The 142,500-nt window shown below is 44.3% G+C and overlaps 2 protein-coding genes, 4 long non-coding RNA genes and 2 pseudogenes across 11 annotated transcripts in view; 2 read left to right on the forward strand and 6 right to left on the reverse strand.

Annotated features, from left to right (window-relative positions):
- The window catches only part of LOC146756978 (uncharacterized), an 8,993-nt gene extending 7,840 nt beyond the window's left edge, over positions 1 to 1,153 (reverse strand). The window contains exon 1 of the mRNA XM_085523373.1: positions 1 to 1,153. This exon is cut by the window's left edge and continues 240 nt beyond it. The gene's annotated coding sequence lies outside the window, so the exon portion shown is untranslated.
- Positions 1,154 to 5,607: 4,454 nt separating this feature from the next.
- Positions 5,608 to 8,130, forward strand: LOC146756979 (uncharacterized). Of its 2 annotated transcripts, XR_014936989.1 has the most exons (3): positions 5,608 to 5,661; positions 6,057 to 6,193; positions 7,859 to 8,130. It is a non-coding gene; the product is annotated as an uncharacterized LOC146756979 (long non-coding RNA). The 2 variants fall into 2 exon arrangements; XR_014936988.1 differs by lacking the exon at positions 5,608 to 5,661 and having other exon boundaries at positions 5,905 to 6,193.
- Positions 8,131 to 16,946: 8,816 nt separating this feature from the next.
- LOC146756980 (uncharacterized) lies at positions 16,947 to 20,311 on the forward strand (annotated as a pseudogene).
- Positions 20,312 to 46,767: 26,456 nt separating this feature from the next.
- Positions 46,768 to 102,809, reverse strand: LOC146756981 (uncharacterized; annotated as a pseudogene). Its single transcript, XR_014936938.1, has 32 exons — positions 102,566 to 102,809; positions 101,503 to 101,617; positions 101,071 to 101,244; positions 100,853 to 100,959; positions 100,290 to 100,427; positions 99,397 to 99,545; positions 95,953 to 96,056; positions 95,593 to 95,633; positions 93,981 to 94,050; positions 92,687 to 92,747; positions 92,137 to 92,321; positions 91,211 to 91,358; positions 70,634 to 70,662; positions 70,469 to 70,532; positions 70,345 to 70,380; positions 67,440 to 67,525; positions 65,183 to 66,191; positions 64,989 to 64,995; positions 64,203 to 64,420; positions 62,434 to 62,617; positions 60,708 to 60,854; positions 59,167 to 60,123; positions 58,775 to 58,927; positions 57,331 to 57,506; positions 57,069 to 57,135; positions 54,424 to 54,536; positions 53,875 to 54,016; positions 52,796 to 53,089; positions 51,876 to 52,108; positions 51,242 to 51,488; positions 49,268 to 49,313; positions 46,768 to 47,759 (listed from the first exon to the last, which is right to left on the reverse strand). The product of XR_014936938.1 is annotated as an uncharacterized LOC146756981 (transcript).
- LOC146756982 (uncharacterized) lies at positions 81,606 to 84,870 on the reverse strand. Its single transcript, XR_014937006.1, has 2 exons — positions 83,694 to 84,870; positions 81,606 to 82,012 (listed from the first exon to the last, which is right to left on the reverse strand). It is a non-coding gene; the product is annotated as an uncharacterized LOC146756982 (long non-coding RNA).
- An 18,385-nt stretch (positions 102,810 to 121,194) lies between the features above and the next one.
- LOC146756983 (protein MANBAL-like) lies at positions 121,195 to 124,065 on the reverse strand. Of its 4 annotated transcripts, none has more exons than XM_085523409.1 (3): positions 123,886 to 124,065; positions 121,991 to 122,181; positions 121,195 to 121,552 (listed from the first exon to the last, which is right to left on the reverse strand). In XM_085523409.1, the coding sequence occupies exons 2-3, from the start codon at positions 122,138 to 122,140 to the stop codon at positions 121,445 to 121,447; spliced, it is 258 nt and encodes an 85-aa protein (XP_085379535.1). In that variant the 5' UTR covers positions 122,141 to 122,181; positions 123,886 to 124,065; the 3' UTR covers positions 121,195 to 121,444. The 4 variants fall into 4 exon arrangements, with proteins under 4 accessions (XP_085379535.1, XP_085379534.1, XP_085379533.1 ...); XM_085523408.1 differs by having other exon boundaries at positions 123,108 to 124,065; XM_085523407.1 differs by lacking the exon at positions 123,886 to 124,065 and adding an exon at positions 122,611 to 123,101 and having other exon boundaries at positions 121,991 to 122,517.
- Positions 124,066 to 134,858: 10,793 nt separating this feature from the next.
- Positions 134,859 to 137,098, reverse strand: LOC146756984 (uncharacterized). The gene is made up of 2 exons (XR_014936995.1): positions 136,794 to 137,098; positions 134,859 to 135,130 (listed from the first exon to the last, which is right to left on the reverse strand). It is a non-coding gene; the product is annotated as an uncharacterized LOC146756984 (long non-coding RNA).
- A 4,343-nt stretch (positions 137,099 to 141,441) lies between these two features.
- Positions 141,442 to 142,342, reverse strand: LOC146756985 (uncharacterized). Its single transcript, XR_014937001.1, has 2 exons — positions 141,817 to 142,342; positions 141,442 to 141,523 (listed from the first exon to the last, which is right to left on the reverse strand). It is a non-coding gene; the product is annotated as an uncharacterized LOC146756985 (long non-coding RNA).
- Positions 142,343 to 142,500: the final 158 nt, after the last annotated feature.

Consider the following 142,500-nt stretch of genomic DNA (forward strand, 5'->3'; position numbering starts at 1 on the left):
GGGCGGTTACAAAACCCGGCAGCCCGCTCGACCCCGGTCCCGCACAGCCCCCACCCCCAGCAACATCCCCCCAAACATTGACAAACTGTGACACCCCACACAATGAACAAACGTTTACAAACTGTGACACCCCACACAATGAACAAACGTTTACAAACTTCTTACAATGGGACCCCAAAGGGGCCCATCAGCCCCCGCCGGGCCCCCCCGTGCCCCCATGAGGTGCCCCCCACCCAACGCTCCCCCGGTGCCAGCCCCACCCCACAGCAGCACCACCGACCCCACACGGCAGCAGCCCCAGACGCCGCCGCCCCACAGGGCAGACGAGGAGGGTCCAATGGGGGGCGATAAAGGGGGGGTCGGGGGATAAAGGAGGTGGGGGACAGGGCTGGGGGGGGAATGGAGCACGGACGGCAACGGGAGCACGGCCCTATAGGGGAGCATGGACGGCTATGGAAGCATGGCTCTATAAGGGATCACAGCCCTATATGGGATCAGGGCCCCCTATGGGATCAGAGCCCTATAAGGGATCACGGCCCTATATGGGAGCCGTGGTGCGACTCCATGGGGCTGCCGGCCCTGCTGAGGGCTCTGCTGCGGGAACGGAACCATAGGACTGGACTAAACGGAACGGACCAAACTGGGACAGGACAGAACGAAACGGACCGAGCCGGGACGGGACAGAACCGAGCGGACCAAACCGGGACGGCAGGTATGGGAATGGGGGGGGGGGCAACGGCAGGGGGGGGCAATGTGACCGGGGGGTCACCTGGGGTCAGTGTCACTGGGGTCGCCATCATGGGGGTGTCACCGTATTGGGGGGGGTCACCTGGGGTCACTATTACTGGGGTCACTGTCATGGGGGGGGGGGGTCGCCATAATGGGGGGGTCAACATAATGGGGGTCAACTGGGGTCATTGCCACTGGGGTCACCATATTGGGGGGGGTGTCCCCATCCCTGGTCGCCATTTGCCATGTTCCACCATGTCTGTGTGTGTCCCCAGGTGTGTCGGTGTCACCACGGCTCAGCACAGCATCAGCAGGACCTCCCTTATCAGCAGGACCCCCCCCATCCCCCCTTATCACCATGTCCCCCCCTATCACCACCAAGGCCCTCCTTCTCACTATCACGACCCACTATCGCACCACCACAGCGCCCCCTGTCGGCCCGCCCCCCCTTATCAGCCCGCCCCCGTTTCCCGTCCCCGTTCTGCCCGTTCTGCCGCCGTAACGGGGAGTCCCGCGCGGTGTGGAGCAGCCACGCTCTGAAGGACGCGCGTGGCCGCGTGCTGTGCCCCATCCTGCGGCGCTACGTGTGTCCGCAGTGCGGCGCCACGCGGGACAACGCGCACACCAGGAGGTTCTGCCCGCTCACCCCGGCGTCATATCGCTCTGTGTATGCACCGAGAGCACGGGGACACGGGGACGGCGGTGACTGATAGCAGGTAATGGGGTATTAGGTTATAGGGGCTATTAGGTGATGGGGTTGTGGGTTATGGAGTTATGGGGTTATTTATGGGGTTATGGGGTTATTTATGGGGTTATAGGGGTATGGGGTTATTGGGGTTTGGGGTTGTGGGGTTCTGGGGGTTATAAGGGGTTATGGGCTATAGGGGTTATGGGGTTGGCCCCCACATATTGTACTGTGTGTGTCGGGGCAGTTGTGGTGGTGATGATGTTAATTAAGGCCGTAATTACTAATTACTATTACTAATAACGCACTCTGTGTCATCCCCAGGCTGTGCTGAGCGCAATGTGGGACAGAAGGCAGCAGCTGGGCACCAACTGTGCACCATCATTAGTGCACTATCACTTGTGCACCATCATTTGTACACCATCAGCTTTGCACCACCGCTCGTGCACCATCATCTTTACACCATCACTTTACACCTTCAGTTCTGCATCATCACTTGTGCACCATACCTTTGCACCATCACTTTGCACCACTACTTTGTACCATCATTTGTACAACATCACTTGTGCACCATCACTTTGCAGCATCCCTTTGCACCTTCAGTTGTGCACCACCACTTTGCACCATCACTTGTGCACCATCAGCTTTACACCCCCACTTTACACCCCCACTCTGCACCAGGAGCAGAGCTCAGCAGCTGTTCCCTGTTGTGTTGTTGTGTTATTGTGTAGTTGTGTTGTTCCAGCCCTGCTCACACTCGTGTGTTTATTGCACCATTATGGGCTTTTTTCCCCCAATAAAGCCCCACTCACAGCTGCAGCTTCATCCTGGCTCGTCCCCCTCCATCTTCCTCCTCCTCCTCCTCCTGCTGTTGTTCACCCCCCGGCTCCGCTCACGACGCAGCCGCAGCAGCGACTCCAGGGCACGATGGGCGCTCATCACACGGCGGCTGTAGGATAATGGGACCCCATAGGGGATAATGAGACCCCATAGAGACCAATGAGACCCCATAGGGAACAATGAGACCCCACAGAGACCAATGAGACCCCATAGGGGGCAATGAGAGTCCCCATAAGGGACAGTGAGACCCCATAGGGGATAGTGAGACCCCTATAGGGCACGATGGGCGCTCATCACACGGCGGCTGCAGGGACAATGAGACCCCATAGAGACCAATGAGACCCCATAGGGGATAATGAGAGCCCATAGGGGATAGTGAGACCCCACAGGGGACAGTGAGACCACACAGGGGACAGTGAGACCCCATAGGGGACAGCGAGACCCCATAAGTGCCAATGGTACCCTAACCCTAACCCCCCCCCAGCACTCACTTGAGGTTGGACAGCTCGAGGATCAGCCCCCCCAGCACCGCAGACGCATCCTCACGTGGTGCCACCTCATTCCTGGGGGTCAAAGGGGGTGAAAATGGCACCAATCCGGGGCTTTTTAAGCCCAAAATGAGCTCTGGGTTCTGGTGGGGGGAGGGGGGTCCGACCTGGGGGTGCAGCTGGGTGAGGCCGGGTCCCCATCGGCGTCCACAGGGCACAGAGGGGCTGCAGGCTGGGAGGGGGTGGGGGGCTGGGGGGGAAATGGGGTGAAATGGGGGCAACTGGGGCAACAGGGGATGAACTGGGGGGAACTGGGATGAACTGGGGTGAATGGGGGTGAATGGGGGGGGATTGGGGGATATGAGAGTGACTTGGGGGGGGACTGGGGTGAATGGGGGTGAATTGGGGGGCATTGGGGGGATCTAAGAGTGACTTGGGGGGGAATTGGTGTGACTTGGGATGATTTGGGGGTGAATGGGGGGGAACTGGGCTGAACTGGGGCACCAAGGGCTGAACTGGGGGGAACTGGGATGAAATGGGGTGAACTGGGGGGGACTGGGGGAATCTGAGAGTGACTTGGGGGGGGAACTGAGATGATTTGGGGTGAATGGGGGCAAATTGAGGGGGACTGGGGGATATGAGAGTGACCTGAAGGGGGACTGGGATGAATTGGGGTGAATGGGGGCAAATTGGGGAGGATTGGGGGATCTGAGGGTGACTTAGGGGGGGACTGGGATGAATTTGGGTGATTTGGGGGTGAATGGCGGAGAACTGGGGTGAACTGGGGTAAGTTGGAGTGATTTGGGGTGAACTGGGGTAAAATGGGGCAATCTAGAGTGGAATGGGGGGTAAACTGGGGTGAACTGGAGCTCTATGGGGTGAAGTGGGACAATGTGGGTTGCAGTGGAGTGCTATGGGGCTGTTCCCTATGGGTTCTCATAGTACTCTGGCATTACCTGCAGCAGCTTGGTGTCCCCCCCTGGCACCCCACTGTGCTCTGGTGCTGAGATGTGGGGCAGCCCCACAGTGCCAGCCCCATAGCGCTCCTCACGCTCTGCCCCACAAGTGGGCTCCGCTTTGGCTGCCCACTCCCCCTCCAATGGCTCTTTGGTGGCCTCAATGCATTCTGTGCCCCCATCAGTGTCACTATGGGGCTGTGGGGAGCTGTGGGGTGCTATGGGGCTGTGGGTCACTATGGGGCTGCAGGTCTCCCATATCAGGGCTGTTCTGGTCTTCCTGCTGCTCGCAGCCATCCATCCCATCCTGGAACAACCCCCCCCATAACCTGTGTGCTCCTTACCCCATAGCTGTGGGGAGCTGGGGGGTGGGGAGTCCAGAGCGTCGCCTCCAATCATGGCCCCCATACTGATGTCCTCCATATTGGTGTCCCCCCCATTTATGTCTCCCCCATTGCTGTCCCCCATATTGCTGTCTCCCCCCTTGGTGTCCCCCATATTAGTGTCCCCTCCACTTACATACCCCTCATTGCTGCCCCCTCTATTGGTGTCCCCCCCATTTCTGTCCCTCTCCTTGATGTCCCCTCCATTGATGTCCCCCTCATTGGTGTCCCCCATATTGCTGCCCCCTCCATTGGTTTCCTCTTCCTCGGTGCCCCCCATATTAGTATCCCCCCCCTTGGTGTCCCCTCTATTGATGTCCTCCCCCTTGGTATCCACTCCATTAGTGTCTGCCATATTGGTGTCCACCATACTGGTGTCCCCTTCCTTGCTGTCCCTCCCCTTGGTGTCCCTGTCCCCTCCATTTTTGTCCCCTCCATTGGTGTCCACCATATTGGTGTCTGCCATATTGGTGTTTGCCATATTGGTGTCCCCCCCCTTGGTGTCCCCTCTATTGTTGTCCTCCCCATTGGTGCCCCATCCAATCATGTCCCCCCCCTTGCTGTCCGCCATATTGGTGTCCCCTCCATTGTTTTCCCCCTCATTGGTGTCCCCTCTATTAGTATACCCTCCATTGATGTCCCCCCCCTTGCTGTCCCCCATATTAGTGTCCCCCCCATTAGTGTCCTCCATATTGCTGTCCACCATATTGCTGCCCACCATATTGCTGTCCCCCATATTGGTGTCCCCTCTATTAGTGTCCCCTCCATTTGTGCCCCCTCCATTGATGTCCTCCCCCTTGCTGTCCACCATATTGTTGTCCCCACTATAGTCGTTCCCCCCCCTTGTTGTCTCCCCTCAGTCCTGCCCTGACTTTGACATTGGGGCCATCATGGTGGTCAACACCTGCAAGAGGAACAGCAGCTGCATGGACGCCATTTTGTGGCCATTTTGAGGCCCTTTGGAAACCATTTTGTGACCATTTGGTGGCCATTTTGAGGCCATTTTGCGGCTGCTTGGAGGCCATTTGGTGGCCATTTTGAGACCGCTTGGAGGCCCATTGGAGGACATTTTGAGACCATTTTAAGCCCATTTTTTGGCCATTTTGAGGCCATTTTAAGTCATTACCTGTCACCTGGCTGCTCCTCCTTTTGCCCATGGCGCCGCTCACCTGAGGGGAACACACGCCCATTGAGCATCATTTCCTCACTATTTCCCCTCAAATCCCCCCTGGCCGCCCGGTCTCTCTCACTCCACGTCCCAGAATAACACCGTTATCCCGCTATAACGAAGCCCAATGGCGCCCATCCCGCCCCAAGGCCCTACCAGGCCCCGCCGCCATTTTGCTTCACCTCAGCTCCCGCCCAACGCCTTCCCGCCTTTTTCACACCGCGCGCTCTGCGCCTGCGCCGCGCGGGGGACGCTGGGAGTTGCAGTCCCCGGAGAGACGTAACGCGGCGCAGCGCGGGGGATGCTGGGAGTTGCAGTTCGCGGCGCGCCGTAAAGCGCAGCGGGGTGCGGCGCTTTTGCGACAGCGTCGCCGTAAAGTGCGGAGGTGTTGGCAGCCCCGTAGGAGGAAGCGGTGAGTGGGGACAGACCGGGACCGGGGGGGTCCGATGGGGGGGGATCGAACGGCGGGGTCCAATAGGGGGGGGATAGACCGGGGGGGTCCAATAGGGGGGATCTAATGGGGTGGGGGTCCGATGGGGGGGGTTCAGTGGGGGAGGGGGGGGGGGTACAACGGGGGGATCCAATGGAGGGCGGGGGGATTCAATGGGGGGGGGGGATACAATGGGGGGGGATCCGATGGGGGGTGTACAACCGGGGGGGTCTGTGCTCTGTCTCAGGCATACAAGCCTGTTGGAAGGAGTGCATTGAGGCTGCAGCGCCCAGATGATAAACCTGAGTTTGCTGTCACCAGCAACCAAGCTTACGGTTAATTTCTGAAACAAGATTAGTGATAGTATTTCCACGCAGCTGGCACAGAAGCTTCTTGGATTACAGTGCTGACAACACACATTCACCAGAGCCAGCAATGACAAAAAAATTTCCCACTCCCACCAGAACTTGAAGGACAGAGACCAATTTAGGTTTCTTCACTCTCACGAAGGGGAGTAAGTAAGAAGTTTCACTCAGTAATTCAACCTTACAGAGGGTACTTAGTAATTCTGTGAATTTAAGGAATTATAAAATGATGGATAAAAATCAGAAGTATTTTGTATTTAAATATATGTATACATTATACAGTTATTCTAATGCGACATCAAATGATTACTATTTTGCCCACAGATGTGAGAACTGTTAAGAGAAAATATACTTGCTTTTAACCACTGTAGATCACCCATGGCACATACCTAAGGACAACATAACAGCTGAAAGCAGTAACTGGGAGAAACACTATACAAAGTATACAGATTGGGCTGCACGTGCGTCAAGTGATTTATTAACACAACGAGGTTGGGGGGGAAGAAGAATTAAGTTTGATACCTGTTGTCTTCGTTTCTCCTCTTCAATAACAGCTTTGGCTTCTGCCTCTTTTATCTATCCAGACATACAAAGTGATAAGTAACTGTTGTAAAAGCAGGTAAAACTATTATCTTACAGAGCCATAATTTATAGAACAGTTCTCAGAAAAGCGAGCAAAACCTTCACCAAGTGAGCTGTGAGCTTACTCAGATTCTAAAACATTCTGTGAAAAACCTCTATCAATTCATGTTTGAAAAACATGGAACATAAGAGACGCTACCATGTTATAAAACTAAACTTCTGACTAACTGGAAAATTCAAATGACAAATATAAAACCTGGGGAAAATATAAATATATATATTCATTAATACCAGGGAAAATTCCTTAATAAAGTCACTCTCTAAGCTTTCAGTAACTCAATCCTCAATTCAGCACACTGTACACTGATGGGTAAATCCTTATATATGTATGTAATTTACACTCACACACTTCATTCCAAGTAATTAAATATGCCCTGACTGCTAGAGCAAAAGGAAATCTCCACTTTTGTACCAAATGACATATTGGATAATGCATACTCATATTGTTCGACTGCTCTTGTCGTAATGGAAACTGTCAATGCAATTACATTTGCTTCACCATCAGAAAGTTTTATGAAAAATAAAACCTGGAACTACAACTGATCACTCTACAGAACTGTTACATAGCATTCAAGACAGCAAATTAAATGCCAGAAACTTAACCAGTTCATGCACCACTTCCTCATGTTTCCATAAAAGGCCTAGAAAAACAATGTGGATATTCTGTCTCTTTAGGTGAGATTATGCAGCAGTTTCTTTACTTCAAACAAAATTATTGGAGAGCATCCGTGTTTACAATGGGCTGAAAAGCACATGCAGTTGCTGAAAGCTCTCTGTAATTGTGGCAGTCACCTAATACTGTGTGACAGGAACACACAAGATAACACTTTGCTAACCTTCAAAGTAAAAGTAAGGCCTAAATGAAGTGCTTCTATAGCTCTCACTAGCAGTAATGATTTTATTATCATTGATTAGCACTTCTTGGCTGAAGAGGAAATCTCCAGTTCCAATGTACATTAAAAATAAAGAGGTAATAGAGCATTACCTTAACACAGTGTTTCATCAAGTGAGTTGACACTATCTACAAGTAGTGCAATTCTCAGCAATAAGCCAGATTCAGTAGTCCAAAAATTAAATGTGCAATTAAACTGTACGCTGAGTTACACTGCATTTCTTGCTATTACTGTCTTGAAAAAATAACGATCTGCCTGTTTTTTCCAACTTTTCTCAAGGCAATGAAGACAACATAACTAAAATGGATACACCACCTCAGACGCCTTCCGTTTCATTTCCTTGCATAACACATCACACTCCAGTGAAACTTGGCCTTCTTGTATCTTGCTGCACTGTACTTCCTGTTAAGTATAAATTGAATTGTTTGTAATTCATTTCCCTATATAAAAATTTAATTATAACGTTCATTTGGTTGGGAAAATTGTAAAACAATTTTATTCGGTATATTTACAGAATGAAGCTAATAAATAAATATTATTTGAAACTGTAACTGTATTCAAGCATCCTTTTCTATTTTCCTTCTTTCTGATAAGCTAAACTGAAACAAGGATAAATCAAATGGTTCAGTTTAATTTTTCTTGTCTTTTTTTTCACTTATTTATTTAAGACAAAGCAATATAACTTTTTTTTGAATTTTTGTTGTTGCTTATGGCTTTTGAGGTGGTTGCCCTAAATAAAAAAAAGAACCACAAGCAGTTGTTTCCTTCAGTAAACACCAACTCTCGCAACGATCATCTCTTTTACATGAATTAGCTGTTTACTGTCTGGCACAGCCTCAAGAGCACAAGTGAAGTATGACATATGGGACTACATCTCTTCTCTTTGTCTGGAGGAAAAAAGGAATTGGTCGTTCTATCAAAGAAGGAATTCAGTTTTGTCTGGCACAACTGATCACCTGCAAATCTACTTGAACTCTGCCTCATTGTTAAAAGATGGGTTAGATGCTCATGATTAAGCCTTGCACATGCTGAAGTCAGGCATGCTTCCATTAATAATGTCAAAGCCTGAACAGCTACATACCACCAGAGCACAGCACAGGAATATACTTAATGCAATACCAAAAATCGTATTTGCTTATTGAGTTCATACACAGCTCACATTCAGTGGGATGCAGGACAAGAATGAAGCTGACAGTTTCAGCTGCTTCTCAACCCCTCCAGTGCAAACACAACATAAACTCATGGGAAGCAGTTCTATGAGTGGCAAAACAACAGCCCCAAGAGCTAAGAGAACAGAAGCAATCCAACCAGTTCTGCCAGATAAGTGCTGTAGTGGGAAGGGAGGTGGTTTTGTCCATTTATTTTTTGCAAATGTTGAGGTGCTAAAATATAATGTGTTTATCCCCTTAGATCTTTTTCACTGTAAATATTCTGTTGTTAATAGCTAGTAAACTAAAGGCTGAAAAGAACAGGCTTTATATTTGTCATAGCAAGCCCATTAAAAGAAAGCAGTATAACCCACAACTCTGAAAACAATCAAACAGAAATCTTCATGAGCGTTTTCCACTTTGGGAATGCATTTAAATCCTAACATTATGCCTGGTGATGACAAAAACCGTCAACATTTATGGATGCTTAATCATTGATTAATTAACCATTAATCAAAAAGACAAACATCTCAAAGCTTCAGGAGAATACTGTATTCCATTGAACCTAAACTGCACTATGCCGAACGTGGTGGAGTTACAGAATACACTGATTTTTAATAAACATTAGTTTTCCTGAGCTCTTCTGGTAAACCAAGCTCAGATTCTGACACTGAAAAGGAAATTCTCATAAAAATTAACCTGGTATTTACTTTTGGGCTGCTAAGATAACATAAAAACATTTCAGATTTGGTGTTGGGGGGAGAATTCTATTTAGGCATGAAGAAATTAAGAAGAACAGAGAGTACTTCTGAGGTTATCAGAACAGGACTAGGGAAAGCAGGAGGAACAGAAAAACAAGGACAGGAACTACATGAAGCAGGACTGTGCTAACACATTTCAAGAAAATTACTAAGACAGAACTAGAAACACAGGAAGGGAAGAGAATGTATTTTTATGTAACTGATTACACTACAAAGTTTTGCATGTAGATGAAACAAGATATATCCATATCTACAGGAATGAGAAGAGTTAACCAAAAGCCTTATCCAACGAAAACAGACCCTGCTGTCCTGAGTCTTCTGTTCACATCCCACTGAATTCAATTCTAAAAAGGCCCTGCTCTACAAACGATGCAATTCTGAATTGCAGACTTGAATTCAGTAGTACTACTGGATGGATTTTAAACCTCAGACTGAGTCTTGGGAATACATCCAGAAAAATCTCAACAGTTAACATTAATCAAAATCAAAGAAGAGATATGGAAAAAATCTTTGAAGAGAACCTGAAGTACAGGAACACACAGTTCATGTTAAGAGATTAGAAGTACTCCTGAAAATAAAGAGGAGGAAGCGTTGCAGCAAATAAAACCAAAGGAACAGAGAAGGAAATGGAAGGACAAAAGTTAAGAGGTAAACAGTGAAATAATTCCCCTGCCGGGAAGAGAACTTTCAGACATCCAGGTGAGAAGATTGTGACAGATGGATTCATTTACTCAAGTAAGACAAATAAAGAGGATGTGCAAAACAAAGACATCACAAAGACAAGGGCAGAAAGCAGAAGATGCAAGTAGACACACAGCAAAGAGTCCAGAATTTCTATTGGGGTTTCATGGATTTGTTAACATAACCTTGTCTGAAAAACAGAGACTCTTGGGAAGCAGGCAGGAATACTCTCAGTTTTGCAAGTTACTCAAAACCAGGAAAGTCTATCTAGTAAAAGACTGGACACTTCTGAAACCAGAAAATAATGCAACACAGGTTTTGAATCTATGTCTATTCAGTTGAGGCAGAATTCAGGCAAGGTGAGACAACAGATCTCAGACTAGAGGACTCCACAGGCAAAGCAGCACAACGGAACAGAAAGCAAACAGTGCAGAAGGACAAGCTGAATCAAATTACTTCTGAGTGCCAACTACGTACAAAGTACAAGACAAAAGTACAAAGACAAAAAAGTACAGAGACAAAGTACAAGGCCAAAACAGAGTAAAAAAACAATAAACAATTTCAGGATTAAGTATTTTCAACCCTTTGAAATTATGCACAAGCCTTTTCTTTACAGCTGGGAAGCAGAATTTCTGAGAAATTCTGAAGTGTTTAACAGTGGAAACACTTTCCAAAATATTCCTGACTATTCACGTTTTTCCTCTTTGTAAATTTCCTAATTCTACAGTAAGGAAACAGAGTGAAGAAAGGGCTGTCACCCTTGCCACAACTAATGACAACTAAAGAACAAAGGCACAATAGTAAGTAATACATAGATTTCTGAAAACACACAAGCAGCACAGAATAACAGCACTGGGAGGGACTAGGAACAAGTCATTTTGCCCGTTCCTCATGTCTTACAGCAATAAAATCCATAACTAGACTAACCCCAATATATGTCTAAGCTGTTACTGATGAAAATTCTGTAGCTTTTCCAACCTATTCTTCCCAAGCTCTACAAGCTTTACTACTCAAAGGCAGTAACTAACACGAATCTTCCTAACTGATACAACCACTAGTTCATAGCCTGTTTGCCATATAACAAGTTTACTATTCTTCTTTACAGCAACCCTTCATATAGTCACATACAACAAAGCAATTAGCTCCTTTGTCTTAAGCTTCAAGCTACTCAATATGTTTCACTAGCACAGTCAGTCATTAAGAATTCATTTTACTTAGGTCCCATGCAGTTTTTTTTGTTTCTCTTTTCTTGTTTCCTAAAACTGTTGTGCAGACACTGATCACTGACCCTGCGCAAGAAAAATCACAAATACACTCCTCTGTATTTGTCCCAACAAAGAGTATCCTGTTGAGAAAGTCTGTTCAAGATCAGTTTTCAATCAGTTTTTCAGATCAAAGGACATACTCTTCCTCATTCAACCTCAGCAGCTTCAAGCTTCAGCTTTCAAGCCATGAATGAAGTATTCACTGATACTGTCCTGGAGTCCTTAACCCTCATAGAATAAAAAAATCATTACGGTTGGAAATACCTCTAAGAACAAGTCCAACCATCAACCTATCACCACCACGTTTGCAGCGTTTGAGGCACGGACTCAGATGTGAACGATCCAAATCGTTTATTACAAGTTCTCACATCCCTTATAGACCTTCACAAGTTGTTATTTTCTAACTTTCCCGTCCGCCCTTACAACTTTCCCAACCACCTTTACATGTCAACAGAGCATTCTACAGAACCCTTTTCAACTGTCCATGCAGGCACGTATCCAATCAGAGCTCTGAGACCCTTCTTCTCCTTGCAGAGGTGTCCTTGGTTCTCATGCTGTTTATCTTGCTCCACAGCTGCTGCTCTGAACAGCTTTTCTTGTATTCCCACAAGTACCAGTGCAGCCACCGCCCTCAGGCACCCTGGCCATCCCTTACTCACTTCCTTGGCAATTTGCAGCTCAGGGGTTTGGCAGATGACTTTTTTCCTGGCAGTTCTTAAGGTTCAAAGTCCAGCTGTAATCTCATTTTCCAAATATGTCACTTGCTGTTGAGTTATTTGTGCTTTCTGTAAACCAAGAAACTCAGCAAACTCTCAGTCTATTGTACACAGTCCTTTTGTTGCTGTGGCAGCCACGTGCTGCAGTAAAGTTCCACCCTAGGATGGAGGATCCCAGATCTCAGGCTCATGAGTTGACCATCATTCAGCTGTTCTCACAACCCTGGGTAATACTGTCCAGGTTAACTGAGACTCTTCTCCCCATATCAGGGCTTTCCTTTTCAAAGGCAAATAACCTTGGGCTTCCTTTGGCCAAACCAGGCAGAAGAGACATCCCTCAAATCCAGAAGGTAAACTTAATCTTTTTGTTCCTTAACTTGGTTAATAAAGTGCATGGATTTGCCACCACTGAGTGTATCCATTCAACTATTCTAGTACTTGCCCTCAAGTCTTGTACCAAACTACAGCACTTGCTATCAAAATTGGAATCCAAACTCCAAAAAGTTACCTATTATTTCTTTTATCCTTCTACAGTCCCATACCCTCAAAGGGCACCGCTTTACCCTGACTAGGCAAGCTCTTGCTTTTAACTTCTATTTAGGGCTTCATTTTTGGCCCTGATGCCCACACCACTAAGTGTATCATATTTGAGATTGCTGTAACTCCTGGGGGTACAACATTGTTTTGCCCAGTTTGTGTTAAAGACAGAGTTACAGTTTTTAATCAGTCAATATCGTTGCACTCTTAGCTCCAGTTTTATTCAATTTCTTGCCAGAGTAACCTGGCAGGTACAAGAATTTCTGTATTCCTGCTTGTTTTCTTAGCTTATGTTTAATTAATCCAAAAAAGGAAACCTTTTCCCGTTGGGCAGTAGCATCTACTACTGTTACAAAACCATCTATGGGTAGTAAGAAGCACCCATATCCACCAGAAAACGAACCTCAATATCCTGCTTTCCTAAATGCAATTTCCCACTGCAGTTTGCACACTGCTTTCCTTCCAGTGAGGTCACTCCCAAGTACACTGCCCGGTGCAACTCAAGGGTAGGTATGGCCAGCCATACGGACCACAAACCCACACAGAACCGCAAGGTATCGCTGCACAGAAGACTTATTAGGACCCTTAGATAAGGATCTGGGGAAAGTCGTATTCTTACAGCAGCTTCTGGGTAAAGCTCCTAGCCACAGCTCGGTTCCATTGCAAGAGTTCTGTTCAACACAGAATGTCCTCTGGTGCTGTACCGGAGATTGCCTCTTGCTGGGACATACTCGTGGGGGAGAGGAGTGAAAGGAACGCCAGGACAGCAAGGGAGGGATGCCTGATGACAAGGGTGTGCGAATGTCCCCACCGAAGGAAGCAAAGAGAGCCGGCAGAAAGCGATGCTGCATTAGCGTAACAAAACACAGCCCCCATTCCTCCCTCCCTCCTCCCCCGCACCCCTTCCCATCGCCATCCCCCGGAGGCAGATGTGCCACGAAAACGAGCTCTGGGCGTGATCGTTGTGGGAATTCCTGCCTTCCTGAGCCTGTGCGGAAGAGGCGAGAGCCTGGCTGGAAGCCATCCGGGCAGCACCGCGGTGGCAGGAGGTGCACCAAGGCCGTCCTGCGGCCAGCTCCGGGCTCAGGGCACTCGGCGTCCTCTGCTCTACGCGACTCCGAGGAGCCCGGCTACCTGCACCAGAGCTGGGAGCAGCCTGCTCCGCACCCAAGGTAGGTGCCCTTCGTGGCTCGTGCAGAGGAGCGCACGCTTCCTGCCCCCTGCCAGCAGCACCGGGAGAGGAGCGGGGAGCGGCCCCGGACGGGGCGGAACCCGCACTGCCGTACCCCAGGCGGGACCCTGGTCCCGGCTCCAGCTCCCGCTCAGCGCAGCAGGTTTGCTGGCCCAGACGGGCTGCAACCAGGGCGGCAGTTCATGCAGCCCGGGCTGGGCTCCGAGGGGCACGGGAACGGGCTGGGAGCTGGGACAGTGAGGAAGGGAGCAGAGGAGGTCAGCGTGCTCTGCTGCCCGGTTGGATCTCTGTAACACAGCGCAGCTGGGGCTGCAGTTCTTCCTCTGGGCCACGGCTCTGCAGCTGTGCACGCGTGGATTGACGGAAGCTTTAAACCCCCCGATGCCTCCTTTGGAGTGTCTTAATGTGAAGCCTCCAAGTGGAAATTTGCACTCGCCCTGCTCCTCCTCCCCGGCAGCCCCCAGCTTCTCTTCGGGGACCCTGCGGGCAACACGTGCCTCTGGCGACCCTTGAAATGGCGTTACCTTTTGTTTGCTGAGCGCTTGCCTGATGGCTCAGCTGGGGTTGTGCAAAGCCCTGGCAAGGCTTTTGTTCAGGCTGTCCCGGCAGCTGCAGATGCCTTGAGCACACAGCTGCGGGCCCTGAGCACGTTCAGCATCTGCAGCAGCTCCGGCACTGGGCTCTGGAACAGACGATGAGAAGCTGGCAGCCTGTGGGCTGACTGGAGCACGCGTTGAGAACACGGCCGAGCAGCAGCAGGTCAGTAAAGCACAGCCCAGGTGCCTTCTGCAAAGGGCACGCGGTGCTGAGAGTGTCCCCTGGCAGTGAGCGCAGTCTGCGTGCTCGGCTGAAGAGGGAGGGAGGAATGAATTTATTGATATCATGCAGGTGTCCTGGAGTGCTCTAACAACTGCTTAACAAGGCTGTTGTAACCACGTGGTTGTTTATTGCCTTAATTGTTCTGTTTAGCACTGCTGCTATTCGATAAGTTGCCTTCACGGTTCAGTTAAAATTCCCAGCACAGCATCGGCTGGTGGTGGCTGTGACCGTCACAGGCTGGTTTGGCTGCAGTGCTGTCAGATACTCTCTCTTCTCAGGAGATGGAAAAATAATCTCCATGTGGTTGGATGTTTTGTTGATTTATTGTTGTGTTTAAGTAAGCCATCCTATTTATTTGAGAAGTGTGAACCATCCAGTTGACTCCTCGCCGTTTTGCACTTCCTTACCCGAGGAATGTGAGCCATCACCACTTTTAGGTAACATCAGCAGTAGGTGGTTTTGAGAACTACATCAGTCACCTTTACAGAGTACTTTTCCCAACCCTTTTCTGAGGGCTTGCTTGATTTCAGCAAGCCCAGGGCTACTTCCACTCCTGAGAGGATGTACGGACATCTGCCAGAGGATTTAATCCATTTGCCACCAGGTGTTCCCTCACGGATCTGTGGAGGTGGTGCTCCAGCAGGCTTGCTGTGTTTGAGTGTTGGGGGCTGCATTCACGGTGTTCTTCCATGAACCAGGTGCTTTTCTGCACCTCCTGCTGGATGGTTGGATGGCCATACCATTTTCTAACAGTATTTCTGTTAGGGCAGGCAATAAGCCGTCATTCTGCTGCCTCTGTTTGCCTTAACTGTGTAGAGGCAGTGCCTTTAATTAGTGCTATGGGTGCAGTTTTGCATCTGTTTGGAGCCAAACCCTACAGGTGGAGGATGTGTGGCCTAAAGGATTGTAGGCGACTCGGGGAGGTCTTCGTTTATTGTGTGAATAAGCATTACCTGCACAACTTGCACCACGTAGTGCAGCAGAAATATTGTGGAATATCAGTCGCTTTTGATTCTGGGAGGACCGGTGCAGTTCTCTTTTGCTTCATATGTCACTTCCAAACCCGACACGATGCTGATAACACCTTTCCCATTTTGCATCCTATTACTGCCCCCAGTGACCTCTGCTTTCTGCTCAACTACAGCAGTCGCCACGAGAACATTCACAGAAGAATTTGGGACGTGCTTCATGTCTCTTGTCATCGGTTTGTTTCCCTTCTTGCCATCCTGCAGACTTTGCCCATTGGTCACGAGTGGATCCAAACACAGCATACACTCCTAAGGGAGAAGCAGGACTATATTTGTTGATATAATAGGGATATGCTGTAGTGATTTAACAGTGACACAGCAGGATCGGAGGTGGCTGGATACACTTGGTTATTTACTGCATGGAGGGTAGGGTTACGCACACACCTACAGGAGGCCCTCCCATTGAGTCACGAGGCTCAGAGTAGTTCCCCTTTTTTTCTCATGTCTTCAGACCACAGAGGTAAGGAGCTAGGATGTGGCTGGATCCTCTCCTAGTCCCAAGCTTGGTCAAGGCTTTGTGTGGAAGGAATCATACGTGCACAGTCCCTCTAAGACAGAACCTTAGAGAATACATGAAAGCTCCAAAGTAACCATGGGTGTCTTACAGAAGATCTGTATTGAGAAGGAGTCTTGATGTCAAGCTGCAAGGGATCTCTGTGCAGGTGTGAGCTGCAGAAACAGCCCTGCTCGAGGGCAGGTCCTGTGGTGCAGCCCGCTGCTGTGCAGCAGAGCTGGAGGGGCACTTGGGCTGCTCCCTCTTTTGGGGTAAGATGACTGCCTCCTTGCCGTGCTTTGTCTTAAGTCCCCTCTCAGTCTCAGCTGTTGAACTAAGTGTCAGCTACCAGTTGTTTGAGCCTCCCAGTCTGAGACAGCTTTGTGACGGTTCATCTCTTTGAGCCAGACTGTTTCCTGTGCTGCAGCTCATTGTCTTCCTCTGCAAGGCTGGGCAGTGCCCTGCAGAAGGGCTGAGCTGGAACTGGGACTGCTGCATTCCCTCACAGCTCCCCTGCCATTTCTCTTCTCTCTGCAGGCTCCAGTTCAACTTCTGCCTTCCAGCCGTGATCATCCCAGCCTGCAGGAGAGCAGCAAATGGCCGCAGCACATCCAGTTGAGGTAGGGGTTGGGGAAGCAGGCAGGAGAGGCCAAGGGGCCAGGGATGTGAATGCAGGGGTAGAGGGAGGTGTCCTCAGCCAGTGTGTGTGTGCTGGGGACAGAAAAGCAGCTGGGGTGTGAGGTTCTGTCCTGTGCGAGCTGCTTGCCTGGGCCTTGGCTGTTCCCAGCAAGGAGCCTCTTTGCTTTCAGGAGCCCGTGAGCTTTGAGGAGGTGGCCGTGTATTTCAGCAGGGAGGAGTGGGCGCTGCTGGACCCTGTGCAACGAGAGCTCTACCGGGACGTGATGTTGGAGACATACCAGTGTGTGGCCTCGCTGGGTGAGAGCTTGTTTGCCTTTCCTCCTCGTTAGGGCACCTTTGGCTGTGCAGAATGAGCCTCTGCAAGCCGGGCCTTGAATAAACACCATGCAGCTACATATTGACTCACACCACAGTGCCAGCAAGAAAGGAGATACTGAAAAGCATGAGTTTCAGAAGGGATTAGTATGCACGGCACTCTGATCAAAGCCACAGAGTCAGTGCTGGCAAGCAGGCATCAGCCAGGAGGGAGAAAACCAGCCCTTGTGTTGTGTGTTGCATGGTGCCACCAGCTCCAGCTCACAGATGAATCCCTGGTTACTGCTATGGAATTGAGGATTTTCCATGCAATTGCCATCAACATTTTGATGCCTTGACCTCTGGTAGACTGTAAGAAAACAAATAAGCTGTTGTAAAGTTAATTTGAAAGAAAAAATATCCCTTCACAATGTTCAGAGATGTCAAAACATTCTTTGCTCCAAGGGAAGCTGTAGGCACGGTGTCATTTAGACCTAAATGGTGGTTTCTCCTTGGGGAGGGGCACAGAGTGAAGCTGTTGAACAGGCACTGTGCCAGCATGAGGGAAATGCTCTCTTGTTCCCTGTTTCTCTCCCTGAAGCTCCACTTCCAGCCCCCAAGCCCATGCTGATCTCCCTGCTTGAACGAGGGGAAGACCCCTGGATCCCAGATGTGCGTAGCCCTGAGGCCATGCCAGGAGACCTCAGCCCAGGTGAGGTGGTGGAGGGAAGGGGAATGTTGGGTCTGTAAGAGCCTTCTCTGCCTGTGTTTTATTTTGGGCACCGTGTGCTATTGCTGCATTTCCTCTGTCATCCAGCAGCTGATGGGATCAAAAATACAAAGGAGGTTCCGCAGAGAAATTGTGTAGCGGAAATGCAGCGGAATCACATCTCTGTGGAAGAAATCAGAAGGGATGTCCAGGAAGTCCTGCAGCAAGGTCAGGGTGAGCACATCAAGAAGCCCCTGGGAAAGCATCTGGGAATGACACTGAGGAACCCAGTGGACTCCAACATAGGTCCAAAGCAGCCTGAGGAAACCAGGAGCAAGGATGTGTGCCAGATGAAAAAGCAGAATCCATGCACTGAGTGTGAGAAAAGCTTTAAACTGGATTCCAGCATCACTAGCCACCAGTGCACGCACTCAGCAAAGAGGCATTACGAGTTCTGTGATTCTGCAGAGAGCATGAAATGGAGACTCCACCCCACTGGCCAGCAGTGCATGTACACAGGAGAGAGAGCCTTTGAGTTCTCTGACTGTGGAAAGACTTTTACGGACAGTGGGAGCCTCACTTCCCACCAGTGTATCCACAGAAGAGAGAGACTGTACAAGTGCCTTGAGTGTGGGAAGAGCTTGAAAGGTAGTTCTAAACTCAAAATACACCAACGTGTCCACACAGGAGAGCGACCGTATAAGTGCCTTGAGTGTGGGAAGAGCTTCAAAAACAGTTCCAGCCTCACCATCCACCATCACATTCACACAGGAGAGAGACCCTGCAAGTGCTCTGAGTGTGGGAAGAACTTCAAAAACAGCTCTGAACTGAAGGTGCACCAGCGTGTCCACACAGGAGAGAGACCATATAAGTGCTCTGAGTGTGAGAAGAGCTTCATAAGCAGTTCTAATTTGAAGCTCCACCAGCGCATCCACACAGGAGAGAGACCCTGCAAGTGCTCTGAGTGTGAGAAGAGCTTCATAAACAGTTCTAATTTGAAGCTCCACAAGCGCATCCACACAGGAGAGAGACCATATAAGTGCTCTGAGTGTGAGAAGAGCTTCATAAGCAGTTCTTATTTGAAGCGCCACCAGCGCATCCACACAGGAGAGAGACCCTGCAAGTGCTCTGAGTGTGGGAAGAGCTTCATAAGCAGTTCTGATTTGAAGCTCCACCAGCGCATCCACACAGGAGAGAGACCATATAAATGTCCTGAGTGTGGGAAGAGCTTCAAAAGGCGTGCTGAATTGAAGATGCACCAGCATGTCCACACAGGAGAGAGACCATATAAGTGCTCTGAGTGTGAGAAGAGCTTCATAAGCAGTTCTGATTTGAAGCGCCACCAGCGCATCCACACAGGAGAGAGACCATATAAGTGCTCTGATTGTGGGAATAGCTTCATAAGCAGTTCTGATTTGAAGCTCCACCAGCGCATCCATACAGGAGAGAGACCATATAAGTGCTCTGAGTGTGGGAAGAGCTTCAAAAGGCGTTCTGAATTGAAGATGCACCAGTGCATGCACACAGGAGAGAGACCCTATAAGTGTCCTGAGTGTGGGATGAGCTTTAAAAGGCGTTCTGAGCTGACACTGCATCAGAGCATCCATCAGGAAAAAGAGACCCTGTGAGTGTCCTGAGTGTGGTAAGAGCTTCAAAGGGAGTTCTGAATTGAAGCTGCACCAGCATATGCACACAGGAGAGAGACCATAGCTTCTGTCGGACATTTTAGAACATTTTGGCCAGGCCTGCATGCAGGGAGATGCCTGGGAACTTGTCTTTTCTCTCCCTCAGAGAATCCCATCTGCTGTGTTACCAGAATGTCTGCACCAGTGAGCTGAAATGGCAGGAAGCCTTGAGTGTGAGAAGGGCTTTGTGCCTAGCAGAGAGCTCCTCACACTCCCAGAAGAACTTCATGCAAAGCTCAGTCCTCATTAAACATTGCAGTCCACAGGACAGGTAGCTACTAGGAGTGCATCTCCTGCAGGAAGAGTTTCTCTCAGGGCTGGTGCCTCATTTCTCATGGGAAAACCCCCAGCAGGAGAGACCCTCAAAATGCTGGAGAGCCCGGGGATGAGGGAGACCAATGCTTCTCTCCATGCAGGAAGAGTTTGCAAAGGAGACGGCATCACCGACACCCTCTGCAGAAGGGACTTAACCCAGGAGCTTCAGATGGCCTTTCCTTGCTGCCCAAAGCACTTCTCTCACCATGCCCGCTTTCCACTTCTACTCTTCCCACCAGCTGCTTTTTGATGCTGTTTCCTAGTGGAGAAGTGGTTGTGTAGGGATCTGCTGTGTGTCTGTGTGCATGTGTTGCTCTCAGTCATTTCTGAGCGCACTGATGCATCCCAGAGAAGGGTCAGCAGAGCAGTAACGTGGCTCTTGGAGGTTTTCTGAGAATCTTCTGTAGTGGAAAGAGAAGGGGGTGAATAAAGTAGCTGAGTTGTTCTGGAGCTTTCTTCACTGTAGTCTTGTTTTTGCTCTTAAAATAAATGTCAGCATGTGGAATGAGGAGAGGGAAAGGTGCAAGCAGGGTTTGGTTTTGGTGCCCTCTCCAGCCCACTGCTTGCTTCTGGACAAGGCATTTCCTTTCTTAATAGGGGAGATGCTCCAGGCCCTTCACCATCTTCGTGGCCCTCCACTGGACTCTCTCCAAGAGATCCCTGTCTTTTTTGTACTGGGGAGCCCAGAACTGGACACAATATTCCAGATGAGGCATTAATAGGGCAGAGTAGAGGGGGAGGATCACCTCCTTCGACCTGCTGGACACGCTCTTTTTAATGCACCCCAGGATGTCATTGGCCTTCTTGGCTACAAGGGCACACTGCTGGCTCATGGCCAATCTGTTGTCCACCAGGACGCCCAGGTCCCTCTCAGCAGAGCTCCTCTCCAGCAGGTCTTCCCCCAGCCTGTACCGGTGCATGTAATTATTCCTCCCTAGGTGCAAGACTCTACACTTGCTTTTGCTAAACCTCATCCGGTTTCTTACTGCCCAGCTCTCCAGCCTGTCCAGGTCTCGCTGAATGGCAGCACAGCCTTCAGGCATGTCAGCCAATCCTCCCAACTTCGTGTCATCAGCAGACTTGCTGAGGGTGGTCACTATCCCCTCATCAAGGTTGCTGATGATGTTTCACAGAATCACAGAATCACAGAATTACCCGGGTTGGAAGGGACCTCAAGGATCATGTAGTTCCAACCCCCCTGCCTAGCAGGGCCACCAAACATACACCTTTACTAGATCAGGTTGCCCAGGGCCCCGTCCAACCTGGCCTTGAACACCTCCAAGGACGGGGCATCCACAACCTCACTGGGCAGCCTGTTCCAGGACCTAACCACTCTTCTAGTAAAGAACTTTCCCCTAACATCCAACCTAAATCTTCCCTCCTTCAACTTAAAACCATTTCCCCTAGTCCTGCTATTATCAGCCCTTTCGAAGAGTTTACTCCCTTCCTGGGAGTAAGTTCCCTTCAGGTACTGAAAGGCTGCAATGAGGTCACCCCACAACCTTCTCTTCTCCAGGCTGAACAAACCCAACTCCCTCAGCCTGTCCTCATAGGGGAGGTGCTCCAGCCCCCTGATCATCTTTGTGGCTCTCCTCTGGACCCTTTCCAAAATCTCCATATCTTTTTTGTACTGAGGGCTCCACACCTGGACACAGTACTCCAGATGGGGCCTCACAAGAGCAGAGTAGAGAGGGACGATCACCTCCCTATCCCTGCTGACCACCCCTCTCCTGATGGAGCCCAGGATCCCATTTGCTTTCTGGGCTGCCAGAGCGCACTGCTGGCTCATGTTAAGTTTCTCATCTATCAGGACCCCTAGGTCTTTTTCTGCCGAGCTGCTCTCAAGGACAACTCCTCCCAGCCTGTACAGGTGCCTGGGGTTCTTCCGGCCCAAGTGCAAAACCTTGCACTTTGCCGTGTTGAACCTCATTAGGTTCACCCGAGCCCAGCTTTCCAGCCTGTCAAGGTCCCTCTGAATGGCATCTGTTCCCTCCACCGTATCGACTGCACCACTCAGCTTGGTGTCATCAGCAAACTTGCTGAGGGTGCACTCCATTCCCTCATCGATGTCATTAATAAAGATGTTAAAGAGCACCGGTCCCAAGACAGACCCTTGAGGGACGCCGCTCGTTACCGGCCTCCACCTGGACATAGAGCCATTGACCACCACCCTCTGTCTGCGGCCTTTCAACCAATTGCTTATCCATCTAGTTGTCCACCCATCAAATCCACCTCCCTCCAATTTGGAGATGAGGATGTGATGGGGGACCATGTCAAAGGCCTTGCTCAGGTCCAGGTAAATGACATCGGTCGCCTTCCCTTCATCCACCAACGCCGTCACTCCATCATAGAAGGCCACAAGATTAGTTAAGCATGACCTTCCCCTGGTGAAGCCATGCTGGCTGTCTCGGATCACATGCTTGTTCTTTATGTGATCAAGCATGTTGTCCAGGAGGATCTGTTCCATAATCTTCCCAGGCACAGAGGTGAGACTCACCGGCCTGTAGTTACCCGGGTCGTCCCTGCTCCCCTTCTTGTAAATGGGAGTGACGTGACCCTTCCTCCAATCATCCGGGACCTCACCTGACAGCCACGACTTCTCAAATATGATGGAGAGCGGCTCAGCAACCACCTCACCCAGCTCCTTCAGGACCCTGGGATGCACGCACAGTATGTATGTACCAGGCTCACTGATCCCAGCACAGTCCCACTACCCCCCAGGCCTTTCCAGCAAAGCATTGCCCTTCACCTTCCTGCCACCCCGGGCCTTTGTCCCCATTCCCAGTGGAGCAGCTCTGCCCCTTTAGCTGCTCACTGCTCTGCATCCCACCACCACCCTGCACTCTGCTCCCTGCTCTGCAGTGCTGCACTGCCTGCTCCATCAGCCCATCCCACACAGCAGCAGGTGCCTTTTCTTGCTCAGAGCTGTTGTACAGAGCCCAACTCCTGTTGGTGAAGGCTTTTTTTCTCTGCTGGGTGGTGCAGCCCAGCACTGCGCTCTGGGTTTGTCAAGGTGTGTACAAATATTTGATCCCTCGATGTGTTCCTGTAAATAGTGTAACTTATTTCGCTCTCATGATGTACGTTGGTTTGAATTGTTTCCCGATGGATGTGTTTGTTCCTCGCCTCTTTGTCTTCACAAATAAAGCGTTACTGAAAGGAAGAGACAAAGCAGTGCTGACTGTTATGGGGAAGAACAGAGCTGGGAGCCGCCCGTCCTGATGTGCATCCTGTCCTTCTGTGCCGTGGGTGCTGTGAGGAAGTGAGCACATGGGAACAGGGTCCTCAGGGACTGCAGGGATGTCCCCGTGGCTCTGGGATGTACCTGAGCAGCTGCCTGGGCTCAGTGAGCCAGCTCAGGGAGCAAAGTGCATTTTGGGGCACTCCACCCTACAAAAAGGTCCTTGAAAGCATCGCAAGGAGGCGACAAAGCTGGTAAGGGCTACGAGGTTCATCCTGTAGGAGAGGCTGAGGACCCCCGGCTCGTCCGAGCTGCAGGAGATGGGGCTGAGAATCCGTCCCGTTGCTCGTTGTGGCTTCCTAAGCAGGGGAATGGCACAGAGCTGCCCGTAACTGATGAAGGAAGCGGGGGAGGGCTGAGAAACGCGTCTTTGCCGTGGGGGTGGTCCAACGCAGGCACGGGCCCTTCTGGGGGGTGGTGGATGCCCCGAGCCCGTCACTGACCGAGTGGCGTTTGGACAATGCCCCGAATGTGGTGCTTAACTTCAGGGCAGCCCTGAAGCGCTCAGGACCCGCTCGGTCCCTTCCGGCTCCTCCATCCAATTTAATTGCCCCCGCATTTGTCCCATCCTGGGGGCGGCCCGGCTGCTGGAACCCCCGGCAGCGCTGCGGGGACAGCCGCCAGGTGGCAGCGCGGGCTGCGGTGCGGGGACGGCGGGCGGTGGGCGGTGTTGGCACCGGGGCCGTTTGCGGGATGTTGTGAGGTTCCTCCCTCCCTCCCAACTCCTTTCTGCCCCCCCCCGCCCCCGAGCCGCGCTGACTGCGCTGCAGTGCCCGCAGAGATGATGATGCTGGCACCGCGTTCTGCCCCACTCCGGGGTGATGGCGTCAGTGGGTCATACCTCGCACACTGGTTTGAAGGGAGCAGCAGGGAGAACCCGCTGGGCTCCCCCCTCATCCCAGCACCACACGTGCCAGGGGCAGCACCAGGCAGGTGGGTGCCAGGCTGGAGGCTTGGGCACATCCCAGGGCACAGATCCCCACTGCTTTCTTCTCTTGCTGCTGAAAGGAGCCAACCAGGATCAGGGACAGGACCTCAACTCTGACCAGCAGGAAAACTCAGGACAATGGAATGCTGTCTGCCAATCTTTTACCAGTTCAGCTGTGCTTTATGACTCATTATTGCAAAGACTCTTTTAGTAAAGTACCACCCTGGGGTATCCAACCAAAAAGAAAAGGTTTTTATTAAATTAAAGGGGTTTTTTTTGTTTTTTTTTGTTTTTTGTTTTTTTAAACATACTATAATAACTACTATGCAGTTCAACTGCCAATCATCTCAGAAAGTTCACGAAGGAGATCATCCTCATCCTTCTCCAGGTCCAAGTCAATTTCTGCTACCATTTCCCCTCCTGAGATTTCCAAGATGAACTTTTCAGTGTCATCTTCTACAGCCTTGGTGAGCAGGCTGACCTCCGGCAGGGCTGGAGCAGCAGTCTGGGAAGAAGGAAGACAAAGTCAATGATTGCTCAGGAGATCCTTCCTCTGCAGTGCTTCTCCTTCAGCACTGCTGATCCTGAACCCAACACGGGGGCTAAGGGGCTCCTGAAGGATGTTAACAACCACGTGAAGGCTGCAGAGCACCTCAGGTCTTTTTAACAATGCAGCATTAATGGACAAATTCCTTCACACTACAGAGGAATCACAGGGCTGCAGAGCATTGTGCACACACTGTCATTCATCCAGCATCCTGCACACAGTGACTACTTTGAAAGGAAACCTGCAGAACATTTCAGTTCTCCACACTTTCTACAGGAGTTGTATCTCAGTATCAGCCTGACCAGGACAGCACTGACACTTCTTCCCCTCCTTACCAAAGCTGCTTTTTTAGCTGGAGGCTCCTCTTCTTCAGTGCTCGTTTAAATCAGCACAGTGCTAGAGCTGTTACATACCACATTCTATTTGAGCAACAGAAAGTCATTCCTGTTCCCCTACACAACATCCACCCACAGTCTGATTTCATTGAACACGAAGCCATCGTGACCTTTTTGTATCCAGTGCTCCCACGTTAACCTCACAAGTTGTACCTGGTGCCAGCAGGGTTACTGCCTCACTGCCAGATACAATCAGATCAATTCTGAGTTTGAGGAGTGCAAAGCTGTCTGGGAAAGCCATTGAAAGTACCAGGATTGTGAAACATGGCTGCAGCTCTTCACCAAAGGCAGGAAGGTAGGAATGCACTCATGATGGTAGCACATGGTGAGCAGTGAGACATGAGAACATGTGAAGAAATTGTGTCACTGTGTCCATCTACAGAAGGGACTCACCTCTGCGGGTGCAGAGACAGCTTTGGGAGCAGCCCTGCTCCATTCCACAGTCTTTTCCTCTTCTCTTCCAGGTGCTTTAAAACAAGGAAAAAGAAAATCACTTGGTCAACAGCAAGCATAGAAAGAAACCTGAGTGCCAGCGTTTCCTCCATGTGCTTATTTCCTCACATTCAATAACAAGGAACACGAGAGAGGCGACATCTCGCAGTCCATACAGTATCCAAGCTCTTCCCTCCTTCACATGCTGTCTCTTCACGAAGCCTCTCTCACCTGCCCAATGAATAACTCACCCCCCTGACCTTTCTGACAGAGGTTGGCCCCCATGTTAAGGACTCAATCCTGGCTTTACAAACACATTTACATATTAAAACAAGCAACACGCCAAAGATGAAGATAACCTTGGCGTCAACACACAGAACATGCCACACCAAAACCATGGCAGAAAGAAAGTACAGGAGAAACTGAATTACAAAACCTCACTGCGAATGAATTTTCCAGAATGAAGCAGGCAGACACCACGGATTCAATGGAAAAACACATGGATGGACATCCTGGCACTTCCTGCCTTTGCATTTGGTAAGAAACAGCCCAGGCAACTCCATTTGCTTGACAGGGGAAGCACTTCAGCAGAGCAGACAGTGAAACACCTCGTTACCTGCTGGCTTTGCGATCTGCTGCATCCGCAGGGCTTTCTCCTGCTTGATTTCTTCCAAGCTTTTAATATGCATTTCTTCCAATCGCTTGATTTTACGCGGTGGCTCTTCCAGTTTCTCGTTACCAGGCTCAGGTGGAGGGAAAATTCTCTTCTTCTTGCGCTTATCCTTAGATCTCTTCTCAGTAAGAACCTCTTCTCCTTTTTGCTTCTCTTCTTCCAGTCGTCTCTTCTTCCAGATCTCCCCTGCTGGCTTGGCACCCTTCTCTGTCATCATCAAGAAAGGAGAAGCATAAGGATTACAAGAAATTCCAACGAGAGCTCAAGTTTCCAGATTTGTCATAATATTACAGAATATACGTGTTCCCAACAACAACGCTCCTGAGAAAGAATAAGCAGAAAGCCTAGAGAATCTGTGCAGCAAACACCGATGACCATTTACCTCTCCTTGGTGCTCTGTCAACCTCGATCTTCTTCCCCAGCCTTTCTACGAGGCTGCGCTTCAGCGGAAGTCCACTGACATCAGCTACAGAGAGAAAACAACAACATTCCTAAGATAATTCCTTTGGAGAAAGATTTTTACAAGTCAACCACAAACTTTGGTTTCTCCAATTGTATGTTCTCAAATTCACCTTTCAGCTGCTACACTTGTGTGCCACTTGGAGTCATCACAGACCCACGACACACTTTCCTCCCTCCTGCTTCAGCAGTGCCCTCCCATTTACGTGGAGGCAGCCAAACAGCAGCTCACAAGCAGCCCTTACCTACAGAGGATTTCCGTTTTCCAGGTTTATCAGCAGTATTCGGTTGAATCACAGGCACCTCCCCTAAAACAAAGAAAAACAAAGTGCTTATTTGTCAGAAACCAACAGAATTACTGTCTTGTGAGCCCATTTCCCACCCAAAACAAATACAACCATAAGACACCACTTTGACAGCCCTGACAGAAAATAATATTGCAACTGTAATGCACTCAGGGTAAGTCCCAATTGTAATTTCTCCATTCCACTTAGGAGCCACCAAATGGAAGCAAAGGTACTCATCATTACCCTGCTTTGCAGGCAGCATCACAGTGCTGACCAGTGTCCGCACATTCTCCTTCTTAGGCACACGAACAATCTGAGATTTGAGCCGATGAGCAGGAGCTCCTGAAGGTCCTTCTGATCCAAGTGTTTTTATTCCAGCATTCAAACTGTCATCTGGGAACACAGAGCAGTAAATGAGACTGAGGGACAGAGGCACACGCTGAGGACCACAGCTCTGCAAACTGCCTCCTGCTCAGAAGCATGCAGAACAAACCCTGTCAGCTCTCCCCACAGCTAAGAGCACCATGGACCTGATGTCTGTCTGCTGCCCTCCTTTCATCCTTCTGGATATTAAAAGTAGGCTTTATCCCTTACTTTATCCCATCCATATGACATTAGATTCCTCTATCAGCAAATGTGGCTTTCACCACTGGTTGAAAAGATGCACATACAGGCACTTAAACTCCATGCTGTGGCCTCGTCTTGCTCTAATGATGTAAACAAAGGAGTTTACCTTCCTAATCTGAAAGGCACATGAAGTTACAAGGTAGGAACAAGATCATGGAAATAGCTGATTCCATTCAGCAACCCTATGTTCTGTTGTGTTTGTACAATGAATTGCTTTGGAGTTAATTGGCAAGTGCTTCTGATTAATCCTGGAATACCTTGTTTTGTATCAGCATCAGATTTTGTAGTGGAAATGATCCGCAATCCATGATGGTTTTCTTCAGCTGGTTGCTGGACAGGTGTTTTTGTTTCTTCTCCCTCCTTAGAAAGCTGGTCTGTACAAGCAAAGAAAAAATCAGTCTCTTCAGTTATGCGGTAGGAATTCAATCAGATTATCCACTGCACAAAGATGGCAGGCAAGGCTGAAAACCCACACAGATAAATGCTGAGTCTCCACTTGCCCATCCAAATGGCTTCTCTGTGAACAAAGAAATCCCCCCCTACACAACATTCATCTCCCTGACACCCAGAAAAAGCTTAAATGCAGTAGAACAACCTGCAAGGCAAAGGCCACAGGAGCAGAGAGAAGCTGAGCATGCAAGATAAAACTGAGGTATCAGAAGTGCACAAAGTTCAGCTCTGAACCTATCTATCAGCTCACAAGTGAACGTTACCTGGCGTTCTTTATGACACTATACCCACCTGTGAGTAATAGAGTTAATCTTTTGTACCTAAAAAAGACAAACTCACTTTGGCTTGGTGGAAAGAAAACCCCATTGAGGTAACGTCCCTTGGTGTGATGGAAGGCACAGTTGGATTTCTGGCAGCCTGCTGGCTGGTTCTCCCAGTAGCAGGAAATCATGCTGCGTTTTTTCTGAAGACAGAAAGGAAGAAGAGCTGATGGTAACGTGGACCTAAGATCTGCAAAGGGAGACTGAGCTCCAGATGGTGCCAGTGAGCAGACTGCCACAAAGCAGCACTCAAACACCACTCTGAAGCGTGCGCAGGCTGGGAGCACCAGGCTCACTGAGCTTTCCTAGCATTCTGTGGGTGAGGACACCAGTGTAGAAGGGGTTAAACTAACACACCTTGCAGAATGCTTGTCTGATTGATGTGGTCCTTTAGTATCTGTTGATAGAACACTGTTGGTATCAACTACAAGAATATTCTGCTATGATATACCAATGCCATTGAGCTCTCTTCCCTCTGCTTCCTCCCCTATTCTTAACCGTAGGAACCATCATCATTTCAAAGCAAATGAACCTAATCTGCAAAAGCACATTCAGCCCACCTAAAGAAATGAGAAGTGGGTTTGGTGATAAACTCTGAGGAGCCAACACTCACACTGATCTCCATGTGCCCGAACCTGCAGACATTCCTGAAGCAGCGGCCCTCCTTCCACAGCGTGCAGATGGTTTCATTGCCCAAAGCGGCTTCACAGTGCCTGAAGGGACAGTTGTCTCCCTGTAACCCAATGGAAACCAAGAGAGGAAAATGAAATAGTACAGCCTGAGAACTGGCCATGCTTTGAGCTCATTTTTAGCGAGTTGCTCTATTGTACAATGCAATTAGTTATGAAGTTTGCTGAAGACCAGTAATACTTCTACTTATTCTACCCATTCCTCTTAACTTCAGAACTGAAAGAAAGAAAAAATGAAGGAAAAAACCCAAGCAGACCTTTTTACAAGTGGAATAGAAGTAGAAATAGCAATCATTTCCTTTAATTGACATGCTGGACGAGCGCACAGAAGCAGTTCTGGTCTCGAGGATCTCTGTGCAGCTCTTCCTGTGCTTCTCAAAAAGCTGGCTTGTGCTTCCTTGGACTGAAAGTCTTCTACAGTCTTGATCAGTGAAATCTTCTTTTGAAAAGGAACCCTAAGCAAAACACCAAAAAGCAGAAAAGAATGAGGAATGCCCACCCGTCTTCCCAGCTTTGTTCTCTTCATTCAATCAGTCTCTCAGGAGCAGTTGTTTCAAAACATTGCCCTCCTCAACACTGGTCAAACTCTAGTAACATCACCCTGACTCAGCACGGAGTCCCTGGGCTGCACGGCTGCAAGCCCTCCAATGGAGCCCTTCCTTCAACACCACGAGTGACAGCAGTGAGTAACCCCAACACATTTGTCTGACCGCTGCAGGTCTTCAAGCTCAACCACCTGGACAACCTCAGCAAATACAGTGATCTTCAAAGCTTTGCAGTTCACTTCTCTGTAGGCCGAACCAACACTGAATCCGTGAATTAATTAATTATAACAGGTTAGGAAGAATTTTCCTCCTCACTTTGCCTATGTCAAATTCTGTAAGTTGGAATTTCTGGTCTTCAAGGATTCTTCACCTTTGAAGAATCCACAAAAACCATCCTCCGTCTTTATTACCTGTACAGCAAAAGCATGCCAGTGCGTATCAATACACAAATCCACACACATGTGCCTGTATACTGTAACTCAGCACTGCATGGAGCTGCAGCACGATCTGCTCAGCCACAACAAGGGTTTGGGTTGGTTCATTTTTTTTTTTCTTTTCTGATGTAAAAATCAAATATTTTGATATTTTAGATTTGTTTTGTTGTTGTATTTTTTAAGGTACCAAATGCAGTAAAACCTGCAACCAGGCCAGACAGAAGATCAAATTCAAGTGATTCAGAACTCTTTCATTAAAGTGCTGCACATTTCTGAGCTAAGCATTTCCGATAGTCAATAAAGGTTGGAACCTTTTACTCACACAGACACTAGTGAATTTTCGAGGAATTTTTTTTTTTATTTTTTTTTTTTTTTTCAGGGAATTTCCCCAAATCTAAACTAAAGAGAGGAGAAGTCGGGTTCTCAAGTTAGTTGCTGGATTGGCTGCATGACAAAGGGAACGAAAACAGCACTTAAGGACAAAGTTCCCTTCCCTCCTCCAATACTGATAGAAATGCTGCCTTTTTACCTTTAGTATCTTCACAACGGATTGGCAGATTCCTACGTTCCTAAACACCTCAATGCTGCTCAGCACAGACTCGGGGCACCAACTGTCACTGGACTCTGCACCGTGGAACACGCACACAGCTCAGCACTTCTGTTTCCTCACAATTGGAAGGGTTCTGGAATCGGGAGCATGAAGCGGACTAGAAATACCTCACATCCCTCTGCTCCTTACGAGCCCTTCCATTTTAAAACAAGATAACCCCAGACACATCTGTTAGCACAGCAGCCCAAATGCTAACCAGAACACACAGTGTGTAACGCTGAAAGTACCAGTTTAATGCCATGCCACAAACCCTATTTAATGGTGCAGGTGACCGCCCCTATCAGATACCCGTGACCTCCATGACTCCAGCCCTGGTGCACGCAAGCACCACCTGCCCAATACCCAACATCTACCCCCTCTTTATCATCTCCAGCCCCTGTAAAGGTTCCCCCACGTACTCCCTGTTACCCCAAAGGTGATTTGCACATTTAAGGCTATTCCGCAAATGAATCAATCATTAAACATATGCGAAAAACAATGAAACTGTCATAATAACATACCAAAGAGATGCAGCTGCAGTGACTACAAACCTGAAAGCACACAACAGCAATCTGCCTAAAAATTGTGAAATGCTGTATGGCAACACTTAGTCAACTTGTAGAGAACGGTGCATTCAAGTTCAAGATAACAGCACAGTACACCATGGAGTTACAACTTCTCCAAGTTCAATGTAACACTATTGTACAGAATCTTCGTGGCAATCCAGTTCTGTCCAGTGTGCATTATAATGTCACACTCCATAACCAAATAAGAAGACAAAAACATATTGGCTGTGCAGAATCGTTCTGAATGTCCACCACTGGGGGACTATCCAGGAACAAGGTCTCCCCCGCTCACGAACTATCAGTCCGGCATGAAGGCTGGATTCCCAGTTCGGACCTTCAGGCACATTGGGAGCAACGCAGTCTCATGTGCCGTTACCAGCAGCCGCTGCCCAGTGCTGACGTCAAATCACTGGCTGCACTGGAGACATTAACCAAGGAGTTGTTGACCAAAACCGGTGCTGAGATGTTCGGATCCTCACGGTGCACAGGATGGCTCATCATTTGGTGCCGGCTTAACCCAACGCTCCGGCAGCCAGCAGGGCCCACTTGGGGTCCCGACACAGACGTGTTTCCTGCCCTTGACAAGGAGTGGCATAGGGTCTGGGAGCCATGGCCCTCCGTCGGGTCTGATCAGGACCTGACCTATTGGTGTCCATTCGGTCAGCTGATGGTCTCCCATCCAATTCTCTCACGCAGGAGGAGAGCGTGTGGGCACAGCTCAGGCCCCTTCAGCCCTCCCCCCTCTTTAAGCGCACAAAGACGCCCCTTCAAGGTCTGATGTGCACACTCCATAATATCCTGACAGGTGCTGCTGCCGGGAATGCTGAAGATATGCTTAATGCCCCAAGCTGTGCACCAGCGTCCAAAACATGCACTTCTATGTCCTGGGCCATTGTCAGTCTTTAACTCATGAGGTGCACCCATGACAGCGATGGCCATGCACAATGCTTTTATGTAATGCATGGCGGTCTGTCCAGATTGTGCCACAGCCCAGAGAAAACCACTGCATGTGTCAGTTGTGACATGCAAGTGATGGAAACACCCAAACTCTGGGAAGTCTGTGACATCCATCTGCCAAACCTCATTTGGTCTCAAACCTCTGGGGTTCACCCCTGCAGGAAACAGGTTAGCCATAACTCCCGCTCCTCCTTGGCCAATTCAGTTAACTTTCTAAGAGCACCAAGGGCGGGTAGCAGCTTCTGCGCCTCTTTGTCCCCCGCACAAGCTCACAGAGCTCCTTGCTGGCTTTCTCTAATGCTGACCGACTCACACAGTGAGAAGCTTCATCCGCCAGACCTCTCCGCATCATCCGCTTAATAAGCAATTGAGGTCCTCATCACACACTCTGTGCCATCTCTTGTCAGCATGTCCTGTCCCATCCCTGGCTCTCCAGCAGGACTGTAATGCTGGGGTGAGCAACACTGGGCACTGTCAGTGTGTTTTTCTTGCAAGCATCTTCCAGGGCAACACGTGCAGGCGTTCCCCACTCCTGGCCGTATCTCTGCAGTGCTGGGTCCTGTGTGAGCAGAGCTCTCTGCCCCAGAAGCCAAGTCACTGCTGTGCAGAGCTCAGCCTCGGGCTGAATGTGCTCCTGAGATTGTCCCAGTGCAAGGACAACCTTCTCATTGCCCTTTAGGAGCACCTCTGGTGATGATGGGTGCTCTGCTCTCAGCAACCACTGGATACACGGCTCCAGGCGCGTGTGTGCTTTGTCACCTTGAGCTGTTTGCTCTGATCGCATCTCACCCTGGGGAGCCGGGATTTCCCTTTGGTCTCGGTGTCACTTCGAGACCAGTAGCAACACTAGGGGTCAGAGGAGAGCTGCTGAATGTGTGAGCACAGCTTCTAATTGAGGAGGTCGCACTCGTGTGACTTCGAAACCCGAATTAATGAGCTTACCTTCACCCTCCTGACTAATGCAGACCTCATGCAGCCCTGGGCCTGCCCTTCTCCAGCCTCCTGCCTTGTTTTGCCTACTCATAGGAAAAGATTTAGCACAGCTCAGAGCCCCAGGCGGCGCTTGGAATGCCAGCAGGAAAGAGCTGCTGGTGTCTACATAGCTCAGGACTGCAGCAGTGGGGCTGCTGGACCTCAGTGTTCTGAACACTCTGATGTGGAAGTGATTGGCAGATGCTGTGGCCAGAGGGATGAGGTGCCTGCAGGGCGTCCCTTGGAAGAAGGTTTGGTGAGGATGGATCCTCTGAGCCAGCATCGGGCACAGGGTGCTGGGTGCAAATGCCAGTGCTGCCCTCTGTCATCCTTTTGGTTTTAAAAGGAGTACAGCTCCGTTTCCAAACGTTGCCAACCACAGGCTGGCTGGCAGCTTGAAGGAACTGCCATGAAATAGGTCTAATGAAACGTTCCTGGCAGAGCTTCAGGATGGAGAAATTGCAGTTTGTCCTCAACTGAGCTGGGGTCCAATGAGCTGAGTTTCCTGGCTCAGAGCAGAGGCCGTGAGCATCACGTCTCACAGTCTGTGTCACCTGGGCAGAGCCATTAGGCAGGGGCTGCTAGTGGGGAGATGCCAAGGTTTTCCATGAAGATGATTGCTCAGATATGCCTGAGTTCAGATGGAGGGGCCCATTGCCCTTCCAAACAGTGGAAGATGCTTGGGGGTGAGGCAGCTCGTGCTTTCCCATGCCTGTAGGACCTTACAGTGCTGTGCCTTTCCACATACCTACCCCACCTTCTTTCTTTCCCATGCAGGGGGCATCATTAATCCAGTGGGTGGCACCAAGAATGCCCGGACAGCCCCACTGCAGTGCGTCGCTGTGGCAGAAGGACACACCAAGCCTGTGCTCTGCCTGGATGCCACTGATGAACTGCTTTTCACTGCCTAAAAAGGCATATGTTGGACAGAACAGGTGTGGGGGCTGCTGGCTTTTTATGCGCTATTCTCATAGATCTCCCCAGGCTGGCGTGGGGAATTGGGGTGCATGGCAGGGATGGCTCCTTCTGGGCTGCTCCCCTGTCCCTGCCTTCTGATGTCCAGGTGCTGGAGCAGGCTGGCTCCATTGCCCTGGAGTGGAGCTGTGGGTGGTGGGAGGCAGTGCTTGGGAAGGAGTCGGTGCCTCCACGCCACGGATGAACTCCCCAGCCCAACTCTCTCAGGCACGTTCTTCTTCCTACAGACCGGAGCTGTAAGATGTGGAACTTGGTGACGGGTCAGGAAATTGCTTCCCTCAAGGGTCACCCAAATAATGTCGTTTCCATCAAGTACTGCAGCCACACGGGGTTGGTGTTCACCGTGTATCATGGTTTTGTAATTTTGTAATTTTGCTATCAGTATTCCACATCATAACATCATGTAAAGTATATATATGTTCCTATGCATTCATTCTATGCGGAAGTCTCCTCCAGAACCAGAGAATGATGACTGGCAGGGAATATGGAAAGGTTTAGGAAAAGTCTTAGAAGCATGGGGACCCTCAGTGTCATGGGATTTCACTCTTGAACACCTAAGGGACCCTAAGAAATTAAGTGAGTATTTGGGTCAGAGATCTAAGGAGGTAAACCTTATGTGGGGTTTGGCTTATGCATACCGTGCTTTGTATCATACTATTCTGGAGAGAGAGAGTTTCCGATCTGAGATTCAAGCCCAAATTAATTCTGATCAGTCACAGGAGGCATCAGTAGCAATATCAGTTGCCCCTGTGGAAGGCAAGAATTGGAAACGGGTGTCCATGTGTCTAGGAGAAGCACAGGAAGGGGCAGCAGAAGAACCAGGTGCTGGGCATGGAGCAGTACCGAAAAAAGCAAAGGCAAAAACCAAGAGGCATGAAGAAGAGACTGATGATGAGGAGGAAATCACCTATTGTCAGCCTCTGAAGCTGACTGAAATCCAAGGCTCAAGAAAGGAGTTCACATGGCGTCAAGATGAAGGTATCCTTGCTTGGTTGCTTCGCTGCTGGGACAACGGGGCCAACAGCTTGTCTCTAGATGGTAATGAAGCTCGCCAACTAGGAAGCATTGCCCAAGATGCAGGTATCGACAGAGGGATTAGCAGATGTTCGGATGGAGCTGCCACTCTCTGGTTGCGGCTGTTAGAAGCCGTGAGAGAAAGGTACTCCTATAAGGATGCTTGGAAGCCTAAATTTGATAGTTGGAATACAGTCCAAAAAGGTATTCAGCGCCTGAGGGAATTGGCCATGGCGAAAATGTTGTACAGCCCTGATCCAAGCGAACTTGACCCTGAGAGAGTGAGGGCCGATCCTGACATGTGGCAGAAAATCACAAGTACAGCACCAGAGAGAATTGCACAGTCATTGGTAACAGGTTCTAAAGGGTTCGAGGACAGATGGCCCCGAGTTGTTGAGCTGATTATAATGCTTCAAACCACCGATCAGCAGCTCCCTCAACTGCATGCCGCAGTTTCTGCCATCTCACGGCTAGAAGACCGAGTGGATGAAATGTGCAAGAAATTGTTTCCATCAACTAATCGTAATGATCCCGTAATAGTATCAGAAACAACTGATGAAGGTCAATCCTCGTACGGGCCACTAGGTCTAATGAAGGATCTGATCAAAGTATTCCAGTCCTACTCCTCACCTGCATCACCAAAAGTCTCAGCTGTTAAACGCACACGCTTCCCAGCTCGAGCAAAGAACAACAGTACGATTGCACCGCGTGTTTCCATGTGGCGCTACCTACGTGACCGTGGAGAAGACATGAGGAAGTGGCATGATCAGCCTACTTCTGCACTACGAGCACGGGTGAAAGAACTACTAGACATACCAACCACCAGTGGAGTTGCTCCAGTCATCACAGGTAACCAATAGAGGGGCCCTGCCCTCAGTCAGGGGAGGGAAAGGGATAATAGAGTTTATTGGACTGTGTGGATTCGATGGCCTGGCACATCAGAACCACAGGAATATAAGGCGCTGGTGGATACCGGTGCACAGTGCACCCTAATGCCCTCCAGTCATGAAGGGACAGAATCAATCCATATTTCTGGAGTGACTGGGGGCTCTCAAGAATTGACTGTGCTGGAGGCTGAAATAAGCCTCGCTGGCAAAGACTGGCAAAAACATCCTATTGTGACTGGCCCAGGGGCTCCATGTATACTGGGTATTGATTACCTCAGAAGGGGGCATTTCAAGGATCCTAAGGGGTATCGATGGGCCTTTGGGATAGCTGCTGTAGATATGGACAACATTAAGCAGCTGTCTGTTTTGCCTGGCCTGTCAGAGGACCCGTCTATTGTGGGGCTGCTATGAGTAAAAGAGCAGCAGGTACCGATTGCTACAAAGACAGTGCACAGACGGCAGTATCGCAGCAACAGGGATTCCTTGCTCCCCATTCATGATTTGATTCGCCAGTTGGAGAATCAGGGAGTGATCAGTAAAACTCACTCACCTTTTAACAGTCCCATATGGCCAGTGCGTAAAGCCAGTGGAGAATGGAGGCTGACAGTAGACTACCGTGGCCTGAATGAGGTCACACCCCCATTGAGCGCTGCTGTGCCGGACATGTTGGAACTCCAGTACGAGCTGGAGTCAAAAGCAGCCAAATGGTATGCCACCATTGACATTGCCAATGCCTTCTTCTCTATTCCTTTGGCTGCAGAATGTAAGCCACAGTTTGCCTTCACCTGGAGGGGCATTCAATATACTTGGAACCGTTTGCCCCAGGGGTGGAAACACAGCCCAACCATTTGCCATGGGTTGGTCCAAACTGTACTGGAACAGGGTGGTGCTCCTGAACACCTGCAGTACATTGATGACATTGTTGTGTGGGGTGATACAGCAGAAGAGGTTTTCACAAAAGGAGAGCAGATCATCCAAATTCTTCTACAAGCCGGCTTTGCTATTAAGTGAAGCAAAGTAAAAGGACCTGCCCAGGAAATTCAGTTCTTAGGTATAAAGTGGCAGGATGGACGTCGTCACATCCCAACAGATGTGATCGACAAAATCACTGCCATGTCTCCACCAACTAGCAAGAAAGAGACACAATCTTTCCTGGGTGCAGTAGGCTTTTGGAGGATGCACATTCCAAACTACAGCCTCATTGTAAGCCCCCTTTATCAGGTGATGCGGAAGAAGAACGATTTTGCATGGGGCCCTGAGCAGCAGCAGGCTTTTGAACAGATTAAACAAGAGATAGCCCGTGCTGTAGCCCTGGGGCCAGTACGGACTGGACAGGATGTAAAGAACATCCTCTATACTGCTGCTGGAGAGAAAGGCCCCACTTGGAGTTTGTGGCAAAGAGCCTCAGGAGAGACCCGAGGCTGACCCCTGGGATTCTGGAATCGATCATATAAGGGGTCTGAAGAGTGCTACACTCCAACTGAGAAGGAGATCTTAGCCGCGTATGAGGGGGTTCGGGCTGCTTCCGAAGTAGTCGGGACTGAAACACAGCTCCTTTTGGCACCTCGACTGCCAGTGCTGAACTGGATGTTCAAAGGACAGGTTCCCTCCACTCATGCTACTGATGTCACCTGGAGCAAGTGGATTACGCTGATTACACAGCGAGCACGAATGGGAAATCTCAATCGTCCAGGAATCCTAGAGGTAATCATGGAGTGGCCTGAAGATAAAAAGTTTGGAACATCACCAGCAGAAGAGGTATCACGTGCTAAAGAGGCCCCACCATACAACGAATTACCAGAAAATGAAAAGAAATATGCCCTATTCACAGACGGATCATGTCGCATTGTAGGGAAGCATCGCAAATGGAAAGCTGCTGTGTGGAGCCCCACACGACAGGTTGCAGAGGCCACTGAAGGTAAGGGAGAATCAAGTCAGTTTGCAGAGGTAAAAGCTGTCCAGCTGGCCTTAGATGTTGCGGAACGGGAGAGGTGGCCAATGCTGTATCTTTACACTGACTCATGGATGGTGGTAAATGCCTTATGGGGGTGGTTACAGCGGTGGGAACAAAATAACTGGCAACGGAGGGGAAAATCTGTTTGGGCCGCTGAACTATGGAAGGACATTGCTTCCCGAACAAAGAATATGGTTGTAAAGGTGCGTCATGTGGATGCACATGTGCCCAAAAGTCGGGCTACTGAAGAACAACAAAACAACCATCAGGTAGATAAAGCTGCTAGAATTGAGGTGGCTCAAATCGACTTGGATTGGCAGAATAAGGGTGAATTATTTCTAGCTCGATGGGCTCATGAGACCTCAGGCCATCAAGGAAGAGACGCGACATATAAGTGGGCCAGAGATCGAGGGGTGGACTTAACCATGGACGCTATTGCGCAGATTATTCATGATTGTGAAACATGTGCCATAATTAAACAAGCCAGAAGGATGAAACCTCTCTGGGAGGAAGGGCGATGGCAAAAGTATAAATATGGGGAGGCGTGGCAGGTTGATTATATCACCTTGCCACGATCTCGCAGTGGTGTTATGTACTCACCATGGTAGAGGCAACCACTGGGTGGCTTGAAACATACGCAGTACCCCATGCTACTGCTCGAAACACCATATTAGGTCTTGAGAAACAAGTCCTGTGGCAACATGGTACCCCAGAAAGAATTGAATCTGATAATGGGACACATTTCAAAAATTCCCTTATAAATACTTGGGCCAAAGATCATGGCATTGAGTGGATTTATCATATTCCCTACCATGCACCAGCTTCTGGTAAAATTGAACGATATAATGGGTTGTTGAAAACTATGTTGAAAGCAATGGGTGGTGGAACATTTAAGCACTGGGAGAAGAATCTGGCAGAAGCCACTTGGTTGGTGAATACTAGAGGATCTGTCAATCGTGATGGTCCTAGTCAATCTAGCCCCCTACACACTGTAGAAGGAGATAAGGTCCCTGTTATACATGTAAAGAACATGTTGGGAAAAGCTGTTTGGGTCCTTCCAGCTTCTGGAAGGGGCAAACCTATCCGTGGAACTGTCTTTGCCCAGGGACCTGGGTGCACTTGGTGGGTAATGCAGAAGGATGGGGATGTTCAATGTGTGCCACAAGGGAATTTGATGCTGGGGGAGTGCAGTCAATAATTTTATGTATTTATATATATATGTTTGCATGTGTAGTGTATTTTAGTTATTATAGTTGTACATTTAGTTATGTTACATGCAATTCTACTGTTTAGCTATCATAATTTTACATACGTGTATATATATGTATATATATATTTACCATGATGTAATAATGTAGAATAAGGGGTGGAATGTCATGGTTTTGTAATTTTGTAATTTTGCTATCAGTATTCCACATCATAACATCATGTAAAGTATGGATACTTCTATTGAATGTGCAGTCCACAGAAGAAGACTACATATCCCAGAGAACAACAGGGGTAATAATAAGTCACGGGACCAGGACTCTATATAATCTCGTTCCCAGGCTGGAGTGCCCTTCTTCTTCTCTTGAACTTCTTGGGGAGTGGGAAGCGTTCCAGCCGTGTCGCCTAGAGTTCACAGTAGGCCTCTCGGTTTTCGGGGACTCTCTCTCTCTGTTTCGTTCGATTTGTTAGCCTCAATTATATTATATTGTGTTATCTTGTATTTCGATATTTAGTAAAATAAGTTTTTCCTCCTTAGATTGTCGCTGTTTTATCCCACTCCCTTTTTCCCCCTCCTTTCCGGGCCCCAGGGTGGGGGCCCACGGGTTGGCTTCCCCTGTCATGGGCATAGGTAAATCTAAGTAACCCGTGATAGGGACATGGGGGGTTATTTGGGGGGGATGGGGGGTTATAGGGGGTTATTGGGGGGGATGTGGGGGTTATGGGGGGTTATAGGGGGTTATAGGGGGCTTATGGGGGGGATGGGGGGTTATTAGGGGGCTATTGGGGGGAAAGGGGTGGGATGGGGCGTTATAGGGGGTTATGGGGGGGTTATGGGTGGGATGGGGGCTTATAGGGGGTTTATGGGGGGGATGGGGGGGTTATAGGGGGTTTATGGTGGGAGATGGGGGGTTATGGGGGTTATTGTGGGGTATGGAGGTTTATGGGGGGTTATAGGGGGTTTATGGGGGGAATGGGGGGTTATAGGGGGTTTATGGTGGGAGATGGGGGGTTATGGGGGTTATTGTGGGGTATGGAGGGTTATGGGGGGGTTATAGGGGGTTTATGGGGGGGCTATAGGAGGTTATTGGGGGGTGTGGGGGGGAATGGGGGGGTTATAGAGGGTTATTGGGGGGGATAGGGGGGATGGGGGGTTATAGGGGGTTATTGGGTGTGTGGGGGGAAGGGGGGTTATAGGGGGTTATGGGGGTGTTATGGGGGGATGGGGGGTCATGGAGGGGGATGGGGGGGTTATAGGGGTTATAGGGGGTTATTGGGGGGATGTGGGGGTTATGGGGGGGATGGGGGGTCATAGGGGGTTATAGAGGGTTTATGGGGGGGGTGGGGGGTTACTAGGGGGGTTATTGGGGGGAATGGGGGGGATGGGGGGTTATAGGGAGTCATTGGGGGTTTATGGGGGGGATGAGGGGGTTATTGGGGATTATAGGGGGTTTATGGGGGACGATGGGGGGTCATTAGTGGGATATGGGGGGGAGATGGGGGTTATGGGTGGGATGGGGGGACATGGGTGGCTTATGGGGGGGGATGGGGCTGTTATAGGGTCCATGGGGGTCATGGGTGGGTTATGGGGGGGGATGGGGGGGTTATGGGGGTGATGGCGGGACATGGGTGGGTTATGGGGGGGTTATCGGGGGGTTATAGGGTCGATGGGGGACACGGCTGGGACATGGGGGGAGATGCGTGGGTTATGGGGGGTGACATGGGGGTATGAGGGTTAATGGGTGGGTTATGGGGGGATGGGAGTCATGGGGAGGGGATGGGGGGGATAGGGGGACGGGAGGGGTAATGCGGGGGAGTTGGGGGTGGTCATGGGTTGGTATGGGGGGGTATGGGGTCTATGGGGGGACATGGGTGGGGTAATCCACTGTTAACTGAGAAAGCCGCTTGGCATTCTGATCTGCTCATCATCATGGGAATCTTGCTACCCTTGTGGAGATGTCTTACTTTTGAACTCAGTCCTGTCCTGTTTCTGTCTAGTTCTTCGTAAATACTGATGCATCAGGAAGGAGAAATACTAGGGATTACTAGGAAGAACAATAGAACAGCAGGCATCATTGTGTCATTGCGTAAATACCTGGTATGCCTTGAATTTCAGAGGGTTGCAGTAGGAAAATTCACAATGAGCAGAAGTTAGAATAACAAGAGGTATGAAATGTTATATGTCAAGGAAAACCTGAATAGACAAAGGCTTCTCAGTGTGGAAAAGGCACAGCTGTAGAGTCAGCTGATTCATGAAATGGTACAATGAGGTGGGAGAATACCACGAGAATTTGGCATTTAAGTGATAGAGCTCTACAGTTAAATTTAAGCAATAAAAACAAAACTAAGTCTTCACTTTCTAGGTTTGCATCAGAGGATTTTAACAATTGGTAACTTGTTTTTTATTACAGTGCTGTCATTGGTGAGATCGATGAAGAGACAGATTCAGCTCTTGACTTAGGGAATATTCGAGCAGAACCCTTAAGTTCAGTTGTGCATTGAAAAGAAGAGAATGCACAAGGACTTTGTAAATCTTTGGTTGTACAGACCTATTTAACAATGTTCAACAGTTTTTAGAAATTGTACGTAACTTGTCTAGTCACCAGTTGTTTTTTTTTTTTATTATGAATATGTTGTAGTTTCGCTTGTAAATTAAAGTTTCTACATTTTACTAAGTATGTTTTTGTTGGATTTACTTTAGACATTTCATGCTGTGTAATTTCACTATGAATAATGGGAAACTCAAGCAATATCAGGACAGGGGGCTCTGGTATAGAGTTCAAAGAAGGTAATGCATCTCTATTCACAGGCTGACAAAGATGTAGGTGCTAGAGCATTCTTGGAGAAGCTGAGAAAGGTGATTTCAGACTCTTTCAGAAAAGACTGCTGACAAAAACTGGCAGCACAAAGCCCTATTAGGTTGATAGGCTGTGCATTGTTGAACTGACTCTTCTTCAACAAGGTAGGCAAAGGATGGTCTGCTCACGGGTCTGGTTAGAATTTCAGACTGCAATTCAGTGCTGCCAGGAGGGAGACTACTCAGAAGCAAAGTTCTGTGTGACAGCTTAAACTGTCAGCTGTGAAGTTTGGTTACCTACACATGTAGACAGCAGCAATGTTAAGATTATTTTTTACTTTTGGATTGCATTCAAATTTTCTGTTTCAACAGCAGATTTTATTTCAGTTTTGATGCCATTGGTTTTGGTCTGGATTTGACCAAAGACTGTGCTGGTTACACTGGTGAAGAAATCGGAGAGAGAAGAACTGGTAACAAAGGGGTTCTTTAAATCAAACAGAAGGCCCACTACCCTTCTAAAAACTACAAAGGTGAAATCATAGCCTAATAAAGTTACACTCTACAGTGGATTGTTAGGTCTTAATTAGAGCTTAATTTTGAGAGAAGTTTCATTCTCAGATGTTGGAAGAAGTCTGGGAGAGGAAAAAGGGAACCACAAGCCGTTATTGTTTTGGACAGGGCTGTGCCAGTTGCTGTGTGCCATTTGGCTGGCTGCTAAGATTCCTGTGGTTTCCCACTCTGTACGGAGGTAGAAAAGAAAGTGTTTCCTAGGAGATAAGTGGTAATTTCTGCAAAAGAAGTCCTTTCTCTCACTGAAGGAAAGAAAAAAGTACTCAACAAAGAAGAACAATTCTCAGGCTTGAAGGTACTCTCAGTACGGACTGCTGGTCTTAAGACTGACAGATGGTTCCTCAGTACATGGAGAGTCCTACTGAAATACATATAAGGTGTCAGTTCACAGTGTTCTTGAAAAGCGGCTTTTCCTGCCAAGAGCCAAAATCGAGTATGATAAATAACAAGAAACTGAGTAAAATTCAATGTGTCCTTGCAAATTAGCAAACTGATTTTACAAAAATGAGCAGGGAAGAGAAAGATGATGTTGAGGACAAAAGGAAGTAACACTGAATTGGAGGTAATCGTCATAATCCACTACGTTTCCTGTGTTGCCTGATGTTGGTCGCTTCCTCCTTTTGTTTATTTAAAAGACATCTTGGAGTTAAGGGACAAATCTTGGCTAACACTGGAAAAGGATGTCTCCAGTGAAAGGACTGAGCTGGCTTATAAAAAGATGTGTTGAATTCATTTGGTGTGCTTGAAGCAAAACAAAAGCCATCTTTGTAGTCAAAGAGCAAGTTCCTTAATTGCAATCCGTGTGCAGAGCCTCCGTGTCCACACGTCTGCAAAATTCTTCAAACATTAGTTGGTCAACCCATAGGTTGAAGGAATGTGATTCTGTTTTGAGGACTTAGTCTGATAAGGGAGGCTTTCTGTCCAGCTCATCCCTTGCTATCAGCTACAGCCTGTTATCCTTAGGCCTTGGACTTGGTGAGTATCAAACATGCTGAGCTAGATCTGGAGACTCATCAGGTAGTGTGATGTATCTAGTACGATTCCATCAGTATACTACCTTCCCAACAAACATACCAGTTCTGTATGTGTGAATAGATGCTTTTCCACCTATTAGCTTCCGATGGGTGAAGCTGTGCTCCACTGAGAATTTTACTCTGCAGGTAAAATGATCCTAAATACCTGGCTGGTGTTCTCAATGCCTTGCTGAGAGGTGATTTAGTTGATTCCATGGCTGACAGTTCATGGCTTGGTATTTGGTCATGTTCCTTTAGGAACTGAATGACCTTGAAGGCACTTCTCAGCACAATGAAAGCCTCTCAGAAGAGACTCAAACTCCAAATGGGAGTAATGCCACTGTAACTACATGGTTTATGCTTGCAAGGTTTATTTGGTCTATAGTATTTGTGAACACATCTGCCTCTTTCGCATCCTTCAGGCTGTGGGTTTAAGGAGTGACAGTGACAACCAAAGGAAGTGTGAGCCATGGAGCCAGACATAGCAGCTCTGCCTTCATGTCTGGCAGCACTGTATGCAACTTGGCTAATTTTTAGTAATTGTATTTTCATTCCTACCTTCCAGCTGTGTGTTCTGCTTAGTGATTAGAACCATGAAAGTCCATGAGTTTTCTTTGAGTGGAAGAGGGTTCTTCAGTCTCAGTTGCTGTCCAGTCAATGAGGGGAAACTTGTACCAGGTTTAGTTTAACTACATGTGGCAGAAGGTAATGAGTCAGGTGTTTGCCTTGAAAATCCCACACTTGCCTCTAATACTCTTTTAAGGATTTATTTATTTATTTATTTATTTATTTATTTACAGTAATTTTTACAGCAATTACAGAAACTGTGACATTTCTTCCAGTAGTAGAATCTTCCCTGAAGAAAATAAAAGCTCTGCTGACGAAGGTAGAAATCAAAGGTGAAAACAATAGCAGTCAGACTCCTGCCAAGAGCCACTTGCCTGCACTGTGATCCTGACCTTATCCAGGCAGTAATATCTTCCTTCCTGGACCTTGCAGCACGTTCCAGGAACTCAGGGACTTGTGCTGAACAATGTGTTGCTGCTGTTAGTCTGACATCAATAACGCTGGCCCTGAGTGGGTGCCAAGAAATGTCACTCCACAATGAACTCCTCCACTTGCACTGTTATATAAACGGTGTTGGTTTCTCCTGGGGACACGAGGGCAGGAGGAGGGCAGTCCCTGTACGATTTTTGTTCTCTGAAACATCAGTAGTGGTTGTTCCCCACACCTCCTTGTCATCATTGTGTCATGGTTTTGTAATTTTGTAATTTTGCTCTCAGTATTCCACATCATAACATCATGTAAAGTATGGATACTTCTACTGAATGTGCAGTCCACAGAAGAAGACTACATATCCCAGAGAAAAACAGGGATAACGAGAAGTCACGGGACCAGGACGCTGTATAATCTTGTTCCCAGGCTGGAGTGCCCTCCTCCTTCTCTCGGACTTCTCGGAGAGTGGGAAGCGTTCCAGCCGTGTCGCCTAGAGTTCACAGTAGGCCTCTCTGTTTTCGGGGACTCTCTCTCTCTCTGTTTGTTCGATTTGTTAGCCTCAATTATATTATATTGTGTTATCTTGTATTTCGATATCATATCCGCAGGCACCGAACCCCAAGGGGCCGCACACGCTCTGCCTCACTGCTCCGGCAGCCCAACTCTAACTCGGTCTGGTCCCGGGCTCGGCGCAGCTGCTAGTCCGATGGCAATGGAAATTATAATAATTGATCACAGTCCGTTACAGATTTCTTTGTTCTTTCTCCACACCCACTCCTGCATTTGACTAGTCTTTAAAAAATCTGTCATGGGTTACTTAGATTTACCTATGCCCGTGACAGGGGAAGGCACCCCGTGGGCCCCCCCTGGGGCCCAGAAAGGAGGGGGAAAAAGGGGAATGGGATAAAAACAGCGGCAATCTAAGGAGGAAAAACTTATTTTACTAAATATGATATCGAAATACAAGACTCCTCACAAATTGAGGATTTCCCCTGCAGTTTCCTTAAATGACAGCATTCCCTGTCCCTTCTCTATCACAAGGAACTATCCACTCCCTGCACTGAATCTAGTTTAAAGTGCTGGTAATCAATCCAACCAGCTTGCTCCCCAGCATGCTTTTGCCCCACCTGCTCTGTCACATTCTGCCTGATGTCCACATACCTGGTCTCTCAAAGGCCTGCCCAAGATCACAGTAACCAAAACCTTGATCTGACACCATTACCTGAGCCAGTAATTTACCTGGCCCATTCTCCCCCTTCATTTCTCAGCCCCCAGTCAGCAGTACAGAGAAGACTACTTGTGTTCCTGCTCCCTTTAACATCTTCCCAAGGGATTCAAAGTCCCTTTTAATGTTCTGTAATTTCCTTTTTGCAGCCTCCTGGGACCCTACTTGAATGAGACCTTGAGTGGGTAGTAGCCTTCTATTTTATCAGAGGCAGTAGAGTCTTCTTAACATCTGTGACATGTGCCCCCAGATAACAGCAAACTGCTCTGGAGAGGTTATTTTTGGTGACAAATTCGAGGCCTCAGTGCCTCCCAGCAAGGAGTCCCAATTACCAAGGCTCGTCAGCTGTTTTTGGTGGCACTAGTTTTAATAGGACTCCTTGGTTGGCCCTGCCCTGCATGCTTGTTGTATGCAGTGGAAGCAGGGACAGGTAGCTGGGAAGGGGCCAGGGATGCCGTCTGGACATGCATGGGATCAGGAAGGCTGAGGCACAGATGGAACTGAACTTGGCGAGGGATGTAAAAATAACCAGAAGGGAGCCTACAGGTGCACTGGGCAGAAGTGACAGACCTGGGAGAGTGCACTCCCTCTGATAAATGAGGAGGGAGAACTGGCTTTAACCAACATGGAGAAGCGCAAGGTACTCTATGAGTGCTTTGCTGTCTGGATTCTGCTGGAGATATTCTTCCACCTGGCTCCTGGCTTGTACCAGCTGGAGAGAGCACAAAGGGCCACCAGAAGTTATCTCATAAAGGAATGTCCAACCTGCAGAAAAGGCTCCAAAGATCCCCCTCCCAAGCATGGCCAGGTTTACAACAGAGACTTTACCCTTGGCTTCCTGTTAATGAATCACCACCGAAGACCTGAAAGTGGTTCAGCACACCCATTAAAATCACAACCCTCCACACTTGTTTCAAGCATATACCCCTTAATTTCTATGATGACAAACCTTATGACATATAGTAGCTGTTTGCCCCACTGTTTCAAGTACCCAGGAGGAAAAGAACACAACATGCTGGCCACTTGTCTGATCTCAGGGCAGACTGAAGGCACCAGAAGGAGAAATGGAAGTGAGCAGAGGAGGACTGTAGCAAGTCATAGAGGCAAGGAATGAGGTGGAAAGCAAGTCAAGAAGGCCAACAGAATAAAACAAAGATGTACCAGATATGAAAGTTTATTAAATACCAAGTTGGAACATAAATATCTGGAATTAAATATAGCATATTAGTGTCATAAAATACATTCATATAAAAAGGTGCAGTACCAATTGGACAGAAGGCTGAAACATTAATTTTCCTTCTTCCCACTATGAACCGCTTCAGGTTCATCATGTGTTCATCTACCAACTGTGAATGTCTTAAGATGAGTCAAATTCTAATGCAAAATCCAACAAGGATATCAAGTCAGAAATATCAAAAAGGTCACATTAAAGCTTTCTTGGCACTGCTACACACGCACAGTATTTTTAAACCCTAGGTGCGTGAAAGTGACAGCAATGTAAAGTGCATTCTTCTCCAGCTTAATCACTGCTAAAACTTCCACTTAACCAGCAGAAATATTCACAGCATCAGGACGGAAACAGCTGGCAGGAATCCAATCAAAATCTCCTATGCGTTAAAATAACACTGGAGACTCTACCACAAACAGTGGAAGGGTTAAGTAGAACCAAAGGAATGCTTCTGGTAAAACCTTTAACAAAAAACATGGAGCAAAATAATGTGTCAAAAACATTTTGACAGTTCCGTCAAGTTCAAGAACCAACCTTACTCAGTCTGACAGTAATTAAAAATAGATATGGTTCTTATCCTGAGTGCAAAATAAACTGATTACCCCTCGGTGACCAACAGGTAAGTGCAGAGTGTCAACCTATTTAATATATTTAAAATTTATATTCAAACCGCAGTAAAGATGTTTCCACACTAAGCTGCAGGATGGGAAGTCACAGACCTCCTATGTAAACAAATGATCTCCAGTACTTTTCCCTTTACATTTTAAATAAAAATATATTTAGATCAGGTAATTTTGGTTTAAAACATCCCGGTACTCCTGTACCGCTCTGCAAAGGGGATCCTGGTCAACATTGAGATTTTTTGAAGATCCATAAGTAGATTTCATTGGAGAAGCTCTAGCAGTTTCAAGCTCAGCAGTGGCTGGAAAGAAAAGAAACAAGATTGACGATGTTACTTTTACAGTAGATTGAGTCAAATCAGTCACTGTAAAAACATTACTGATAACTGATCAGGCTACGCTCTACAGAGATATTTAAAAACTTCCAAGGAAAACACAAATCAAAAAGGACAGGCATAAAGGAAGAAACATTTTTTCACATTCAATGATCAGCCAATACAATTTTTAAAGCTAGTTAAAGAAATTCCAGGTTTTAGAAACACAGAATGGTTTGGGCTGGAAGGGACCTTTTAAGATCACCCAGTTCCAATCTCCCTTCTATAGGCAGGGACAGCTCCCTCTAGACCAGGTTCCTCAGAGCCCCATCCGGACTGGCTCTGAATGCCTGCAAGATGGGGGCTATGCACAACATCTCTAAGCAACCTGTTCCAGAGTCTCACCACCCTTACATTAGGAAGTAAAGAGTTTCTTCCTAATATCTAGTCTAAATCTACCTACTTTCAAGTTTACAGCCATTTCTCCGCATCCTGTTATTACATGCCCATATATATATATGAAAGTTTTAGCCTTAACTTTAACTGCCAGGGATGTCTTAACTTTCCCTGGCTAAACCCTCTTTCGTTCATGGAAACACATCTTCGATGGAAGCAGAAAAGGATTTTCAGTACTTCCATCCATCAGCCTTTTCCAGACAAGATCCCCAGACCAAGCAAATACTACGGCTCCTACTACACATGTAATTATGTTTGAATATGCAAATGGGCACATGGCAATGGGTTTCTGTCTATTCAGGGAAATTGGAAGAGCTGTGAAGCAACAGCTGGATTCTCAAGGGCTCCCTGCTTCAAAATAACTCTAGGAACAGCAGCAGTGACTCTGGCAGAATGCTAATTGTGAAACAGTATGAATTCTTCTCTGAAGACCTGGCCTTTTATTATAGAACAGGCTTTACACTGCATATTAAAAGCAATCAGTTCATGCTGTGTTTGCCTATATATTGCTGAATGATTTTTACCTAAAGAAAGGCTATCTTTTCCACTGATTCTTCTTTATCCAAAGACAAGTATGACAACATGTCAGGTACAAAAAAAAGCAATGAAAAAGAGCGAGCAAAAATTAAGAACACCAGAAAATGTATATGGTATATTTGAAGTGCTGAATGCAATGAATGTATGCAGAAAGAGAAGTAGTGACAGAAGTCCATACAAATCTTATTTCTGGGCTTTTTTTTTTTTTACATTTGATGTTTGTGCCTGAGGATGAAAGGTGACTTCAGCTTAAGCCAAGTGTATCTGTGCGGGGGAGATGGTTTGCTCTCCATGCTTTTTCTCAAAAGTAGCTGCAGAACATTCTGAAGAGTATATTGGTTAGCAGGAAGTTTTCCATTAAAACTCTCTAAGTTGGAGTTAAAAACAGCCCCACACTGTGCTTCAAACAGCACAAATCTTGACAACTTTTGAAAATAATTACATAGAAGTTACGAACAGTCATCACCTTCCTTAAAAACACTGATATCAGAGTAGCATATTACCTTGCTGAAGTTCCTTATTGATTTTTTCCTCCAATTCCTTCTGTACCTAGAATTATAAATAACACATGCATTATAAATAACACTGCACATTTTATTAAGTAACAGAAACCAGCTTGGATCGCTAGAAAGGAGCATTTGCCCCTCGCTCTCCCAGGAGATGTTTATTTACTGTCATTTATTCTGAATGCAAAGTTTTCATAAGGAGAAATTAGACCTTTTAAGGGGCCACAGTCCAAACACCGTATGTGATCATTTACATTTGAAGATATTTGCGACTCCTGTGTTATTTTCCATCAGGTCTTTAACGCATAGAAGTAATTGTCAAAACAGACAGCATATAGCTTCCAGACTCATGTAATTAGCAAATACAGTTAAGTGCTTGGAGCATGTGGCTTACGTGGAGAGGCTGAGAGCATCAGGACTGTTAAGCCTGGAGAACAGAAGGCTTGTGGTCTCACCTACAGATGTAATTATCTGACTGTGGGATGCAGCATAAAGAAGACAGAGCAAGAAATTTCTCGGTGGTGCCAAGTAAAAGAACAAGAGGAACAGGCAGAAGTCAAAAGAGTGGAAATTTATAAGACTGCTAAAAATCAGGAGTGCAGACAGGAAATAAAATCAGAAAGGAAACAGAAACTGAGAGACGGAATGGGAAGTAGGTGTTCCCTTTCTTATGCTACCAGTAGGAAAACTGGTTTCATGAATCCATGCACTCACGCTGGTTGCAGCTAGCAGAAGTCACTATTATTTCCTGCACCCACTTTTCAGAGCTGCATTTCTTTCTCTTGTTTGTAATCAGTGCAATTTGTTTTTTCAAACAGTTGCATGGACAAAGTAATTGATACCAGCATTTTGAATAACGGCGGCGTAAAGTATTTTCAGCTTCTTATCCTTGAAGCTTTATCAAAGCTTTTGCAAAATCAAAGCCAAAATCTACACGAGCTTCCTCATCCCAGGAGATGCTCACACTCTACTTCAGATAGCCTCCCTTACTTTGAAAAACACCAAATGTGCACTGAGAGCTTTACATAAAAACAAAAGTGCAAGATGACTACACGAGGCAAACTCCAATTTAAGTTCCTTAGTTTCCAGTTATTATGAACTTTACTGTCAGAAGAACTTGTAATCTCCTCCATCCAAGAAGGCAGCACTTAGTTTGAATTTAATGGCAATACAGAGGTGGTTTTTTTTGTTGCTTTTTTTTTTTTCCCAATAGAAGGAAACAGATTACTGGAAAAATCTGAGGTATAACTGAAGCAAAGACAAGGCTCAGAGTCAGGTAAACTCTTGTCTTTTTAAGTAGCCTGGTGAACAGGCCAAGTACTAAGCAGCACAACTGGCAAAGTACTTCAAAGCTATTGCAGAAGTTGCAATCATGTATAAATTGCTGCAAAATATTATAAAGCTGTGAAGACTTGAAGAGTAGGTTGTTGTTTTCTCAGGTAATAATACATAGCAGGAAGCACAAAAAGAAATGTTTACTAGGCACAGCATGCATCCCACAGCAGACTGTATAGGAAGAAGCAAAGCAATCATACTCATATCATCCTAGTTTTAAAGGATGTCTTTGTTAGTATTAATGTACTAAAAGAAACTAAAAATGAAGATCAGTAAGGAAAAAAACAACGTGGCTTGACCAGAGATGTCTGATGGGCTGAGCAAAGATGTCAAAGTTATCCATTTCAAGTATGTCATACACTTATGCACATTCTATACAGTAAAGTTTAATAAATAGCTTAGCTGGGAACTTCCAATGCCACAGCAGCTGCTTATTAAATTTTCTCTAGTTGAAAAAAAAGAAAAAAAAAAACAAAACACACAAAAACCTTACATAAGTACATAGTTATGTGTATATACAGTTAGATAGTTCATCATTTAGATGTCAGTATTTTTGGTGTCTGAGCACTCTAGGAATTCTGTACAATCTTAATGACCTAAAGTCTTCATCACTGAAGAGTATTTCACAATGCTTACCTTATCCATGTACACTTCAACTTTTTTTCTTGCCAATAATGCAATCCCAGCAGCATCTAGGAAGCATTCCTCTTGGCTGGAGCTTCTGTTTAGTGCGGAATTGTTTCTGAGATTTCCCAGTTCAGCTGAATATTTTCCTGGACTTGCAGGAGGACCTCCACTGACAGTGCTGCTCGCAATTAAAGATTTGTTTCTTTGGCGTTCCTCAAAGAGCTTACAATTGGCTTCTGCAAGTCTCTTGGTTGTTCTGAAATATTTAAAAACACACAAAGAATTATCTTTGATAATATTTTTGCAGAGTCACTTCTTCCAGGTCTTTGACTACTATTCAGCTTTTGAAAAGAGAAGGCATTAGAAGTCCAAAATGAGAGGGGCCCAAAGGCCATGTGTTAAAATGCTATCAACTTCAAACATGGGCCAGTGATGCCATAACTAGTGGTGTGACTGCTAGAACACTGAAGTGAAATGATGGTGGTTCCAAAAATAAAGGGGAAAGGTTTTAGAGGGTTACGCTTACATCCATAGTGCTGACAAGACACAGAAAAAGGATTTTAGGAGGAAACAGTACAAGGTTTTTCATGCAAGCTACTGCTACTTCACGTCTTGTTACCACTCCAAAAAAGCACGCACTTACCTTTCCAGCTTATTTGCTAGCCTTATTCTCATTTTCATTTCTTCACGATGCAGCTCTTTGTATTTTCCCAGTTCCGCAAGCATAGATTCGTTTTGAAAAATATTGTCTTTGGTATTTTTTATTTTGTCCAACTCACATTCAACCTCTTTTATTCTGCACTTCAGCTGGTCTCTCAGCGAGGCATGATGATTTTCTCTGATTTGTTCTATCTTGTCTTGTGAGGCTGCCTGGACCTGAAGCAGATAATACAATTTCAACCATTGCAAAGAAAAAGTGAACTGCATCTCCCTATACGGTTGCCCATAACCAATTTAAAGGGCCCAGTTTTACTCAACTGAGTCAACTGGACCTTTTCACTACTATCAGCAATCAAGGCAAAACCCTGGAACCAACACGTTAAATAACTGTTTTCATCCAGACAGATCTGCTCTTAGCAATATTACTTATGGGAGCAGCTACTAAAAGAATGCTATGGCTGAAGGACAGGGCACACAAAAAGGATTCTACAAAGAAATTATGAGAATCCCATCCCCACTCTTTCTGCCCCACGGTAACTTCAGTGACTTCTTCCCTGAGCATTTTATCCTGTACAATGATAAAACATAACCTGTACGTATGGCCAAGCCATCTCTAAGTTATAGCATTCATGTGATGAACAGCAATAACAAGATGACCAGATGGCCATAGCTTCTTCTAAGAACTGCAAAACAGAAGTCTGTCAAGGGACGGCTATTAGCTTGGGGACCTGCAGGCAAACTACACACACAAAAGCACTTTCGCCAAACAATTTTCCATTCTTCCACTTCCCTTCAGGAAATATAGAAGTATGGCACTAACACAAAAAACCAAAGTACGAACAAGAAATGGCAAAAAGAAGTTACATAATAAAAACTACAGACATACACAACAAATTCACTTACCTGCAAAAACAAATTGACTTCTTGAAGTTTTTGATTTATTTCTTGTGCAGCTCGCTCTTCCACTTCTTTCTTGTATCGTTCGATTTGGTTGTAAGTCATCATGTGCACATTGTGGACAGCCTCCAGATGTTGTCTCAGGTTTGCCACCTCTTCTTTCAGCTGGCATCTGGTCTTCTCTAGTTTTTCATGTTTTTTCATGTTTAGAGCCAGCAGTTCTTGCAAATAATGGTTTTGTCCTTGTAGTTGGACGCATTTTTTACACTCTAAATCCAGCTGATGAGAAAGTTCAGTAACCTACAGACAGTAATAAAATGAACTTAGAGGGGTGTAAAATTATTCTCTGAAAATTTATGAAGGGGAAGACCATCAAGTCTGTAACTGTCATCTGCTGACTCAGTACCCGAGTCAAAGGAAAGACAAGATCATCTTTTAAGGGAAGAACAACTTTTAAGTTCTTGCCAATAGGGTTCCTTGACTTACAACCTTCCTCAGTTCTGCAGCAAGTAAAAGATCAACAAGTAGCAAACTAGCAGAATTGCACTTACGGGAGTGTGCTGAAAGGCACTAGGGCCATTCTTTTGTGCACTGCTCTACTGCTCGATGGAAATCAAACCACTCTACCCAGACAGCAGAAAGAATGCCTATCATGCTTCAGGGGGAATGTTCCAGTACAGAGTTAACTAGGCACAGGAAACAAGTACTCCTCCTGCCATTGCTCTTGAAAGCTTTGTAAACAGTGCTTCAAAAAGCAGCTTCCACAGCAGTGGTAAAGGAAGGTATTTTCTCTCTAGGTCAAATCCAGTGTCTGGTTGCAAGAATATGTACAAAATATGAGATGTTTCAGTAGTTTCCAAGGTCAACTGTGAAGCCAATTTTCTCTCCCAGAAATATAACTTTTCCATACCTACTGAAAAGAATATTACAAGTCTCTAGAAATTAACATGACCCAAACAAAACAACAACAACAACAACAACAAACAAACAACAACAACAAACAAACAAACAAACAACAACAACAAACAAACAAACAAACAAAAACAAAACACCAAAAAACCCAAAAAGAAACAACAAGAACTTGCCTTTGTTCTTGATTTTTCAACTTCATTCACCATTTCAGAATACCTGTTCTTCATTTCTCCCTGGAAATTAAACTGGGAGTCTCTTTCTTTGGCTTCATGCATCTTTAGTTTTTTCACAGCTTTCTTCAAAAGGCTCTTGAACCTGCACAACAAATCAGTCAAGAAAATAAGCAAAGGAACTAGGTATCTATTTGTCACGCTTGTACAAGAAAAGCATAGCTATGGCTTGCTTCATTTTTAACATGCTCAACAGGCCAAAAGTTAATAAGAAAAACCAGCATTTCAATGCAATAGATCACCTGGAGGGTCCACATTTCACCTCAACAGAGGAAAAAAAGACTTCCCTCCCAGAAGTGCAAGGCAGCCTACATTTGCTCTTCTTATGGCAGCTACAGAAAATCATAGGCTCATGTACCAGAACTGTCTTGCAAGAACTGATGTGAGATCTGAATTTGTTCAGAGTTAAACACACCTACTTTTACATGCAAGTTCCTTAAAGCCTGACTTCTAACCTACATGAGCTCTCTTTCAAGTACTAGTGAACCATACCTGTCACATTCCTTCTGCAGTTCAGTATTTCTTTCCCTTTCCTGGTCAAGACATGCTTCAAGTGGTCGTTTCAATTCTATCGGCTTCTTCACATTCTTTCTTTCATTCTCACACTTTCAAAAAACAAACAAACAAAAATACATGATACACTCAGCACAGGACAGTACACATAGCAACTGCAGATAGCACATATCCATCCCTTTGCCACATTCAGCAGAACACTGAGGCACAGGATTCTTGTAAACATTTAAATCACTTCAGGCTTCACACAAGCGGGCCAAGACCTAGGGATACCAATTAACGCCCCTGCTGAAGCAAATGCTCCTCTGCCCCCTTATTGGGCTTCGTCCCAAAAAGCTGGAAAAAAGATGCTAGAGAACAGCTTCCGCAGTTCCTCTGCTAATAGGTCAGCTTGCACAGGTAGCCACAGCCCTGGAAAACACTGCACACTCTACAGCATTCATTCCAATGACCAGCAGGCTCTTGTGGAAGAGTCTGCTTTTCTGGAATTCACCAGTGTCTTCTCAGTCATTACTTCCATATCTTATTTGTGGGTGTTTACTAATTTAGTTGCTGTTCCTCATGGTGTTTTTTCAGACAAACTACAGGAGAACTGGCAACTAGTTCTGTAGTTTGCATTTGCACCTTATTTATTCTGCAAGGTTTTTAAGCTCCTGTTATTCTGAAAACATGCAGCAGTTCCTCCGTACACTGCACTGAAAATAAGGGGTGTTTTAATCCTGCTTGGAAATCAAGGGGTCAGACAATAACCAGAAGGAAATCAAATAAAGAACACAGGAACTGCTGCCTTGCTCCATGTGCTCAACTGGTATCAAACCACACCGTCTTTCTGATAGCACAACTCCGAGATATTCTCTTGGCTTTTATTCAATTCCTTCATGACACCCAAATCACAATAGTACTCAGGGCCTGAGTAGCAGGGATATAAAATCAGAGTATGTAAGAACTCAAGAAAATGTCAGCATTGCTCTGGGTATTGGCTAGGTGTTAGGGACTGTTTTCTGGGCTCACTTCTTCTAAAAGCTCAGCATTTTCCCTACTCAGTTTAGCAATATGGTCTTCAAGGTGGGCTCTCGACTTTCGATCTTCCTCGCACATCATGCATGAGCCTCTGGATGTCATAGCCAACATATTCTGATTTTGTATCTATGGAAACAACAATGACAAAGGGAATGCCAAGATAACCAGAGAGACAACACTGCACATGAACTGCATTATAAACTATTAACTCAAATGGAGGCAGGGCTAAGCTCTCACCACTAAGGATCTATAGTGAATGTTACACTGAGTTTATAAAAGATGGCTTGAGAAGCACCGTCAAGAATAGCACTTAATGCTAGTGGAAAAAGTGAATGCTCTCTATGCGATAAAATGAGGTTACATCATTTGGAGATAAGAAGACACACATACAACATTAACTCACAGTTTTCTTCATAAAATTCTCCAGATTTCATAATGATACAAAAATGACTGCATTTATAATTGTGCCCACCACTTAAAATTCCCTACACTTACTGACTGTGAAATAACTGCAGATCTCCTCAGAGCAAGAAAATGTTTTCAGAACAGCAATGTTACTTATCCTTTTACACAAAGGAGCAAAGATTTGCATCACAGATGCATTTGTGTGTAAACAAGTTTGCTTATTCAGTTCCCTTTGTAAAGGATGAAAGTTGCCTACATGCTTTGAATAGCACATTTTAAGAAAAAGAGAGACATCCCTGACGTACAGAAGGACATAAAAACCTGAGCTTAAAGGCTTATATGACAAACTCATAAAACTTCCTCATGTGTCTTTACAGGATATGTTAAATGTCGGTTCTCCCTATGTGACAATGTATGGGTAAAATACAGAAGTGTTAAAAATGCTAAAAACCTTCTAATTGGTATATCACCAAAAGAAGATGGCAGGAAAGGAACCTGGAAAAGAACTCAGACTTTTCTGGTGCAGATAATCAACAGCTTTTCCCTTCCACTAGATCCTTCTTATTCTCCCTATAGCAGCTTAATTTTCCAACAGCAAACTAATTAAAGAATATTCCAAGGTTACACAAGATGCTAAGCCATGCATGCGCACCAGCTGCTTCCCAGCTGCCTGCCACTGACTGCACAGCATTACTTCACCTAGTTGTTCTTTCCTTACCTCAGCCCCCTGCGGGGCAGTAAAGTACCAACACATATTCACAAATGGAAAAAGAACCTAATGAGCTCAGGTGGAAACTATGACAAAGCTCTGAAGATAAAATAGATTTCTCACATCCAGGTTTCCCCTCCCAGATCTCAACCACACATCTCCCTCCTGCTGACACTGTCCGTCCTATCCATCAAAAGAATCATGCTGATTAACACAAACATTTTCATACTACTGCAAAGACAGAAATGGCAGCAGTGAAAGGTGGAGATTTACAACCTTTACCTTATGGGAAAACTCTCAAAACTGGAGAATAGACCATCAGGATTTTCAGAGTACCCTACAGTCACACCACAGCTCAGATGACTCAGCTCCCCTATGATCCCCAGGAAAACCACATAACTTCCCCACAAAAAATATCTAAATAGGCTCAGAAGCTCACATAAAAAAATAAAAAATAAATAAATAAAAGGGAAGTTTATGACTGGCTTACTGAGGCTTCAGTTCTCTTGTCCTGGTGTTGCGCAGCAGCTTCCACTCTGGCATTTTCCATTTCAAGCCTTAAAGAGAAGCACAGATCTTATTAGACAAATCCATAATAGCGCACACTGCAAAAGAATGGTGTGAAAGAATGCTATTTAAAGCAAGAGCTTCTTTTAAAATCATGTTTTACCCTGATGATGCAACAAGGCAATTCTGACGTTTTCAGAGAATCCCAGAAAGCAAAACCTTGCTTCACTCTGTTATTTTCTTACCGTTGGACATGTTCTTCCAGCTGCTTTATTGTAGAACTGCTTCTGGAAGCTGCTAACAGAAGGTCTTTCATTTTTTGGTTAGAAGCTGATATTTGTCTTTCCTTATTATCTAGGTCAGTCTTCAAATCTTGAATGCAACGCTCATATTGAATACGCTGTTGTTCAGAGTCATGTAACTGTAAAGTAGCAATGAGAATCCTCAGCAGCCCGGTTAGGTTCAGTATAGAGAGCTCAGTGAGCACTGAAGAATTTGGATATTGCATGTATCTACATACACCCCCTACCCAAAGTACTGGAATCGTTTCCAATTCATTCAAGCCTTCATTCCTCTTAGCAAATGAACAATAACAGATGATATTTCATCATCTGTGACACTGGCCTCTCCCATCTGTACAAAGGATTTTCTATAACACCATTATGAGCATTGACACTGCCAATCCTACCTTCTCAGTGACTTGTGACATCCTGAAATTACTTGTTTGCTATTCTATCGAAAATATTAACCAAAAAACCTCATCCTTTTCCTAAAGTGATTTCACAGCTCATTAGTACGTTATTATGGTAGATGTTTCAGAAAAAACCCACAACTCTCACAGAGAGCAAAAAAGAAAAACTCAAATTCAGCTGTCCAGTATTTCTACTTTTTCTCAGAAATCAGACACCAAACTTGGCCAAACCAAAAGCGATAACCTGCTGAGACACCAGGTCATTTTGCAAAGCAGCTTATCAAATACAGATCTTCTCCAGTTAAAGACATAATGACTTCGTGTCGAAGACCACCCAGTCATGGACACCAAGTGCACAGAACAATGCAGTTCATATACTTGTCTTTAAATCTATACCCCTGAATTTATTTCTAGGATAGGAGGACATTTGCTTATACTTTGAACTCTCTGCTCTGATTTGGCACAGGCATGACTGTGATCACAGATGACAAGGGGCAAGTTGAGAAGACTAAGGGGATAAAGACCACCTTATAGTGTTTACAACCAACCTTATAAGACACAGAAAAACAATTTGTAAATTCAGAGCACCTGTGTAATGTTGCTTCAGATAGTTGGTAGTTTGTACACATCCCATCCACAAATAAATTCTTAATTGTGTTTGACACCAGGAGAGGGAAGTAAGTTGGGAAAAGAAAGAACACTGCTACAACACCCTGGAGCCACAAGAAGAACTTTAGCTGTGGGGCTGAAGAATGGCTCCTACTTGCAAAAGAAACTAGTTGGCTTTTTGATGATTCTAGTAACACTTATCTTTCACTACAGAGGAGGAGGCCAGCTGGCAAAGATTTCACCAGCTTCATGAATTATGACAGGGTATCACTGCTAACCTCCTTAGCTCTCTCTGGTACTTGCTCTCAGAACATTATTTTTCTCTTCTTCACCAGAAACAGGGAAAAATCACCCTCAGATTTTATGTGTAAGTTACAGCCTCTCTGTACCTTAGCTTTAATCCTGTACAGTTCCTTCTGCAAGTGCAATTTGTCTTCCTCAAGGTCACTGCGGTAGCATGTAGTAACTACAAGGGAAGCTTCTGACATAGACTGCTTTTTAAGAGCATCAGCAAGCTCCTGCTGCAGCTGTCTGACCAAACCCTAAGGAAACAGATAAACATGAAGAAAAACATGAAACCTGACTTTACTCCTTTAAACTGACTATATTATACAGTTCAGTCATTTACCGGTCCTCCTTAATTCTAAGAGAAAAAACAATGAACCACAACAAAACAACACAATTTGGTCCTATGTGTAAAACTTACACCTGATGCATTTTAGAAATACAAAATCATTTTATGAATTGAAACATTTTAATTTATTCTAATTGTATAGCTTACCTCTCTTTCTACTTTGTCAGTCTCATATTTAAAGACTTGTTCCTTTAAATCAGTACACTTGGTATTTAATTCCTTGTTTCTCTCTTCCATGAGATAAACCTGCTTTTCACTGTCAGCTCTGAGTTTGTTGAACATATCATGAAATCTGTCCTGGACATCATTCACAACCTTTTCTTTGATGATCTCCTTGTTCTGCAAATCTTCCAGCTGCTGACGGAGCACAAGGTTTTCACTTTGGAGCTGGGCCAATCGTTCCTGCATAGATTCATGCTTTATCATAAATTTACTGACTTGATCTTTCTCAAGTTGCCACGCATGCTCATTTTCTTTTGCTTGACACTGGGCTTGATTTAAGTCTTTTTGTGTCATTTCTAAAAGCAGTGTTTTTTCTCGAAGTGTTTGTTCCAACTGGTGAAGCTCGTTTTCTAGACTATTAACTTTGCTTTCCGTTTTACTCAGCTGCTGAGACAAGCTCTTGTTGCTCTCTCGCACCTCAGAGAGCTCACGATGGAGCTTGTCTTGTAAACGAAGCCATTCATCACGTTCTCTCTGAAATGTTCGTTCGGCATCACTTTTCAATGACTGATGACGTTCGAGATCTTGAACCACTGCATTCAAGCGGGAACAGAATGATTCAATCTCTGTTTCCAGTCTGTCTTTGCTTTCTTTTTTCTGTTCAAGCTTGGAAGTTAGCACTGCAGATTCCGTCTTGAGTAAATTCAGCTGTCCATTGTACTGAAATACTGTCTGAGTTAAGGTTTCCTCACTCAGTTTAAGTTCCTTCTGAAGAGAATCATTCTTTTCTTTCAAAGACTCATTTTCCTCTAAGTATTTTCCTTCATCCTCCTGGTGCTTAAGTTTTACTTGATCGAGTTCTAGTCTTAGCATAGCAATCTCTTCTTGCAGTAACTGATTTCTGTGTAGCAGATCCTTTTCTCTGTCATTAGTGTCAGATTTCTGTGTGATAAAGGACAATAATGAATAGTTAGTTGGGAAATAAATTCAGGTTTAACCCATCAGGCAGCTAGGCACCACACTCTCATCACTAAGTGGGATGAGGGAGAGAACAGGAAACAAAACAGAACTCATGGGCTGTGATAAAAATAATTTATTAAGCAAAAAGATGAAGGACATGGAAACAAGAAAGTGATGACAGCATAATAACGAATTCAAAAGCCAAGTAATAGGATCACAAACAGCCTCAGCCAGCTTCTTTCCTAGTTAATCTCCAGATATCTGGACATTTCACGGGTAGAAACCTTAGAAATGATTGTAACAACTATACAGTGAAGAACAGCAGGCAGTTTAAGAGACTGGGAACACAATGTCTTATTTTCCAGTGGCTTCCTACTTCCACATGCAATTCAGGTCTATGTGGGATTGATGATGCTATTCAGAGTTTTTAGACAACAGTAACAAAATTTGGTTATATTGATAAACTGTAGATAATCCACGAAAAGGCACAAAAGGTTATTTTTCTTAAGGTTTTAGAATGAGCACAGTGAAGTATAACCAAATTAATTAGGAATGGAACTGCTTACCTCTGAATTTTTCCCAATAGTTTTTCTTGTCTCTTCTTCCAGCTCCTTCTGTCTCCACAGGTGGTTGCTCAAAATTCCTTCTTGCAGAGCTCTAGCACTCCTTTCATTAGAGAGCTGTCTCTGTGTTTCATCACGCTCTTCTTCAACCTACAGTAATATAGTTGAACTTGTGAATCTTGAACAAAATCAGAATTAGCAATACCTTCCTATTTCATTCTTTTTATTCTTACATTCTATTAATTCTATTAAGAGTCATTTATCATAAAATCATAGAATGACCTGCATATCAATTTTCCATGTTTGCAAACAAACATCTTTAGATTTATCTGAATTGAAAGTTATAAGGATAGTGTGAGTCCTTTGCACAAATCAGCATCATAGAAGTTTTATACTTAATGAATCTCCCTCTATAACACAAGAAAAAAACAAACAAACTAGAACTACTATTCTTGGAAACATACAGAGTTTAAGTAGAAACCCAAGTTATCTTTCTAACAAACTATATATACATACTAAAACCAGAGATGGACACTCATATGCTTACAGTCAAAGATTTAAAAACATCTATTCATCAATATGAGCACTAACACTAAGAACTGCACAAAACAAATGACTAAGATTTCCAAAAGCACAATAACTACACTTACTTTACCCCACTGCAAGGTCTTAAGTCTACATCTCTTCTACTAATATTTAGAAATGCTTCAGAAAATGTGCCAATCCATTTTCAGTTTACCAAAATCTAGCAATACTGCTGGATAAATTGAGTTGTATGAGATTTCCAAAGGCTATTAATGAAGTGAGACACAGAAGAGGACTGACCAGCTGAACATCAGACCAGGAGGTGAACTAATGCCAATGATGTCCCTGTTAAATCCAGGCAGACTGAAAGAGGTGATGCTAACTACTTACTGCTTCTGCCAGAGCAACGTGGCCACTGAGGATCCTTAATGACCACTTTCACATGTTCTTAATATGTTTGCAAATACAAGTTCTGAAAATTTGAGGCTTACTATTTATGGGGAAAAATACAACACAACAGACCGAATTTCCGAGGTATATTTCAAACTGCGTAGAACCATGACAGGAATGCTGAAAAGTAGGTAAAGGCCAGTGAAAAGACCCTCAAAACTGTATGTAAGAACTGAAGAATTCATGCAGGTTGTGTACAGTGAGAACATCATCATCTCAATTGCATTAAATAAGCCACTAAACTTGTAATAAAAATAAAGGTGAGAGTTTTTCTGGATTCAGTCTTGATTGTAAGCAACTGAGGCAATTTACAGATTATCAGGTAAACAGTAACATTTAGGCCTAAATTTAAATTCATGTAAGTATAATTGAAAGAATACTACAAACAGTAACTGTAATTTCCTTCTGAAGAAAAAAAACAATAATAATAAAAACATTTTATATATATATATATACACATATAATATATAGATAGATATATAGACATACATATACACACACGCGCACAGAGTTCTGTAGTAATTAGGAAAAATAACTCAAAGAGAAGCTTTGCCTGAAGCACAAACCAAACTATAATTCTGAAAAATGTGAAAAGGTATCATGAACTTGTTTGTTCACGCTGGTTTCATGACATTGGTCCTCAAAATGCACCAAGATAATTACCTAATGTCTCTTTCACCAACAAGTTGAACATACTAGCATAAAATATCAGTTTGAAAGAAACAGAAAAACAGAAGATATATATTTAATATACCTGTTTCTTGAGCCGTTTCAGCGTTATTAACTCTGTTTCTAAATTCCTTACACGAAACTCAAGTTGTTGTTTTTCCTCTGTCTCTCTAGAATATTGATCCTCTTCCCTCTTTAGTTGCTTTCTTGTTTTTTCATATCGCATTTCAGCTCTATGTCTCTTTTCCTCTCCTTGTTTCACAGAAGATCTGGGATTTAAAAGAGAGTATTTGAGGAATTAAAGCACTGACAAAAAAGTAAATATGCCACATCATGAACCAGGAGAAACAACTTAAAACTGTAGAAATGTCACACCTTTTCAAATATAGAAGTTTTTCTGCAATTTGAAACTTTTAACATCACTCTAATTTCATTCCATTAGTGGTGGAAGACACCTTATACATGAGCTGCACAAGACTGACAAATAAGCCCTTAAGTGATGTACAAAATTCATCATGTATTTCCATGTCGACATAGGTAAACATGAACAGTAAACCATGAACTTTTACTAACAAAAATACACTGTTTTTAATAAGTTGATCATCACCTACATAGTACAGATTCATAATGACTGCAAGTAATACCGATAAAACATCACATCACTTATCTAAGACAATTCAAAAACTTTTAAGAAGCCTTCCCTAAGACTATAACAACTGCTTACCATGTGCGGATGAACCTTTTCATTTCTTTTAATAAATTAAAGGATAAGGATAGTGTTCAAAAAAAGATTTGAATATCAGCAACCACTAACAAGTAGTTCAAAACATTGGCTGTAACATCAGTATTGAAGCAGCTTATTCTAAAGGAGAAAGATTTACATGTAGTCTTTAGCTTCCCAAAAAGTACAGCTTTTACTCATGTATAGCTAATACTGTTTTGAGATTTTACATAAAAGAAAAAATTAATTCCTTCTATTTACAGATGTTTGGGAATTCTGAAAAATGTTTAGAATCAAATCTAGGCCAAATCAGGAACGGCTTTGTCTTACTTACAATCCCCTTCCACGTACTGGGAGACTGCTGGCACATCCTGAAGTTTATTTCCCTCAGCTTATTCTCACAGAGTTTCATGCTCTGTGATCAGCCTGGAAAGCCTCTACTGAACTCACACATGTTGACTACGATCTCTTGAAGGCCATAAAAAGAAATGCACACAAGTACTTGGAGGCCAAAAGTTGGACCCAGTGCTCCAGACACAGACCAACTAGATGCTAAGTAGGGATGGACTCCTCCCTTCAGCTTCTTGACTCTGCAACCCAGGATGCTGCTGGCCTTCTCAGCTGCAAGACCATTCTGACTCATGTTGCACTTAATCTCTGCCAAAGCCCCCAGAGGCTTCTCAGCGAATCAGCTCACCAGCCAGAGCATTTCACTGTGTACACAAGGGGTTCCTCCATCCCACGTGCAAGGGCTTTGAATTCGTTCTTGATTAATTTATTAGGCATAGGAGGTAAGATTCTAAAGACACAATTAGAGTCAGTGTTAAGGAAGAAATTCTCTGGGAAGCCTGGTCTGGTGGTTGGTGACCCTGCACATAGCAGGGGGGTTGAAACTAGATGATCATTGTGGTCCTTTTGAACCTGGGCCATTCTATGATTCTGTGATTAAGACCTCTATCACTTCCAGCAAAATTGATCTGAACCTCCACTGTGCATTTAGTTCTTTGAAAAATATACTTTTAAAACAGTTTGGGGAGCAGGGGACTACTCAGCATAGCTTTCAATACCGAGGAAAGTGCTTCAATTACAAGATTTAAAACAATCTAATTCTACGGATTATTTTATTAGCTTACCCTTTTACTGGCATTTCAAGTAATTTTGGTCTCTCCTCAGATGAAGAATTCTTTGTGTGTTTTTCTTCTATCATTTTTTCATTCTTCCTTAGAGCAAGCTTTTCTTTTACTGGTTGATGGGTAATATTGCCCACTGGTGTATTTGATTTATCAAGACTTTCCTGTTTCTCCACTGCTTGCATTTTGAAATGTTTCTGCTTCCTTTTTTCCTTCTCAACCTATGAAGAGAAAATTAAGCTTCATATATTTTTCTGATTCTAAAGGAGATCCAAGACCAAATAATCTAAGCTTGACTTTTAAAATAATGTAAAATAAAAAAGATTTTCCCCCAAAATTACTCTACAAAATGTACCAAGTCAACAAATATACTCTGAATTCACTCTTGATTTGAAGTATAACAATCAAACAAAAACAAAAAAGCAAAGCAGCCCTAAGGAAACAAACAATAGAAGCATTACTGATGGATAAGAAATCAGATGGACTACACAACAGTAGTTGTAGAAACACAAAGTATGAGTGGATGTATGATGTCGTACTTCCTTAATGATGAGGACAAAAGCAAACTGAACTCAAAAGCAGAAACAGCTTCACAGCAATCAGGAATTTTAGTGAGAGGCAATGAAGGCACACCATGCACAAACCACAGCAAATGAAGAGATAAATCAAGACCCTGTTCAGAAGCTATTTTCATTCCTTGATCGACAATCAAAACTGGTGTACTTGTATGAATTTCTTTTTATGGTAATGAGGTGATAACTACTTACACTGGAAATGACTGCCACCTACTGTCAAACTGAAACAATACACTTTGCTTTCTCAAAACCTTCTGATTACATTATGGGGAAAAGCACAGTTCTCCACTGCTTTCCTTATTTATGAGTAACGTTCTTCTCTTAAGACAAAAAAACCAATTTGCACAAAGCACCTTCTTTTAATGATCAATAGCTAACATGAACAGGACCACCGATACTGAGAAAGACTAAAGAATAAGGAAAAGCAGGTGAACTTCTACCTCTTTTTGTAGCTCTACCTTCTCTTTTTCCAAAGCCAGGAATACCATTTGCAGCATTCCTACCTTACTCTTAAATCTTTCCACATCTTGTTTTAGTTCTTCATCCAGATTCCTTTTCAGCATGCCACAAGGTTGCTGAGCATGCGGGAAAAGATTTTCGATTTCTGTTTCTCCTATTTCCTTGTTTTTGATAAGGCAGTCTCTGGGAACACTGTCACTAAGACAGATGTCCTTGCCAATTTTCTTCTCACTTATAAAGCCAAGTGTACTTTCACCATTTGTGGAAACAGGTCTTATATTAGGAAGATTATTAGAAATGTCATCCCAAATATTTGTTTTTAAACAGTGTCTCAGGGAATACTCAGGACTTCCCTCTACATCTCTACTAATCCCATTCTCATTCTCTTCCATTTCCTCTGCTTTTGATAGATGTACTTTTGTATTATCTGTGTAATTAGTGCAGCCTTCTTCATCTGGTATTCTCCAGGTATTTTCCATGCTCGCATTTAAGTTATTGTGATCAGGAAGGACACAGAGACTCAGAATAACTATTTCAGGTTTGGGTTCTTTTAGGTCTACATTAAGCTTCACATCTCCAAATTCACCTTTACTTTCTAACTTATCACTTGATTCTGTCACACAAGACGAAACACAAAGACTCTTCAATTCTTCAATGAGGTCATCTTCTGACACTTCTGCCACAAGGGATGGAGCTTTCTCAGATTCATTAATTTCACCAAACAGCTGCTTCAGCTCTGCTGTAATGTTTGTAAAATTTCTTTTCAACTCCCTTTTCTCTTTTTCAATCCACATTTTTTGTATCTTTCTTCCCACAGCTTTAGACTTAACTGCTTGTCAGCACTGTGGGATTCCTCATTTTCTGCTAGGGCTTCCTGATGAGAAATTTCTGCTTTGTCAGTCTGCTTTTCATGTGCTGTATTTTCTATCAAGTTGGTAGTTTCTAAAACATATTTATCCTTAAGTAAGCAGGTAAAGACAGAAAAATTACCAAGAAAAATGAAATTACCGTTAAGCCATATAATTTACATTGCAAACTCATCCCATCATACAACAACAAAACAAAGATACCTTATTTATTTTTTCCTCAAAACAGAAGGATCTAGTTTAGAAACATAAACCAATCAAACAGATCAAAACCAATCAGTAACAACAGAAAACACAACTGCCCAAATTTTCCCATACTCCATTACTTTCTACTGACTGTCCCTTTAAACCCCCTGCTGGTGAGCGTTCATAACAAGCGTGAGTGATCATAACAAGCTTTTTTACTAACCACCACAAGGGACTGGCTACATTACAATCACTTATGCTCCTCAGAGTCAGAATTATTAAATTCTATTCCAAGCTCCCAAGACAAATATTTACAAGGAATACCTGTTCATTCCTGCCCTCAGCCCAAAATCAAGAACTGAGACATCTATCCAAACGGTACCATGCCTCAAGCTCACTGACCAGCTCCTCTCTCCAGCCTTCTTACTGTCTCTGACTTCACAGTCCCTGCAAAGTTGCCCTTGGCTTGTGTTCCCTTCTGAACAAGGTCTGCAGCCTTGGCATCCCAAGGAACCACAACTATTGTCCTTCTTACTCTGGTTATAGAGGCCCTTTTCTCCTTCCACATCGTAACTCCACAAAAATCTTTCACAATGGAGAGCATCTCAGTCACCACCTGTCTCAGCCACTTCATTTCCAAGCTCCATTCACTTTGCACATCCGCTACCACCTTCCAATACTTAAGTTCCGCTCTCTACCTGCTGAAATGAATCACATCCCTCTTCCACAGTGCCTTGGATGTATGATGATATTACTTCCTCCACTTCCCTTGAGGTATTACAGAAGACTCCAGACACTCAATGAAGATCCCTACCCAGTCCTGTATGCTCAATACAAACAGGACGCCTAGCCTATATTCCTCCATAATGACCTTCAAAAAATATTTTCGAACACTTACTAACTTGATCAGATAAGGAGATATTTTGCAGAGGCAGAGAAAGCACTGACAGATCATATTTCAGGTTTTTACTTAATCTTTCTAATACACAGAGGAAAATCTGGCGTGTTTTGTCAAAGAAATAATCACATGATATAAAATTTTGCTCCCAAATGAGTATGTATTTTGCATAGGAAAAAACAAAAAACCCACCACATGACTGCACTGTTTCTCAGAATTGCACGCAAGGAAAAACACAATATTTGGTTTCACATACCTGCCTCCCAAAGTTTTCAGTGGCATCCTTGACCATCTCTTTTTTAGCTGATGACGACACATGAACGGTAGATTCTGAGCGCTCACCTACAGTGAAAAAATTACATCTTTATAACGAACATGACTTATTACAAATTAATTATACCTAGAGTACATCCTGAATCATTGCATTTGTGAGAAAATAGCACAAACTAACACAGCCTCTCAAGCGTATGATTATTTACGATTTGAACATAATATTACAAAACAGTTTGAAGATGCCTCTGTGCGAACTAATCCCTCTCAGGGCATTTTCCCTTTCATTCCTAAGGGAAATTTGATGAAAATCAGTCAGAAATACACCTTTAAGAATCTCAAATGGTTTACATGTAGAACTATATTTATACATACATGACACACTGTATGCTAGACAGCAATCGGCTAGATTCCTCTAGCTACTTTCATTTCTCCTTGTTTTGTGCCACAAAGGGTCTCGTTTAACCCTTTTAGAGTTAGAAATACTTGTACCATAGGAATTATAACACTCTGCAGAAGAAATACAGCTTGCTGAAACCCAAACATAGGAGTTTGAGACAAACTTTCACATATATTTCTTAATACCTGATCTTTGAGCAAATACATGGATTATAGAAAAAAAACAGACACGAGGAAGGATGAACAGAAAATACATGAAATGATGACATAAAATGATCTATGAAACGACTGTTTTTCCTATCTAACTTTGCCACGTCCCACACCATCACTGGACTACATTTCACATGACTACATAAAACAGACAAAACAAGAACTCACAGAATCACAGAAACACAAAGGATGGAAAAGACCTCCAAGATCATGGGTAAATTAGGTTGCTAAGTCACTATCCACCATATTTAAAGAGTTGTGGCAGTCAGGTAAAACCCTTAGTGACAGGAGAAAGGGAAACATCACACTTGTTTTTAAAGAGTTTAAGAAAGGAGGTACTTTCCATGGCCCAGACAACCTTCTATTATGGAGTGACTAGAGTGGAGGATAAAGAAATAGCAACTGATGTTAGCTACCTAGAGAGCTCATCTCTCTAAATTGGAGAAATATCATGGATGGATTCTCTGGTAGACAGAGAAGTGCTGCCAAGTGGTGTATCTGATATGTTAGTGAAAAGAGATCGCATTCAGACAGATACTGACAGCCTACAGAAGCAGATCTTATGATGTTCAGCAAGGCCAAGCACAAGATCCTGCACCTGGGCTGGGAAGTCATCAGCTTCAGCACAGGCTGGACAATGAACAGACTGAGAGCAGTCCTGTGGAAAAGGACTTGGGGATAATGCTGGATGAAGAATTACATATAAGCTGAGAATGCATGCTTGCAGTCCAAAAAGCCAATTGCACCCTGGGCCACAAAAAAAGAAGCACTGCATGGCCAGCAGGCCAAGAGAGGTGGTGTCCCCTTCTACTCCACTCTTTCAAAACCCTACCAGGAGCACCGAGTTCATCTCCGGGGCCCCCAGCACAAAAAATCTCTGGCTAGAGCAGGTCCAGGGAAGGGTCTCAAAAAACAATTTGAGGACTGGAACACTTTTCCTATGAGGAAAGCTGACAGAGTTGGGGAATATAAGAGTTTGCAGAGACCATATGATGGCCTTTCAATAATTAATGGGGGCTTACACGAAAGACTTTTAACTATGGCCTGTAGTGACAGAGCAAAGGGTAACAGTTTTAAACTAAAAGATCGTTCGGATTAGATATAAGGAATAAATTCTTGATGAGGGTGATGAGGCACTGCAACAGGTTACCCACAGCTGGGAAGTTTCAATTAGGTGATTTTTAAAGGTCCTTTCCAGCCCAATTCTATAATTCAATGATTCTAACCACCTTTTGTGCATCTTACAAAAACAATATCACTGCAGTAGAGAATCTCCTTTTCTTTATGCAAACACACGTACATTTTTTTTCTAGAAAGAAGTTTAACCTCTATTGTCATCAAAAGAAACAGTACCTTTTTTCCCAAGACATGGATGTCAAACAGCTTGGAGCAATTTCCATTCCATACTTAGAAGTTGCAATAGTTTTCTGAACTCTTATCTAATCATCTACTTCATATGCTTGCTTATATAGGTTTTCACCTGATTTGTAATTTTCAGGGCTTGTTGTAGAAATTCTAAGACCTTAATAGGGAACTGTTTTGTATCTCGCTAACAAATAATTAAATTCACATATATCAGAATTAAGAAACTAAGAACCCATTGAGGTTAGATATACTCTCTCCCATGTATAACAAATGATCTAGCTGCTTCACTTTTATTTATCTTTCCCAACCAAAAGGAATACCTGCCAACATACTTCCACTCACTACCTCCCACCTACACTCTCTTTCCCATGTCCTTCCACTATCTCTAAACTCAGTGGCCAGTTTAAACAAAACATGAGAGGATGGCTTTGGAAGAGCATATGTAATACATGTTTTCATACAACTGCCAGAGAGGCAAAGAAAAAGCCAGGTAAATAATCAATCATGCTTATGAAGCATAAGCCTGTGAATCACCCATTCTGTCCCACCTGCAGCTCCTGGACAGCTCCATCTGCAGACCCTAGCCAGGAATCAGACACAGGACATGACCCCTATTGCTCCTCTGCAGATTGGTATATTTGGCAATGAGAAGGAAATGAGTAAATGTGGACTGCCTGACAAGGGGTGATGATAGCAGGTATGCTGGAGGAACCTTACACTGTAGAAGGATGTTTAGAAATGTTGAATGGAGCTGTAGTGGAGAAAACACCCAAAGATAGAGCCATATTTCATTAAATCTGCTGCTGAAATAACATCTTGCTAGCAAAACATTAATTTAATATGAAGAATTTACAACTACAATGTATCTGCCCACAAAGGGACATGACAAAAAAAAAACAACAACTATTTATAAATACCTTCAATATCATCTACACTCAATTTCTCCTGTGGATCTGCAAAACAAATGAATCAAATGCTTAATTAAATATGCTTATCAGAAAGATTTTGAAGCTAAAATCAGAATATAAAAGACAACATTACCTGATTTTTGCTTTTCTGTTTTTGAAGATGTTTCATCCATCTCTAAAACTGCAGAAACCTTTAACTATGAAAGACAAACCAATGAAAAATAAACACCCATACATTCAAAGTAACTACATATTCATTAATGAGCAGGACAAGTAGATTTCAGTGAAAAGCATTTACCTGCAAATTACTGGGTTTCTCTGAAAAGCCTGGAGATGAAAAATGAAAGCGTTATTTTATTTAATTGAAGATATCTTTTATTCTTTACAACATTAGTAGGCTCTGTAATTGTTTCTTGCACAAATTACTTCATTGAGAGTGAAATAGCTAATATCCAATTATCTTATCACACAGAACTTGTAGTAGTATATAAGAAATACAGAGTAATTCCCATCATCAAACTTTTATTAAAAAAAAAAAAGAATCAAATCACAGAATGACAACAATTCATGTGAAGCATTAAGTCATGTCTATTAAGAGAACAAGATTAAAATATTTTGTTCCTTTTGGAAGCTGAATTCTGCTTTCTGGAAAAATTAATTAGAGCAGATAGCTTTGGCTTCTTAATGACCAATCAAGAAAGAACCCAGCAGAACTATGACTACTTCTATTCTAGCAGTGCATAATGTTGAGGCTACTTTCTCATTAACAGCTTATGGAGAGCAAGGGTACAGACACAGCAACCTCATACAAACATCATTCAATGAGGTAAAAACAATCTGGTTCTCAACTGACCTCTCTGGATCAGTTTGCAAGGAAATAAATGATACAAACATTGCTTGGTTGCAATGCACAACATGTGCGTTATTCCAAATCTTTTTCAAGTTTAGTGTCAAATCTTATTTCCTAACTCACACAACCTACTGCCCTGTGCTGCAGTCATCTTATACTTTACGACTCCATTCATGAAACAAGCATACAAAATGCTTCTACGAATTGTTCCACAAAATAATTTTTAGATTTAAATAAATACTAAAAAGAAATCATCAAAACTTGATTTTCGAACACTAGGTGGTCAAGTAACATGGAAATACATTAGAAAGACTACCACAGTCACCTCTTCCCCCCTCCCACACTGTTTTCAAGCTTAGCAGAATCATATGAAGCAGACATTAAAGACAATTGGTAAGTTGATTTATGGATTCCAGAAGCTTGCTAAGATTTGGTGTCTGATTACAAAAATAAAATTGGACTTGCCTCTTAGGCTATGTCATTGAATCCATATTATAAGCCACATTGCCAAAGCACTCTCAAAAAGATAAAAGATTTATTCCAATAGCAAAATTTTCCAGCACACTTATGATCAATCAGGATGGTCATAAAGCAACTGCCATGAGCTGCAGGTGGAAACCCGCAGAAACATAACAAGAATTTGCCCACATATTTTAGTTCTTAAAGAAAAACAGGAAACTAAAAAAAATTAAATAAACAAACAAAAAGATTAACCAAATGATATTTTTCTTCTACTGATTATCCAGAAATATCCAAATCCTCAGACAGATAAATCTTAAACCAGATATCACTCCCACCACTTTAAGCAACCACTTAAAGCAAAGAAAAACACCCGAACAAATACATATCCAAAAAGTATACATAATGAACGCAAGAACCGCCTGGACTAATCAAGCAGGCCAGCAAGTTCAGTGTTCACTGCTGTTAATTAACATCAGCCAAGCACTTCATTGCTACAGCACATACTCACTGAACAACAGGACTGACAAGGAAAACAAAAGAAAAAGTTCACTTGTCTATAAACACAGACAAATCCAATCTATCAGATAGTTACCCTTGTTGTGCTCCCCTGAAACACTCTGCAAGCGTACTCCATGTTCAACTGCAGGTGGGAGAAACACAGGAGGAGATGCTTTCCTCGAACCTTCAGAACACGGCTGTATAATACAGTACATACGCGTAAGAATTTGTACAAAACAATTTTTTTAAAATAAAATCTAAGAAAGGCTTTTGCATTTTAAATAAAAGGGCAAAAAAATCCTCACAATTCATCTAAACTATTCCATAATGTTGATTAAGGCTGGCAAATCACAGAGCCACACAAGAAATTAACACAGGAAATCAAGATGTTGATTGTGAACAAGAAGCTGCAGCTCTGTGTTGATTGAACATTGGCATCAAATTTGCACCTGGCATTCAAATATCAGCCTACATTGCTGGGGCACATGTCCCACAATGTTGAGTGAGTGCATCACTACGTTGCAAAAGCAAGATTTGATTTGCTTAAAGGCCAAAAAGGCAAAGCTGATAGCGATTAAGCTATCTAGAAAGTCTTGTATTTTTAAGAAAGGAGTGGGGAATTAGTTTTTTTCCCAACAACAAAGGCTAGAGGGGAAGTAGCTACAGACCCTGCTCACTCTCATCTTGAGAATTATCAGACAGAAAGGATAAACACAGCCAGCACACTTGGTGTCTGCTGAACATGATTTTCAAAATCGGATTAAGTCTATCTAGAGAAGACAGAGGTTCTATACAGAAAAATCTAAATGTCTGGGTTGCTCAATGTATTGGCATCCATTAAACTCTGACTGGATCAGCAGAATAGATCTGAATAGTAGGAAAAAAAAAAAATCCTCACAAAAATATGCCTGAGAAATTCATAAGTTTAAAAGCAGCAATAAACTGCTGTATTAAAACTGTGCTAGAAAATCAACTCCAAAGCCTGCAGCCAGGAGGCCAACGTAAGTAGTCTGACATAACTTTGTCCCAGTACTATCTCAACAGAGAACCTACGCTACAGGTATTTCAATGACCCTCAGATACAGGACATCGAGCAGCAGCAACATGGGGTAAATAAGCCTCACCAGGGGCGGGGCTCAACTCAAAGGCAAGCTCTCACGTAGTTCTCATCTGGCTCTCCCACAGACCGGGGAGATGCACATATCACAAAAAGTACCTCAGAATCCCAGGGAGAATCAGACTCTTCCTTTTTCTCTGTTCCTACTGCTGGCAGAGCACCTACAAAAAAATGGACAAAGAGAGACACTGAGAATTTACTGCACTCCACTTTTATACCCCATCAGTCAAACAAAGGATCTGAAAGATGAGTAACAGTACTACAGCAAAGGACAAACCAAGAAATGAGTTACACTCAACGGTAGCTTTACACCCAGTCACATCACAGTATTCTGTTTTCTCCTCTTCATTTCTTTTCCAGCAAAAGATGCATAAGAATGGTGGCTGACATGACAATGTCCCTCGTGTTGGGACAACGTTAAGGAAGAAACTCCAGCATGCTTCAGTCTCAGCATATGGACACCCTGAGTCATCTTCCCTCTTGCCTACACCTCCATTATCTGGCACTTACTATCACATTCCACTCTACAGGACATACCACAAAAGCACGATACAAAACAACATCAAACTAAGAGGAAGCTGCCAACACACACGGCTCCTTGCTTAGTGCTATCAAGGGATACCTCACCTGACCATGATTCATAATCCTGCAACTTCTGACCAGGTACATACATAAGGACTGACATTTAGGAATGAAACAGAAGCTCACAGCTCCAATACAGTCCAGAACACTGCAAGCATTTTAAATCTTATCACTTCAAAGACTAGTATCTTCTGACCACCAAACTCCCATCTAGAGCAGACCACTGTCAGTTCTCTCTTCTAAGCTACTCCATTATGTAAAACAAACTCAGGATTGACTCACACAGAAACGCAAGGAAAATTTACAGGAATGAGCCAGACAGGAGCAATGGCGTCCACTCTGGAAAACCATAACTGCAGATTCCAGCCTGAGTACTGACTATTCACGCTTTTCCAACATAAACTCTTTGCACATAAAATGCACTAAGAGAAAAGTGAATGCACCGTGAGTGCTGCTTCCACACCTTCTGAGCAGCAACTGACCAATAGCTACACGAGCTCTGAAAACATCTACAGCAACAAGATATCCTCTGGAGACGGACATACTATCTTCTGCTCTGAGACCCTGGGGTGAGTACCTAAGCACCCACCTCTCTCTGAGGTCATGCTCTCAAGCATACAAACGAGTAGCACAGGAGAGATCTCCTACATTTTACAACTGAACAAGGTGAGGCACTGGAAGAGTCTTCTCCGACTTTGAATCAGGTCAGCTCTTGGCTGAAGCCCTGAAAAACCACAGCTTTTCAATCTGATAGTACCCATTAGAAAGGGAATCAATAGTGTCACACACAAGGCACACTAGACTACCTACTTGTTTTGTGCAGATCAAGGAGAACACAGCAACAAAATTAATAAAGAAACTTGCATCATACATAATCATTAGGAACCCAGCACCACCATTTGTGACCTTTAGGAAAGAACGAAAAGCAACAAAAGCTGCAGACCTTCTCTACCACAGCAGGCTAGGGTTCACAGCTAAATCTTAAGCCAGATACCACTCCCACCACTTTAAGCAAACACTTAAAGCAAAGAAAAACACCCGAACAAACACATATCCAAAAAGTATACATAATGAACGCAAGAACCGCCTGGACTAATCAAGCAGGCCAGCAAGTTCAGTGCTCACTGCTGTTAATTAACATCAGCCAAGCACTTCATTGCTACAGCACATACTCACTGAACAACAGGACTGACAAGGAAAACAAAAGAAAAAGTTCACTTGTCTATAAACACAGACAAATCCAATCTATCAGATAGTTACCCTTGTTGTGCTCCCCTGAAACACTCTGCAAGCGTACTCCATGTTCAACTGCAGGTGGGAGAAACACAGGAGGAGATGCTTTCCTCGAACCTTCAGAACACGGCTGTATAATACAGTACATACGCGTAAGAATTTGTACAAAACAATTTTTTTAAAATAAAATCTAAGAAAGGCTTTTGCATTTTAAATAAAAGGGCAAAAAAATCCTCACAATTCATCTAAACTATTCCATAATGTTGATTAAGGCTGGCAAATCACAGAGCCACACAAGAAATTAATACAGGAAATCAAGATGTTGATTGTGAACAAGAAGCTGCAGCTCTGTGTTGATTGAACATTGGCATCAAATTTGCACCTGGCATTCAAATATCAGCCTACATTGCTGGGGCACATGTCCCACAATGTTGAGTGAGTGCATCACTACGTTGCAAAAGCAAGATTTGATTTGCTTAAAGGCCAAAAAGGCAAAGCTGATAGCGATTAAGCTATCTAGAAAGTCTCGTATTTTTAAGAAAGGAGTGGGGAATTAGTTTTTTTCCCAACAACAAAGGCTAGAGGGGAAGTAGCTACAGGCCCTGCTCACTCTAATCTTGAGAATTATCAGACAGAAAGGATAAACACAGCCAGCACACTTGGTGTCTGCTGAACATGATTTTCAAAATCGGATTAAGTCTATCTAGAGAAGACAGAGGTTCTATGCAGAAAAATCTAAATGTCTGGGTTGCTCAATGTATTGGCATCCATTAAACTCTGACTGGATCAGCAGAATAGATCTGAATAGTAGGAAAAAAAAAATCCTCACAAAAATATGCCTGAGAAGTTCATAAGTTTAAAAGCAGCAATAAACTGCTGTATTAAAACTGTGCTAGAAAATCAACACCAAAGCCTGCAGCCAGGAGGCCAACGTAAGTAGTCTGACATAACTTTGTCCCAGTACTATCTCAACAGAGAACCTACGCTACAGGTATTTCAATGACCCTCAGATACAGGACATCGAGCAGCAGCAACATGGGGTAAATAAGCCTCACCAGGGGCGGGGCTCAACTCAAAGGCAAGCTCTCACGTAGTTCTCATCTGGCTCTCCCACAGACCGGGGAGATGCACATATCACAGAAAGTACCTCAGAATCCCAGGGAGAATCAGACTCTTCCTTTTTCTCTGTTCCTACTGCTGGCAGAGCACCTACAAAAAAATGGACAAAGAGAGACACTGAGAATTTACTGCACTCCACTTTTATACCCCATCAGTCAAACAAAGGATCTGAAAGACGAGTAACAGTACTACAGCAAAGGACAAACCAAGAAATGAGTTACACTCAACGGTAGCTTTACACCCAGTCACATCACAGTATTCTGTTTTCTCCTTTTCATTTCTTTTCCAGCAAAAGATGCATAAGAATGGTGGCTGACATGACAATGTCCCTCGTGTTGGGACAACGTTAAGGAAGAAACTCCAGCATGCTTCAGTCTCAGCATATGGACACCCTGAGTCATCTTCCCTCTTGCCTACACCTCCATCATCTGGCACTTACTATCACATTCCACTCTACAGGACATACCACAAAAGCACGATACAAAACAACCTCACACTAAGAGGAAGCTGCCAACACACACGGCTCCTTGCTTAGTGCTATCAAGGGATACCTCACCTGACCATGATTCATAATCCTGCAACTTCTGACCAGGTACATACATAAGGACTGACATTTAGGAATGAAACAGAAGCTCACAGCTCCAATACAGTCCAGAACACTGCAAGCATTTTAAATCTTATCACTTCAAAGTCTAGTATCTTCTGACCACCAAACTCCCATCTAGAGCAGACCACAGTCAGTTCTCTCTTCTAAGCTACTCCATTATGTAAAACAAACTCAGGATTGACTCACACAGAAACGCAAGGAAAATTTACAGGAATGAGCCAGACAGGAGCAATGGCGTCCACTCTGGAAAACCATAACTGCTGATTCCAGCCTGAGTGCTGACTATTCACGCTTTTCCAAAATAAACTCTTTGCACATAAAATGCACTAAGAGAAAAGTGAATGCACCGTGAGTGCTGCTTCCACACCTTCTGAGCAGCAACTGACCTATAGCTACACGAGCTCTGAAAACATCTACAGCAACAAGATATCCTCTGGAGACGGACATACTATCTTCTGCTCTGAGACCCTGGGGTGAGTACCTAAGCACCCACCTCTCTCTGAGGTCATGCTCTCAAGCATACAAACGAGTAGCACAGGAGAGATCTCCTACATTTTACAACTGAACAAGGTGAGGCACTGGAAGAGTCTTCTCTGACTTTGAATCAGGTCAGCTCTTGGCTGAAGCCCTGAAAAACCACAGCTTTTCAATCTGATAGTACCCATTAGAAAGGGAATCAATAGTGTCACACACAAGGCACACTAGACTACCTACTTGTTTTGTGCAGATCAAGGAGAACACAGCAACAAAATTAATAAAGAAACTTGCATCATACATAATCATTAGGAACCCAGCACCACCATTTGTGACCTTTAGGAAAGAACGAAAAGCAACAAAAGCTGCAGACCTTCTCTACCACAGCAGGCTAGGGTTCACAGCTAAATCTTAAACCAGATACACCTCCCACCACTTTAAGCAAACACTTAAAGCAAAGAAAAACACCCGAACAAACACATATCCAAAAAGTATACATAATGAACGCAAGAACCGCCTGGACTAATCAAGCAGGCCAGCAAGTTCAGTGTTCACTGCTGTTAATTAACATCAGCCAAGCACTTCATTGCTACAGCACATACTCACTGAACAACAGGACTGACAAGGAAAACAAAAGAAAAAGTTCACTTGTCTATAAACACAGACAAATCCAATCTATCAGATAGTTACCCTTGTTGTGCTCCCCTGAAACACTCTGCAAGCGTACTCCATGTTCAACTGCAGGTGGGAGAAACACAGGAGGAGATGCTTTCCTCGAACCTTCAGAACACGGCTGTATAATACAGTACATACGGTAAGAATTGGTACAAAACAATTTTTTAAAAATAAAATCTAACAAAGGCTTTTGCATTTTAAATAAAAGGGCAAAAAAATCCTCACAATTCATTTAAACTATTCCATAATGTTGATTAAGGCTGGCAAATCACAGAGCCACACAAGAAATTAACACAGGAAATCAAGATGTTGATTGTGAACAAGAAGCTGCAGCTCTGTGTTGATTGAACATTGGCATCAAATTTGCACCTGGCATTCAAATATCAGCCTACATTGCTGGGGCACATGTCCCACAATGTTGAGTGAGTGCATCACTACGTTGCAAAAGCAAGATTTGATTTGCTTAAAGGCCAAAAAGGCAAAGCTGATAGCGATTAAGCTATCTAGAAAGTCTCGTATTTTTAAGAAAGGAGTGGGGAATTAGTTTTTTTCCCAACAACAAAGGCTAGAGGGGAAGTAGCTACAGGCCCTGCTCACTCTAATCTTGAGAATTATCAGACAGAAAGGATAAACACAGCCAGCACACTTGGTGTCTGCTGAACATGATTTTCAAAATCGGATTAAGTCTATCTAGAGAAGACAGAGGTTCTATGCAGAAAAATCTAAATGTCTGGGTTGCTCAATGTATTGGCATCCATTAAACTCTGACTGGATCAGCAGAATAGATCTGAATAGTAGGAAAAAAAAAATCCTCACAAAAATATGCCTGAGAAGTTCATAAGTTTAAAAGCAGCAATAAACTGCTGTATTAAAACTGTGCTAGAAAATCAACACCAAAGCCTGCAGCCAGGAGGCCAACGTAAGTAGTCTGACATAACTTTGTCCCAGTACTATCTCAACAGAGAACCTACGCTACAGGTATTTCAATGACCCTCAGATACAGGACATCGAGCAGCAGCAACATGGGGTAAATAAGCCTCACCAGGGGCGGGGCTCAACTCAAAGGCAAGCTCTCACGTAGTTCTCATCTGGCTCTCCCACAGACCGGGGAGATGCACATATCACAGAAAGTACCTCAGAATCCCAGGGAGAATCAGACTCTTCCTTTTTCTCTGTTCCTACTGCTGGCAGAGCACCTACAAAAAAATGGACAAAGAGAGACACTGAGAATTTACTGCACTCCACTTTTATACCCCATCAGTCAAACAAAGGATCTGAAAGACGAGTAACAGTACTACAGCAAAGGACAAACCAAGAAATGAGTTACACTCAACGGTAGCTTTACACCCAGTCACATCACAGTATTCTGTTTTCTCCTTTTCATTTCTTTTCCAGCAAAAGATGCATAAGAATGGTGGCTGACATGACAATGTCCCTCGTGTTGGGACAACGTTAAGGAAGAAACTCCAGCATGCTTCAGTCTCAGCATATGGACACCCTGAGTCATCTTCCCTCTTGCCTACACCTCCATCATCTGGCACTTACTATCACATTCCACTCTACAGGACATACCACAAAAGCACGATACAAAACAACCTCACACTAAGAGGAAGCTGCCAACACACACGGCTCCTTGCTTAGTGCTATCAAGGGATACCTCACCTGACCATGATTCATAATCCTGCAACTTCTGACCAGGTACATACATAAGGACTGACATTTAGGAATGAAACAGAAGCTCACAGCTCCAATACAGTCCAGAACACTGCAAGCATTTTAAATCTTATCACTTCAAAGTCTAGTATCTTCTGACCACCAAACTCCCATCTAGAGCAGACCACAGTCAGTTCTCTCTTCTAAGCTACTCCATTATGTAAAACAAACTCAGGATTGACTCACACAGAAACGCAAGGAAAATTTACAGGAATGAGCCAGACAGGAGCAATGGCGTCCACTCTGGAAAACCATAACTGCTGATTGCAGCCTGAGTGCTGACTATTCACGCTTTTCCAAAATAAACTCTTTGCACATAAAATGCACTAAGAGAAAAGTGAATGCACCGTGAGTGCTGCTTCCACACCTTCTGAGCAGCAACTGACCTATAGCTACACGAGCTCTGAAAACATCTACAGCAACAAGATATCCTCTGGAGACGGACATACTATCTTCTGCTCTGAGACCCTGGGGTGAGTACCTAAGCACCCACCTCTCTCTGAGGTCATGCTCTCAAGCATACAAACGAGTAGCACAGGAGAGATCTCCTACATTTTACAACTGAACAAGGTGAGGCACTGGAAGAGTCTTCTCTGACTTTGAATCAGGTCAGCTCTTGGCTGAAGCCCTGAAAAACCACAGCTTTTCAATCTGATAGTACCCATTAGAAAGGGAATCAATAGTGTCACACACAAGGCACACTAGACTACCTACTTGTTTTGTGCAGATCAAGGAGAACACAGCAACAAAATTAATAAAGAAACTTGCATCATACATAATCATTAGGAACCCAGCACCACCATTTGTGACCTTTAGGAAAGAACGAAAAGCAACAAAAGCTGCAGACCTTCTCTACCACAGCAGGCTAGGGTTCACAGCTAAATCTTAAACCAGATACACCTCCCACCACTTTAAGCAAACACTTAAAGCAAAGAAAAACACCCGAACAAACACATATCCAAAAAGTATACATAATGAACGCAAGAACCGCCTGGACTAATCAAGCAGGCCAGCAAGTTCAGTGTTCACTGCTGTTAATTAACATCAGCCAAGCACTTCATTGCTACAGCACATACTCACTGAACAACAGGACTGACAAGGAAAACAAAAGAAAAAGTTCACTTGTCTATAAACACAGACAAATCCAATCTATCAGATAGTTACCCTTGTTGTGCTCCCCTGAAACACTCTGCAAGCGTACTCCATGTTCAACTGCAGGTGGGAGAAACACAGGAGGAGATGCTTTCCTCGAACCTTCAGAACACGGCTGTATAATACAGTACATACGGTAAGAATTGGTACAAAACAATTTTTTAAAAATAAAATCTAACAAAGGCTTTTGCATTTTAAATAAAAGGGCAAAAAAATCCTCACAATTCATTTAAACTATTCCATAATGTTGATTAAGGCTGGCAAATCACAGAGCCACACAAGAAATTAACACAGGAAATCAAGATGTTGATTGTGAACAAGAAGCTGCAGCTCTGTGTTGATTGAACATTGGCATCAAATTTGCACCTGGCATTCAAATATCAGCCTACATTGCTGGGGCACATGTCCCACAATGTTGAGTGAGTGCATCACTACGTTGCAAAAGCAAGATTTGATTTGCTTAAAGGCCAAAAAGGCAAAGCTGATAGCGATTAAGCTATCTAGAAAGTCTCGTATTTTTAAGAAAGGAGTGGGGAATTAGTTTTTTTCCCAACAACAAAGGCTAGAGGGGAAGTAGCTACAGACCCTGCTCACTCTCATCTTGAGAATTATCAGACAGAAAGGATAAACACAGCCAGCACACTTGGTGTCTGCTGAACACGATTTTCAAAATCGGATTAAGTCTATCTAGAGAAGACAGAGGTTCTATACAGAAAAATCTAAATGTCTGGGTTGCTCAATGTATTGGCATCCATTAAACTCTGACTGGATCAGCAGAATAGATCTGAATAGTAGGAAAAAAAAAAAATCCTCACAAAAATATGCCTGAGAAGTTCATAAGTTTAAAAGCAGCAATAAACTGCTGTATTAAAACTGTGCTAGAAAATCAACTCCAAAGCCTGCAGCCAGGAGGCCAACGTAAGTAGTCTGACATAACTTTGTCCCAGTACTATCTCAACAGAGAACCTACGCTACAGGTATTTCAATGACCCTCAGATACAGGACATCGAGCAGCAGCAACATGGGGTAAATAAGCCTCACCAGGGGCGGGGCTCAACTCAAAGGCAAGCTCTCACGTAGTTCTCATCTGGCTCTCCCACAGACCGGGGAGATGCACATATCTCAGAAAGTACCTCAGAATCCCAGGGAGAATCAGACTCTTCCTTTTTCTCTGTTCCTACTGCTGGCAGAGCACCTACAAAAAAATGGACAAAGAGAGACACTGAGAATTTACTGCACTCCACTTTTATACCCCATCAGTCAAACAAAGGATCTGAAAGATGAGTAACAGTACTACAGCAAAGGACAAACCAAGAAATGAGTTACACTCAACGGTAGCTTTACACCCAGTCACATCACAGTATTCTGTTTTCTCCTCTTCATTTCTTTTCCAGCAAAAGATGCATAAGAATGGTGGCTGACATGACAATGTCCCTCGTGTTGGGACAACGTTAAGGAAGAAACTCCAGCATGCTTCAGTCTCAGCATATGGACACCCTGAGTCATCTTCCCTCTTGCCTACACCTCCATCATCTGGCACTTACTATCACATTCCACTCTACAGGACATACCACAAAAGCACGATTCAAAACAACCTCACACTAAGAGGAAGCTGCCAACACACACGGCTCCTTGCTTAGTGCTATCAAGGGATACCTCACCTGACCATGATTCATAATCCTGCAACTTCTGACCAGGTACATACATAAGGACTGACATTTAGGAATGAAACAGAAGCTCACAGCTCCAATACAGTCCAGAACACTGCAAGCATTTTAAATCTTATCACTTCAAAGTCTAGTATCTTCTGACCACCAAACTCCCATCTAGAGCAGACCACAGTCAGTTCTCTCTTCTAAGCTACTCCATTATGTAAAACAAACTCAGGATTGACTCACACAGAAACGCAAGGAAAATTTACAGGAATGAGCCAGACAGGAGCAATGGCGTCCACTCTGGAAAACCATAACTGCTGATTGCAGCCTGAGTGCTGACTATTCACGCTTTTCCAAAATAAACTCTTTGCACATAAAATGCACTAAGAGAAAAGTGAATGCACCGTGAGTGCTGCTTCCACACCTTCTGAGCAGCAACTGACCTATAGCTACACGAGCTCTGAAAACATCTACAGCAACAAGATATCCTCTGGAGACGGACATACTATCTTCTGCTCTGAGACCCTGGGGTGAGTACCTAAGCACCCACCTCTCTCTGAGGTCATGCTCTCAAGCATACAAACGAGTAGCACAGGAGAGATCTCCTACATTTTACAACTGAACAAGGTGAGGCACTGGAAGAGTCTTCTCTGACTTTGAATCAGGTCAGCTCTTGGCTGAAGCCCTGAAAAACCACAGCTTTTCAATCTGATAGTACCCATTAGAAAGGGAATCAATAGTGTCACACACAAGGCACACTAGACTACCTACTTGTTTTGTGCAGATCAAGGAGAACACAGCAACAAAATTAATAAAGAAACTTGCATCATACATAATCATTAGGAACCCAGCACCACCATTTGTGACCTTTAGGAAAGAACGAAAAGCAACAAAAGCTGCAGACCTTCTCCACCACAGCAGGCTAGGGCTCACAGCTAAATCTTAAGCCAGATACCACTCCCACCACTTTAAGCAACCACTTAAAGCAAAGAAAAACACCCGAACAAATACATATCCAAAAAGTATACATAATGAACGCAAGAACCGCCTGGACTAATCAAGCAGGCCAGCAAGTTCAGTGTTCACTGCTGTTAATTAACATCAGCCAAGCACTTCATTGCTACAGCACATACTCACTGAACAACAGGACTAACAAGGAAAACAAAAGAAAAAGTTCACTTGTCTATAAACACAGACAAATCCAATCTATGAGATAGTTACCCTTCTTGTGCTCCCCTGAAACACTCTGCAAGCGTACTCCATGTTCAACTGCAGGTGGGAGAAACACAGGAGGAGATGCTTTCCTCGAACCTTCAGAACACGGCTGTACAATACAGTACATACGCGTAAGAATTTGTACAAAACAATTTTTTTAAAATAAAATCTAACAAAGGCTTTTGCATTTCAAATAAAAGGGCAAAAAAATCCTCACAATTCATCTAAACTATTCCATAATGTTGATTAAGGCTGGCAAATCACAGAGCCACACAAGAAATTAACACAGGAAATCAAGATGTTGATTGTGAACAAGAAGCTGCAGCTCTGTGTTGATTGAACATTGGCATCAAATTTGCACCTGGCATTCAAATATCAGCCCACATTGCTGGGGCACATGTCCCACAATGTTGAGTGAGTGCATCACTACGTTGCAAAAGCAAGATTTGATTTGCTTAAAGGCCAAAAAGGCAAAGCTGATAGCGATTAAGCTATCTAGAAAGTCTTGTATTTTTAAGAAAGGAGTGGGGAATTAGTTTTTTTCCCAACAACAAAGGCTAGAGGGGAAGTAGCTACAGACCCTGCTCACTCTCATCTTGAGAATTATCAGACAGAAAGGATAAACACAGCCAGCACACTTGGTGTCTGCTGAACATGATTTTCAAAATCGGATTAAGTCTATCTAGAGAAGACAGAGGTTCTATACAGAAAAATCTAAATGTCTGGGTTGCTCAATGTATTGGCATCCGTTAAACTCTGAGTGGATCAGCAGAATAGATCTGAATAGTAGGAAAAAAAAAATCCTCACAAAAATATGCCTGAGAAGTTCATAAGTTTAAAACCAGCAATAAACTGCTGTATTAAAACTGTGCTAGAAAATCAACCCCAAAGCCTGCAGCCAGGAGGCCAACGTAAGTAGTCTGACATAACTTTGTCCCAGTACTATCTCAACAGAGAACCTACGCTACAGGTATTTCAATGACCCTCAGATACAGGACATCGAGCAGCAGCAACATGGGGTAAATAAGCCTCACCAGGGGTGGGGCTCAACTCAAAGGCAAGCTCTCACGTAGTTCTCATCTGGCTCTCCCACAGACCGGGGAGATGCACATATCACAGAAAGTACCTCAGAATCCCAGGGAGAATCAGACTCTTCCTTTTTCTCTGTTCCTACTGCTGGCAGAGCACCTACAAAAAAATGGACAAAGAGAGACACTGAGAATTTACTGCACTCCACTTTTATACCCCATCAGTCAAACAAAGGATCTGAAAGATGTGTAACAGTACTACAGCAAAGGACAAACCAAGAAATGAGTTACACTCAACGGTAGCTTTACACCCAGTCACATCACATTATTCTCTTTTCTCCTCCTCATTTCTTTTCCAGCAGAAGATGCATAAGAATGGTGGCTGACATGACAATGTCCCTCGTGTTGGGACAACGTTAAGGAAGAAACTCCAGCATGCTTCAGTCTCAGCATATGGACACCCTGAGTCATCTTCCCTCTTGCCTACACCTCCATCATCTGGCACTTACTATCACATTCCACTCTACAGGACATACCACAAAAGCACGATACAAAACAACCTCACACTAAGAGGAAGCTGCCAACACACACGGCTCCTTGCTTAGTGCTATCAAGGGATACCTCACCTGACCATGATTCATAATCCTGCAACTTCTGACCAGGTACATACATAAGAAACTGACATTTAGGAATGAAACAGAAGCTCACAGCTCCAATACAGTCCAGAACACTGCAAGCATTTTAAATCTTATCACTTCAAAGTCTAGTATCTTCTGACCACCAAACTCCCATCTAGAGCAGACCACAGTCAGTTCTCTCTTCTAAGCTACTCCATTATGTAAAACAAACTCAGGATTGACTCACACAGAAACGCAAGGAAAATTTACAGGAATGAGCCAGACAGGAGCAATGGCGTCCACTCTGGAAAACCATAACTGCTGATTCCAGCCTGAGTGCTGACTATTCACGCTTTTCCAAAATAAACTTTTTGCACATAAAATGCACTAAGAGAAAAGTGAATGCACCGTGAGTGCTGCTTCCACACCTTCTGAGCAGCAACTGACCAATAGCTACACGAGCTCTGAAAACATCTACAGCAACAAGATATCCTCTGGAGACGGACATACTATCTTCTGCTCTGAGACCCTGGGGTGAGTACCTAAGCACCCACCTCTCTCTGATCAGGTCATGCTCTCAAGCATACAAACGAGTAGCACAGGAGAGATCTCCTACATTTTACAACTGAACAAGGTGAGGCACTGGAAGAGTCTTCTCCGACTTTGAATCAGGTCAGCTCTTGGCTGAAGCCCTGAAAAACCACAGCTTTTCAATCTGATAGTACCCATTAGAAAGGGAATCAATAGTGTCACACACAAGGCACACTAGACTACCTACTTGTTTTGTGCAGATCAAGGAGAACACAGCAACAAAATTAATAAAGAAACTTGCATCATACATAATCATTAGGAACCCAGCACCACCATTTGTGACCTTTAGGAAAGAACGAAAAGCAACAAAAGCTGCAGACCTTCTCTACCACAGCAGGCTAGGGTTCACAGCTAAATCTTAAACCAGATACCACTCCCACCACTTTAAGCAACCACTTAAAGCAAAGAAAAACACCCGAACAAACACATATCCAAAAAGTATACATAATGAACGCAAGAACCTCCTGGACTAATTAAGCAGGCCAGCAAGTTCAGTGTTCACTGCTGTTAATTAACATCAGCCAAGCACTTCATTGCTACAGCACATACTCACTGAACAACAGGACTAACAAGGAAAACAAAAGAAAAAGTTCACTTGTCTATAAACACAGACAAATCCAATCTATGAGATAGTTACCCTTGTTGTGCTCCCCTGAAACACTCTGCAAGCGTACTCCATGTTCAACTGCAGGTGGGAGAAACACAGGAGGAGATGCTTTCCTCGAACCTTCAGAACACGGCTGTACAATACAGTACATACGCGTAAGAATTTGTACAAAACAATTTTTTTTAAATAAAATCTAACAAAGGCTTTTGCATTTCAAATAAAAGGGCAAAAAAATCCTCACAATTCATCTAAACTATTCCATAATGTTGATTAAGGCTGGCAAATCACAGAGCCACACAAGAAATTAACACAGGAAATCAAGATGTTGATTGTGAACAAGAAGCTGCAGCTCTGTGTTGATTGAACATTGGCATCAAATTTGCACCTGGCATTCAAATATCAGCCCACATTGCTGGGGCACATGTCCCACAATGTTGAGTGAGTGCATCACTACGTTGCAAAAGCAAGATTTGATTTGCTTAAAGGCCAAAAAGGCAAAGCTGATAGCGATTAAGCTATCTAGAAAGTCTTGTATTTTTAAGAAAGGAGTGGGGAATTAGTTTTTTTCCCAACAACAAAGGCTAGAGGGGAAGTAGCTACAGACCCTGCTCACTCTCATCTTGAGAATTATCAGACAGAAAGGATAAACACAGCCAGCACACTTGGTGTCTGCTGAACACGATTTTCAAAATCGGATTAAGTCTATCTAGAGAAGACAGAGGTTCTATACAGAAAAATCTAAATGTCTGGGTTGCTCAATGTATTGGCATCCATTAAACTCTGAGTGGATCAGCAGAATAGATCTGAATAGTAGGAAAAAAAAAAAAATCCTCACAAAAATATGCCTGAGAAGTTCATAAGTTTAAAAGCAGCAATAAACTGCTGTATTAAAACTGTGCTAGAAAATCAACTCCAAAGCCTGCAGCCAGGAGGCCAACGTAAGTAGTCTGACATAACTTTGTCCCAGTACTATCTCAACAGAGAACCTACGCTACAGGTATTTCAATGACCCTCAGATACAGGACATCGAGCAGCAGCAACATGGGGTAAATAAGCCTCACCAGGGGCGGGGCTCAACTCAAAGGCAAGCTCTCACGTAGTTCTCATCTGGCTCTCCCACAGACCGGGGAGATGCACATATCACAGAAAGTACCTCAGAATCCCAGGGAGAATCAGACTCTTCCTTTTTCTCTGTTCCTACTGCTGGCAGAGCACCTACAAAAAAATGGACAAAGAGAGACACTGAGAATTTACTGCACTCCACTTTTATACCCCATCAGTCAAACAAAGGATCTGAAAGATGAGTAACAGTACTACAGCAAAGGACAAACCAAGAAATGAGTTACACTCAACGGTAGCTTTACACCCAGTCACATCACATTATTCTCTTTTCTCCTCTTCATTTCTTTTCCAGCAAAAGATGCATAAGAATGGTGGCTGACATGACAATGTCCCTCGTGTTGGGACAACGTTAAGGAAGAAACTCCAGCATGCTTCAGTCTCAGCATATGGACACCCTGAGTCATCTTCCCTCTTGCCTACACCTCCATCATCTGGCACTTACTATCACATTCCACTCTACAGGACATACCACAAAAGCACGATACAAAACAACCTCACACTAAGAGGAAGCTGCCAACACACACGGCTCCTTGCTTAGTGCTATCAAGGGATACCTCACCTGACCATGATTCACAATCCTGCAACTTCTGACCAGGTACATACATAAGGACTGACATTTAGGAATGAAACAGAAGCTCACAGCTCCAATACAGTCCAGAACACTGCAAGCATTTTAAATCTTATCACTTCAAAGTCTAGTATCTTCTGACCACCAAACTCCCATCTAGAGCAGACCACAGTCAGTTCTCTCTTCTAAGCTACTCCATTATGTAAAACAAACTCAGGATTGACTCACACAGAAACGCAAGGAAAATTTACAGGAATGAGCCAGACAGGAGCAATGGCGTCCACTCTGGAAAACCATAACTGCTGATTCCAGCCTGAGTGCTGACTATTCACGCTTTTCCAAAATAAACTCTTTGCACATAAAATGCACTAAGAGAAAAGTGAATGCACCGTGAGTGCTGCTTCCACACCTTCTGAGCAGCAACTGACCAATAGCTACACGAGCTCTGAAAACATCTACAGCAACAAGATATCCTCTGGAGACGGACATACTATCTTCTGCTCTGAAACCCTGGGGTGAGTACCTAAGCACCCACCTCTCTCTGAGGTCATGCTCTCAAGCATACAAACGAGTAGCACAGGAGAGATCTCCTACATTTTACAACTGAACAAGGTGAGGCACTGGAAGAGTCTTCTCCGACTTTGAATCAGGTCAGCTCTTGGCTGAAGCCCTGAAAAACCACAGCTTTTCAATCTGATAGTACCCATTAGAAAGGGAATCAATAGTGTCACACACAAGGCACACTAGACTACCTACTTGTTTTGTGCAGATCAAGGAGAACACAGCAACAAAATTAATAAAGAAACTTGCATCATACATAAGCATTAGGAACCCAGCACCACCATTTGTGACCTTTAGGAAAGAACGAAAAGCAACAAAAGCTGCAGACCACCTCTACCACAGCAGGCTAGGGTTCACAGCTAAATCTTAAACCAGATACCACTCCCACCACTTTAAGCAACCACTTAAAGCAAAGAAAAACACCCGAACAAACACATATCCAAAAAGTATACATAATGAACGCAAGAACCGCCTGGACTAATCAAGCAGGCCAGCAAGTTCAGTGTTCACTGCTGTTAATTAACATCAGCCAAGCACTTCATTGCTACAGCACATACTCACTGAACAACAGGACTGACAAGGAAAACAAAAGAAAAAGTTCACTTGTCTATAAACACAGACAAATCCAATCTATCAGATAGTTACCCTTGTTGTGCTCCCCTGAAACACTCTGCAAGCGTACTCCATGTTCAACTGCAGGTGGGAGAAACACAGGAGGAGATGCTTTCCTCGAACCTTCAGAACACGGCTATATAATACAGTACATACAGTAAGAATTGGTACAAAACAATTTTTTTAAAATAAAATCTAACAAAGGCTTTTGCATTTTAAATAAAAGGGCAAAAAAATCCTCACAATTCATCTAAACTATTCCATAATGTTGATTAAGGCTGGCAAATCACAGAGCCACACAAGAAATTAACACAGGAAATCAAGATGTTGATTGTGAACAAGAAGCTGCAGCTCTGTGTTGATTGAACATTGGCATCAAATTTGCACCTGGCATTCAAATATCAGCCTACATTGCTGGGGCACATGTCCCACAATGTTGAGTGAGTGCATCACTACGTTGCAAAAGCAAGATTTGATTTGCTTAAAGGCCAAAAAGGCAAAGCTGATAGCGATTAAGCTATCTAGAAAGTCTCGTATTTTTAAGAAAGGAGTGGGGAATTAGTTTTTTTCCCAACAACAAAGGCTAGAGGGGAAGTAGTTATTCTGTTTCACTACTGTGATAGAAAATCAACTCAAAAGCCTGCAACCAAAGGGCCGATACAAGAAGCTTAACGTAACTTTGTCCCAGTAATATCTCCACACAGAACCTACACTACAAGTATTTTGTTGACCCTCAGATACAGGACATAGAGCAGCAGCAATATGGGGTAAATAAGCCTCACCAGGGGCAGGGCTCAACACAAAGGCAAGCTCTCACGTAGTTCTCATCTGGCTCTCCCACAGACTGGGGAGATGCACATTTCACATAAAGTACCTCAGAATCCCAGGGAGAATCAGACTCTTCCTTTTTCTCTGCTCCTACTGTGGGTTGGGCTTCTACAAAAAAAAAGGAGAAATACAGACACTGAGAAATATACTGCACTACACTTTTATACCCCATCAGTCAAATAAAGGATCTGAAAGACGAGCAGTAATTCTACAGCAAAGAACAAACCAAACAGTGAGTCCCACTCTAGGGTAACTTTACATCCAGTCACATCACAGTATTCTCTTCACTCCTCTTCATCTGTTTTCCAGCAGAAGATGCCCAAGCAGGACAGCTGACATGGCTACGTTCACCATGTTTGGACAATGTTCTGTGCAGCATCTGACCAATAGCTACACATGCTCTGAAGAAGTCTACTGCACCAAGCAGTGCTCTGGAGTCAGACAATGGAAATAGTATCTTCTGCTTTCACACCCTGGGGTCTATGCCAAATTACCCAACTCTCTCTGAGCTGGTCATGCTCTCAAGCCCACAAAGGTTTAGCAAAGGAGAGATCTCCTACATTCTACAACTGAACAAGTCGAGGTACTGGAAGAGTCTTCTCTGAGTTTGAATCACGTCTGCTTTTGGCTGAAGCCCTGAAAAACCACAGCTTTTCAATCTGACAGTACCCATTCGAAAGGGAATCAGCAGTGCCACACACAAGACACACTAGACTACCTACTTGTTTTGTTCAGATATAGGAGAATACAGCAAAAAAAATTAATAAAGAAACTTGCATCATACGTAATCATTAGGAATCCAGCACCACCATTTGTGACCGTTAGGTAAGAACGAAAAAAAACAAAAGCTGCAGACCTTCTCTACCACAGCAGGCTAGGGTTCACAGGTAACAGGAAAGTTTATCATCTTTGAGGATAATAATCATTTTACTTTATTTACTGAACATTAATACTTATAGAGGAGCAATCAGGATCATATTTAAACTCACTTCTCGCATAAGCTGTGTCTTCTGAAACTTTACGGACTTGATGTTTATTACTAGAAACAGAATGTTTCACATCCCCCAAAACTGTCGTTTGCAGCTTCCTTCTAGTATCTTCCTTCTCCTGTTCTTCTTTCCATTTAGGTGACTCCTTCTAAAACAGATTGACCAAAACAGCTGAAAAGCACAGAAATCAATATCTACTTCACCACCCATTAACAACTTGGAAAACGGTTTTCTTGGGTAAGACTTAAATGAAGCAAAGTGCAACATGGTTTCTAAAGGCCTACAATTTTTAGTGGGAATCTGCACAATTAAACTGCAGTGCCTCATGTTGTAAACTTCATCTCTGGCTATGCAAAACCTCTGAGAAGCACTTCCTTGTGTCAATCTAAATGCAGTTTCATTGATATTATTCAGAAAGTCTTCTTTCTGCCTACATATCTCACAATTTCACTAGTTTCCTGCCCTCAATTTCATTCAAAACTTCCTTTTGTTTCTTCATTTCCAGTCATTACCTCATGAATTCTACTAAATGGTTACAACTTCTAATGGATATTATCCATTCCCTCAGTTTTACATAACAGAAAGTGCACAGATTCCAGAAAGAATGAAGTTTCCTGTCTTTCTCCTTCCAAAACTCTCCAATCTCATAATAAAAATATTGAAAATAATGTCTGAGTTTGGCTATGAACAAGATGTTTTCAGTATCAAAATACAATGATTGAATACAGATACGTGATTGAGTATTAATAGGAAAATAGTTTACTGTCGCTTACCTGTATTACCCTTAACAAACTCTTCCAATTGAATCATCCCTGTACACTTACTTTTGTGCTTGAGGGAAATGCTGCCCATAGATTTTCCTCATATCTATTTAGGCCCAGGTTTTCACTTTCTTGTTTTAGTGTTTCATGGAATTTATTATGTACCTCTTTGCACTGCCCTTCTTCCTCTTCCACCAATTCATCTTCCTCAAGGTTGCCTGAATCTGAGACATCTTGTTTCAACAACTCTCCACATTCTCCTCTGCTCAGATTTGCACCTGTTGGTTTTTTTTGTTTGAGGCTTTTCTTCTGTGACTTAGGAATTTCAATTCTAGAACTATCACCACCACCTTAAAGCATGAGAAAGGGAAAGAGGAATATGAATCAAATGGGTTATATAAATAGCAGCAGGCATTTTACCCATTAAAAACACAGGAAAGTAGTCATCTGGGACTGTATGGAAAAGAAGCCAGGTAAGGGCAGGATGGGAGAAGGACACATCAGACACAAAGGCTTAGGAGGGGACTCAGTATGGTCATTTCCATTATCTTACTTACTTTATTCTGACATGACCATCTGTTCTGTTCTTATAACACTACTTTCCTCAATTACTACAGCCAAGTGAAAACAACAACAACAAAAACCGAAATGAAATTACTTAGTAAGTTTACTTTTGTATGTCATTGTATTATGAAGTACTTTCCAAATAACTTACCAGTATTTCTGAACTTTTGGGGAACATTCATTAACGATGTCAAGTTTGGCTTCTGTGGCTTCTGCAAATAAAAACACATTTTAAAAGAATTATTTGATCTGTTTTTGTTTGCTTTTTTGTTTTAAAGCAAATCCTTTACTTACATCAAATCTTGAACAGTAAATACAACCAGGCTGTCCCCTTTTGAAAGGACTCAGATACTTGCTAGATCCTTCAACTTTAATTACACAAACATTCCTCTCCTCTTGTGTACAAGTCAGTGACTATTCAAAACTATCTGTAAATGCGTAACAATTCTAAAAAGGTATTTTAATCCATTGGTAAAATACAACTACACTCGCGATTACTTACTTGTAAGTATGCACAACTCAAGTATCAATTAAAGTTCCTGAAGCTTGAAGAATAAATTAGTTAATATAACTCCACTTAGTGAAATATCTGTAAATTTCAAAATAATGCTAGAAATTTGAATCACTTCCCCTAAAATCAATGTAAGAAAATAGAAAAAAATTTAAAGTACACATGCTTACATCTCCAGCATTACAGAGTGTGCTGAACTAACAAACTAAAGTTCCTAATCACTGCAGAATCCCAGTGCAACAGACTAAATACTCCAGACGCCATTGAAAAAACTGGTAATCCTTTGGAACATTCATAAAAACAGCAGGATAAGCACATGGAGCTTATAAAGAGAAAAGTCCAAATATTCAAAAAATGAAGATAGTCATGCAGTGTGAGATTATATACAAGCACGGAATGTCATCCCACAGAAGGAAAAAAGAAAGAAAGAATAATTATTTGAGCAACTCAAGTATCGAACACTTGAGGAACCTAGTGAGGAAGGAAAGAGAACCAGGTGATGAACAATTTCACTAGATTTTGATAAATAAATGTTCTTTTTCATTATCGTGTTCTTTTTCATTAATCATCCTATCATGTAAATTAGGGGAAACAATTGTGAAGTTTGAAAGAGAACAGAACAGGTTATTTATTAACTTATCAATTCCTAGGGTTGGCAAATCTCACTCAATGAACAACTAATACAATGTGGTAGTTTATATTAATATCTACTCTTTTGCCTCAAACCACAAATCTACTGCATGTTCTGCCAAAGCAACAATTTTTAGGAAAAACTTACAGTAGAAGAAAGGTTGGCAGATGAGAGACTCTTCTTAAGGAGGAAAAAAAAAAAAAAAAAAAGAATTGGCTGGAAAAAGAGTTTCCTTCTATCTCATAGGAAATTGCCTTCAAATCACTTATTTTACACAACTATTTTCCCATAAAGGCACCATACCTTGGCTGTAAAATCCAGTTCTTCTTCCTCAGAATTATTCCAGGTGCCATTACTGCCCTCTTTTTCAGAACTTCAAAAACAACGAAAAGTAAGTACTGGTCCTCTCAAATAATTCCTCAAATAAGCATTTGGTATTTTTATAAGACTCACCTTGTTGAGTATCCTTCGAAAAAGTCATCCATTGCTGTTCAAATATAAATCGACATGTTGAGATTAGATTTTGCATACTAAAAATTAACCAATACAGACATTTAACATGAAAACAGCTCATAAGAGTACAGAAGCAGAAGTGGCCAATTCAATAAGAACAGCATGAAGGAAAGTATTTACAAAACAAATGCTTTTTCAAATTATACTGAAAAACAAATCAGACATATCTACAATATCTACCATTTTTTGCTGCCGTACCTTGCTATGGATTATAAATAAATATAAAGTATATTTATAAATACAAAGAAAATCAAAAAGCATACTCAGGAGCTATAGGTTATCCCTAGCTAGAAGAATCACCAGCATTTCTCTACAGTGAATCAAAAAATGATATACTTGAGACAAAAGGAGCATTAGCAGGGCATGCTATACTACACCCCCAAGTTTTTATCAGTTCAGTGAAGGTAGTAACTCACACCTAAGACTATAGGATAGGTCAGGTCAAAAGGGATCTCTGGAAGTCTCTCAGCCAACTACTTAAAGCCAGCTCAGCTTTGAGGTCAGGAAAAGTTGGTCAGGGTTTTATTCAGTCTAGTCTTGAACACCTCCAAGAGAAGGTTCACAACTTCTCTATTTTGCCATCCTTATCATGGCAACACTTTTCATCTCCAGCTAGAAACCATCTTGCTTCCATTTATACCTCTTGCCATCTTCGCTTCCTGTCAAGTATCACAGGGAAGCATCTGGCTTTGTCTTCTCATCTGCATTGGACGCTGCAGTTAGGGCCCTTCAAAGCTGCCTCTTCTTCAGGCTGAGTAAGTCCACTTTCTCAGCCCTCTCTCACAGGGCAAATACTCCTTCACAAATATGATGGCTCCCTAGAGAATTAGCTTGCTATTGATCCATCGACCTCTCACGTAGAAGGAACTCAAAATTACAGCCAAGGCACAGTCAAGTGAGTGCTAAACAGGGGCTGACAATCGCTTCTCTCAGTCTCCTGGCTTTGCTACTCTTAGCACAGTGCAAGCTGCAGCCCTTAGCTGCCAGAGCACCCTGCTGCCTCATGCTCAGCTTGCCTTCTGACAGGTCTGTGTCCTTTCTCAGCAGAGCTGCTCCCCTGCCGTGCAGTCCCATCATGTTTTGTAGGAAGGGGCTTTTTCACCCCAAATGGGTCTTGGTATTTGCCCCCGATGGATTTCTTAAGATGCCTGCCAGTCTATTGCCCTGGCTCATTGAAGTCCCTCTGAATGCCAGCTCTGTGCTGAAGCATATCCAACAATCGCTCTTACTTCAGATCATTAGCAACCCTGATGAGAGCGCCCTGCAGTAAATCCTTCAGGTCACCGTTCTAATGAAAACTGCAGTCTAGGAACACAATTTTTGAAGCGCTAACACCTCTTAACAACTAAAACATAATAGAAGGACTTTCTGATTCCCAGCACAGAAGGGAAAACAGACATACCTGATCTCCACATAGAAATCATAATTCCTGAAGTTTCTGAACTGTTAAATATTATAACAAAAAGAAGGGTTACTACTAACAACCTACAAATGAGTGTACAAATTTTGCCTTTCCTAAACACAGTATGCGAGAATATTCCCTGATCTGAACACAGCTTTCTGAGATGCAGTACAGTATAAATGTTCAAAGAAATCTCATGGAGAAAAAAGCTAGAGGCTGAAACTTCCCATCTGAGGGCATCTTAAATGGTTCAAATGCTAACAATCTGATTGTTGATGTTTTCCACTACAGAAAACACAGAATATTCTTAAATGCTAATGGAATCCTGCTGTATGTAAAGCTAAATAACTAACTCAGTACTATGACTCTATCTGCTAACTTTCCACGCAGAACAGAAAATTGCTGCTGTGTGGAACAGTTAAACTCTGGACGAACGACTTCAGTTACATCTTCAATGAGTACCACTAGAAGTAAGGAAAACAGCTCATTAAATTACCTACACTTTTGCTTTCAACATATAAATACTGCCAATGATCCTGCTATCCTTTAGAAGGCGAGACAGGAATTTGATGAGATAGCTTTCAGCTAGACCAAAACCACAGCCATGATGCACTGACACAGAAATGAGATCTAGTCTCCAGGGACCCGTTTGCACTTTAACTGAAGCCTATATCACCATTTCTGAGCAAGAGGAGAACAGATTACAAAACAAACAACCCCAAAACCAACACTATCACAAGTGATAAAAGCAAATGCTGAATTCAGTAATAAGGGACTCATGCAAAACATGCAAAGAAACAAAAGCTGCCCCAAATCCACTCTAACTCATAGATCTTAAATCATCAAGATACAGATCTGCAAGATAATAAGCACCTATGATGAATAAGTATTTGTGTATCACAAGACATGTGTGGTATTTAAAATACTGCTGTGCAGAATGAATACCTTCACTCGATTCTCCTGTTCTCAGAGTCTGCTCAGGGGACCGTTGCATTTCTATATCCATTAAGGGAAAGGCATGGAAAGGACAGACAACAATGACATCAGAATAAATGCGGAATCTCACAAGTTTGGAAAATACAAAAAGCACACACACAAAGCTACAGCACTGGGAGAATGCGCTGTGACTATGACATGCATTTGTGTGCATGTGTACATCTGTGTGTCAAAAGAGAAACTGTGGAACACTACCTTGACATCAAATTCTTTCACAATAAATCTGTTACTTTTCTCTGGAGCAGAAGGTTGTCCTACTTACATGGATTTTATCACATACACATGCAGTGCTGTGGAAAAACAGCTACTATCAGAAACATACACTTAAGAGAAAGTTTAAAAGAATCATAGGATGGCTTGGGTTGAAAAGAACCTCAAGATGATTTCTCATCCCTTCTGGCTTTTCTCTGTTTCCTTAAGAGGGAATACAGGAAAAGTTTTATCTGACCTCAGGAGATAAAAATCACACAGAAGTGATAATTTACTTTTGTAAAGAGTTTTACAATGCTGAGACAATTCCTCTAATCATAGAAACACTAAGGTTGGAAAAGATTATCAAGTCCAATTGCAAATGACTCAGGGAAACACTGAACAATACACTAGTATGTGCTGCAGTGGCCAAACATACTGTCACTGCAAACATACTAGAAACAGAAATAGCACAACTACTGTTTTCCTCAAAAAGAAATTGTTACTTAAAATCTAAGAGATCGGTCATTCAATACGTTCTGGAAGCCAATCTGTACGTGATTAATAAAAGGGTTCATGTTCTGACATCCAAATAATCATGAGCAAACTTGTTGAAAAATGCTGACCTGTTCAACATTCTTCAGAATCTCCTCTTCTAATTAGAAAGTACAAAAGTAGCAGAAAGGATAAGGTCAAAATTTTAGATAGCAGAAAAATAAAACAGAAGAGCAAAAGACAATAAAAGAATTCCAAAGTGGGTATTTCTCTGGTCTCTCTCTCAACATCCCGGCTTCTCTAAAGGACACTTTTAAGACTGTTACTGTGGCATATTAAAAGGACTCTCATGATTCAGGGTGTGGATGCAATCAGAGACTGCAGAATTAATTCCAATATTGTTTCTACTACGCTACTGAACTTTCTCTCTGCTCCCTCCTACTCCTCATGCTGGTGTCATCTTTAAGAGACTGAGCACAGGGAGAATCACAGAATGGTTTGAGTTGGAACAGACCTTTAATATCATCTAAATCCAACTCCCTGCTATAGGCAGGGACACCTCCCTCTAGACCAGGTTGCTCAAAGCCCCATCCACCTTTGGCTTTGAATGCTTGCAGGGAGGGAGCATTTACAACCTCTCTGGGCAACCTGTTCCAGTGTCTCATCCCCCTCACAGTAAAGAATTTCTTCCTGATATCTAGTCTAAATGTACCCTCTACTTGGAAGAAGAAACCCTCAAATCACATATTTTAAATTAACCCAGGCCTGTTAGTCCTTACAATGGGGTACCAGAGCAACTATCTACGTGCATGGAAGGTAGCAACTGAGTGGATTTGGATAAAAAAAAGTATTTCAATGATTAAACCAACTGTATCGAGCCCCACTGAAAAACAAGCAAACAAAACTTCAAAACCAAGCTACGAAGAAACTTTTTCAACCACTCTCTAGTTCAAAGTAACTGCTCCTAAGTCAAAGGCAACATCACTTGGGTCTAAAATCTATACTTCCATCTGGGATAAGTCCAGGAAGAAAAAATATGCCATGTATTCTTTGTTCATATTTCTAAGTCTTTATAATAAAAAAGTAATGAATTGTGTTTGAACAGTCTGCTGCCCATCTGACACATGATTCTCACAAAACCCTTAAAAATAAGGAACAAATAAAACCTCGTACGTTGGGGCTTGAAACGTAAACTGCAAGGCAATCTCATTCATACTAAAATAGCAACTTTCTAAGATTCATTTAGGGCAATTTGAGCTTATAAACGCTGCCTGGATTTTACAAATTCATTGAAGGAATGTATTTCTTTTATTTACAAGGCAATGAGAAAATGTAACAGTTTTTCTGGATCACAATGTCTTTCTCAGTTGTTTTTTTTTTTTCTTTTTTAAATAAAAGTAATTGAAAAAAACATTATTTGATTATAAATCAAACCATGTCCAAAAAGATACGGTATATACAAACAATGTACTGTTGTTGCTTATGAAGTTATTTTTCCAAGACAATTTTTGTTACGTCTCCACAACACAAACAAAAGCAATTGTAATTGAAGGTGAGAAATTATGTCTCCCAAAAAAGGAGCTTTATGCAGGTGAAACTATTAAAATTAAAACGAAGTGACAGAAATCCAGTGGTAATCAACAAAAGATGCATCTTCTTGCAATTCATCTGCTGCTTCGCTGCTACAGAAGATAAAACTACTATTTGGGATGAAACTACAGCTTTTGCAATTGGATTTTCTGAACAACAATCTAAATGAGCATCTCTAAGAAAAATTGCACACCCATAAAACAAGGCTACTTTAACCTATTTTGTTTCTTCTCTTCCCTCCTCCCCCTTGCTAAAGGGACAATTTAAATAAATGGGCAACTTGATGTGCTGAAAGTGACAACTGTATGAGCAGATGGATGTAGTGCACACAAATCACAACTGTCCCCACAGCCTGTGGAGATGCAGTGTAAACTAGCAGCAAGCAAACACATTCATAACACTTCTTATTACAGTCCACCTGATGCTTCCACTGAAGTCCACACTGAGCACGGTGAATTTAAAAGATGCAAACCAACCTAAGGAAGGGGCCACCACGATTCTGCCCATTAGCTCTACCACAGTTAAGTATCCTACCTCCTCTGCTGGAAGCAGCTGCACCCAACGTAAAGCCAGCAGCTCTTGCCTGGTGAGGAGTCACTGGCACAGGGATGCCTCCTTTAGCACCTGCAGAAGCTTCCCCTGCGTTCTCATGGTCTGCATATTCTGCCAGTGTTTTACTAAGACTATGGAGAGCAAAAAAGGAAATGCATTTGGGAAAAATAATCCCATAGCTACATAAACACTTAATGGGATAATAAGAGCCTTATACTATCCATCCTAAACATAACCATAGCCAAAACAATTTTCATATTCAGTAAGTGTAACATACTCTACTTTTTGCAAACCGTAACATACTCAAATATAATGGACACATCTATTTTATAGATGCACATCCAGATCTATGAAGTTATTTACTTCTGCTCGGTACCCTTTGCAGTCCAGTTTTTACAAATACAACCACTCTTATGAATGAACACCCATGGGTAAAATACTTATGTGTAGGAGGAGTTAAACTGCTTAGTAATTTAACAAAAGAAATAACAGCTAGATCTCCTCTGAAACAAAACAGGTGGTTCCTGGTCAGTGGAACTGAAGACAGTAATAACAAGGGTTCTGTTTTGAGAAGAATTTACAAACATTTCAGTTTTTCAAGTTGAACTTCTGCGTCTGTGGGCTACAGACACATTTTAATAGTGTATAGCAGGCAGACATCAGCTTAGAAACAAACACTTGAAATCTTACAGAGAATTTTGAGCAGAAGCCCTTTTCTCAACTTTCAAATTAACACCAGACACATGAACAGTATATGTGAGAAGATGTCAATGAACACATCTTCAAAATAGCACCGTTAAACTTGGTGCTGTTACCAAAAAGGTTCAAACTCAACACTGATAACTAAAAACCTAGCAATAAATTTAAAAGTTTACCTAGCATTTCCATGAAGAATAGCATAGTCCTCAGCTGTCCATCCATTAACGTCTTTATGGAAAATTTCAGCACCATAGCGAAGAAGTATTTCTACCAACTTAAGCTCCCCACCGGCTGCTGCAGTCATAAGTGGGGTTCTACAGCATCCAAAATACAAGACAAACCATACAATTTAGTCAGACATTGTAATTATTTTAATTCCCATTTGCTCAATCTCAAAGAAAATCACTTTATGAACAGAAAAAAAAGCTTCCATATTAACAACACTTGCATACAAACTTGGCATCAATTTGAAAAACTCTCTCTGGCATAACAGCAATGTTGCTGGCACAATAGCAATTTTCCTGCCACAGCGGCTACCAGAAACAATGTTTTCTTGCAGTTCTCAATGCAGAAAACATGCAATAATGCATGTCACCTGCCAAGCTGAGACCTGCTTTCGCCAGTCACTCAACGAGCTCTTTCTCTGTGTCTTTCTACTTCAATGCTCATTCCCATCCCTCCCATCAGTCCAACCTGAAGACAACTAAGGTGACCTGCAGAGTTTAGACCATCTCCTCACCTTTCACACGGATCTCGAGTGTGAACATCAGCTCCTTTTTTAAGAAGGAGCTCTACCATTTCTTTGTGATTTTCAGAGATAGCAAGAGTAAGAGGAGTACATCCGTCCTGAAAGAACAGAAATAATTCAAGTTAAAAATCAAAAGAAACAAACAAAAAATCTACAATAAAAATATCAATGCAACTTTTTGAACTTCTCTATTGAATCTCGAAATGTACCTTATTCTGAGCATTGATACGGGCACTGTGCTCAATTAACATCCCTGCTAGAAATGTGTTAGGAGTTACAGCAGCCAAGTGAAGGGCAGTGTTGCCACCAGCATCTGCCAGGTTCGGATCAGCACCATGCTCTAGCAGGATCACTGCACATCTTTCTTTCTGGCATTGTACTGCCTGGAAACAACACACACACACACACACAAAAAAAAAAAGGTAAAATTTCCAGCAGTCATATTTCACTGTGTCACTACTACTACAACTTCCCATTCCTGGAATATAAAAGCATCTGCCAAGATTAGCTAGCACATGCCAAAGCCACACTGATTACAGCATGCATGCTTCTACACAGACTTACTTAAAGAATCTGGAAAGACATCATTTAATACATAATCAATAATTCCTACTTGCAGCAACATAGTATGTTCTACTTACCTTCATCAGTGGAGATCTGTTATCACTGTCAAAAAGATTTAGCTTACACTTGTTTTCTACTAGAAACGTAACGACATCCTCACGTCCATTTGCACAAGCAAGATGCAGTGGTGTCCTAAAAGTGAAACGTGTAAATTGAAACAGACAGCTAAATAAATATTTTCACTCTGTGGTACATGAACAGGGCAAATTGCATTTCTTTATCCCAATTACCTCCCAAAATAAACAAAATCAAATAAAAACAAGCTTATTCCATTACCAGCGTGTACCAAACCATGTCGCTTAGTACAACATCTACATGTTTCTTGAACACCTCCAGGGACGGTGACTTTACCACCAACCTGGGCAGCCCATTCCAGTGCACAACCACTCTCTGGAGAGGCTTATCCTAGCATCCAACGTGAACCTCCCCTGGTGCAAGCTGAGGCTGTTCCCTCTTGTCCTAACAGCTCCCATCACAGGCAGGCTGATGAGTACCCTCCATAAGACCAGCTTCCTCCAAGGCAGATAAGATGAGGACGAAATAACAGGCAGAACGTCAAATAACTCATCATGCCTTGTCACAGACATGGAACAACTCGAGAGTGACTGTTCCCACTGAGAAATTCCCAAATAAGTATACAAGATCCTTCACCTCCGAATAGAAGCCTGACAATATTGATCTGAGCACTGTATTTATTATTTATTTAGCACAGTGTACCGCAAAGAGCTCGAATGAGTAATTTAACTGTAACAAACACAACTTTGTGCAGGAGCCCCTCCTCACCCAAAAGCAGCCGTTACCAAGCACTGGGGAATATGACAACCTAAAGGAACCACCATCAGCTTCGCAAGCAAGAAAGCCTTCATGAAGCCAGCAGCCTTATCGCTGCCCTTTCTCACCAGCCCCCAACAGAGCTCTCAGCTCGGAGGAATGCCGAGCAGCCCTACGAGGGATCCAGGCCGGGAGGGCACATCGGAGCGGCCTCTACCGGCCGTCCCAGCCATGCGCGGCCCCCGTTAACAGCAGCCCTCTGTGCCCAGGTCATGCAGCGGGGATCCCGGCCCGGCCCGCCCCCCTTACCGCTGCGCCCTGTCGCGCTCGTCGATGTCGTGCTTCTTCAGTCCTTGCTGCACCAGGGCCAGGTCTCCGGCGGCGGCCCCTCGGTGCAGCTTGGTCAGCTCCTTCCGGCGGATCTCGTACGCACCGGCGGAGCACGCCGAGGCGGCGCTGCCGGGCGGCGGATCCCGTTTTTTCTTCTTTACGAAGCTGAGTATCTTCTTCATGTCGTCTTAAAACACTGCCGGGCCGAGCCCCGAGCAGGACGCGGAAACACGGCGCAGGCTCAGGAAGCCGCGGCCCAACCCACAGGCTGCAGGGCAGCCTCAGGCTCCCAGCCGGAGCCGGGAGCCCCACGTATGCGTTATACGTGCGATATTAAGCGATATGAAGCGATAGTAAGCGATATGAAGCGATATCAAGAGGATACACACCCGCGGAGAGCAGGAGTGTGCGCGTCTGTAGGCTCGGCTGCCTCAGAAAGCGGTTGGCAACGGTGTGTCCTGGGGCCGTTGCCTTTGGAATAGTCACGGGGATAACCGTCTGCAGGGTTATTTCTTGCCCTACTTGTGGGTATTATTTAATAGGGATCTCAAAGCACACGTTTTTAACCTGTTACTAAACCAGTTGTCAGCTTTCTGTCTTCAGTTTTCCCATCTTCCCCTCCCCCCCTCCACCTTTGTTCATACTGTTTATTAAATCTTTAATATGGGTGATTTTGAATAATATTTTAAATTCATTCCTGTTAAAAACAAATAGTTCCATTTAATTTTTATTTTTCTTCAGAAATTGGTATTTCCTGTCACAGTTCCTCATATTCTCAGTGTGTTCTCTTTGATAATCTGGAGCTTTCTCTAAGAACCATTGAGCAATTGCTATTCCTGTTGCTGTCTGCATGAGGTGATTCCTCTTCTCTTACCCAGTACTAGATCCACGTAGCACAGTAAGATTTTCAAGTAAGGGCTTAAGTGTGGCTTAAGTGTTGCGTAAGCATTGGCATTTGGGTTAGTCTGCTAAAGACTCACCTTTCCTTTGACATAACAATACGGCTGGATAATTTAGCTCACAATCCTTGCAGCTCTGAGGTACAAAATGGCAGTCTGAAGCTCTCTTTTTGCAGTCTTTATTTTTCCCCTATTAAATCACTGTGTGTATTTTGCTTATTGAAGAGTAACAATGGTAGTAAAGGCTTGTGTGCTGCGTGTTGTCTGGTCATAGAATCTTTTAATCATAGAATGGAATGGCCTGGATTGAAAAGGCCCACAATGACCATCTAGTTTCAACCCCCCTGGATATAGCCACATCCAGCCTGGCCTTGAATGTCTCCAGGGATGGGGCATCCTCAACCCCCTTGGGCAACCTGTTTCAGTGAGTTACCACCCTCTGTGTGAAAAACTTCCTCCTAATATCTAACCTAAACCTCCCCTGCCTTAGTTTCAAACCATTCCCCTTGTCCTATCAGTATCCACAGGTGATTTACTACGCCTGATTTGCAGCTGATGTGTTTACAAGCTGGGAAATCTGGCTGGGCAGATAGCATGTTTCTGCATTGCTTGCTCCAGGGCTTTGAAGAGAACTGGGCAGTTGCAGGTAGAGACTATAGCAGCTCCAGCTCTGTCTAGGTTGGAGAGCTGGAGCTGAGGTGGTGCTTTTGATGTTACACTCTTGCTTCCCTATGCAGCCAATGTGTATGCTTAAATACAGTTTTGCTTGTTCCTGGTCCAGTCTGAAGCTCTCACACTGTATCTCATGCACATGGTCTGTTAATCCTCAGCTGGATTAACAGCTAGTTTCTATTGATAATGCTGAAAGAATTCCTTTTGGCTTACTCTAAATGAAAAAGATGCAGCTATGCTTCCCATTTTAACAATGAAAATTAAGAATAGGTCTCAAGATTGAAAAAAAAAATATATCATTTATTTGCTTTCTTTATGACTCCATTTTCAGTTGACATAAATACATGACTTGCAGATTTTCAAATGGAATATATGGAGTTGCAACTAAAAGTTTGATCATGTCTCTCTACCAGACCTCTACAAGTCTCATTTTACCAGAGAGAAATATCCTCCTTCTTACTTGTGTCACCGCTTCTGGCAGTAAATACATTTGTGAGTGACTGTTTTTCAAGGCTGAAGCACAGGAAGAGTAAAATTTCATCAAAACTGTGATCAAAACCTGGAGTTCTCACTGAGAATGGCAATCACTGCCATTAAAGCAGCCTCATGTGGTTGTTTCACAGAAACAAGATCACATATCCCACTAGTTTTGTGGGTTTTTTGGTCTCTTTTTTACATGCTTTAATAATAAAGACTAAAAATTAAGTTTTGTTATTTTGTATATGCAGTGTTTCTTCCTGAAGTTCACACCTTATTGCCACTCTTGCCAGTATCAGTACAGCACAGGGCCTGCAGTCACCTCCCTACCTCCCCAGACCAAATCCATGAATCATTTGCTTCTCATAGGCCTCAGATGAAAATACTATTTTATAACAACTCTAACCACGTTAAGGACAGTGAGACACTTTAATGCAGTGCTGTGCAGTTCTACAAACTTGGCAAATACCTCTAATGCAGGAGGAATGTCTAACGTGCAGCCTGAGGTCTTCGATACCACAACTAAAGCAGATCTAAACCTGAAAATACTTACACCAGCATGTTAGTGTAAACCCTTACCTTCTCTAGTGTTAACTACGGCTTGCCATAGCATCGTGGCAAGTCTCAAAACCACAAACATGGGGAAATAACGAATGGCAGGATTTTCAGAGTAGCCTATGGTCAGCACAGCTTGGGAATTCAGCTCTCCTAGGCCCTCCAGGAAAATGTCGTCATGCATTTTCCTCACAGAATTACTTAACTAGTCTCAGGAGCTTGCAAAACCCACAGAGGTTTTTAACTAGCTTACTGAAGCAAAGGCTTGAAGGTTGTCCTGAGGGGCTTCATTCGTTTTGCTTTGTTGCTGAGCTGTGGTTTCCAGTCTGTCACTTCCAGCCTTGAGCCTGAAAGAGAGACAGGCCTTGCTGTGGACATTCACAAGAGCACAACTTCTGAAAGAGCAGTCTTTATGGAGGGAAACTGACAACTTCTACTTTCAAAAACTCACGTTACTTAATTGCATTCCCTTCTATTAGAATTCAAAAAATAGCTTTTGAAAGGAACATGCACACAATTCTCCCAGCATGGAAAAAGCAACTTCTTGATTGGCAGCCCTCCTAATTACAGGTTAGTAAAACAAGGCAACCAACTTTCATATCACTGAATCTACCCTGCTGAAACGATGCTCAGTGTGCTACAGCAACCTGAGCTCATGCCCCCACTGTAACCTTAAGCTGCTCATAGGAGCAGACACGGAATGCAGCAGCCCCATTCCTTCCCAGTCACTGTCATAGCTGAGTGCACGCTGAAGCATCCTGAGCTACAGAAATGTCCCAGAGAAGGAATCAGCTCTCCACTCTGGGTTGTTACAGCAAAGACCTGAGCACCACTCTCTGGGAACTACGTGGAAACTTAGGACGGACATGGAGAAACCTCAGAGTCCAGAGCTTTGATGTGAGTATATGGCTTGTGTTGTCGTGTAATTTGGTGCCTGTTTACATTAAACATCCCCAATATGGCTGCAGTCTTTCATGTGGCACAAGCTTAGCAAACGGGCCAATTCACAGTTGGGCATCGAAGGCAGGAGCTTGGGCTCCTCCTAGAATCAGGGATGGGGAGAATTCAGAAATACCCATTGCTCATCCACTGTTAGGTTCATGTCAGCTTCAGTGCAGAAACCTGCAGGGGGAGCAAAGTGTTTCTGTGTATCCACTAGAAGGCTGTTTCTAACACACTGCTTTGCCCCTCCAGCTTGTGAAAAGCACCCAGGCCTGCTAGCAGCATTATGTACCTTGAACAGCTGGCCTAGAGCTTAAGTATTTCAAGGTGTCATTGTTCAGAAGCATAAGGCAGAGGCAGCAGCAGAGGGAGGTGGGTCCAGAGGTGACAAGCCTAGAAGTAAGCAAGCCAAGAAGTAAGCAAGCCAACAGGGGTCCCTGCACATCCTTCAGAGAAAGTACCTCAGAGTACTGGGGAGATTCAGTCTTCCTCTTGCTCTGCTCCTGCTGCGGGCAGGGCACCTATGAAGAATGGACAAAGTGAGACACATTCAGTCTCTTGCAGTGAGTTTTCCTAAGTCTGTTAAGCCCTGTCATCAAAGCTTTGCCATGCTCTCTGTGGGGAAGTGCAGCTGCAAGCTTTGTTAAAAATTGGTGTTATCTAGCTTTACAACGTGAGTTTTCCATTTATCATGTTCTGTGTTTTTTTCCAAGATTGTAATAGGGCCCTCTGTCAAAAGAAGCCCAACTCTATGCAGAGAGATGTGCATAATCAGGCAGAGCTTTCTAAAGAACAGCACCTGTTGCAGAACGGCGGGAGAAAAGCAAACGATCACACCTGTCATTGACATATGATCAGCTAATCTCGTTTATTCCTTGACTGCGTGTACATTTATAATACGGATAATTAGCTCATACATATTGCAAAAGTGGAGCTCATCATTGGTTCCCAATTACATACCATCCCCAAGTATCTTTGCAGCTTCTTGTTATCATCCTGAAAGCTACTCCCTTGCTGAGTTCACAAAACCATGGCTAGTTTCTCACCATCCCAGGGCATCCTGTTGTTCTCACTGTCCTTGCAGGTGTTATGGCTGCTTGATTAACTGCACCGTGTTTATGACCCTTCTCAGCTAACTAGCTGTAAAAAACACTCTCTACATTTCCCCCGTTTTCTTTTAGGCTGAAAAGGCTCAGTTTACCGACCGACTAACCATATTTAACAAGCAATTCAGTTCATTTGTTCAATTAGTTCTCATGTAGTTTTATCCTGCTCTGTAGCTGCTGCTCTGTGAACTCCTTATCTTGATCCATGGCTGCTGCTCCATAAAATTCTTCTTGTATTACAACAATTTCAAGATACTGCCTATAGAATAACAACACTACTTATATTAATAACATAACTATGATAACTCAATCAAGGCCTTGATTGACAATACTCTAAAAGTGAAAAAAGAGACAAGTCAAATACAACATAACAACATTACTGTTAAACCCACTAAAAAGAACAAATATGTTTGTACTGCAACCTAAGTTTCTGCAACCTGAAAATAAATCTGTGAGGGTCCCATTGTGTTAATCTGTAACTGATTTGGAAAAGTCTTCAATTTTCATATACTCTGATACATTGATTTTTTAATGACCACTAAAATTTGTGCAATAAATGCTTTTAAGATGCTCATAACCATGCTCTACTGACTGAGTTATCCGGGCTAATAATTGATTAATGATCATGCAATTTAATGGAATAGCATGTCAAATAGAACCAATTTTAGAGGAAAAATGTACTAGAGTATCACTAGGGGCATTATTACTTACTGACCCTTGAGAAACAGCAAACCATGTTGGTGGTGGATGCGACAGGTAGTGCCAGCAGGGCGTCCCCTGCTTCAAGGTGCACCTTTCCTCTCTCACCCATCACAGATTCTCTCCTGCATTCAGGGTCTGAAGGATTTCTTCCAGTTGTACACCATATCCGCATGGCCAGTGCATGATATAGAGCCCAAGTGGAACACCTGCTTGGAAAACAGAATAAACTATCAAATTTAGTTCTATTAGCGTGCACTTTTGTCTAAAATGATGCATGGTTATATTTTCAAGTCCCAATTAGTTGGATGTAAGAGAGGTATCTATTCTATGATACAGGGTCATCTCTTTGTCTGGGATTCCTATCCAGGTTTTGTCTTTGCAAATTAAGAAAAGCTAATTAATAGGATAATAACATCGTAACCAAACAGTACTAAAACACCGAGAGAGCTGTTCCTGTACATTCTAGCATGGATTACATCAAATCCTGTTTAATACACATCTGATCTATTACTAAAATAGAAGAAGCACACAACATCCTAGCTAATGCCTAAAACTCTAATTCTTGAGACTGCATTGGTAAAACAGAAAATCACACACTATGTCAAACTATTACTAATATTATCTATAACAAAGAGTTACATATAACTCTTTGTTATATATATATATAACTCTTTGTTATATATATACTATAACTCTATACAAAGAGGCTGTTAAGATGTGTAGAGGGAAAATCAGAGAGGCAAAAGCCCAGTTTGAATCTAAGCTGGCCACTGGGGTAAAAACAAACAAGAAACCCTTTTACAAGTACATCAGCTGTAAGAGGAGGACAAAGGGGAATCTCCATTCTTTACTGGACGAGGCTGGGAATGTGATTACAGAGGGTAAGGAAAAGGCAGAGGTTCTGAATGCCTTCTTTACGTCTGTCTTTAAAAGTCGTCTCGGTCCTTCCCAGGGCTCCCCACGCTCTGACCTGGTAGTCTCGGCTGGGGAGCAGACTGAACCCCCTGTGATTCTTGAAGAAGCGGTCAGGGAATTACTACTCCAACTGGACTGCCACAAGTCCATGGGTCTGGATGAGATTCACCCGAGAGTGCTGAAGGAACTGGCGGAGGTGATCGCTGAGCCGCTTTCTGTTATCTTTCAGCGCTCCCTATTAACGGGTGAGGTGCCGGAAGACTGGAGGCTTGCCAACGTGACTCCCATTTACAAGAAAGGTTGTAAGTGTTAGCCTGACCTCGGTGCCAGGGAAGGGAATGGAACAAATTGTCTTGAGGGAGATCACAAGGCAGGTGTGGGATGACCAGGAGATCAAACCTAGCCAGCATGGGTTCATGACGGGCAGGTCCTGCTTGACCAATCTGATCTCCTTCTATGATCCTGTGACTCGTCTAATAGATGAAGGAAAGGCTGTTGATGTGGTCTACTTAGACCTCATCAAAGCCTTTGACACTGTCTCCCATGCTGTTCTCCTACAAAAGCTGGCAGCCCGTGGCTTGGATGAGTACACTCTTGGCTGGGTAAGGAGCTAGCTGGAGGGCTGGGCCCAGAGAGTGGTGGTAAATGGAGTTAAATCCAGTTGGAGACCAGTCATGAGTGGTGTTCCCCAGGGGTCAGTGCTGGGACCTGTCCTCTTCAACATCTTTATTGATGACTTGGATGAGGGCATTGAGTGCACCCTCAGTAAGATCGTGAATGACACCAAATTGGCAGGGAGTGTCAATCTGCCTGAGGGTAGCGAGGCCCTGCAGAGGGATCTGGATAGTCTGGAGAGCTGGGCGAAAGCCAACAGGATGAGGTTCAACAAGACCGAATGCCGAGTTCTGCACTTTGGCCACAACAACCCTGGGCAGCACTATAGGCTTGGGGCAGAATGGCTAGAGGATTGTGTTGAGGAAACGGACCTGGGGGTACTGATTGATGCTCGGCTGAACATGAGCCGACAGTGTGCCCGGGTGGCCAAGAAGGCCAACGGCACCCTGGCTTGCATCAAAAAGAGTGTTACTAGCAGGAACAGAGAGGTAATTGTCCCCCTGTACTCAGCATTGGTGCGGCTGCACCTTGAGTACTGTGTTCAGTTTTGGGCCCCACACTGCAAGAAAGACATTGCGGCCCTGGAACGCGTTCAGAGGAGGGCTACAAAGCTGGTGAGGGGTCTGGAGCACAGGCCGTATGAGGAGCAGCTGAGGGAGCTGGGATTGTTCATCCTGGAGAAGAGGAGGCTCAGGGGAGACCTTATAGCTCTCTATAACTTCCTGAAGGGGGGTTGTAGTGAGCTGGGGGTTGGCCTCTTCTCTTGTGTAATCAGTGATAGAACTAGAGGGAATGGTTTTAAGCTGCGTCAGGGGAGATTCAGGCTGGACATTAGGAAGTATTACTTTTCGGAAAGAGTAGTCAGGCATTGGAATGCACTGCCCAGGGAGGTGGTGGAGTCACCAACCATGGGAGTGTTCAAGAAACGCTTGGATGTGGTGCTGAGGAATATGATTTAGCCAGGAAGTATTGGTAATGGTTGGACTAGATGATCTTCTAGGTCTTTTCCAACCTTGATAATTCTGTGATTCTGTGATTCTATAACACAGCAAGTTTCAAAGCAATACCACTAAGTAAGAAACACACAATTACAATTACTATGAAGGCTGGATGCTATTTTCTGCCTTCAGATGAGACCAAACATATCATGCTGGAACCCACGTAGGGCCAGTCCCTGTGGAAATACGAGCATATTCATGACCCCAAGTTGTCAGTGGTAGGGGACTGTCCCAAAGTCCCCTAGGCAAACGTCCCCAGTCTTGTTGAACTAAGTGTACCTTATGGGACAGGAAACGTGTTCTGCTGCAGGAAAGGGCTGTACCTGCTATGGTGGTTCTGTTAGAGTTTTAAGCATTCAGAAGTTACGTTGATGAAAAGCAAGATGAAAAGGGGTAGTGAAAGATGCAGCATTTTCCAAATTGCATTATGTTTCCCCAAAATATTTTGCAGAGATCAGTGCTGAGAGCTTGAGCAGCAATGGTGCAGCCTGTTAATTCTTTCTATATGATGGATCACTTCTTTTTGCTACTGTTACCCCTATACAAGGATTGTCAGGTGTTAGAAAGAAAGGGAAAGAGAAAGTCTTGTAGCATAATTTGGTTATAATTGTTCCTGGCCATTTGTTTTTCCTGTACTTCTGGGCTTTCAGAGTTCATCTCTGTTATGGCTGCGTTTGAGCAGTTGAAGGTCTTCGGGGAAACAAATACAACCCTGCCACCCTACACAAAGGATGTTCATCTGAGACATGAATTGTCTGCATCCCAAGGAGATGAATGGATTTTTATTGAGTATCACTGCTGAGGAATGCAAGGCTTGATCTATTCTCTTGGAAGGTTTCTGCAGTAGTTTGGCTGCAGTCCATTTGTTGGAAGGAGATGATATGGCTCTCTGGGATGGAAAGGCTTTTCCAGGTTATAAATAGCAGTACTGTAACAGAGAGCAACTGATGCTCTTTGGAGAGTGATGTTTCTAAAACCCTGAAGACCTCATTCAGCCACACAGCTTCTCTGCTTGGTTTGACTGAGTACTGCTGGGGGGCTGCTGCTGTTAGTAATATGGTCTCTCTGGGGCAAGGTAGAAATATTCTGGAGCTCCAGTCCTGGAAAGAAGCAACATAGGTTTTCAGGTACGTGTCTCTTGGCTGCAGGAGGACTTCTTTTTCATGTAGACTATGGAAAGGCACTTTAAAAGAGTAAGTGGAGGACCAGCATGGCATTTTTCACAGGAAAACATACTCAGAGCTGGCACATCTCCTTGTTGTAGTCCCAGGCCCATGAGCAGCTCTGCAGCTCCATGCCTTCTGTGTGCACAATTCAGGCACCACGGTGTAAACGTGTGTGTTGTGCTGAGGGCTGGTGCAGTCTGAGGTGTAAGAATCAAAATTCCTTTTAGGTGAAGTATTTGAACTATGTGAAGAATTTGGGGATTGTTTTCTTCAGTAGTTATTTAAACGTTGTCTGCAGGGGGGGTGTGGGTGTAGGAAGCAAGTCTTTGGGGAGCAAGTGGAGTAATCAGGCACTTTGTAGCTGCTACTCAAAAAACGCCTTCACTTTTCTCTCTGTGGCTTCTTGTTCTAATGGTCTAATCTCCCTGCGATTGCTTCTTGTGTTCAGGAGTGTTTGAAGGCTCAGGACTCAGTGTCATGGTATGTCATGCACATCCTTATGTACATGGTGAGGCTTGAGGTCTGTGATACGGTGTGGGTAAGGGGCTGGTCTTTCAACACTCTGTGCCTTGCAATCCTAATCTCATTTCTTGCAATGAACTCTGAAATCCCTGCTGGTAGATAAAGCTTCACCTTTGTTTTAGCCCTGTTTTGTTTGTGGTGGGAGTCCAAGACAAGGAAGTCAGTGGCTTTTTTTGCTACTGCTGCACTGTGTAGGCCCTGGAAGCTGCTGATTTGTTTACAGTACTCAGAGGTCATTCATGGTGTTAATGAAAATAGGGCTAAAACTCATCTTGGTGCTGGGCATTGAAAGTTTAGCCAACAACTCTTCCTTACATCCTGTGTGTTATCTCTAACTCCAGCCACAGGGTTTCTTTCACTACATATGAATCATGCAAACCCATGTTGGCTGGTGGCCATTTAGTTTCTAGTTGAATGTCCACAGGGAATTAGGCATTGTGATTATGTGGCTGCTGTGGTTCTATCCATTCCTGCAGGAACTTACCTGCTCGTTAGCTCATTTCAGGTAAGCTGGAGAGAACAGCAGTGGCATTGGATCTACTTGATTTCCATCAGTATCATGTTAGTGCAGAAGGATTCCTTTACTGCTGCTTCATTGTAGAGAAGTCTGTACTGTGAGCTTAACCATTTGCAGACCTCAGAGAAGCCACCATAGGAAGCCATGCCAAAGACTTAGGTTTCTAGGCATAAAAATAGCTTTGATTGTGTTTTTATCGATACACAGTAAAAGCAATTTGTTCAACAAATCCATTCATCAAATTATCACCAAAATCTACATGTTAGCAGCTTTTTGAAGGACCTTAGTTGGACTCAGATATTGGTTTTGGAGTGCTATTGGGTCCATGGTTCCAAGGAGGATGCTGTGTGTTAAAAGGCATGGGCTGTAAAAGGGGGATTTTCAAGAGGAAGGTAGATAGAATTTCTTTTCAGTGTAGTTGTAACACAGCCATAAGGTTTGTGCTGTTGACTGTAAGGGCAAATAGGTGTGTTTCACTTTGAGACAAACCCAGAGCACCTCTGGATGTCTGAGAGGTGCAGGACTGAGTGCTGTGGTTGGACAGGCCAGATGACTGCTCTCTTCCTCATCTGGATGGAGAAAGGTCCCTTTCAACACACACCGTTCTGTGATGATTTCAGGCCTTGGTATGCTGTGTTCAAGAGCCCTTGTGATGCTCTTGTGGCTCACATCATGTGGAAATCCACTGTTCTAACACTGAAGCTGTCAGCAGGGGCTGAGTACCTAAGAATCCCAAAGTGCATTGGTGACTGGCAATGTCAAAATACTAAATGTAGAATCTATGTAGCAACAATGTAGAAGGTGATCCAGTAATGGAAATTTTTATCAGTACCAGAAACACTTTCATATTAACAACGTGCAATGACATACAAATTAATGACTTTTCCTCTCTTCTAGAAAAACATCTTTGCAGCATTCCTCCTGTCTCTGTGTTATTGGGGACAAAAGCCCTGCAAAATTAAAGCAAATGATTGTCTTCTGGTAAAATGAGTTTGCTAACCCAAGACTCTCTGCGAGCGAGTTTCGTAAAAGATAAATGGTTTGTTCAAGTAAAAAAAAAAAAAAGTGGGAATTTTAATATATCCTTTCTGAACTGGGTGCAGTGCTAAAATAATTTATGCTGTGGGGGTACAGAATGAACTTGGGGTTTGTTTTTTGGGGTGGTGAGTGGGCTGAATAACCCTACAGTTTTGTACTTAGTATATTGGCTGATCCTTTTGATGATGCTAATTTAAGTGTGGCTTGATCTCTCAAAGAGCCTGGTTAAGAACTGGAAGTTGGCCTGTGCTACACTTATGTGGATGCACAGTGATCTCGATAGCCAACACCAGGACTGCTTGTATTTTGCTTGAGATTGGCTGTATAGTTTTTTCTTTGTGTCCTTGTCATTTTATTTTATTTACATACCTAAGGCCTTTGTTAATTTAGTCATTTTCTGTCCCTTGGCAGGTATGTGGCTGCTTTTGGAAACATGCCTAATCGTGCTGCTCTAAGTAGTTTAGATGATTTTTGGTCAGGTTGATTTAGAGTTATAGAATCATACAGATAGGAAAAGACCTCTAAGATCACAAAGTCCATCCCAGCCCCACCACGCTCACTGAACCATGTCCCTCAGTGTCACATTTTCACAGTTTTTGAACACCTCTGGGGATGGTGACTCCACATCCCTCGACTACTTGTTCTGGTGCCTTACCAATGCATCATTTGGTAGGATAGTGTGAGATTTCTTGTGTCCTTGAGAGTTTGCATCTCACTGATGGCCCAGACAGGCAAGAGTCCAGTCCTGCCCATCTGTAAGGCAGTTTTGCTTACCTTCCAAGGGTTATCTAGGGTGTGTGGAAATCGATCTCCACTGATCTTGCTGATTAAATCTGCTAGTGAAGAAATTCCCATATACAAGAAGGGTCATAAGGAGAACCTGGGGGACTACAGATCTGAGGGAGCTGGGTCTCTTTAGGTTGGAGAATCATAGAATCATAGAATCACCCAGGTTGAAAAAGACCTTGAAGATCATCAAGTCCAACCACAGCCTAACCAGCACCCTAACTCTAACAACCCTCTGCTAACTCATATCCCTGAGCGCCACATCCAAATGGCTCTTAAACACATCCAGGGACTGCAACTCAACTGTCTCCCTGGGGAGCCTATTCCAGTACTTAACTACCTTTTCTGTAAACAAGTGTTTCCTAACATCCAACCTAAACTTACCTTGGTGCAACTTGAGGCCGTTTCCCCTTGTCCTGTCACTTCTCACCAGTGAGAAGAGACCAGCCCCACTCTCACTGTAAGCACCCTTCAGATACTGGAAGAGAGCGATAAGGTCTCCCCTCAGCCTCCTTTTCCTCAGACTAAACAGCCCCAGCTCCCTCAGTCTCTCCTCATAGGGTTGATTTTCTAAGCCCTTCATGAGCCTCATTGCCCTTCTCTGGATCTGCACCAGCACCTCCATGTCTTTCCTGTGCTGAGGTGCCCATAACTGAACATGGTACTTGGGATGAGGCCTCACCAATGCCGAGTACAGGGGCAGGATGACTTCCCTAGTCCTGCTCACCACGTCATTCCTGATACAAGCCAGGATGCCATTGGCCTTCTTTGCCACCTGTGCACAGGGAAGGAGAGACTGAGGGGTGACCTCATTAGTATTTATAAATATGTTAAGGGTGAGTGTCAGGAGGATGAGCCAGGCTCTTCTCGGTGACGTCCAATGATAGCACAAGGGGCAGTGGGTACAAGCTGGAACACAGGAGAAAAACTTCATCACAGTAAGGGTAACAGAACACTGGAACAGGCTGCCCAGAGAGGTTGTGGGATCTCCTTCTCTGGAGACATTCAAACCCTGCCCAGACACTCCTGTGTGACCTGGTCCAGGTGTTCCTGCTCCTGCAGGGGGATTAGACTAAATGATCTTTTGAGGTCCCTTCCAATCCCTGACATTCTGTGATTCTGTGTTTGTATTGGTTCCGTTACCCCTATGATGGGTGAGGTCCCTCTTCAATAAGCAGCAGAATCAGGTACCATTCAGACCTCCTGCTCAGAGACCCCCTGTGTGATTGTTTTATTTTCATTTGCTTACAGATAGTTTCTGTTTGTGGTTGTGCTGCTATGATAGTATCAACATGTGTTATATTACCTCAAGGGTTTAAAATGGGCTTTTACTCCAACAAGTAAATATAAAAACGAACATGACACTGGAGACTTTTACTGCTGTATCATTCTGTAGGTTGGGGTGGCCTACATTCTGTGGCTACAATGTGTGGGCTCAGCTGTGATCCTGTATTGTTTTCTCCAATGTGCTGATATTAAGGTTGCTCTGTGGCAGATGCTACTTCTGGCACTGACTTTGCATATTTGCTGTTTTTTTGCAAAGGCTTTAGACTTGCATGTAGTACAGCTGGGCTGATAGGTGGTAACTTGAGCTTCTGTAGCTGGAGGGGGAGGGGGGAGAGAAGGAGGGTGGAATGAGGGACATAGAAATTTCATTCAATGAATTGAAATATCATAGAGCAAATGAGAGCCACAACCCTTAGATCTGCTGAGGTCAGCTACCTCATTAGTGAGTAGTGCTGCCTTTGAAAACTTTCTGGCATGAAATATTTCCCCATACTTCTCTCACAGTGCAGAAATAATTGGTAGGAGGATAAAAAATAAGTGGAAGTACTGGTTGACAGGCATGGACCTGCTTGTTTATCTTGCAGAAGGGAATTAATGCAGCATGAAATAACACCAGCTTTTGTCTGTGAATGGAGGTGGCAGGGGACAGGTGCATCTGACTATGCAGTGGTTCTTCAGTTACTTAGGTTAAGGGTAAACCCAAAAGGAGTATACAGTTGGTTTGTCCGCGTTCATGAGGTTTGCCAGCAGATAAGTGTAGCAGGAGCATTTGCTGTTAGTACCTTGGGAAGTGTGTGGTCCAAGTATTGGTGCCTGCTGAATGCCTTTTAAAGCCCTTCTCGGCTCTGTCAGTGTTGTGGATTAGTACAGAGGGGCAGCTCTGTGTCTGTTGGCCAAAGGGGCCTGAGCTACAAAATGATTGATAAAGAGGGAGGCTGACTAAATCCGTGAGCCCCTGGGACTTGTTAGCCCATTTTCTTGTGTTTTCTGGAGGAGAAATAGCTGCCTCCATCCCAGCCCTACATCATTGGCTTGATGGTGGCACTGACAAATGTGGAGAGAGCCTGATGCTTTTTGCGCAGACATTTGGCATGGTGTTGTTGAGGTGAGAGTTTGGTTTAGACCCTTCTCTGCTCTTGAAGGGGTGGCTGTCAAGGGACAGGAACTTTCCATTTAGGGCTTTTTTTTTTTTTTTGCATAGGTAACAATGGGCCTGGTTTGCACTGTAGAAAAGCTGTCATGTAAATGGTGCCTGGCTCCATTGTCAACCATGTCTGGCTGTGTTCCAGCAGCTATGGTATGCACAGTTCAGGTGTGCAGTGTGTGGAAGGCACACTTGTCCCAAGAGAATGTGGTGGGGAGAGGCAGGGAAATGTCCGATGCTGTATTTAAATAGAAATTGAGTACATGGGAAATGGGCACACGGAGAGAGAGAGACATGCCCTCCCATGTTGCTCCCCACGTGAATCATACTTGGCCATCTTTGGGGAGCATCCAGACCCTTGAAGCTCAGGCATGCAGAAAGCTCTCTGCAGTCTGAGTGCTCTGGTGGAGACTGTTTTGTTCTCTCTCTGGCTTGTTCATGCTACTGCTTCGGTGATAAATCATTATTGATATTTCTAATGAGGCTTTTTGAACTGCTCTGGAAACTTTAAAACCCTCAGCAGAAAGGTAGAGATAGGTAAAACTCCTTGGAGGCTTGATTTTCCTTCAAGGCAGGAAGGGTCAGGTACTTTTTTTTGTTTGTAACTTGTTTTCTGACTTTACTTGAAAGCCATAATGTTTCCTCTCTCTTTTTTCCTCTTGTTCTGAGTTTACTGCAGGTTTCAAAGTATCACATTCAAGCACACTGAATAAGTTTATCAAGAGTAATTCATAGTTGTACAACATAGCTGTACAGGTCTTACCGTAGAGCATAAATATCAATAGCATTTTGCAGATGGAGAAACCGAGTCTCAGACTGTGGGATTTGATTTCATTTAACTGTATGAAAGGCACCTTCATCTCACCCAAGCTGTTCCTTTGGACTTGTAGGAATGCAATCTGACCGGCGACGGCAGGTGACGGTGTTGTGGTTGTCCGAGCGGCAGTTCTGGCACCACACACCGACAGCTTGGCAATTCCGTCGCAAATGTCCCTTAACGCCGCACCGGAAACATTTAACAGAGGTGCTTGGGCCTGCACTGGTTACCGCAGATGCTTGTAAGGGTGCAAGAGCTGCTGACACTTGATTCTGAGAAGCCTCAGCCTGTGCCTTTAATCCTGCCCCTAGCTCTTTAATAGCCTCAACTATGAAAGCCTGAGCCCCTGTGGGAACTCTCGATAATCTGTGTAACGCCTCCTCTATTGTCCAGTTACTCCTCAAGGTACTTAGAATGCCACGAGCTGTAGCATTACAATTCTGAAGTGCACAATGGCTCATTGCAAAGGGGGGTCGAGGGGGCCGGCTGTAGCGCCATGGTCGATGCAGGCGGCTCGTCTGATACGGACGTGCAGGGAGACGGAGACGGGGCACTCGGCTCCGCAGCCACCGGCAACGCAGGCTCGGCGGCCGGCGGCAACTTTATGGTGGACACAGCAGGGGGCACCGGGCAATCTGACCATTCATTATAATTCTTATTCCTCCCCTGCACAGCACTAGCTTGCTCTGCCGCTTCCTTTTCTGCCAGATATTGCAGCAAATCATTATAAACCACACGCCACCAGTTCCCGTAATTTTTAGCCATTTTCTCCCCATCTATCATTCCCTGAAAAATTGCATCTCCAAATTTACGCCATTCAGCAAGATCATGCACTAAATGCAGATTCTGAAATAACCCTTTAGCATACCCATACGCTAATAACTTGGGGAGTTCCTTTTGCAAGTCTGTCCCCTTAACCTGACTCTTTTTTTTCAAAAAGCAAGAAAATACCTGACGCTTTTTTTAAAAAAAGCAAGAAAATGTTTAATAAACCGCTTGCCTTCCCATACCTATTTGTCAGCGTGCTGTTGCAGTCTTAAGGATGTTGGCGGCCCGTATCGACTAGGCCCTTCTATAAGGTCACCTAGAGCACCTGCACCTTCTTTTCCTGGCTCATGCTATCCCCGCTGCTTAAGGATCCGAACACCTTCACCGCTGCGATCCTTCCTGGTAGGCCACGTCAAGGGTCACCATTTGTTGTAGAACGGCGGGAGAAAAGCAAACGACCACACCTGTCATTGACATATGATCAGCTATTCTCGTTTATTCCTTGTGTCACGGTTTGAATGAAAAATCCACCTGCGTCCGTGACAGGGGGCCGTGGGCCCCGGAGGGGCCCTAGGCCGAAAGGAAAAAGTTAATTAGGAAAAGAAAACAGCGGCAACGATCTAAGGAGGAACACTTATTTACTAAATACTATATCGAAATACCGGATAACACAATAAAATACAAAATAATTGAAAATTGAAAATTGAGCTAACGAATCAAGCAAAATAGGAGAGAGAATGAGTCCCGTAACCGAGAGGCCTACTGTGAATCTAGGCGAACGGCTGAAGGCTCCCACACACTCCCCTGAACGCCAGAACTCGAAAGACCTCAGTCTAGTCTGCGACCGAGTTAATATAGAGTCCAGGTCCCGTGACCCATCGTGTTGCTCTCTGGGAGATGTAGTCTTCTTCTGTAAGTTGCAGATTCAGTAAAATTATTCATGCTTTATATGATGTTATGATGTGGAATACTGATAGCAAAATTACAAAATTATTAAACCATGACACCTTGGCTGCATGTACATTCATAATACGGATAATTAGCTCATACATATTGCAAAAGCGGAGCTCATCATTGGTTCCCAATTACATACCATCCCCAAGTATCTTAACAACTTGTTATCATCCTGAAAGTAACTCCCTTGCTGAGTTCACAAAATCATGGCCAGTTTCTCACCATCACAGGTCATCCTTGCTTGTTGTTCTTGCTGTCCTTGCAGGTGGTATGGCTGTTTGTTTAACTGCACCATGTTTACGACCCTTCTCAGCTAACCAGCTGTAAATAAAACTCTCTACAGGAAATAAAGTCTAGTTATCTGGTAAAGACACGAGGGAACAGTGCCAGTCTCATTGGAGAAAGCGCACACACACAGATTGCCTCCTTTCATTAAATGCATTTGAGTCTAAATATTGCTTTAGCATCTTGGGTTCTAGCAGTCAGAGCTTGCCAACTGGAAAAGGACACACAGAAAATGGCAGAGCAAGATGTGCTAGCTTCAAGCTTCCAACACAGAGCACCAGATAATAGAGGGGCAGACACGCATCTGACAGTATCCTTTAATCAAAGAGTCCTGTTCAATCATCTCTAAAGTCAATGGGCTATTACGGTTCACATCTGTGTGGCTTTCCAAGGAAAGTGAGTTGGCTGCCTTTCTAAAGGCTGTAATCAGTGCACGGGGAGCTGCGAGGCTCTGCAGAAACAGAGCAACAAGCAGCTATTACTCAGGTTTGTAGATTGGTGCTGCTGAGAAGTGAACACTGCTTCCTTCTGCTGTTCGAACCAAGGTAGTCTCCAAAGCCTGAAGCCTCTAAAACGAAGCTCATCTGTACCTGAACCTAAGCATCATTCCTAAGAAATGGAGATTGTCTCTTTTGTTTATTGTCATGTGAATTAATCACATGCACAGGGAATCATGGGGACAGTGCATATACAGAGAAAATAAGAAATAGAGCATACAAACAACCTGAACACAAGTTTGTCAGTTCCATCGCATTAATTGGAGGAATGAGGGCCAGAAACCCCACATCAAACAAAGCGGTCATCATTCCCAAAGAACAAGCACAAGATATACAGTATCTCAACTAAATTCATTGAGGGAAATGATGGGTAGTGATGGCTGCAAAGAGAACAGAGGAGTAACGGAGAATCAGCACCAGCAATTGCAGGCTCTGCCTCACTGTAGACCACATCACTGAGGTCCAATTTTAACTAAAGGGAAGGTGGCATCATAGTCTCCTGTCTCACATGAAAACTTCACCTAAAGCTTCAGCTGTACAACCTCAAAGAGCAAGTGTGGAAGCCAGTACTGGAAACAGCCAGTAAACACAAAACCCTCCGAGTCCAACATGCAGCTGGGCTTCCCAGTACAAACAGCAACAGACAGTGCATCAGAACCCAGAAAAAGCCAAAGGGCTTGAGACAAACTCAAGGCGCAGGGACACCTTTCTTCCTTCCACGCTGCTTTTGTTTCTCTCAGCCCTCACAGAGCAGGGGATGCTCACAGTCCGTCGCCAGCAGTTCCAGATGGGCTGAAAGGCCACCAGTTGGGAACACCAAAACGGAAACATGGGACAAGCAGCTCCATTTCCAGGAGGGATGTGAAGCCAACCAGTTCATGACCCTGCGATTACCAGCCCGAGCCAGGCATGTTTTGAGCAGCTATTGAAAGAGGCAGCACCACTATTCAAATGTTTGTTTCGCTTTTATTTGCAACAAAGAGAAGCTAAATGCATCCAAAATACATTTCAATATGAAATCAAATAGGAGGGATACTGGTAATGACTAAAACTTCCTTAGTTCCTCTCCGCAGTCCACGAAAGGGAAAGCATGGCCAGGCCTGAAAACCAGACCACGCAGTGTGTGTCCTTTGGTGCACCTCTGAGGATGCAATCCAGGCGATTCTGCTGTCCTTTGTGCCTTCCTGCTCAAGCCCTTATCGTTTCTTTTTGCTTTCCTTCTTGGCTTTCTTGCTCAGCTGAGCAGCACTTGCCTTGGGTTTCTTCACTGTCTCCCAAGTCTGAGACTCAAAACCCTCCGAGTCCTGCAAGAAGCAATTGGGAAACAGTCAGGGAGCTTTCTTACAACTGGCTGACAGCTGCTTTGGGAGAAAAAGTCACCTGACCGAGCAGCTTTGGGGGCCAGCACTGGAAACCGCCTTCCTGACCTCAAGGCACATTAGAAACTCCACCTCTGTCTAGTTCCCAAAAATCCCATGCAAACCAGAGCCTAAAGTCCTCTCTAGCAAGGCGGTCCGTGCTGGGAGGGTGGACCCTCTGCCTGGCAGCTCATAGGGCGCAGCAGCAGCTGCAGGATAGGATGAGCTGGCAGCTCAAGGCTGCTGGCGTGCGGAAGGAAGGACAGAACCAAGTGCGGCACTCTCAGCAGTGCCGGGGCACACTGCCATAGGCAACAGCTACAGACAGTTCCCTCCCAGCCGACTGCCTGAGCATTCCTATCAGTCTCACACAGCGCTACTTACTGCCTTTGGGGACTTGGAAACTGGCAGGATGATGGCCAGCACACACAGGAGCTGGAAAAGGTCTCCAAACAAGAGTCCGTAGCGCAGCATGTTCTCCAATATCGTGGGCTCAGGGATCTCAGGTGGTGAGAAATGCAGTTCAACAGCCATAGCACAGACAGCTGCTGCTCCACTGCTCTCACAGAGGCTGCCTGCAGTGAGTGGGGAAAAAGGCATCATTAGTCTAAGGCAATGTGATGGGGTTACTTCCTGCTAGCAAACATTTCCAGGCTGATTAAGAGAGGTGCTGGGAAGATATCCAGGGCCTACTGATGCGAGAACAAAGAGGGACAGCAAACTTGCATTTCAGTTGCCTTTGCCCGCCTGCCTACGAAAAGAGCCCTCAGCCTTCAGTACTGCTGCACTTGCAGGTGGGGGGGAGTGAGGGTGACGGAGCACTGGAACAGGCTGCCCAGGGTGGCAAATGGATTAAATCCTCTGGCAGATGTCCGTACATCCTCTCAGGAGTGGAAGTAGCCCTGGGCTTGCTGAAATCAAGCAAGCCCTCAGAAAAGGGTTGGGAAAAGTACTCTGTAAAGGTGACTGATGTAGTTCTCAAAACCACCTACTGCTGATGTTACCTAAAAGTGGTGATGGCTCACATTCCTCGGGTAAGGAAGTGCAAAACGGTGAGGAGTCAACTGGATGGTTCACACTTCTCAAATAAATAGGATGGCTTACTTAAACACAACAATAAATCAACAAAACATCCAACCACATGGAGATTATTTTTCCATCTCCTGAGAAGAGAGAGTATCTGACAGCACTGCAGCCAAACCAGCCTGTGACGGTCACAGCCACCACCAGCCGATGCTGTGCTGGGAATTTTAACTGAACCGTGAAGGCAACTTATCGAATAGCAGCAGTGCTAAACAGAACAATTAAGGCAATAAACAACCACGTGGTTACAACAGCCTTGTTAAGCAGTTGTTAGAGCACTCCAGGACACCTGCATGATATCAATAAATTCATTCCTCCCTCCCTCTTCAGCCGAGCACGCAGACTGCGCTCACTGCCAGGGGACGCTCTCAGCAGCGCGTGCCCTTTGCAGAAGGCACCTGGGCTGTGCTTTACTGACCTGCTGCTGCTCAGCCGTGTTCTCAACGCGTGCTCCAGTCAGCCCACAGGCTGCCAGCTTCTCATCGTCTGTTCCAGAGCCCAGTGCCGGAGCTGCTGCAGATGCTGAACGTGCTCAGGGCCCGCAGCTGTGTGCTCAAGGCATCTGCAGCTGCCGGGACAGCCTGAACAAAAGCCTCGCCAGGGCTTTGCACAACCCCAGCTGAGCCATCAGGCAAGCGCTCAGCAAACAAAAGGTAACGCCATTTCAAGGGTCGCAGGGTCCCCAAAGAGAAGCTGGGGGCTGCCGGGGAGGAGGAGCAGGGCGAGTGCAAATTTCCACTTGGAGGCTTCACATTAAGACACTCCAAAGGAGGCATCGGGGGGTTTAAAGCTTCCGTCAATCCACGCGTGCACAGCTGCAGAGCGAGGCCGTCTCGTGTCTCCCGTGGCCCAGAGGAAGAACTGCAGCCCCAGCTGCGCTGTGTTACAGAGATCCAACCGGGCAGCAGAGCACGCTGACCTCCTCTGCTCCCTTCCTCACTGTCCCAGCTCCCAGCCCGTTCCCGTGCCCCTCGGAGCCCAGCCCGGGCTGCATGAACTGCCGCCCTGGTTGCAGCCCGTCTGGGCCAGCAAACCTGCTGCGCTGAGCGGGAGCTGGAGCCGGGACCAGGGTCCCGCCTGGGGTACGGCAGTGCGGGTTCCGCCCCGTCCGGGGCCGCTCCCCGCTCCTCTCCCGGTGCTGCTGGCAGGGGGCAGGAAGCGTGCGCTCCTCTGCACGAGCCACGAAGGGCACCTACCTTGGGTGCGGAGCAGGCTGCTCCCAGCTCTGGTGCAGGTAGCCGGGCTCCTCGGAGTCGCGTAGAGCAGAGGACGCCGAGTGCCCTGAGCCCGGAGCTGGCCGCAGGACGGCCTTGGTGCACCTCCTGCCACCGCGGTGCTGCCCGGATGGCTTCCAGCCAGGCTCTCGCCTCTTCCGCACAGGCTCAGGAAGGCAGGAATTCCCACAACGATCACGCCCAGAGCTCGTTTTCATGGCACATCTGCCCCCGGGGGATGGCGATGGGAAGGGGTGCGGGGGAGGAGGGAGGGAGGGAGGAATGGGGGCTGTGTTTTGTTACGCTAATGCAGCATCGCTTTCTGTCGGCTCTCTTTGCTTCCTTCGGTGGGGACATTCGCACACCTTTGTCATCAGGCATCCCTCCCTTGCTGTCCTGGCGTTCCTGTTACTGCTCTCCCCCACGAGTATGTCCCAGCAAGAAGGCAATCTCCGGTACAGCACCAGAGGACATTGTGTGTTGAACAGAACTCTTGCAATGGAACCGAGCTGTGGGTAGGAGCTTTACCCAGAAGCTGCTGTAAGAATACGACTTTCCCCAGATCCTTGTCTAAGGGTCCTAATAAGTCTTCTGTGCAGCGATACCTTGCGGTTCTGTGTGGGTTTGTGGTCCGTATGGCTGGCCATACCTACCCTTGAGTTGCACTGGGCAATGTACCTGGGGGTCACCTCACTGGAAGGAAAGCAGTGTGCAAACTGCAGTGGGAAATTGCATTTAGGAAAGCAGGATATTGAGGTTCGTTTTCTGGTGGATATGGGTGCTTCTTACTACCCATAGATGGTTTTGTAACAGTAGTAGATGCTACTGCCCAATGGGAAAAGGTTTCCTTTTTTTGGATTAATTAAACATAAGCTAAGAAAACAAGCAGGAATACAGAAATTCTTGTACCTGCCAGGTTACTCTGGCAAGAAATTGAATAAAACTGGAGCTAAGAGTGCAACGATATTGACTGATTAAAAACTGTAACTCTGGCTTTAACACAAACTGGGCAAAACAATGTTGTACCCCCAGGAGTTACAGCAATCTCAAATATGATACACTTAGTGGTGTGGGCATCAGGGCCAAAAATGAAGCCCTAAATAGAAATTAAAAGCAAGAGCTTGCCTAGTCAGGGTAAAGCGGTGCCCTTTGAGGCTATGGGACTGTAGGAGGATAAAAGAAATAATAGGTAACTTTTTGGAGTTTGGATTCCAATTTTGATAGCAAGTGCTGTAGTTTGGTACAAGACTTGAGGGCAAGTACTAGAATAGTTGAATGGATACACTCAGTGGTGGCAAATCCGTGCACTTTATTAACCAAGTTAGGGAACGAAAAGATGGAGTTTACCTTCTGGATTTGAGGGATGTCTCTTCTGCCTGGTTTGGCCAAAGGAAGCCTAAGGTTATTTGTCTTTGAATAGGAAAGCCCTGATATGGGGGGAAGAGTCTCAGTTAACCTGGACAGTGTTACCCAGGGTTGTGAGAACAGCTGAATGATGGTCAACTCATGAGCCTGAGATCTGGGATCCTCCATCCTAGGGTGGAACTTTACTGCAGCACGTGGCTGCCACAGCAACAAAAGGACTGTGTACAATAGACTGAGAGTTTGCTGAGTTTCTTGGTTTACAGAAAGCACAAATAACTCAACAGCAAGTGACATATTTGGGATATGAGATTACAGCTGGACTTTGAACCTTAAGGACTGCCAGGAAAAAAGTCATCTGCCAAACCCCTGAGCTGCAAATTGCCAAGGAAGTGAGTAAGGGATGGCCAGGGTGCCTGAGGGCGGTGGCTGCGCTGGTACTTGTGGGAATACAAGAAAAGCTGTTCAGAGCAGCAGCTGTGGAGCAAGATAAACAGCATGAGAACCAAGGACACCTCTGCAAGGAGAAGAAGGGTCTCAGAGCTCTGATTGGATACGTGCCTGCATGGACAGTTGAAAAGGGTTCTGTAGAATGCTTTGTTGACATGTAAAGGTGTTTGGGAAAGTTGTAAGGGCGGACGGGAAAGTTAGAAAATAACAACTTGTGAAGGTCTATAAGGGATGTGAGAACTTGTAATAAACGATTTGGATCGTTCACATCTGAGTCCGTGCCTCAAACGCTGCAAATGTGGTGGTGATAGGTTGATGGTTGGACTTGTTCTTAGAGGTATTTCCAACCGTAATGATTTTTTTATTCTATGAGGGTTAAGGACTCCAGGACAGTATCAGTGAATACTTCATTCATGGCTTGAAAGCTGAAGCTTGAAGCTGCTGAGGTTGAATGAGGAAGAGTATGTCCTTTGATCTGAAAAACTGATTGAAAACTGATCTTGAACAGACTTTCTCAACAGGATACTCTTTGGTTGGGACAAATACAGAGGAGTGTATTTGTGATTTTTCTTGCGCAGGGTCAGTGATCACTGTCTGCACAACAGTTTTAGGAAACAAGAAAAGAGAAACAAAAAAAACTGCACGGGACCTAAGTAAAATGAATTCTTAATGACTGACTGTGCTAGTGAAACATATTGAGTAGCTTGAAGCTTAAGACAAAGGAGTTAATTGCTTTGTTGTATGTGACTATATGAAGGGTTGCTGTAAAGAAGAATAGTAAACTTGTTATATGGCAAACAGGCTATGAACTAATGGTTGTATCAGTTAGGAAGATTCGTGTTAGTTACTGCCTTTGAGTAGTAAAGCTTGTAGAGCTTGGGAAGAATAGGTTGGAAAAGCTACAGAATTTTCATCAGTAACAGCTTAGACATATATTGGGGTTAGTCTAGTTATGGATTTTATTGCTGTAAGACATGAGGGATGGGCAAAATGACTTGTTCCTAGTCCCTCCCAGTGCTGTTATTCTGTGCTGTTTGTGTGTTTTCAGAAATCTATGTATTACTTACTATTGTGCCTTTGTTCTTTAGTTGTCATTAGTTGTGGCAGGGGTGACAGCCCTTTCTTCACTCTGTTTCCTTACTGTAGAATTAGGAAATTTACAAAGAGGAAAAACGTGAATAGTCAGGAATATTTTGGAAAGTGTTTCCACTGTTAAACACTTCAGAATTTCTCAGAAATTCTGCTTCCCAGCTGTAAAGAAAAGGCTTGTGCATAATTTCAAAGGGTTGAGAATACTTAATCCTGAAATTGTTTATTGGTTTTTTACTCTGTTTTGGCCTTGTACTTTGTCTCCAGTAGTATGTAGTTGGCACTCAGAAGTAATTTGATTCAGCTTGTCCTTCTGCACTGTTTGCTTTCTGTTCCGTTGTGCTGCTTTGCCTGTGGAGTCCTCTAGTCTGAGATCTGTTGTCTCACCTTGCCTGAATTCTGCCTCAACTGAATAGACATAGATTCAAAACCTGTGTTGCATTATTTTCTGGTTTCAGAAGTGTCCAGTCTTTTACTAGATAGACTTTCCTGGTTTTGAGTAACTTGCAAAACTGATAGTATTCCTGCCTGCTTCCCAAGAGTCTCTGTTTTTCAGACAAGGTTATGTTAACAAATCCATGAAACCCCAATAGAAATTCTGGACTCTTTGCTGTGTGTCTACTTGCATCTTCTGCTTTCTGCCCTTGTCTTTGTGATGTCTTCGTTTTGCACATCCTCTTTATTTGTCTTACTTGAGTAAATGAATCCATCTGTCACAATCTTCTCACCTGGATGTCTGAAAGTTCTCTTCCCGGCAGGGGATTTATTTCACTGTTTACCTCTTAACTTTTGTCCTTCCATTTCCTTCTCTGTTCCTTTGGTTTTATTTGCTGCAACGCTTCCTCCTCTTTATTTTCAGGAGTACTTCTAATCTCTTAACATGAACTGTGTGTTCCTGTACTTCAGGTTCTCTTCAAAGATTTTTTCCATATCTCTTCTTTGATTTTGATTAATGTTAACTGTTGAGATTTTTCTGGATGTATTCCCAAGACTCAGTCTGAGGTTTAAAATCCATCCAGTAGTACTACTGAATTCAAGTCTGCAATTCAGAATTGCATCGTTTGTAGAGCAGGGCCTTTTTAGAATTGAATTCAGTGGGATGTGAACAGAAGACTCAGGACAGCAGGGTCTGTTTTAGTTGGATAAGGCTTTTGGTTAACTCTTCTCATTCCTGTAGATATGGATTTATCTTGTTTCATCTACATGCAAAACTTTGTAGTGTAATCAGTTACATAAAAATACATTCTCTTCTCTTCCTGTGTTTCTAGTTCTGTCTTAGTAATTTTCTTGAAATGTGTTAGCACAGTCCTGCTTCATGTAGTTCCTGTCCTTGTTTTTCTGTTCCTCCTGCTTTCCCTAGTCCTGTTCTGATAACCTCAGAAGTACTCTCTGTTCTTCTTAATTTCTTCATGCCTAAATAGAATTGTCTCCTCAACACCAAATCTGAAATGTTTTTGTGTTATCTTAGCAGCCCAAAAGTAAATACCAGGTTAGTTTTTATGAGAATTTCCTTTTCAGCGTCAGAATCTGAGCTTGGTTTACCAGAAGAGCTCAGGAAAACTAATGTTTATTAAAAATCAGGGTATTCTGTAACTCCACCATGTTCGGCATAGTGCAGTTTAGGTTCAATGGAATACAGTATTCTCCTGAAGCTTTGAGATGTTTGTCTTTTTGATTAATGGAAATGGTGGAAAGCATTGTACTTGAATTGCAGGTGTTGTGCTTCTTCCAATGATTATGAAAATCAGCTGTATTGTCTGGTGCCTTGGGAAAAATACAGCAGGAATTGAAAAGTCCTGCCAGGTTTCATGCTTTTGTTTTGCATGTGGTAGTATTGAGCTATTAAGAAAGACTTCAAATGTTGTGCGGTACAGCTCGTATTTCCTATCTGCTTAAAGGGAGAAGCAAAGTCTTTGATACTGCTACAGCTGTTGGATGTGAAGCTTTAATTAAAAAGTTCTTTGCTTTGTTTGGTAGCAATAGCTAAATATCCTGTTGAAGGAAATGTAACTTTTTTTAATCAGGGGTGATTAAATTCTTATGATCACGTTAGCAGATGTTTTGGGACAGATCTTAAACGAAAGTTTTAACAGTCATATCTGTTTCCATTGCTTACATGTCCATTACCAGTAGTTGTGGGTCTGTTTAACATGTTTTTCTTTGCTCCGTGTAATTATTATTTTTTCAACAAAATAACAGTACTTTGTGCTTTTACTGTGCATTCTGCTATTATCTTATTGTAAAACATGGGACCCCATTGTGATGCATCTATGAGGGCTGCTCTGAAAGTAATGCCTCCTATTTTATTATGTCAGCCCATGACATCAGAGGCAGATGTTAGTGGGATGGCAGTAGAGGTTGAACCTCCCCGCCAGTATTCCATTACATTTTATTACTGTGCAATGAAAGCTTTGCTTCTATCATAAGCATGTATCCTTCTCAGTGTCTAGCTTCAGCAGTAGAGGTTTTCACAGAGCTCTGAGAGCAGAGCTACACTTTAAAACTGGTGAGTCTGCCCCATGGGTTGGAAGTGATAAGCTTGGCTTTTGTTTGTAACTTTGAGACAGCTGCTCAAGTGTGGGGTTATTCTCATGTGTGCATTAACAGATAGCTTATTACCTGCTGGTGAAGATTAGTTAAGCATCCATAAATGTTGACGGTTTTTGTCATCACCAGGCATAATGTTAGGATTTAAATGCATTCCCAAAGTGGAAAATGCTCATGAAGATTTCTGTTTGATTGTTTTCAGAGTTGTGGGTTATACTGCTTTCTTTTAATGGGCTTGCTATGACAAATATAAAGCCTGTTCTTTTCAGCCTTTAGTTTACTAGCTATTAACAACAGAATATTTACAGTGAAAAAGATCTAAGGGGATAAACACATTATATTTTAGCACCTCAACATTTGCAAAAAATAAATGGACAAAACCACCTCCCTTCCCACTACAGCACTTATCTGGCAGAACTGGTTGGATTGCTTCTGTTATCTTAGCTCTTGGGGCTGTTGTTTTGCCACTCATAGAACTGCTTCCCATGAGTTTATGTTGTGTTTGCACTGGAGGGGTTGAGAAGCAGCTGAAACTGTCAGCTTCATTCTTGTCCTGCATCCCACTGAATGTGAGCTGTGTATGAACTCAATAAGCAAATACGATTTTTGGTATTGCATTAAGTATATTCCTGTGCTGTGCTCTGGTGGTATGTAACTGTTCAGGCTTTGACATTATTAATGGAAGCATGCCTGACTTCAGCATGTGCAAGGCTTAATCATGAGCATCTAACCCATCTTTTAACAATGAGGCAGAGTTCAAGTAGATTTGCAGGTGATCAGTTGTGCCAGACAAAACTGAATTCCTTCTTTGATAGAACGACCAATTCCTTTTTTCCTCCAGACAAAGAGAAGAGATCTAGTCCCATACGTCATACTTCACTTGTGCTCTTGAGGCTGTGCCAGACAGTAAACAGCTAATTCATGTAAAAGAGATGATCGTTGCGAGAGTTGGTGTTTACTGAAGGAAACAACTGCTTGTGGTTCTTTTTTTTATTTAGGGCAACCACCTCAAAAGCCATAAGCAACAACAAAAATTCCTGCAGGAGTGATTGGAACGAGAAATGTTGGCAATAAGGGGATTTTCCAAGGGCTCAAATTGAGGGCTAGTCTTGCACTGTTTGCAGTAATGACCTTGGCACCAAAAACTCATTGGGATTTTCTTATGAGAATTTGTGGTGTGTTGTCAGTAGGTGACAACTGAGGAAATGCATGTGCAGCAGAACACATGCGTTTGGGACATGGTACAGATACAGAAAAACCAGTGAGACTGGGCATGTCAAGGCCAATAACAACCCTCCTGGGAGACAGTAGAAAGCCTTACTGTTGCAGCATGGATAACTGGAGAGAAGTGAACAGGAGAGTGGAAGATGTATAGGGAAAGATATTCTGTGGAGAATAAGCTGCAATTAAGGCATTGTACAATGTTCTTCCAGCTGGAATATTACTTGCAGTTCTGGCTACTGTATTCAAGAAACATTGATTGAAGCTGCTTGGAATTCAATGAAGGGAATATTATGGGAATAAAGAGCCTGTTATGAAAGGACAGTAGAGAAGTTTTTCAGTCTGTGGATAAGAACTAATGGCTGGATAAAATAAATGTAAATGAATGGAAAAGCTCTTGCCTCTTAAGGTGGGATCCTGGAAGAGACTCTGTGGTCATTTGTCCAGTGTGTTTTCCCCCAACTCTTTCTGTACAGGGAGTGATATTGTTTAAACCTACCTTTATAAATGAATCAGTTGGGTATCTTACATGAGTTATTGCCTTTGTTTATAAACAGTATTGGACAGTATTGATTTATGTAATTGGAAATGAAAAATCATCATTATGAAGATTTTGTTTGGGACCTGAGCAAGGTCAGTTGAGCTCCCAACACACTGTGGAAGAAAACTTGTTTTTATTCTTGTGAATTATTTTTTTAATCTCTAATGTCGTTCTGGGAACACTGTTACATCCCTAAAAGGCAGCAGCATATTTAAATTATCCCAGTAATGAATAATTATATACAGTAATGAATAATAATAGTTTCATTATAAGTGTTAAAATTTTCACTGATAGTTTAAAAAAAGGAAATGCTATTTATCAGATTTCAAAAACAGGATAATTTACCAAATGCAGAAATTTAGGATTTAGTGAAATTAATTCAGGTGTAAGAATATTGGTGGCCTGTATTTGACTCCTGCATAGTTTGCAAGGTTCTTGCACATAAAAACTAGTTTTGTGGTATTTTTGCTTCTAATTCTACCCTCTTGTTAGCAATTTGTGGGTCAGGCTGGGTCACATCACACTTCATTTCAGTTTTCAGTTCCTTCTTACTTCATCTACTTTTATTCCTCCATCATACAGGTAGTTAGGGCAGTCGATATATGAATCATTGTGGAGATGACTGTTCCTGTAACATTTGAAAGAAAAAATTGTTTTTTGATCAAGCGTTCCCAGTAAAAGATAAATAATTCTATGTGAACCAAAAAACTCTGAGTAACTAGTGAAATAAGTTGACCTTTTTCTTTGCAGTTTTGCAGGTAGGAAGACAAACCTGATGAGCTGAATGAGTTTTCTGTTTAGCTGCTGTGTCTGAAATAAAACTAGTTCATAGACTGCATGCAATTTCAGTTATTCATTGGTGGGGTATTTCTTGTTTTGCTTGTAGTTGCCTTGTGGTCACCGGTGTGAAGAGATTTGCCATTCAGGTGATTGTCCTCTGAACTGCAGCCAGAAGGTTAAACTCAAGTGTCCTTGTAAGCGACTGAAAAAGGTAAGTTTTGAAGTTGCAGTTCTGAGAGTGACACATTTTCTTTGTATGTTCCTAGGCTTGTGTACATGGATTGTCTCTGGTCAAGACTGGAATAGAATCAGTTACTTGAGCAGAGCAGCAACAGCAGCTGAAAGTCTGGGTGGAACAATCAAAATATTCACTAAGGAAAATAAAATTCATTGTAGAAAATGTTAGCTCCCAGATTTGCAATACCTTTCTCTTCAAGCACACTTCAATTTTTGTAGTTCCATTAGGAAAATAATCAGATGATCTGGAGTGATTTAAGAAGTCAAAGCACATTTTCCTCATTAGGAACTGAGAAGTTTATAATTACATAAATTGGAACAGTCACAGATGTTTTGAATTCCTAATTGATGGTTGTCTGAGGCCCTTAAAGCAAACAGAGGCATCAGCATCCTTAGCTTTCAGCAGAGATAAAGGACAAAGCTTATAGCTATCAAGTATGATGAGGGGAAAAACAGAGGCTGCTGTGACCTCTTGACAAGTGTTAACTTAATGAAAAATTCACTATCTGGCTTGAACAAAGCATGCTTAAATTATTTTCAAGACCCGGTTAACTTCTGAGCTTTCCACACAGATGCAGTTTCCCCAGAGTTCTTAGCTTCTCCAAGAAATGTCTTCAGAAATCTCAGATCTTGCAGAGCGCATGTTCAAGAGAAAGGATGGTAATGCCCAGAGTACGTGCTTCAAATTGAGCAGTCTCTGCTTATAAATAACTAACTTTTCTTTATTTGTAAGTTGAAATGTTGACTTCTGCTGAGGATAAATTATTTTGTTGTGACTAAGTGCTCTTACTAATTTCAGTTTTTCTTACTCTACTGTGTTCAGTAAAATCAATAATATCATTGGTTGCGTGTATACTTCTGCTTCTTGTTCCTTAAGATATAGGTTTACAGTTGGACTTGATGATCTTTGAGGTCTTGTTTCTTATGCCAGACTTAATTGAATAAGGAAGATGGGTATTTCCATGATAGCTCTGTTACATCTAGTTGTTGCTGTCCCTAATTTTCATACTGCTTTTGGAAAACTGAAATGTGTTATCATCTTCTGCTGAGTTCTGACACTGTATAGCTATTTCAGACCAGTTCAGATTTTATTGTCCCAGAGTGCCGGGATGTCTTCAGTGATTATGTGGATGTCCAACTGAAGTGTGGTAGCAAGAAGCAATGAAATTAATGTTTAGGATGCTCACTTTTCACTTTTACAGTGGCCTGAAATGGAACATTCCAGATCTGCTATTCTGAAAGTTTTATGGTCCTTAAATATGATGACGGTTACTTTTTTTCCCCCCCTCAATCTTGTAAATTTGATTTTAATAAGGTGGAAAGGTTGTTATGAGTTAATTATATAATTAATAAAAATTAATTCTTATATGATGACAGCCCACTTATTTAAATAGCCACAAAGTGATCCTTCTGATTCCTAGTGAAATGGTGTCTCCCTTCAGAAAGAGAAGAAAACACTATCCCCACCTTAAATATCATCTCACTGTTTCCAGGTCAAGCCCCCAATCCATGCTCTCTTTTGTACAGAGAGCTACAGTGTAGAGGGTAAATGATGGTAGAACCAATAAGCCATTGATAATTGGACTGTGTATTAGTTGCAGCTAATCTGACTGCAGAAATATGACTCGTTTCTGTAGTGTGAAAGATGATGTCTTTTAACGTTTGCTTTATGCATCTGCCCTTGTCTGAGATCGTAATTAGGATATCTTTGATTCCAGAAGGTCCTTATGCATATTTGCTTGGAGCTGCATTCTTACAGCAGATAGCGTACTTCTTTCTTAGCTTGGATTGGATAGTGTACCTGTATATTTAGTCTTCTGTGCCTGCAGCCTGTGATCTTGAAGATAAGGAGAAACAGAATTGAGTACCTAATATTTGCAGCTGAATTCTCCTCTACCAGTCTTCTGTCTGTGTATACTACTGGTGAAGTTGGGGGTTGACAGGACACGTATTCCAAGCTGCTCTGTAAATATGCCTCATCTGAACCATCACAATTAATATCAAATGTAGGAGCTCATAATTTGAGTGCAAAACAGGAGGATTTTTTCTTCCTTTTCTGGTGTTGAAGTTAACTGTTGCATCATGAGGCTATGCATGTAAACATGCAAGGTCGTATAAACCACTTGAATTTGTAACCCACAACTTGTAGTGGACCATATTCTTAACCATCTAGGCAGGTGGTTTATCTTAGCGTGCTGGAATTGCTCTGAAGAAGTTAGTTTTTGGATTTTGCTGTATGCTATGAAAATTGTTCTGCATATTGTCAGAAAGCATGAAAACCAGAATAGCTTCTGGCTATGTTACTGTGCTTTCCTGACAAAATTCTTCATAGGCTAGTAGTATAGATTATAAGATTATAACTTTCTCTCTGTGCTGGTATTCTGTTTTGGTTTTGTTGGTGGTTTTTTTTTTTGTTTTTTGTTTTTTTTTTTTGGCCTTCAATGTAAGGGGGAGGAAGGAGAAGGAAGCAGGGGAGATCTTCCCATGACCAGACCTTGCCCTGTAGTTTCAGCCAGTTTAGAGAATTGATACGAAGTTTCAGAAGAGTTACTTATTAGTTACTTTGCATGGTATCTTTTGTAACAGAGTTCACAAGGTTATATTGCTTTGTCTTAAATAAATAAGTGAAAAAAAAGACATGAAAAATTAAACTGAACCACTTGATTTATTCTTGATTCAGTTTAGCTTATCAGAGAAAAGGAAAATAGAAAAGGATGCTTGAATACAGTTACAGTTTCAAATAATATTTATTTATTAGCTTCATTCTGTAAATATACCGAATAAAATTGTTTTACAATTTTCCCAACAAAATGAACGTTATAATTAAATTTTTATATAGGGAAATGAATTACAAACAATTCAATTTATACTTAACAGGAAGTACAGTGCAGCAAGATACAAGAAGGCCAAGTTTCACTGGAGTGTGATGTGTTATGCAAGGAAATGAAACGGAAGGCGTCTGAGGTGGTGTATCCATTTTAGTTATGTTGTCTTCATTGCCTTGAGAAAAGTTGGAAAAAACAGGCAGATCGTTATTTTTTCAAGACAGTAATAGCAAGAAATGCAGTGTAACTCAGCGTACAGTTTAATTGCACATTTAATTTTTGGACTATTGAATCTGGCTTATTGCTGAGAATTGCACTACTTGTAGATAGTGTCAACTCACTTGATGAAACACTATGTTAAGGTAATGCTCTATTACCTCTTTATTTTTAATGTACATTGGAACTGGAGATTTCCTCTTCAGCCAAGAAGTGCTAATCAATGATAATAAAATCATTACTGCTAGTGAGAGCTATAGAAGCACTTCATTTAGGCCTTACTTTTACTTTGAAGGTTAGCAAAGTGTTATCTTGTGTGTTCCTGTCACACAGTATTAGGTGACTGCCACAATTATAGAGAGCTTTCAGCAACTGCATGTGCTTTTCAGCCCATTGTAAACATGGATGCTCTCCAATAATTTTGTTTGAAGTAAAGAAACTGCTGCATAATCTCACCTAAAGAGACAGAGTATCCACATTGTTTTTCTAGGCCTTTTATGGAAACATGAGGAAGTGGTGCATGAACTGGTTAAGTTTCTGGCATTTAATTTGCTGTCTTGAATGCTATGTAACAGTTCTGTAGAGTGATCAGTTGTAGTTCCAGGTTTTATTTTTCATAAAACTTTCTGATGGTGAAGCAAATGTAATTGCATTGGCAGTTTCCATTACGACAAGAGCAGTCGAACAATATGAGTATGCATTATCCAATATGTCATTTGGTACAAAAGTGGAGATTTCCTTTTGCTCTAGCAGTCAGGGCATATTTAATTACTTGGAATGAAGTGTGTGAGTGTAAATTACATACATATATAAGGATTTACCCGTCAGTGTACAGTGTGCTGAATTGAGGACTGAGTTACTGAAAGCTTAGAGTGACTTTATTAAGGAATTTTCCCTGGTATTAATGAATATATATATTTATATTTTCCCCAGGTTTTATATTTGTCAGTTGAATTTTCCAGTTAGTCAGAAGTTTAGTTTTATAACATGGTAGCGTCTCTTATGTTCCGTGTTTTTCAAACATGAATTGATAGAGGTTTTTCACAGAATGTTTTAGAATCTGAGTAAGCTCACAGCTCACTTGGTGAAGGTTTTGCTCGCTTTTCTGAGAACTGTTCTATAAATTATGGCTCTGTAAGATAATAGTTTTACCTGCTTTTACAACAGTTACTTATCACTTTGTATGTCTGGACAGATAAAAGAGGCAGAAGCCAAAGCTGTTATTGAAGAGGAGAAACGAAGACAACAGGTATCAAACTTAATTCTTCTTCCCCCCCAACCTCGTTGTGTTAATAAATCACTTGATGCACGTGCAGCCCAATCTGTATACTTTGTACAGTGTTTTTCCCATTTACTGCTTTCAGCTGTTATGTTGTCTTTAGGTATGTGCCATGAGTGATCTACAGTGGTTAAAAGCAAGTATATTTTCTCTTAACAGTTCTCACATCTGTGGGCAAAATGGTAATCATTTGATGTCGCATTAGAATAACTGTATAATGTATACATATATTTAAATACAAAATACTTCTGATTTTTATCCATCATTTTATAATTCCTTAAATTCACAGAATTACTAAGTAGCCTCTGTAAGGTTGAATTACTGAGTGAACCTTCTTACTTACTCCCCTTCGTGAGAGTGAAGAAACCTAAATTGGTCTCTGTCCTTCAAGGTCTGGTGGGAGTGGGGAATTTTTTTGTAATTGCTTGCTCTGGTGAATGTGTGTTGTCAGCACTGTAATCCAAGAAGCTTCTGTGCCAGCTGCCTGGAAATACTATCACTAATCTTGTTTCAGAAATTAACCGTAAGCTTGGTTGCTGGTGACAGCTAACTCAGGTTTATCATCTGGGCGCTGCAGCCTCAATGCACTCCTTCCAACAGGCTTGTATGCCTGTGACAGAGCACAGACCCCCCCGGTTGTACACCCCCCATCGGACCCCCCCCCCACATTAGATCCCCCCCATTGTATCCCCCCCCCCATTGAATCCCCCGCCCTCCATTGGATCCCCCCGTTGTACCCCCCTCCCCCACTGAACCCCCCCCATTGGACCCCCCCCGGTCTATCCCCCCCCTATTGGACCCCGCCGTTCGATCCCCCCCATCGGACCCCCCCGGTCCCGGTCCGTCCCCACTCACCGCTTCCTCCTACGGGGCTGCCAACACCTTCGCACTTTACGGCGACGCTGTCGCAAAAGCGCCGCACCCCGCTGCGCTTTACGGCGCGCCGCGAACTGCAACTCCCAGTATCCCCCGCGCTGCGCCGCGTTACGTCTCTCCGGGGACTGCAACTCCCAGCGTCCCCCGCGCGGCGCAGGCGCAGAGCGCGCGGTGTGAAAAAGGCGGGAAGGCGTCGGGCGGGAGCTGAGGTGAAGCAAAATGGCGGCGGGGCCGGGAAGGGCCTTGGGGCGGGATGGGCGCCATTGGGCTTCGTTATAGCGGGATAACGGTATTATTCTGGGACGTGGAGTGAGAGAGACCGGGCGGCCAGGGGGGATTTGAGGGGAAATAGTGAGGAAATAATGCTCAATGGGCGTGTGTTCCCCTCAGGTGAGCGGCGCCATGGGCAAAAGGAGGAGCAGCCAGGTGACAGGTAATGACTTAAAATGGCCTCAAAATGGCCAAAAAATGGGCTTAAAATGGTCTCAAAATGTCCTCCAATGGGCCTCCAAGCAGTCTCAAAATGGCCACCAAATGGCCTCCAAGCAGCCGCAAAATGGCCTCAAAATGGCCACCAAATGGTCACAAAATGGTTTCCAAAGGGCCTCAAAATGGCCACAAAATGGCGTCCAAGCAGCTGCTGTTCCTCTTGCAGGTGTTGACCACCATGATGGCCCCAATGTCAAAGTCAGGGCAGGACTGAGGGGAGACAACAAGGGGGGGGACGACTATAGTGGGGACAACAATATGGTGGACAGCAAGGGGGGGGACATCAATGGAGGGGACACTAATAGAGGGGACACCAATATGGGGGACAGCAATATGGTGGGCAGCAAGATGGTGGACAGCAATATGGAGGACACTAATGGGGGGGACACTAATATGGGGGACAGCAAGGGGGGGGGACATCAATGGAGGGTACACTAATAGAGGGGACACCAATGAGGGGGGAAACAATGGAGGGGACACCAATATGGCGGACAGCAAGGGGGGGGACATGATTGGATGGGGCACCAATGGGGAGGACAACAATAGAGGGGACACCAAGGGGGGGGACACCAATATGGCAAACACCAATATGGCGGACACCAATATGGTGGACACCAATGGAGGGGACAAAAATGGAGGGGACAGGGACACCAAGGGGAGGGACAGCAAGGGAGGGGACACCAGTATGGTGGACACCAATATGGCAGACACTAATGGAGTGGATACCAAGGGGGAGGACATCAATAGAGGGGACACCAAGGGGGGGGATACTAATATGGGGGGCACCGAGGAAGAGGAAACCAATGGAGGGGGCAGCAATATGGGGGACACCAATGAGGGGGACATCAAGGAGAGGGACAGAAATGGGGGGGACACCAATAGAGGGGGCAGCAATGAGGGGTATGTAAGTGGAGGGGACACTAATATGGGGGACACCAAGGGGGGAGACAGCAATATGGGGGACAGCAATGGGGGAGACATAAATGGGGGGGACACCAATATGGAGGACATCAGTATGGGGGCCATGATTGGAGGCGACGCTCTGGACAATGGCGGAGGGATGGACTCAGTGCATGGAGATGGAACAGAGAGGTAATGGGGGGAAATGGGAGGGTGGGGGGCAGAGGGGAGGCTGGAGGTGGAAATGGGGGCAGAAATGGGGCTTGGGGGTAGGAATGGGGCCTGGGGCCAGCAATGGGTCCTGGTGCCCCCCAGCTGATGGGGTTTGGGGTCTGTTTGGTTCCCAGCCGCTCTGATAACAGAGGCCCAGCAGCCACCCCACAGCTCAGCGTGATGGAGGAGCTCAGCCCCACAGCGGCCCCATTGGCACAGGTAGGACAGGGCCTCTGCCCCCCCAGCGTCACCCCACAGCTCCCCATGGCTATGGGGCAGGGAGCACACAGGTTATGGGGGGGGTTGTTCCAGGATGGGATGGATGGCTGCGAGCAGCAGGAGGACCAGAACAGCCCTGATATGGGGGACCTACAGCCCCATAGCACCCCACAGCCCCATAGTGACACCGATGGGGGCACAGAATGCATTGAGGCCACCAAAGAGCCATTGGAGGGGGAGTGGGCAGCCAAAGTGGAGCCCACTTGTGGGGCAGAGCATGAGGAGCGCTATGGGGCTGGCACTGTGGGGCTGCCCCACATCTCAGCACCGGAGCACAGTGGGGTGCCAGGGGGGGACACCGAGCTGCTGCAGGTAATGCCAGAGTACTATGAGAACCCATAGGGAACAGCCCCATAGCACCCCACTGCACCCCACATTGTCCCACTTCACCCCATAGAGCTCCAGTTCACCCCAGTTTACCCCCCATTCCACTCTAGATTGCCCCAATTTACCCCAGTTCACCCCAAATCACTCCAACTTACCCCAGTTAACCCCAGTTCTCCGCCATTCACCCCCAAATCACCCAAATTCATCCCAGTCCCCCCTCAGGTCACTCTCATATCCCCCAGTCCCCCTCAATTTGCCCCCATTCACCCCAAATCATCTCAGTTCCCCCCCAAGTCACCCTCAGGTCCCCCCAGTTCACCCCATTTCATCCCAGTTCCCCCCAGTTCAGCCCTTGGTGCCCCAGTTCACCCCAGTTCCCCCCCATTCACCCCCAAATCATCCCAAGTCACACCAATTCCCCCCCAAGTCACTCTTAGATCCCCCCAATCCCCCCCAATTCACCCCAGTTCACCCCAGTCCCCCCCCAAGTCACCCTCAGTTCCCCCAATCCCCCCCAATTTGTCCCCATTCACCCCAGTTCATCCCAGTTCCCCCCCGTCACTCTCAGACCCCCCCAACCCCCCCAATTCTCCCCCAATTCACCCCACATCACCCCAGTCCCCCCCCAAGTCACTCTCATATCCCCCAATCCCCCCCCATTCACCCTCATTCACCCCAGTTCATCCCAGTTCCCCCCAGTTCATCCCCTGTTGCCCCAGTTGCCCCCATTTCACCCCATTTCTCCCCCAGCCCCCCACCCCCTCCCAGCCTGCAGCCCCTCTGTGCCCTGTGGACGCCGATGGGGACCCGGCCTCACCCAGCTGCACCCCCAGGTTGGACCCCCCTCCCCCCACCAGAACCCAGAGCTCATTTTGGGCTTAAAAAGCCCCGGATTGGTGCTATTTTCACCCCCTTTGACCCCCAGGAATGAGGTGGCACCACGTGAGGATGCGTCTGCGGTGCTGGGGGGGCTGATCCTCGAGCTGTCCAACCTCAAGTGAGTGCTGGGGGGGGGGTTAGGGTTAGGGTCCCATTGGCACTTATGGGGTCTCACTGTCCCCTGTGTGGTCTCACTGTCTCCTGTGGGATCTCACTATCCCCTATGGGCTCTCATTATCCCCTATGGGGTCTCATTGGTCTCTATGGGGTCTCACTGTCCCCTATGGGGTCTCATTGTCCCTGCAGCCGCCGTGTGATGAGCGCCCATCGTGCCCTATAGGGGTCTCACTATCCCCTATGGGGTCTCACTGTCCCTTATGGGGACTCTCATTGCCCCCTATGGGGTCTCATTGGTCTCTGTGGGGTCTCATTGTTCCCTATGGGGTCTCATTGGTCTCTATGGGGTCTCATTATCCCCTATGGGGTCCCATTATCCTACAGCCGCCGTGTGATGAGCGCCCATTGTGCCCTGGAGTCGCTGCTGCGGCTGCATCGTGAGCGGAGCCGGGGGGTGAACAACAGCAGGAGGAGGAGGAGGAAGATGGAGGGGGACGAGCCAGGATGAAGCTGCAGCTGTGAGTGGGGCTTTATTGGGGGAAAAAAGCCCATAATGGTGCAATAAACACACGAGTGTGAGCAGGGCTGGAACAACACAACTACACAATAACACAACAACACAACAGGGAACAGCTGCTGAGCTCTGCTCCTGGTGCAGAGTGGGGGTGTAAAGTGGGGGTGTAAAGCTGATGGTGCACAAGTGATGGTGCAAAGTGGTGGTGCACAACTGAAGGTGCAAAGGGATGCTGCAAAGTGATGGTGCACAAGTGATGTTGTACAAATGATGGTACAAAGTAGTGGTGCAAAGGTATGGTGCCCAAGTGATGATGCACAACTGAAGGTGTAAAGTGATGGTGTAAAGATGATGGTGCACGAGCGGTGGTGCAAAGCTGATGGTGTACAAATGATGGTGCACAAGTGATAGTGCACTAATGATGGTGCACAGTTGGTGCCCAGCTGCTGCCTTCTGTCCCACATTGCGCTCAGCACAGCCTGGGGATGACACAGAGTGCGTTATTAGTAATAGTAATTAGTAATTACGGTCTTAATTAACATCATCACCACCACAACTGCCCCGACACACACAGTACAATATGTGGGGGCCAACTCCATAACCCCTATAGCCCATAACCCCTTATAACCCCCATAACCCCACAACCCCAAACCCCAATAACCCCATACCCCTATAACCCCATAAATAACCCCATAACCCCATAAATAACCCCATAACTCCATAACCCACAACCCCATCACCTAATAGCCCCTATAACCCCATACCCCATTACCTGCTATCAGTCACCGCCGTCCCCGTGTCCCCGTGCTCTCGGTGCATACACAGAGCGATATGACGCCGGGGTGAGCGGGCAGAACCGCCTGGTGTGCGCGTTGTCCCGCGTGGCGCCGCACTGCGGACACACGTAGCGCCGCAGGATGGGGCACAGCACGCGGCCACGCGCGTCCTTCAGAGCGTGGCTGCTCCACACCGCGCGGGACTCCCCGTTACGGCGGCAGAACGGGCAGAACGGGGACGGGAAACGGGGGCGGGCTGATAAGGGGGGGCGGGCCGACAGGGGGCGCTGTGGTGGTGCGATAGTGGGTCGTGATAGTGAGAAGGAGGGCCTTGGTGGTGATAGGGGGGGACATGGTGATAAGGGGGGATGGGGGCATGGGGGGGGTCCTGCTGATAAGGGAGGTCCTGCTGATGCTGTGCTGAGCCGTGGTGACACCGACACACCTGGGGACACACACAGACATGGTGGAACATGGCAAATGGCGACCAGGGATGGGGACACCCCCCCCAATATGGTGACCCCAGTGGCAATGACCCCAGTTGACCCCCATTATGTTGACCCCCCCATTATGGCGACCCCCCCCCCCCCCATGACAGTGACCCCAGTAATGGTGACCCCAGGTGACCCTCCCCAATACGGTGACACCCCCATGATGGCGACCCCAGTGACACTGACCCC

This window comes from Coturnix japonica, chromosome 24 (genome assembly GCF_054131305.1).
Source record: "Coturnix japonica strain WE chromosome 24, WE-NBRP24, whole genome shotgun sequence".
NCBI lineage: Eukaryota > Metazoa > Chordata > Aves > Galliformes > Phasianidae > Coturnix > Coturnix japonica.

Bases quoted from the DNA above. Each gene is read 5' to 3' on its own strand.
- LOC146756983 (XM_085523407.1), bottom strand. From the start codon at position 122,209: ATGATGCCTTTTTCCCCACTCACTGCAGGCAGCCTCTGTGAGAGCAGT. The intron at 121,553-121,990 runs GTAAGTAGCGCT...TGCTTCTTGCAG, and splicing joins TTTCCAAGTCCCCAAAGGCA to GACTCGGAGGGTTTTGAGTC.